This window comes from Vipera berus, assembly GCF_964194415.1.
Source record: "Vipera berus genome assembly, chromosome: 3".
Lineage (NCBI taxonomy): Eukaryota > Metazoa > Chordata > Lepidosauria > Squamata > Viperidae > Vipera > Vipera berus.
The window spans coordinates 191,414,042-191,558,220 of NC_138204.1; the positions used below are offsets into that span (position 1 = coordinate 191,414,042).

The 144,179-nt window shown below is 40.4% G+C and overlaps 5 protein-coding genes across 7 annotated transcripts in view; 3 read left to right on the plus strand and 2 right to left on the minus strand.

Annotated features, from left to right (window-relative positions):
* Positions 1-9,687: 9,687 nt before the first annotated feature.
* Positions 9,688-44,636, plus strand: DPY19L4 (dpy-19 like 4). The gene is made up of 19 exons (XM_081323010.1): positions 9,688-9,877; positions 18,225-18,329; positions 23,530-23,654; positions 24,825-24,915; positions 26,372-26,493; positions 28,658-28,803; positions 30,452-30,575; positions 32,329-32,463; positions 32,668-32,799; positions 32,887-32,985; positions 34,733-34,806; positions 36,746-36,904; positions 37,597-37,713; positions 38,859-38,979; positions 39,183-39,239; positions 40,880-40,962; positions 41,959-42,091; positions 43,151-43,309; positions 44,419-44,636. Exons 1-19 carry the CDS (start codon positions 9,868-9,870, stop codon positions 44,581-44,583), a joined length of 2,157 nt encoding a protein of 718 aa, XP_081179136.1. The 5' UTR covers positions 9,688-9,867; the 3' UTR covers positions 44,584-44,636.
* Positions 44,637-51,301: 6,665 nt separating this feature from the next.
* INTS8 (integrator complex subunit 8) lies at positions 51,302-80,391 on the plus strand. Of its 3 annotated transcripts, XM_081326189.1 has the most exons (28): positions 51,302-51,394; positions 54,227-54,410; positions 54,811-54,985; positions 55,369-55,509; positions 56,002-56,073; positions 56,815-56,866; positions 57,865-58,047; positions 58,793-58,900; positions 59,327-59,476; positions 60,003-60,103; positions 61,534-61,675; positions 62,305-62,375; positions 62,765-62,940; positions 68,246-68,379; positions 68,461-68,571; positions 69,034-69,235; positions 69,883-70,004; positions 71,207-71,391; positions 72,509-72,542; positions 74,592-74,648; positions 74,754-74,815; positions 77,010-77,128; positions 77,785-77,888; positions 79,162-79,212; positions 79,381-79,454; positions 79,531-79,595; positions 79,953-79,996; positions 80,172-80,391. In XM_081326189.1, exons 2-28 carry the CDS (start codon positions 54,281-54,283, stop codon positions 80,286-80,288), a joined length of 2,982 nt encoding a protein of 993 aa, XP_081182315.1. In that variant the 5' UTR covers positions 51,302-51,394; positions 54,227-54,280; the 3' UTR covers positions 80,289-80,391. The 3 variants fall into 3 exon arrangements, with proteins under 3 accessions (XP_081182315.1, XP_081182317.1, XP_081182316.1); XM_081326191.1 differs by lacking the exon at positions 79,531-79,595; XM_081326190.1 differs by lacking the exon at positions 56,002-56,073.
* Positions 80,392-80,943: 552 nt separating this feature from the next.
* Positions 80,944-92,728, minus strand: CCNE2 (cyclin E2; the record flags this gene model as incomplete). Its single annotated transcript, XM_081326192.1, has 11 exons — positions 80,944-81,390; positions 82,361-82,515; positions 83,437-83,548; positions 84,846-84,980; positions 85,941-86,036; positions 87,781-87,927; positions 89,824-89,959; positions 90,948-91,099; positions 91,486-91,533; positions 92,521-92,620; positions 92,715-92,728. The coding sequence occupies 11 exons, from the start codon at positions 92,726-92,728 to the stop codon at positions 81,298-81,300; spliced, it is 1,188 nt and encodes a 395-aa protein (XP_081182318.1). The 3' UTR covers positions 80,944-81,297.
* A 9,529-nt stretch (positions 92,729-102,257) lies between these two features.
* On the minus strand, positions 102,258-117,570 carry TP53INP1 (tumor protein p53 inducible nuclear protein 1). The gene is made up of 4 exons (XM_081322731.1): positions 117,383-117,570; positions 112,733-113,023; positions 111,453-111,864; positions 102,258-107,468 (listed from the first exon to the last, which is right to left on the minus strand). Exons 2-4 carry the CDS (start codon positions 112,842-112,844, stop codon positions 107,216-107,218), a joined length of 777 nt encoding a protein of 258 aa, XP_081178857.1. The 5' UTR covers positions 112,845-113,023; positions 117,383-117,570; the 3' UTR covers positions 102,258-107,215.
* Positions 117,238-144,179, plus strand: part of NDUFAF6 (NADH:ubiquinone oxidoreductase complex assembly factor 6) — a 310,512-nt gene continuing 283,570 nt past the window's right edge. Inside the window, exon 1 of the mRNA XM_081322729.1 lies at positions 117,238-117,429. The gene's annotated coding sequence lies outside the window, so the exon portion shown is untranslated. The remainder of the gene's footprint in view (positions 117,430-144,179) is intronic.

Consider the following 144,179-nt stretch of genomic DNA (forward strand, 5'->3'; position numbering starts at 1 on the left):
CTTTATATTCCTGCATCATGCTAAGTGCTAAATTTCAGATTTCAGATTGCAATGTCTATAATATCACAATAAACCAAATCAAGCAAATCATATTATGGCAATGAGTTGTGTTGAATCATTCAGCATCATTCTCTTGTGTCCGTTTCATTTTCTAAACAATCTATAAATAGTTATTTTCTGCAATAAATACAACAAATCATCTGGATAGCTGGATGGTTTAAGAGGTGACAGACGAACTAAAAGAAATAAGAAATCCATTTAACTAAAAGAGTTATTATATATAAGAAATATAATGTGTGCTACTGAAAACAACCTAATGTGGTACCCTGCAAATACGTTTAGATTGCTTTCTCAGAATTCCCAGTGAGCTTGTTCAGGATTTGGTGTATTCCCAGGTTAGGAAAAGCTGCCTCAAAGTATTCATTAAGAATTATGTAATAAGCCTTGGGCTTTCCACTTCTGATATGATACTGAAGGTGAAGGCAGACCAGTTGCAACAGCGCACTCTAGACATACCAAACATTTTAGCAGCCTTTGGAATTCTTCAGAAATCACATCATTATTTGCATATTAAATGTTTTTATATATACCTGAAGGAAGTGAAAATAATTTTCAGAGCAATAAGCTCTACTCCCATCACTCCTACTGTTACGGTATATATTAATATATATTATATATGTTATATAAATATTATGTCGAGCCCTTCGGGTTCGACATACTTACCGGGAGAGGGATTCAGCCGCAGCCCGCAGCCCTCAGCAACAGCAGCGGCCACGCCCACACTCATCAGCTGTCCGGCGGGCGAGCTGCCGCACGACGCCGAGAGCCCAGCTGCTCCCAAGCTCCCCAGCTGTCCGGCGGGTGAGCAGCCGCACGACGCCGAGAGCCCAGCCGCTCCCAAGCTCCCCAGCTGTTCGGCGGGCGAGTAGCCGTGCGACGCCGAGAGCCCAGCCGCGCCCACGCCCTCCAGCTGTCCGGCGGGCGAGCGCCGGACCCGCGGGCGTGCTGCGATCTGAGAGGTGGCTGAGGGCGGCCGTGAGTGGCTGCAGGAAGGCTACGCCGGGGCAGCCAGCCGGGAGATGGTCCGCGCCGGCACAGTCAGCTGACAGGCGGGCAGAAACTGTTACCAGGGCTCGTATCGTTCAAGCAGCTGAGAGGCGGCCAGGGATGCCCGCTGATGGTCGCGCAGCTCGGTCAGCTGAGCGACGGCCCAGAACAGCTATGGACGCCCGCGGAAGCAGCACAACACTTTCTGGAGCTGACGACGGCCTGGCGGTTGTGGCTATGGGCGATGGTCTTACAGACCCGGTGGCTGTTACTGCGGGCACGCCGGCAGCGACGCGGGGTGCTGAACAGCTGCGCCCGGACCTTGGGGGCTGCCAGGGGGTCATGGGTGTGGCGCGGGGAGATGCAGTGGTGGCGGGGAGCACGCTCAGGATGTTAGGAGGGGGGTGGGCTTGTACTTACCTTCACGCTGGGAAGCACGGTGCCGGTGGAGGGAGCTGGGCGTGGGTTGAAGGAGTAGGGGGGTGGAGTATTTACGCAGGCCAGGCGGATGCTGGTCTGCACGGGGGAGGGGTGGGGCCTAGGGGTGGGGCTGCTACCTAGTTACAGGTTTGGAATAAAAGGTGCGTTGAGAGCGTGTGGCTCTCAACGCTGACTTTATTAATGCTTGGAGATCCTGATATTAAAGGTGCTCTCTGCAGTCATCCGTACTTCGTCGTGGTTTTTCCTGAGTGCCTGTTATTCCCGGCGGAGACGAGGGTTTGACATATTATAGTTCATTGCATAGTCAGCCAGATGTTCAGACTGGGTCTGGCAATTTTGTCTATATATTAAGTTCTTTCTATTATATTAATATGAACACTTATGAAAAAAATTGGTTGTTATACCAATGATTGGAGCCCTCAGGTTGATATCTAGAGGACTTTCTCGATTATCTGGAAATATTGAATTTATCAGACTTGAACACCCGAATTTTACCAAAACCTTCCAGAAATCTCTACCCAGATGAGTAGAAATTAGCACCAAGATAGACATTAGACCAACAATCAATGAGCATACAATATCCCAATCAAGGAACTAACAACTGAGAGAAACAAGCTAACAATAAATAACAGCCCAATCAAGGAGCCACCAAAACTACTCCTACCAACGCTGAAAGGGCAAGCTAGTAACATATAAAATGAGAACAAACCCCACTCCCTACTAGCACTGATAATGTTACCTAGTTTGGTACTGAAATGTCTGCGAGAAAACAACTAAGCTCAAAGAACACCAAGAACACCACAAAGTTTACAAATAAATAAATAAACATTACCTTCTCCATTTCGCTTTCAATTTATCTGAAATAAATATGAATAATGTAGAGGAAAGGGACTGAAGAGTAAATTGGCTCCTGGGCTGTGCAGATTATTTCATGCTTGCATCATGGTTTAATTAAGAAATTTCTCATTAAAATCTTCCCCGTGAACAAGAGTGCTGATACAGTCTTGTGTTTCACAAAAGGTTTGCTAAGGTCTGTATTTCTGGGTTTTTCAACAAGAAGACCCAAAGTAACTACCTTTTCCCCCCCCAAGAGCTGGTGTGAAGGGGAAAGCCCTTGTTAGAAGGGCTAAAGTTTCCCCAGGTAGGCAGAATAGGGGGTATCTAGAGGTCCTGATGTCATTATACCATAAGCATGTTTCTCAGAGAAATGTTAAGCAGATTTTAATCAGTGAGGCTTATAATTACCCCCACTCCTGTAAGAATATGAGTATGATAATGTGATTTAATGAAGGTAATGGTGATGATGATAATAATAAGTAACAATAAGTTAATAGTTAAATTGGGGGTGCCTTGGGGAAAGTCATCCAACTGTCTTTTTATTTAATGTCATTACAAGTCTAGCAATATCATCTGTGAAAATGCATGGTGGAGAAGATGGAGATTGTGGGATCCATTCCCAATGGATACGTGAATTGTCAGAGGAACATGGAAAGCATACATGCCACAACCACTTAATAAGGGACAATTACTGTCTGTATTAACCTTGAACTCTCCATCTCCATATTCCAAGTCTGATAGTGAAAAATCTACATATGAATTCCTACCCTCAGCTTCAAGCTGGGATTTGCTTTTGAAATTCTCTCTCCACCCCCACGCCCCCCCACCCCCGACAACCCTCCCAAGGATAGCAGATTGTAAGTCCTTTTGAATGTCCAGGCAGATTGAAAAGCTCCCTGCTGGTTTTGGAATGTCAATCTAGTGTGAAACTCCTGAACTGAAATTCATATGCAAATTTGACACTATCAAAGTTGGATAGAATAGAAATGGGGACTGACTAGTTCACAGCCAAAGATAATTGTTCCCTTGTTAGGTATTCGTGTACACTAATAATCTTTATTTCCTTATTCATTATTAGCTGGCAGTGGGTCACATCTTTTACCCTTTTGCTGGCCCTTGTTTGCCTTGTAATAGTCTTTTGCACTGCCTGGTCCCATTCCTCATTAGTCCTTGCTCTTTCTTAGTATCTGTCTAAGTTCTCATGCAGTTAGATAAGGTAGATCTCTTATGCCACAGTGCATTGTCTACCTTTGATAATGCTCCAAATCTCTTTTGCTGCCTCCTTTCTGCATTTGGTATCTGACAAATTATTATGTTTATTTTATTTGCTCTTTTATATATCCAGTCATATCTGCAGAAGCAACAAAGTTATCTATAAATGGAAAAATCATCTCACTGATAGCAAGTTGCCTATGGGGAGAAGTATGCAGAGCCTTTGATGATGATTAAAGTACTTTGCCAGGCATATCTAGAAGTTCTTTCAGATATATTGGCTCCAAGCTATTTAATGCTTTAACGAGCTGGAAAGATTTGAGTTGGGTCTAGAAACTGATTGGCATGCAGAGTAGCTATCATAGAACTGATAGAACAGAACAGAACAGAACAGAACAGAATAGAATAGATCTGCTTCAGTTCATATTTATGACCGTTGCAGTGGCTCCAAGATCACATGATCCCCTTCTAGTCCAGGGCTTTTCAACCGGTGGTCAGCGTACCACTGGTGGTACATCGGCACCTGACAGGTGGTACGCTTACAATGGGTTGAAAAGCACCTGTTAAAAAAAAGTGTAGAAAAAGTGTAGAAATGTAGTGTGGGGGTGAGCTGAAGCAGCGGCAATGCAGCACAGTCCTGTGGGAGAGCCAGCTGAAGTGGCGGTGTTGCCGGGGCTCTGCTGAGCGCCCAGGATCCATGCTGGGCTCCAGATGACTGGTACTTCCTGAAGCTGCAGGCAGCCTGGGGAAAGGAGTCAGCTGCAGCAACACCAAAGACAAAAGGAGGAGGAGGGGATAGACATGCCCATGGGGTGTTTACATTTGTCCTGGGGTCACCCTGGAGACAGTGAGGGGCTGGCCCACCCCAGCCCGCAATCAAAGGAAAACCCAGAATACAGCAGGTTAGTAGACACCCCAGCCACCGTGCCCCTCCGTTTCCTTCTCCTCGCCCAGACGCAGTCACTGCTCCTCACCATAGCTGGGGTGGGACTTGCAAGTACCTGCTTTGTCCTGCAAAGTGGTGCTATCCTGGCGCTCCCACAAGCTGCCATGCCAGCAGCCCCGACTAAAGGCTGTGCGCTCCAGCCTCGCCCTGCCAAGGAAGGGGGAGGCATCTGAAGCTACATCAGATCTGCAGCTTGTCAGCAGCGTCAAAGGCTGCCCAACTTTACTCTGGAATTTCAGGGTTGGAAAGCGGAGGGGCAGCGCCACATTTTCAGGTGTGGCGGCACCTGCTGGAAAGCCTCCTGTTTCTGCCCCCTGCAGCTACCTTGTTCGGAGCTTTCCTGATGCCGATGGGCCTGCCAGCATGGCGGAAGGTGGGAGCAACGGGTGAGCCACGCTTTGCAGGATGAAGCTGGTGCACCTATGCCAACAGGCCTCTTGGGATCAGGAAGGCTCTGAAGGAGGCAGCTACCGGGGGGGGGGGGGAAGCAGGAGGCTTTCCAGCAGGTGTCACCAGGCCTGCAAACGCGGCACTGCCCCTCCACTTTCCAACCCTGAAATTCCAGAGTATAGTTGAGCAGCCTTTGAGACCCACTGACAAGCTGCAAATCTGATGTAGCCTCAGCTGCTGTCCCCTTCCTTGACAGGGGCAAGGCTGGAATGCGCGGCCTTTAGTCAGGGCTGCCGGCATGGCAGTGGGTGGGAGCGCTGGGGGAGCACCACTTTGCAGGACGGAGGTACTTGCAAGTCCCACCCCAGCTATGGCAAGGAGCAGCAACTGCATCTGTGCCCAGGGGGCGAGGAGAAGGAACTGGAGGAGCACAGTGGCTGGGCTGCCTTATGGCCTGCTGGCTATGGAGATTTTCTTTGATTGGGGGTGAAGGATCTGACCCTCACTGAAATGCAAATCCCTCTCTAAGCAGGCTGAAGGCCTCTGTCTTTGTGGCCATGCAGTTCTGAAATTGATGGGCTGCTGCTAGGGAGGAAAATCAAAATGGGGCAAAACAAGTGGAGTCCACCATGGTTTATTGATTGCAAAGTTTTCCTTGGGTTTTCCTATCCCTTTCTGTGCTATTAAAATCACATTGGCAAGGTCTGTATTGAACAACTGGCTGCAAAGTACTCAACCGGATTTTAGCCTAGCCCCTTGTGCAATCCTAGGCCACATTCTGGAGGTAAGAGGATGCAGTAATAAGAGAGAGCTGCAAAATTGATTCACTATTTATTCTTGCCTTTAGCAGCAATAACTACGTTCTTTGACGACTTTGCTAGCAACCTGCAGGCTGTGAACTTTCCTTTCCAACTTGGGGAAACAATTCAGGAATGCTAGATTTATTTTTCCTGCTAATCACAATATACTCTGTGGGTTTTTAAAAGAGCTTATGAGAAAAAGATGTGTCTGAAAATTAAATCATGTATGGATTGTGAGACAGAGAAGGGAGATACGTGGACTTATGCACTTCCAATTGCTGACAGGTGTGCCACTAATATTCTGACTGGACACCTGCATGCTCTCAGGGCCCAAAGATTGTCTTCATTCTTCATAGGGCGGTATTGTGGATTAACTAAATTTTTCTGAGTTCTGATTTTAAGGTGAGTATCTTAAGGCCTATGGAGGCCTTTGATCTTTTTCTTAAATACATAATAATGAGAACTAAAGGCACAAAGGGAAGGCAAATTAGAAAGAACAAGACCTTTTGGGGTCTTCAATTCCCTTTCTGTTAAGAGTTCCTTAGTAAGGTTTGCTCTTCCTTCCTAAAACCAATAAAGGTGTTTTTTCCAGAAAATATGTGAAGAGCTTAATTAGTGATTTAACTATGTTTTCTTTTTGGCTGTGTTTTAATTTATATATAATGTATGTTTAATCCCTGTAAACCGCCCTGAGTCCTCAGGGAATAGGGCGGTATATAAATATAACTAAATAAATAAATAAAATAAATAAGGAGGGCTTGGAAAGGTAGAAGTGGCCAATATGGAGGCTGCACCTTGCCCTCCAGATCTCTGTCTCCCCTGCAGATCTCTGGAGAGGAGGGGATGGCAGGGGAGCTGTGTGAGGGAAGGCTGCCCCAACAAGCCCTTTCAAGAAGGGCCAGCCTCCCTTGTGCAGGACCCAGGAGTGCTGCTTCCCTGCCGCTTCCTCTTGCTCTGCAGAGAATTGTCAAGACAGAAATTGGACTTGGAGGAAACTGCTTCCTGCAAAAGTCCTCTACCTCCTGCTTTGCTGGGAGGGGGCACCGGACAGGGGAACACCAATGATGTCTGGGATTGGGAAAAGAACTTCTCTTTAGTGTGCTACATAGACACAAACATTCCAAGCTTGGAAACTTGTATCCAGGGCTTTTTTTCCTCATAGAACGCTCAGAACGGAGTTCCGGCACCTTTTTTGGATGGAACCTTGTAGGGTAGGCAAGGCGGGTTGTATGACATGTGTGAGTTCCGGCACCTTTTTCTTTTACAAAAAAAGCACTGCTTGTATCTACATCTGAGCTAGCAAATTGCCAATCATGCCTGGACTTGAGGAGAAGGCGCTCTCCTTCCTCTGTAGATAAAAGTACCCAAACCTGGAATGTGGTGTGTATGCATGTATGTGTGCAGGGGCACATGGACTTGGCTGCTAGCAGTTTGGGGAGGCAAGGAGTTTGTGGGGCACTGAGTTGTCTCCACATCGAGTTAGCCAGTGCGACTTTTTCCATTCTAACCCAGCTGTCTCAAGTCAGCTGTGTCCAGTGAATGGCCTCGAGCAGGCCATGCCCCACCTGCTGGGCAACTGGTGGTACTCAAATATTGCCATATCCTAAATGAGGTACAATCTCTGAAAAGGTTAAAAAGCCCTGTTCTAGTCCAGCCCCCTGCTCAAGCAGGAGGACCTATACCATCTCAGACAGGTAATTGTCTAGTCTCTTAAAAATCTCTAGTGATGGAGCGCCCACGATTTCTGGAGGCAAGCTGTTCCACTGGTTGATTGTTCTCACTGTTAGGAAGTTTCTCCTTAATTCCAGGTTGCTTCTCTCTTTGATCAGTTTCGGACCATTGTTTCTTGTCCTTCCATCTGGTGCTCTGGTGAATGTGACCCCCTCTTCCTTGTGGCAGCCCCTCAGATACTGGAATATTTCTATCATGTCTCCCCTATTTCTTCTTTTCTTTAGACTAGCCAAACCCAAGTCCCGCAGCCGTTCTTTGTATGTGTTAGTCTCCAGGCCTTTGATCATTGTAGTTGCTCTTCTCTGAATTTTTTCTAAACTCTAAACATCTTTTTTGTGATATGGTGACCAAAATTGGCTGCAGTATTCCAGGTGTGGTCTTACTAGGGTTTTATAAAGCAGTACTAATACCTCGTGTGATCTTGATTCTATGCCTCTGTTTATACAACCCAGGATTGTATTAGCTTTTTTGGTTGCTGCTGCACACTGTTGGTTCATAGTCAAGTGATCTTTCACTAGGACTCCAAGGTCCCTCTCACAGTTACTTGTTTAAAGCCAGGTGTCGCCCAATCTGTACTTACTTGTACCTTTGATTTTTCCTGCCGAAATGTAAAACTTTGCTTTTCTCCACATTGAAACTCATTTTGTTGGATAGGGCCCATTGTTCAAGTTTGTCAAGATCTTTTTGGATCTGAGTTTGTCTTCTGGAGTATTGGCTACTCCTCTGTTTGGTGTCATTTGCAAATCTGATGAGTTTCCCTTCAATTCCTTCATCTAAGTCATTTATGAAGATATTGAAGAATACTGGACCTAAGACGGAACATTGTGGTACCCCACTGCTTACTTCTCTCCATGTGGATGTAATGCCAATGAGGACTAATTGTTGAGTACTGTTTGTCACCCAGCTACAGATCCATCTGGTGTTGTTGTTGCATAATTGGTTAGCCTCAGTTAGGTTTGGGCTAATACACATCTAATGTCTTGCTCTGAAATTTAATTTGTCTTATACAGTTTAACCATTGATCATGATGGACCTTGAAATATTAAACAAGGTAATGTGTCAAAATTAGGTTTGAAATGATCACATTGCCTTGCAGAAATACTTAGAGAATAAGAAAGAAGGGTAATATATGCTTTTACAAATATCTCTTTACTCAGGCTATTAATGTTGCTTGTAAACTATTTTGGGAATGTAAACTATTTTGGGTGTGAACAAATCAATATTATAGAAATGTTACAGTATATTTTACATTGTTATGTACTGCAGTATTTTATTCAAATTACATTTTTTTATTTATATAAGTGTCTTGTACGGCCACCCACCTTGTGTGCCACAACTCTGGGAGGTCCATCAAAATATAATAAAACCAAAAGAAACAATAAAAGACAACAGACAAAATAGCTAGAAGCCAATGTATGTTGGGCAACTATGGTATAATATAAACAAGGGACACCTTACTAGGGACATCTAACACTGCTTGGACCACCATATTCTGGACCAATTGTAATTTCTGGATGGTCTTTTAAGAGCAACTCTATGTAGCATGTCTTGCAGTAATCCAGCTGGGAAGAGAACAAGGCCTCAGCGAAACCATGAGCCAGAGCTTTGAAAAGAACCCCAAGTTCCCTCTGAAAATTCATTGGATCCATCAATCTTTCGGCATGGGTGTAGGATGGGATCCCCCTCTTGCAGTAGGGAATGGCTCCAAAGAACTCCATGGCCAAAAGGACATGATCTGCTCATAGCCAGGGCCCGATATTAATAACTCCCAACCCAGATTACCACCCCACTGCCTCAAGAGAAAGTTTATGCACAAGATTTGAGCTGTTATGGGCACTCCTGACCTCAGCAATAAACCTTACATGATGTGACTTATATCTTGCCCATTTTAACAGAAAACCTATTTTAAGCAGCTCTAAAGATTGGTTAACCTCTAAAGGGCAAAAACAAAAACAAAAAAAGAGTTTTGTTTTTCTCTCTGTTTCCATCAGGACTTTGCAATTCAGATTTGGTAGCCCTGCCTGAGTATAAACTGCAATCAATCAATAAATATTTTTACGAGATACGATTAATTCTCCACGTCCTCAAAAGTGGATTCCCTTTCTTTTGGATTCGTTAATGAATGAACTGACATCACAGGAATTACAGAAAGGAGTAGGCAGCGTCTCAGGGCGGAAGTTGAATACGGAGTACTGGCTTGGCTTCAGTATCTACGCGAATTGGATTCCGCATGTGCCTTTCCATCCCCGTGAAAGACCGTTCCGCATCGCCTTGCAGAAAAGGAAAAGATCGAAAATCGGGGAGCTAACAGGAAGTGAAAAGTATCTCCTTCTGTTGTCGGGGCAAGGCTGGGGTTGCTTTAGTAGGATCAGACGCTGGGAAAGAGAGACGACAGTCCCGATCGCTTTAATGCCAGAGAGAAAGCGCGTTGAGCTCGGGTTTCTTTCGATTTGATAACTGGAGATGGAGGAAGGTGAGGTTTGCGCGCGCTCGTTGTGTCTCCCTTTTAATTCCGCCTCGGGTCAGCTGTAGAAGGTGGGGGGGGGGCTACACTAGTAGGAGAAAGAAAGAGAGAAGTGCTGAAGATTTGCGCTAGAAGGAGGCCGCTTAGATGCAAAGAGCAATTGGGGGAAAAGGCAAATCTATCGGTTAGAGCTAGGAGAAGGGCCGAGGAAGGTGGCATTTCTAAGAATAATTTCGCATACTCTTACAAAGCAATAAGTTTAGCAATAACTTCAGCTTCTCTTTTTTGCAAATAACTTTCAAGCATCAGGAAATCATTTTGATACCAGTAGATATCTGATCTGTTCGTTTTCTGAGCCGCTTTGCCCGTAAAGCTTTGTGAAAAGCAGAGCAGAATGAAAAATAAGTGGCAGAGGTGCACATGCCAAATGTACGTGCAAATGATCCTCTGTCATTCTGTCAGCCACAATGGAATTTGTGCTTCTGTCTATCGGAAAAGACGAAGCATGCAGTGGATGTCAAGGGAATATATATGTGAATTCCCTCTCAAAAATACTGTTTCATTGATTATAACTACATTAATTATCTTAAGGTTGTATAAGCTAATATAATAATGAAAATACTATATAAAAATAAAAACGTTCCTTTCAACACAGTGCTAGATTTATATAAGTGCATATTAATATAATATTTATGTGGAAACACTTTTCTCAGCTGTACTCTATTATGTTCAGCTAAAGTTTTAACTGTACCAATGAAAGGGTTTTTCCCACCTGAAAAGCAAAACAACAACAACCCCAAAAGCCTATTGGTCCTTAAGAATATGTAAATTCAAAGAATGGATGTTTTCAAACTTGTCCTCAAAAATTTTCTTCTCTATATCTTAACTAGTTTTTGCAAATTACAGAAGAAATACTGAGAAGAAAATGCTGTGGCTCACTGAGAATCCTTCACTGGCTTGTCTGTTTTAGTGGTTTGATATTCCCTACATCAGGGGTAGGTAACCTTGGCACTTTTATGACTCATGGAGTTCAACTCTCAGAATTTCTGAGCCAGGCTGGCTCAGGAATTCTGGGAGTTAAAGTCCATGAGTCATAAAAGAGCCAAGGTTGCCTACCCCTGCCCTACATCTATCTTATTTTTTTCCAATTAACCTTTCAAGCCATATGGCAGAGATGTTATTTAATAAGCTGTTTATTCATTCTTTGAACTGAATAGAATTGTTTCATGGAAAAAGTTATTTTTGTAAGAACATGTAGGTTCAGCCTTAGTATAGATTATCATAGATTATCATAGTTTTCTTTGCAACCATCATAGGTTTCTGCTGCAATCTTACAACAGAAGTTGTTTTTTCTCATAATCTCAGATGCAGTAAGTTTCTTTCATTGAAGTTTACAATTTGCCTAGTTTGGCAAATTTACCCAAAGAAGCAATATTTGATGTTTGGGACACTGGAAGGTATATACATTCTCCTCTATATTTGTGTGTGTTTTTTCCTGGCTTTTGTCATTTGTGAGGCCTGTTACATTGGGATTAATAGTCTTGAAATTTAAATGGACTATGTTATTCCCATTTGAAATAGCCCAAGTAATTGGTTTTGAGCAACTTCATTGAAACTCTTGCGATATGTTCCACAGCTAAAAGGAAGGGGGAGAAAGGGGGAGGAGAAAAATTAGGATTCAACTGTCATGAGTTGTCAGCACAAATCATTTGCGCTGAACAACTGCTTCTGCTTCTCATTCATAACACCTATGATACTGTTAAAAGAAAAAAAATACTTTTTCCTTTCTGTAACTGAATACTTCATAACCCGTTCCAGTTTGTACAATGTATTGTAATTTCATTAGGTTTGCTTAGTTTTGTGACTTATTTCCTGCTCAAGGATCATGCATTGTTTATAGATAGCAGCTTGATATACCAGTTCATCTTTCAGAGTGTTGCTTTTACAATTCTGCATCTACTGGCAGACACCTGGATAAATTAAAATAGAAAATCAACAATTTCTGACCCTCAGTTATTTAATAGCAGTACAGTATTGTCATGTATCTGATTATATGTTAAGCTACATCAGGAGTCTTCAAACTTGGCCCTTTTATGACTTATGGACTTCAACTCCCAGAATTCCTCAGCCAGCGTGCCTGGCTGAGGAATTCTGGGAATTGAAGTCCACAAGTCATAAAAGGGCCAAGTTTGAAGACCCCTGAGCTACATCATACTGGCTGGGTTCAGAAGCTGCATAGAGCCATTTTGTGGCCAGGTTGGAAGGTCTGATTGAACTTTTTTTTGTTCCATGAACTACTTTTGTTTCCCTGCACGTTTCTTCCGTTTGCAATGTAGCATTTTTTTAAAGCGGCACAGCCAAGAGCAGCAGTCAGGCAATGGAAGTTATTTCCCGTTCCATTCTTGCTTGGAGGGGAACCAGGATTAAATAGAGTGCAAAGAGAGCTTTGCCCAGACGTTTGAGGTCAGCCTCCTGCCCTCCCCAGCCTGCCTCCAATTCCAGGTTAGAAGTCGCGGCCATGAGTGGAATTCCAGACTGGAGGGGTCATGCTTGCAAAGGCATTGCCACACCCCACAGCTCTGCAAAATCTCAGTTTAGACGATATTGCAGCAAGGACACAGGGAGGGGAGATAGAACTGGGCCGGCAAAGCCTCATTCCTTCCAATCTAGAAACTAGATGGGGGCAGCCAGTTTCTTCCCCCTCTTGTAATTTGGAAAAGGAGTGAGTGCTTTTGGCAAGTGAGGGGAGCAGGGCTGTGGCGTGACAAGCTCTCTAGCTCTGTGGCGGCGCAGTTTGTAAATCTGGGCAGGTTCGGCATTCCAGCAAGTGGTGAGAGAGGCCGGGGCTTGGCACTTCTCTGTCTGGCTGGACAAGGGCTCCAGCATCCAAGGCTGGGCAGTTTGGGACTCTCAGATGTGGCACCAAACTAGCATGTTGCAGCATCTCTGCGGTTGTTCATAAGTGCAAACGACCGCTGTGATGTTGCAAGATATGTAACTTTCGGACCTGGTCGTAAGTACTTTTGACAGGGAATGTCGTAACTTTGAACATTTATTAAGTGAACATTCGTAGCTTGAGGACTGTCTGTATTAATATATTATTAAAGGTTCCCCCGCACATGCGTGCTAGTCATTTCCAACTCTAGGGGCCGGTGCTCATCTCCGTTTCAAAGCCGAAGAGCCAGCATTTGTCCGAGGACATCTCCGTGGTCATGTGGCCGGCATGACTAGACACACGGAATGCTGTTACCTTCCCACTGTAGTGGTCCCTATTTTTCTACTTGCATTTTTACATGCTTTCAAACTGCTAGGTTGGCGGAAGCTGGGACGAGTAACAGGTGCTCACTCTGTTACACGGCACTCGGGATTCGACCTGCCAAACTGCCAACCTTCTGATCGACAAGCTCAGCGTCCTAACCCACTAAGCCACCGCGTTCCTAATATATTATTACAACAGGCAATTATCACTATATTTGATATATAAAGGTATTTTGCCTGTGGACATATCATTGAACCATTATGGGTAATGACTAATTGCTCCTAGTTTCTCCTACTTCTAAAATATATAAAAGTAAAAGGTAAAGGTTCCCCCGCACATGCGTGCTAGTCGTTTCCGACTCTAGGGGCCGGTGCTCATCTCCGTTTCATAGCCGAAGAGCCAGCGCTTGTCCGAGGACGTCTCTGTGGTCATGTGGCCGGCATGACTAGACGCCAAAGGCGCACGGAACGCTGTTACCTTCCCACCGGAGTGGTCCCTATTTTTCTACTTGCATTTTTACGTGCTTTCGAACTGCTAGGTGGGCAGAAGCTGGGACGAGTAACAGGCGCTCACTCTGCTACGCGGCACTCGGGATTCGACCCGCCAAACTGCCGACCTTCCGATCGACAAGTTCAGCGTCCTAACCCACTGAGCCACCGCGTCCCTAAAATATATAAACAAACAACCTAATTAGGTTGCAGAGTGAAAAATCTATTTTTAGCATTTAACCTTGTTCGACTTTCATTTCACTTTGTTAAACAATATCAAGAATGAAAACAACGTTTTCCTTATATTTTTTAAAGCAGCATCAAATTAAACAGAAACAGCATGTGTGTATATTATGATAACAGTTCAGAGGCTGGCAAAACCATTGTGTGCAGTAGTTTTGCCAGCTGCTCTGTGTTTGATATGCAACATGGACTTTGTAATGTTTCCATTTTCTTGTTTCTGCCATCTGTAGAGAATTGAAGGAAAAAGTAACTTGATCTTCCCAATCAGGAAAAAAAATTCACAAGAGGGACATCAAAAATGTTCCTCTGTAGAATGCAATGCTTCCTTGTTTGAGATTCAGGCTACTTTAATCCTTCTATTTTTGTTTTCAAGTTTCTGCCTGGCAGCATTCTTTGTCTATGAAGTACACCTAGTCTTCCTCAGTTGAGTGTCTCTCTTTTACTTCCCATCTGAAATCGTATTTTTATTTCTATAAACCTTGAGTTCCTAATATCTTTTGTGTTTGTGTATGCTCAGAGAATGACTTTTCAGCTCTATGAGTAATGACACTAGCAGCATGAATAGCAGAAGCAAACGTAGACAGAAGATTTAGAATAGATCTTTAAATGATTTTATGTTTTCATAAATCATTTTTTGTGGCTATAGGTTTTTCCAGATAGTGTCAGACATGTAGTAGAGGACCTATGCTCATCCATTAATAAAAAATCTGGATTCTAAAATCTAGGTTAATCTTTGAGTCGGCATAGGTGTATTTATGAATGAAATACAAGTGAGAGGCTGAGTCTGAATTTTTTGTTTGGAAAGAATTATTGTCCCTTATCTCCTGAAAAAGTTACTGTGATTCAGAATATCCTCGTAGGAAGGAGGGAGTAGTAGTGAATAATTTTGCCCATTTCCTGACAGAATAGGACATTCATAATATGATTGACTATACGCTTTCTGGCAGCCATTTTAGAGACTGTCTATGTCATGTTTATAATCTTCCAAATGTGCCCAATAGCTTATGAAGTACATTCTTTTATCTTGAATGTGATTAAAGGAATCATTTGCCTTTGGCAGTTTTTTTGCTATTGGATTTATTTCTGCTAGAATTAGGAAGAAGGAGAAAAATCATCTGAGGGAAAACTGGCAGTAATAAAATGGCATAGTGGAGAAAGAATGAGCACATACCTCTTACTTACACAATAACCTTACTTTACTCTTGTAATATTCATTCATGTGTTGGATTTATATCTAGAAGGTCAAGAAGACAGATGGATAAGACAAGCACTCCTCCATTTTTTTCCTGACATCCTCATGAGTTAGATTGGGCTAAGAAATAATACCGTAATTGCCTTAAACTCACTTAGCCAAAGAGTCAGGTTAGATCAGAATAAGCAGATAGCTTGTACACCATTCCTTTCTCATTTTGTTAATAGCCTTATCTTCCACAAATTCATCTGTTCATTTTCAAAATGGTCCATGTTGGTGGCTATCATAGCATTCTGTGATATGAATGCTATAAATTAATTATATAGTCCCCCTGTCTTTGTTGTGACTTGATCCCTAACAATACAGCCTTTTCTTTATTTCTACCTAATTACAACTAAGACAAGCCCTGATAGTATCTTGTTTGGATGTTTCTCCATGAGGTTGCTTTCACCTTGTTTTCAACCCTTATTTGATTAAAGTTATCCTCAGCTGTTCTGCTATTAATGTTTTCTATCTTAAAGAGTCAACAACTGTAGCAATTTTGCCATGCGTACAATCCATTGTTCCCACTATTTTGTTTGCGACAATAACAGAGGACATCTATGGTGTGGGATCAGCCTAGCATTTATTAGCCACTTCAGGTTTGTGCTGGTATGAACCTGTTTGTCCAGTTCTCAGGCACCGTCCTTCAGGTCTAGTCTACTTTGTGGAGCAGGAAAGTTCATTTTTCAAACTAATCTCTCAATCGGCACACATAGCATCTGCCTAAATATTATGAAGGGGAAGCTATGCAGTAAGGTAGAAAAAAGTGTGTCTGCTAGTGCAATTTTCTCACTAGATCTGTCAGCTGTTTTTCAGGCTGCTATTGACCATAGGTCGAATGATCTCCCAAAAGAGTGGTAAACCTATGTTCAAAACAATCTGTACAATGGTTTGTAAGCTTGTGAAAGTTTTGTGGTGAGAAGGTAGACACACAAATACACACATACAGGGAGTGCAGAATTATTAGGCAAATGAGTATTTTGACCACATCATCCTCTTTATGCATGTTGTCTTACTCCAAGCTGTATAGGCTCGAAAGCCTACTACCAATTAAGCATATTAGGTGATGTGCATCTCTGTAATGAGAAGGGGTGTGGTCTAATGACATCAACACCCTGTATCAGGTGTGCATAATTATTAGGCAACTTCCTTTCCTTTGGCAAAATGGGTCAAAAGAAGGACTTGACAGGCTCAGAAAAGTCAAAAATAGTGAGATATCTTGCAGAGGGATGCAGCACTCTTAAAATTGCAAAGCTTCTGAAGCGTGATCATCGAACAATCAAGCGTTTCATTCAAAATAGTCAACAGGGTCGCAAGAAGCGTGTGGAGAAACCAAGGCGCAAAATAACTGCCCATGAACTGAGAAAAGTCAAGCGTGCAGCTGCCAAGATGCCACTTGCCACCAGTTTGGCCATATTTCAGAGCTGCAACATCACTGGAGTGCCCAAAAGCACAAGGTGTGCAATACTCAGAGACATGGCCAAGGTAAGAAAGGCTGAAAGACGACCACCACTGAACAAGACACACAAGCTGAAACGTCAAGACTGGGCCAAGAAATATCTCAAGACTGATTTTTCTAAGGTTTTATGGACTGATGTAATGAGAGTGAGTCTTGATGGGCCAGATGGATGGGCCCGTGGCTGGATTGGTAAAGGGCAGAGAGCTCCAGTCCGACTCAGACGCCAGCAAGGTGGAGGTGGAGTACTGGTTTGGGCTGGTATCATCAAAGATGAGCTTGTGGGGCCTTTTCGGGTTGAGGATGGAGTCAAGCTCAACTCCCAGTCCTACTGCCAGTTTCTGGACGACACCTTCTTCAAGCAGTGGTACAGGAAGAAGTCTGCATCCTTCAAGAAAAACATGATTTTCATGCAGGACAATGCTCCATCACACGCGTCCAAGTACTCCACAGCGTGGCTGGCAAGAAAGGGTATAAAAGAAGAAAATCTAATGACATGGCCTCCTTGTTCACCTGATCTGAACCCCATTGAGAACCTGTGGTCCATCATCAAATGTGAGATTTACAAGGAGGGAAAACAGTACACCTCTCTGAACAGTGTCTGGGAGGCTGTGGTTGCTGCTGCACGCAATGTTGATGGTGAACAGATCAAAACACTGACAGAATCCATGGATGGCAGGCTTTTGAGTGTCCTTGCAAAGAAAGGTGGCTATATTGGTCACTGATTTGTTTTTGTTATGTTTTTGAATGTCAGAAATGTATATTTGTGAATGTTGAGATGTTATATTGGTTTCACTGGTAAAAATAAATAATTGAAATGGGTATATATTTGTTTTTTGTTAAGTTGCCTAATAATTATGCACAGTAATAGTCACCTGCACACACAGATATTCCCCTAAAATAGCTATAACTAACAACAAACTAAAAACTACTTCCAAGAATATTCAGCTTTGATATTAATGAGTTTTTTGGGTTCATTGAGAACATGGTTGTTGTTCAATAATAAAATTAATCCTCAAAAATACAACTTGCCTAATAATTCTGCACTCCCTGTACTTGATACACAAGAGGTAACTTGTACATCCTCAACTTGGCCTGTCATTGGCTGTTCAGTCTGTCATTTAGTTGGACTTGTCCAGACCTTGGGCTGTCTCAGAGATCTGACAGGGAGAGTCTCTTCTCTCCATCTGCCATATTCAGAGCCCAAACAGCTGAAGGCTCAGCATAGGTGTCAAGTGAAGGGAAATGATTTCCTACAATGGATAAAAACCCAGATTTCGCCATCTGTCAAAACCACTGACAGTCACAGCAGTGCTGTGATTGGTAGATAGTTTTTCTACCAGATGGTGATGTTAGAAGCTGGGAGGAGGGAGCAAGACATTCTTCTCCGCACAGGAAATGAGGACACTATTCTCCAGTTACTTGCCAGAACAAAATCTATTAGAATTGGCAGTGGGAATAATGCTGGTTAAGATCTCTGCTGATTCCTCATAGCAGAAAATTATTTAACTGAGCTACGGGGAAAGACCCTACACTTTTTTCCAACTATACTTTTACTTTGCTGATGCAACTACCATTGCTATATAACAATGCATTCCTATCCATGCCTCTTATCTACAACTAAGGTAGATAGCTTTTGCATTCTAAGACTAACTTCTGGATATTTTTTCTAAAAGCTGTTGAACTGAGGCAAAGAAAGAATCCAAGCTGTACTGAAGTTGAAGAAAAATCTCTCAAAGAAAACAACAAAAAAGGCATACAATCCAAACGATCCCTAAAATGTGAGTTACATTATTTTTTCTGTCAGTGTTTCAATTCTCTCTCTCTCTCTCTCTCTCCCCCCTCTCTCTCTCCCTCCCCCCTCTCTCTCTCTCTCTCTCTCTCTCTCTCTCTCTCTCTATATATATATATATATATATATATATATATATATATATATATATATATATATATATATATATATTTGAGGAATTAAATTTAGAAATATATTTTATGTAGAATGGATAAGAAATCTTTATTCTGGAAAAAGATTTGAGCTAAAGTATACCATATATTGATTCCACTTTGTGCACAAGCCTGTAGAAAGTGATCAGTCTTCAAAAGCAAAAGCAGCTATGAAGTTATGAATCTATATTTTACAGTCAACACAGAATGATTGCTAACCTTTTAGGCAAATACGTTTTCTAAACAAATCCACCAAGAAGCACCACAAAAGAGGAAAGATCACATGCCTTGTCTCTGGCAGCCTTGCAGGAATGGAGTTCCTGCTCTCTTGTGTTAATATCATAATAGATGAACTGCTCTGTGTATAGGAATTCAAAAGTGTTTTTCTCCTTTTTTTAAAAAAATAGCAATCTCCACTGTTGAAATACCAATGGTCTTCACTTAATGATGGTAATTTGAACTGGCATTCTCATTGTTAAGTGATGTAGTCGTAAAGCGTGACATCTCATGACTGAGCTGCTTAGGGATCTGGCAGTCTCCAGTTTCCATTGTTAAGTAAATTATTAAGCAAGTGTCATTAAGCCCACACCTCATGTGACTGCAACTTTCAACTTCCTGCTGGTTTCCCCATTGATTTTGTGGGAAACTGGCAGGGAAAGTTTGAAATCACGATCATGTGACCGTAAGATAGTACAGTGTTCAGAAATCTAGGCCAGTTGCTAAATACAAGAATCATGATCATGTGAACACAAGGGCACTTTGGTGGCTGGAACTTCAAGGACCAAGTTTTAAGCGCCTCTTGTTCAGAGCCATCACAAATTTGAATGGCCATAGAATGTAGTACCTGTAGTCAGTTTATGGTCTGAAACAGATAACAATACTTAGTCTTCTTTTCAAAATCAAGTCCCTTTGTTACTCTCTGATGCTAGAACTTCATTATACTCATTGGGATGTAATCTGTAAATTTGCCCCCAGTGTTTGTTTGATACAGGCTGTTGAGAACATCTGAATCTATTTTATTTACCTGACACAGCTTAAATGTGAATTAAAAAATCTTTTAAAAAAACCCACGAGGTCTAAATTGATTGATATGCTATGCACAAATGCCCAACAATTTAGGTTAAATATAGATCATTTAAACAAAGACAGCTGTGGGTGTATAACAAGTTACTGCTATGTAAAATGCAAGCAAGCTGCATGTTTGATATTTTAGTAAGATATAAATGAAGATTAAACTTTTACAGATGTCTGCTTTTAAGGATTGGTTTCCATGTGCCCTAGGTTTGTTTATTTCACCATTCAGGCAAACAAACTATCCTGTTTGATTTGAGACAACTCAACAGATGCCAAAATAGGCTAACAATACCTGATTTACCCAATTGTATATTTTTTGATGTCTGTAACATCAAATTATAATCTGTGAGTGCATGGAGCAAACTCTAAATATTTTGCTTGTTTACTTATAAGATTTGTATAATTCCCAAAGGATTCTAGATGGTATATAAAATAATAACAAAAAAGCTTCTTTCAACATGTAAAAAACAAGAAAGATGTTAAGGAAATGATTGGTCCATTAGTGGGGGAAAGTGGCAAGAAGGTGACAAGCAACAGGGAGAAAGCAGAACTATTTAACTCATTTTTTGCATCTGTCTTTACACAAAGGCAAAAAACAGCCCAAGCTATCAAAAACTGCCATAAAAACCAGAATAGAAACACAAGTTAAGATAGGCAAGAAAATGGTAAGTGAGCCTAGACGAGTTCAAATCACCAGGAACAGATGGATTACACCCCAAGGTTCTCAAGGAACTGGCAGATGTGATCTCAGAGCCACTGAACTATATTTTTCAAAGATTTTGGAGCACTGGGGAACTACCAGAGGACTGGAAAAGAGCTGATGTAGTTCCCATCTTCAAAAAAGAGAAAAAATAGATCCAGGAAACTACAGACCTGTCACCCTGAGCTCAATACCTGGGAAGATTCTGGAAAAGATAATCAAAGAACGAATCAGCGAGCACCTAGAGGCAAACAAAGTCATTACTAAAAGCCAACATGGGTTTGTCAAAAACAGATCATGCCAAACAAATCTTATTGCATTCTTTGAGCAAGTGACAAAATTAGTGAATCAGAGGAATGCTGTGGATATAATTTACTTGGACTTCAGTAAGGCATTTGATAAAGTAGATCACAACCTAGTACTTGATAAGATAGAAAAATGTGGGTTAGACAGGATCACCACCTGATGGATTCATAGCTGGTTGACTGGCCGTATTGAGCGTGTGGTTCTCAATGGAACCGCATCTACATGGAGGGAAGTGTGTAGTGGGGTGCCCCAGGACTCTGTTCTGGGCCCAGTGTTCTTCAACATCTTCATCTACATTTAGGCAAGAAAAACCAAATGCACAGGTATAGTATAGGTGGTACTTTGCTCAATAGTAGTAACTGTGAGAGGGATCTCGGAGTCCTAGTTCAGGGCTTTTCAACCTTTTCACCCATTATACCACTTTTAGGATATGGCAACATCCAAGTACCACCAGTCGCCTAGCAAGGTGTCAAAAACCTGATAAACAAAAAAAGGGGGGGAAGTAATGAAGTACAGGTAGTCCTCGACTTACAACAGTTCACTTAGTGATTGTTCGAAGTTACAGTGGCACTGAAAAAGTGCCCCCCAAGCCACAGCCGAGCAAGACACCTGCCTGCCTGCCCAGTGGCGCTCTTCCTCCTGTACAAGGTTTTCATTGTTATGAGCATTTCTGTTGAGGATTGGCAGTGGGGGTGCCAGTGGGGGTGTTTGGTTTTTATTTCCCCCATCTGCTGGGTGGTTGCAGCAGGTTTTGGTCACTTCACATGATCCTGGGACACTGTGACCGTTATAAATATGAATCAGTTGCCAAGCATCTGAATGTAAATCACAAGACCCTGGAGATGCTGCAACATTCCAGCTGATCGGCACTTCTTCTGGGCTCAGCAGAAGCGCCAGGATCAGTGCCGAGCTGCAGCTAGAGCCTGGCGCCGATTCTGGCGCTTCCACTGAGCCCTGACAGCCCTGAAGAAGCGATGATCCTGGCGCTTCCGCTGAGCCCTGGCAGCCCTGCAGCTCCAGCCATCTCTCGCTCAGGCTTGTGCGGTGCTGCCACCGGTTCAGCTCATTTCCCTTCCTGCTACCACTTTTCTAGGATGGTCGCGTACCACCTTCCAGGTGCCAATGTACCACAGGTGGTACCCGTACCACTGGTTGAAAAGCCCTGTCCTAGTGGACAATCACTTAAATATGAGCCAGTAGTGTGCTGCAGCTGCCAAAAAAGCTAACAGAGTGCTAGGTTGCATTAACAAAGGGATAAAATCAAGATCACGTAAAGTATTAATACCACTTTACAATGCCTTGGTAAGGCCATACTTGGAATACTGGACCCAGTTTTGGTCACCACGATGTAAAAAAGATGTTGAGACTCTAGAAAGAGTACATAGAAGAGCAACAAAAGATGATTAGGGGACTGGAGGCTAAAACATATAAGGAACGGTTGCTGGAATTGGGTATGTCTAGTTTAATGAAGAGAAGGACTAGGGGTGATATGATAGCAGTGTTCCAATATCTCAGGGGCTGCCACAAAGAAGAGAGAGTCAAGCTATTCTCCAAAGTGCCTGAAGGCAGGACAAGAAGCAACGGATGGAAACTAATCAAGGAGAGAAGCAACCTGGAATTAAGGAGAAACTTCCTGACAGAACAATTAACCAGTGGAACAGCCTACCTACAGAAGTGGTGAATGCTCCAACACTGGAAGTTTTTAAGAAGAGACTGGACAGCCATTTGTCTGAAATGGTATAGGGTTTCCTGCCTGAGCAGTGGGTTGGACTAGATGACTTCCAAGGTCCCTTCCACCACCACCACCATCATCGTTGTTGTTATTATTATTATTGTTATTAAAAATGCAATAAGAGCATTACAATACAAAGCTGTACTAGTGCTGATGTCTTTACAGAATCTATTTCTGAGGACCTTGTGAAAAAGTGATGTTTTTACTATCTTTCAGATGACTATAGAAGTGGGAGCCATACTCACCTCAAGGGTCAAGGTGTTCCATGGGAGGGACCTTATACATAGAATGCCTGCAATTGAGATCCCTATTTTATTGCACCTCATGAAGGGAGGGATCTTTAGTAGACACTCCCTGATCACCCAGCTCTCTGGGTTGGGTGGACAGAATTTATCTTGGAAAGGCAGATTCGAGGACCTGAACCATCTAAGGCTTTATAGGTAACAATCAACACCTTGAATTGCACTTGTAAACATCAGGAGCCATGCAGGTCCTGCAGTAGTGGTATAACCTGGCAATATGTACAGTAGCTATCCAGTAAGAGTATGGCCTGCTGCATTTTGGATCAGTTGAAGTTTCCAGATGGTCTTCAAAGGGAATCCCACATGGAGCAAATTACAATACAATAATTCAATTGCTAGATGACAAGAGCACAAGTAACTGTTCTCAGTGCATCCTGTATTCTAGCAAAGTTACAACTGGAATTCTGACCAATATTAGGCCAAAGGTCTCCTTGCCAGAACTTTCATCTGCTCTACTTGTATCCCAACTGTTCCCAGGCAAGCACAGAGACTCAAAATTATTATTATCCTGGAATAATTAGGCATTCCATCTTGCCTGGATTGTGTCTGAGGTCCTTGGCAGTCTGAGTCAGATGAAATCCAGAAATAACTACTTTTATTTAGATTGGCTATGGTAACATACTCTTGCAAACAATGTTTCCTTTTTGATGCTTTGATAATGGATCTTCCCTTTCTCCATCAAATCATCCTCTTTGTTCTCTACATCAGGTCAGGACTTCTACCACATCCTCCATTCCTGTGTCTGCAGAGTTTGGTGTTGTATATTCTGGTGTATTGTACTTATGAACTGGTTGGACATAAGCCCTCTGCTGCCACCTGCTTATTGCGTTGCAGAGGCTCTTGACAAACATTGGGCATTTGACTTGATACGAAAACATAGATTTTCAGTTACTTTATTTGATGTTTATCATATTTCTTTTCAGATGTCTTAATTCCACATTTTACAAAGCTTTTCTTTGGCTGCATTACAGCAATCATAAGTGGAATGATGTATGCCATATACCTTTCAACATACCATGAACGCAAATTCTGGTTTTCTGGTAGGCCGGTAAGGAATCTCAAACAATAAAGTCTGTTATTTTATACAAGCACAAGGTTGGCTCATGTATAAACAGATGTGGCAGTTCCTATAATGTCTAGGATATCTGACACAGAATATTTAACCTAGCCATTGGTTCGTGGACAATGAGGGACCTAATCGAAAGCATACTGTATGACAGCCATAATTGCCTATCACCAGTCTAGAGTCAAGGTGGAATGATAAGCTGCATAAAGTAGGTTTCTTAGTTTTTCTTATCAAATCCTTAATTGTTTTTCTTTGAAGAGGTTAACATTCCCTTTCACCTCAGATGACAACGTATTTATAGCTTCTATCCTGTGTTCTTGGCATTCTCTTATTGAAGCGTGCATGGGTGCATCACAGGTACAAAAAACAGATTCCCATTTTCAGCCTGTAAAGTATACTTCAGAGCCTGTTGAGTTTCCTGTGAACCACTAAGGAAAAAACAGAGCTGTCTCAATACAGACCCATTAATATCACAGGAAGCTGAAGCCATAGCTCAAGAGAGCTTTGGTCAGCCTATAAAAGGATCCCGTTTGGGGACTGCAATCCCATTTTTTAAGCAGCTGAAGCAAAGTTGGAAAAGATCTCCCTAAAGCTCTTTAGAGCTTCTTCGAGTCTGAGTTACTTGATAGGCCAAATGAAAATGGGCAATGTGTCATTGATATGAGACGAACATTCACATCATTATTGTAAGTTAGCTGTTATGTTCTTATGAAACTGTAGCTGTAGCCCTGAGCTATCTAGCATTCATAAATGGAAATTGCAGATTCATATTTTCCCATGATTTGTTATAAATATAATCCATCTACAGTATCAATGAGGAATAGGTAATTTGTGGGTGGATGGGTAACAACTTTTTAAAAAATAAAATACGATGCTCAAAGACCATCCTCTTTCATTAGCATCATGAGTGGGTGAAATTTGCTTTTGGAGACTATTTTGTCTGCTGAGTTAGTTGATTCTTCAAAAAAAAAAAGATTTGATATTTTAAGCAAGTCTGATGGTCTCTTTTTTATTGTCCATTTGAAAATTTGGGGGAAATTTGTGAATGGGTAGGTTGTAGAATTGTGTTAGCATGTTCTTTGTGTCCTGAGAAAGGGATTTGGGAAGTCATGTTATTCCCAGCTTACTCATTCTTGTACTTTTTTCCTCTAGGAACTTGAACGAGAAATCACATTTCAGGGTGACAGTGCCATTTACTATTCATTTTACAAAGAACTGTTAAAAGCCTCCTCTTTTAAAAAAGGTAAGGCAAATACACTCGCTAAATAGTAACTTAACAGAAATCTACAGCATGCACCATCTTCTTATTGCAAATGTTCAGGCTATATGGAACCTTGGGACAGATTGAAAGATTATGTGACTCCAAATTTACGTATGTACTTCAGTGCAGTCAGGGTTGACAAAGCTTTTATCTACCTATTTTATCTCTTCCGTAGGATCTCATTTGTAATCTTATTATTCCACTTATTTATGAAAACCTAGCCCATGGATTAGGTTTAGACTAAAGAGAGATGTGACTCAAATCTGGATGATGATCTGAAGCTCATATGAATCACTATGAGGTGATACACATGAGCTCCTAAAGGAAGAAAAGAAAAAGAAAAAAGTCCATAGACAATTAGGGAGACTTCAGATTTAATAAAAGCAATGAAATTTAAAAACATAAGTGTTACATGAGATTTCTATATCCCTTTTCTCCAGGAGATCAGCACAACCTACACAGCATTCTCATCTCCAATTATAGCCAAACAACAACTCTACAAGTTAGCTGGGCTGATTCAAAATCATCCAATAAGTTTCCCATGGCTGATATTGATCTGACCCGTAGTCTCCCCGGTCTTAGTCCAGTATACTAATCACTCTATCACATTGGCTCCTAGTAGACTATATCTTTACATTGTACTTCTGTCTGTAGTCTAGTGCCAGATCTGATACTGAACGTTAAGTAAAGAGCTAGATTTCGGGGCAGACATAATTAAATTTGTCCCCTTGGAGTGGTGGGCCTATGGATATAACTTTCTGTCTAATTGCCATGATCATGGGGTGCAGTCATCAAACTTTAATCTGGCTGAATACTTTCAGAAACAAGCAAGAATAGATTATTTCCAGATAATCAAATGTCTTTTATATTCTTCCTATTTTTACGAGATGGCATCTAGGAGCTTTCTATAGTGGATGATGATGATAATGATAATGATCAAGTAGCCTTTACAGGATAGCACAGGCAAATATGGTAGGAGCATAAGACAAACCTGTGGGACAGCTTATCTCCAATAGTTTCTGCCCATCTCAACAGAGTGGGCGTGCTTTGAGCTCCCTGTATGAAGCCATGTTAGCTTATTTGATCTGTTGGAGCATCTCTCCAATCAAACATTGTTTTCTCCCCGATCCTGATGGCCACAACCCCGTTGATTTTCCATTGGCTGTTCTATGCTGAGAGGTTCTTAAGAGTGTCCACAATGCCTCTGTACTATGTTGTTGGTTGCCTTCTTTGTTGGCTGGTTGGTTGGTTGAATATTATCATTGGTGTTAGCCAAACTAGAGTCATTTGTTGAGATGACCAATTGGACAGCCAGATATGTCTTTTAAATATAAATAAATAAATACTGTAATATGGACAGCTGGTTTATTTGTTTTGTTGGATACAACTATTTGTGTAATAATAGAAAAAAAAATCTCCTTGCCTCCTTCACTTGCAGGCATTCATCAGCTTATGCATGACAACAGGACCCTGTCACTAAAAACAATGAATACTGTACGACAGATGACTTTGTATCCAGAATTGATCGCCAGCGTTTTATATCAGGCATCCGGCAGTAAAGTATGTACCTTTTCCTTTTTGTCATCTTGTGTGATGGAACCTGGAAGGTCCTCTGCCTAAAAGAAACAGGCTTGCTTTGTTTCAGACTATTACTTGAATGCCTGGAGGCCAGGTGAAAGCAATATGAGCTATCAAGAGGCCACCTTACTTTGCATTGAGAGTACTCCATTTGCTTAGAAAAAAATGCAGCTTGCTGCTGTATGATTCCTCCTGTGCCAAGTTAGTTAAGAAAGCAAAAAAGTGTAAGAGGCTAATGATGCTGGGATCATACTCAAGATCAAAACTGGCAATCCCAGTCTTACGGTAGCAAGAATTTGGGGTCAGCCCATAGAAAAAGAGGTTCTGGGCTGGCAAATTCTATATTTGTATCATGATTTTATTATGAATTCATTAGCTAATCTTTGTCAAACCACTCTTTTGTTAACTTCAGTTCCTGTTTGGGTGAGTCTACAGGTTTTGCTAGCAAGGCATAGATTGGCAGTTGGTAACTGCGTTTTAGATTATTCCATATTGGCGTTTTTCAGAAGGCTAACACCCATATTGTATTATCATGCATGCACTTCACACTGAATTTTGCGAGTCAGCTCTCCTGCATGAATATAGGGAGGAGGTGGGGCCTGATGTCGCAAGCAGCCTCTGGCTGCAGTGAACTACTGAGGGGAGCTTTCTGGGTCATCAGCAGATCAAAGTTTGAGAGTCACTGTGAAGCAGTTTAAATATTTCAATCTCGTGGATGAGGATTAAATATGATATAGGTGGTGAGTTGAATCTACGCTATCGTTTCAGAGTCTAATGAGACAGGTGTGCAGAGCTCTTTAAGGCCAAGGAATACATTTGGTCTTTGGGTTGGTATAATACTCAGGTACAATACTCTAAAAATTAAACCTTCATTTGAAATAATGTATGTACAACTTAAGTCATGTAGATTGTCCACACGTATGGCTGCCCCATTCAGTGTCCATTCAAAGTTGTGATGGTGCTGAAAAAGTAAACTTACAACTGGCCCACAAATATGTGGCTGTCACAGCATACCACCATCACATGACCACATGATCTGTGACCTTCACAGCCAGCTTCTGGCAAGCAAAGTCAACAGAAAAGCCAGTAGTAAGCTTCAAGTCACAATCACGCTAAGTGATGTTGCGCTTAACAATTTACAGTGATTCACTTAATGACTGCAGTGGAATTGATATCATAATTCCAGTGTGGTCACATGAGCAGTGGAGTAACAGTCGGTAAGTGAGTGCTATCTGTAATTACACTAATTAAATAGTACTAATGTGATTGTTTTCCACAGGAAATAATCTTGTCTGGAAGACCTCATCCAAAGCCCCTGTCCTTCAGGTTAGGCAGACCTAGAGTACAGGTAGTCCTTGACTTATGACCACAATTGAGCCCTAAATTTATGCTGCTAAGTGAAATATTTGTTAAGTGAGTTTTGTCCCATTTTACAGTGGTTAAGTTAGTGAATCTGGCTCCCCCATTGACTTTGCTTGTCAGAAGGTCACAAAAGGTGATCACGTGGGACACTGCAACTATCATAAATGTGAGTCAGTTGCTAAGCATCTGAATTTTGATCACGTGATTGTGGGGATGCTGCAAAGATCAAAAGTATGAAAAAAGGTCATAAGTTAGTTTTTTCAATGCCATTGTAACTTTGAACAGTCACTAAATGAACTGTTGTAAGTCGAGGACTACCTGTATAGACTCCTCTAATTGAGGAAGGGAACCTGATTAGTTCCTTTCTTCCCTTGCAGCGCTTTTATCTTTGCCGATACTTTTCCAGGGAGTCTTTTCATCTTTTTCCAGAAAACACAGAAGGCAGGCCCTATTTTGGCAGTGATAGTCTTCTTCCCTGCAGCCGCTAATATTCACTGATTGAAGAAAGGGTATCCTGAATCTCATCTGCTATTATCATTGAAGATACATCTAAGGGGGAAAAAGAACTTTCAAAAAGTGGCAGAACTGGAATTATTTTTATGAGACTTTTCGGTACCCAGATGACAACATTTAGTCATGATTTGGCCTTTCTTTGTTTAAATAAGATGATGGTCCCTTGGGGCTACAGGAAGCTGTTTCCCTTGATAAATTTCAGTTGAGATGGTCTAACTATCATTTCAGTTAACATATGTTTATAAAACAGCATTTATCCTTTACTTTTCAGGAAGTTATTGAGCCAGTCTATTTTTACATTGGCATAGTATTTGGGCTACAGGGCATCTATGTGACTGCACTGTTCGTAACCAGCTGGCTTATGAGTGGGACTTGGCTAGCAGGGATGCTGACTGTTGCCTGGTTCATTATTAACAGGTAAAACAAATACTTATCTTCTCACTGCAGTGCAGTCTTAAAATGCCAGATTTGCCACCTTCAACTTTTAGGACAAAGTAAAGATGAAAGCAGCTATGGGTATTTTCCAGACTAAATCTCTCAGATAACTTTTCCAGACTAAATCTCTCAGATAACTTTCTGGAATGGTGTACCTAATTTCTTCTTGGTAGACTTCAAGGGAATATATTAACAAATATAGTAAAAAAAAAAATCAGGCAAAGCCAGCCTCCCATTGGCTACTTACTTACTTACTTACTTACTTACTTACTTACTTTATTTATTTATTTATTTATTTATTTATTTATTTATTTATTTATTTATTTATTTATTTATTTTATATACCGCCCTACTCCCGAAGGACTCAGGGCAGTTTACAAGGCAAAATTTAAAAACAATACAATATAAAATTAAAATTAAATTAAGTCTAGCCCCAAAAAATTAAAATCACAATTTAAAAACATTAAAACCCCTCAGTCCAGACCAGGTAGCTCAAAGAGCCAGGTTTTTAGGTCCCGGCGAAATGAACGAAGGTCGGGGACAGTCCGGAGTTCCGTTGGCAGTTGATTCCATAGGGCAGGCGCGCCCACAGAGAATGCCCTCCCCCTGGGGATCGCCTGTCGGCAATCCTTGACCCTGTGGGGGCGCACAGGACAATGGGAAATTGACGCTGGCAGCAGGTGCTCCCTCAGATAATCCGGGCCCATGCCATTTAGGGCTTTATAGGTCATCACCAGCACCTTGAATCTCACCCGGAGGGCAACTGGAAGCCAATGCGGCTCGTGGAGAAGAGGTGTTACATGGGAGTATCGGGAGACCCCCATCACAACTCGCGTGGCTGCTTTTGGAACTGTGGATGACTATTTCATCCTCTTCAAGGATATTTCTTTTATCACTGAACTCTTGTTTTCTTGCCTTAACAAAGCAAGCAGCTGGGATTGGTGAAACCTTAATGGAATGTTCTATTGGCAGATATGTATGCAGTTTCCATTGAGTAATATTTTCTGATTGGAATTATTAGAAGAAAAATACTTCTCACGTTGTTATGACTGATCATCTGTTACTAACATTTGCCTGTTTGGTAGAATGAGGAATACATTGAAATTCATTGCAGTTGACATTGTGCTGCAGTTGTAGTGATTTCTCCTTCAAATCAAGGTTGAATCATCATCATCATCATCATCATAATGTTGGAAGGTACTTTGGAGGTCATCTAGTCCAACCCCCTGCTCAGGCAGGAAACCCTAATACCATTTCAGACAAATGGCTGTCAAAATCTCTTCTTAATCCATTCTTAATGATTAAATAGACATATTCCTGTTTTTTCTCAGTATCATACAGAAGTGGTTGTTGTGGCTTTCTCTGAGAATACATTTTTTACTTCCAAGTTTACCTTACAAAGATAGAATTTTCTACTGGTCTCTTATTCAGATATTAAGTTTTTTTCAAGGTTGGCAAGTGAAAAATGGTATCTACTTTCAGTGGAACGTGTTTCTAGCTATATAAAGCTTGTAAATTAAATAAGAAGACTATATGATCAATCCCCAATCCTCACAATCATACTGCATAATTGAATATTCATGTTATAAAAGAAAGTCAGTACATTGGTTTTTTTCTGCTTGCTTTTTAGAGCGGACACAACAAGAATAGATTATTCAATCCCGGCTAGGGAGAACTGGGCTCTGCCATATTTTGCTTGTCAAATTGCAGCTCTAACAGGCTATTTAAAGAATAATATAAATTCCTCCGCTGAGGTAAGAGAAAAGTGTTTGAAGTGGAAATAAAACAGTAAAAAATTGATTTTAAAAGGATTTAAAGTAGAATTATTGGTGGGTCAAAATCACTTTGGGTCAATATGCTTTTGAGGGAATAGAACCAGTTTTGTGTTTGCTTCTTGTACATTTGGTTTTTTAGAAAGATATCCGTGTTTGGTAAAGCATATTATTCCTTCTGAACCAGGAAACTATTTACCGGTATTAACTTTCCCTTTTGAAAGTGTGGTCATATTCTGCCAATCTCTGCTGTTAAAACATCTGACCTTGAGTTTGTTTGTGGTAATTATGACCTCTTGCTGGAATTTTCTTCCTCCTGATTCTTTTTTTCAAAAGAGATTTCCAACATTTTGCTTTGCAACAGTAAGTTCAAACATTGGGCTCTTCCATACTGCTGCCTTAAGCTACGTGACTCTTGTGTGAAAACTGCCTGTAAATGAAAGTGGCTTGAGAAGTCGTGCTCCATATTTAAAGCCCCTCCTTTGTTCTGGCTGCAGAGATAGACTAGTGTTCCATTTGGGCTTTGCTAGTCCTTGGTTTCTAGATTCCCCTGCTTTTTTGCCCCTCCCACCTGTGCCAGGAAGACAAGTGCAACCACTTTCCTTTCTGTGGGCAAGTATTTGAGGCCCTGTAGTTTCCATTGATAGATCTTTTGTATGACACTTTTCCCTTTATAAAGGGACGTGGTGGCTCAGTGGGTTAGGACGCTGAGCTTGTTGATCAGAAGGTCGGCAGTTTGGCGGGTTGAATCCCGAGTGCCGCGTAACAGAGTGAGCGCCTGTTACTCGTCCCAGCTTCTGCCAACCTAGCAGTTCGAAAGCACGTAAAAATGCAAGTAGAAAAATAGGGGCCACTACAGTGGGAAGGTAACAGCGTTCCGTGCGCCTTTGGCGTCTAGTCATGCCTGCCACATGACCATGGAGACGTCCTCGGACAAGCGCTGGCTCTTCGGCTTTGAAACGGAGATGAGCACCGGCCCCTAGAGTTGGAAACGACTAGCACGCATGTGCGGGGGAACCTTTACCTTTACCTTTTTTCCCTTTATACCTGACACTTTTCCATTTGTTGTGCCTGTTGGTAGACAGAGCAGTAGAGAAGAAGATCCCATTGTCTTACCATTCCCCCTATCACTGGTGCTATAGGAGGAAACTGGCAAAACGCTTGTCAGTTTTACTTGGTTAAGAAAAAAACAAAAGAAAAGAAAGGTCCACTGCTTCTCTCACACTGAAGCAAAAAGTTGAATATTACTGTCTGCATATTACTGGCCCAGCAATCTTATCTAGCCAAACTTGTAATTAATCACTTGGAACTAAGACACGCAGTGGGCAGGGGGCCAAAAAGAGCAGAAATGAGGAGAGGTGGCTGCATAAAAGCAGCTGGACACCTCGGTACTTCGCCAATCCACTGCTAAAATTACAGTGTGGGAGGGGAGAGTTCACCAATTACTGTCTCATAATGATGGAAGCAGGCAAGCAGCCCAGCAGTGCCTGTGGAAAGAAGCAACCAGAGGAAAATGTGAATTCCTGCATACCGTGGCCAGATTGCATTTAATGGAGTTTCTGATTAGATCCATCTGGAAATGCACTCTTAACAAAACTCCCAAACAATTCTACCTTGTCTTTCCCAATATACATTCAAAGTTCCTAAGTTTAATTGGTTATTTGTAATGCACTTTAAAACATCGTTTCCCTTTTCTTCTCCTCCTCTTTCTCTTCCTTCTTATGCTCTTTCTCAGAGATTTTGCTACCTGCTGGTCAGTGCTTCAACATACACTTTTATGATGATGTGGGAATACAGTCATTATCTATTGTTTATCCAAGCGGTCTCTCTTTTTCTGCTTGATGTCATAGGGTTCACACAGACAGAGAAGGTATTTGGACATTCCAACACATTCATTTATATACGTTTAAATTCAGATTCTGCTTTGTTTTCTTTGCCTTCAGTAAACTCCATCTGAAGGATTGGGGTGGACTTGGGGGGAAAAACAGAGGACAGAGGGCAAATTATTGTGCAGCTGCAACTCAGAATTTTTAAAAAATCAAGGCACGTTGATGTTTTATTTCCCTATCCATAGGTGCATGAAATATATAAAATCTACCTGTTTTCCCTCTTCTTGGGATATGTGTTACAATTTGAGAATCCAGCTTTATTAGTATCTCCGTTATTAAGCTTTGCTGCCACAGCCTTGCTGGCAAAATACCTTCAGGTAATGTTGGAGCCATTATTGTAGTTATGCACTTCTCTGTATTAAGGTTTCTATCAAGAAATAAACAGGTCTGTTGCTTTTTTGTAGATGAATATGAAAAAGGGAACTCTTCTTTCAAGGATGCTGAAAGTCATCTATTTTTATTTGGTATTCATGGTCACAGTGACTTTGAATCTTACAATGAAGGTAATCTTTATCTTTAAAAACTTTCATTTAATTGTGCACAACAATACAAGTAAACCATATGTAAATTCCAAGAGGACGAAACTTCTGATAAAACTATTTCCCAGTTGGTTTTTTTAAACTGGTAAAATAGTTAATGGACTAAGTCAGCCAAACTTCTCTGAATAGTAGAGTTATAGGAAAGAAAATGCAACATACAAGGATACTAGATTAGAAAAGACTAGAGTGGAGTAGGAAAATGATATTAAAATTCCTAATATGTCTAAGCTGCTTTTTTACATATATAAGGTGTTGATGGGAAAATTTGGGCATGGGGGCATGTGTGAGTGGAGTTAAAACAAGGATATAGTGGGCTGCTTCCAAACTCCACCCAACTTTTTGATTAGCAAGTATAGTAAAAACAAAGGCTACTCAAGCAAAAACATAAATACCTGCCACAAAGCATCATTAACCAGTTTTTTAGTATAATATACAGGTAGTCCTTGACTTACAACCGTTCATTTAGTGACTGTTCAAAGTTATGCCACTATAAAAGTGACTTATGACTATTTTTCACTTATGACCATTGCAGCAACCCCATGGTCACATGATTGAAATTTGGACACTTGGCAACTAACTCATATGACAGCTGCAGTGTCCCAGGGTCACGTGATCACCTTTTGCAACTGTCAGAATCCATTTATATCCCATTCATAAAACTCTATCTGTATGTTTCTAAAATCTTATACCATCCCCTGGATTCTGCCATTTTTCAAAGGAGGAGAAGAGAAGATGTTAATAGGTGCAAGGATTGATTATTCAGCCTGCCGGGAGGCTGTCTTCAAAGACCAGGGGAAGTACCTTTGAACAACAAAGGAAGTGGGGGGGAAGAGATCTGGTTTGTATCTCCAATTAGAATCTAAAAAGGAAGGAGGTAATTGTCGTAAAGGCATGGGAAGATCCCTCTTTCCCATGGAAGGGTTTGACACCTGAATTTTCATTGATCCGGGACTGACCAGATGGTTTGAGGGGAGGGGTTTGACTCGGGGACTCTTTAAAAGTACCAATCTGTAACACAGTTTCAGATCCTGTCTAGTATTCCATCACCAAATATGTTTTAGTAAAAGCTCCTTTTGGATAATTCCTGTTTCAAGAGTTCTTTCTTTCCTAAGATGTGAATTGGGGTGGGTCCTGACAGCAACCTTCTGACAAGCAAAGTCAATGGAGCAGTCAGAATCATTTAACCATGTTGCTGACCTAACAATTGCAGTAAGTCACTTAACAACTGTGGCAAGAAAGGTTGTAAAGTGGGGCAAAACTCACTTAACAACTGTCTCATTTAGTGACAGAAATTTGGAGGTCAATTGTGGTTGTAAGCCGAGGACTACCTTCTATATTTATTGAAAAACTGCTAATAGCTAATGAAATTTCAAATGAATTCCTTATATTCCCAGTTTTTGCAGATAGACCCATGCTCTCACCTCTCCAGTAAGATTTTTAGTAATCATCTTTACAAGACTCCGTCCTCTTGTGGTCTCTTTTTAAAGGGATCTCCAGATTTTGTTGGACTCCATGGCTGGGTGAAGAACAAAGAAAGAAGATAGAGCAACCGTATCTGACAGATAAAGGCTTCCCTTCAGTCTTTGTTACATAAATTTGTTTTATGTTAGAAAATGTAATGCCAGTAATCAAATGATACTTATCTAATCTCATATAATTCTGTTATCTGAAAAGAATGCTATCTATATGCAGTGTGTCTTCCCTTTTTCAGACATTTATTTCCCATAAAGAAAATGAGCATGTAATTAAAGTCCTAGAAGCAAAATTGGGATTGAATACAAATAAGTAAGTTTGAAGTAACGATCTATCTAATTGCAAAATAATTATTTTTATTTTAATACCTGTATATGGTGATAGTTTATAAATCAAATAAATAAGCATAATTCTAAAAGGTATGGGTAAAATGGGTATGTTTTGAGTTATGCTCTAAATTTTAACAAAGGGGAATCCAACCTCTGCTCAAACAACACATACTTGTTAGACAGCATTTTTAATTTGGTTTCCAAAAGGGATTGGTGGTACTTAACAGTGTAGTTGTAGTATTCTCAAAAGCTGATGTTTCCTGTGACTGCTTCCGCTGCTGCACTTTTAATGGTGCAGACAGGTGTTCCATTGACACTTCAAGGCCTTTGAGAGATCCAGTGAGAAACCCTGCACGGTCCTCATAATTATGTGCTGGAAGCACTGGATGAGGGCATTGCATCAGCTTTGAGTATCTTCTCTGCCCACACCTAGTAGCAGTTAACATAAGCAGATACTTAGTTAGCAGTTGGGACATCTCTGGGCTCTTTTTTAAATGTATGCTTCTGTCCTTGAGGAAATGCTATGAACTGTGCAGGCAAAGTCTTAGAAGCCAGAATAATTGCTGAATAAAGATGAGTCTCTAGTCCTCTGTAAACCAATGTTCTACTACCAGTAAGAACACAATAAATTACCAAGCAGGAAATGGAGAATAATTTTATATATTCCTTTAGTTTGCTATGCTTTATCCTTTTTTTCTTGTGGAACGTTTCTAATTCCAATTCAATCAGCCCTGATCATTAAGCATGCTGCCTAGGGTTGATAGAAATAAGAACTCAGCATCATCTAGTGGGCTTCCACAAAACATGTCTTTTTTTTTAAATCCCATTTATATCCCGCCCTTCTCCGAAGACTCAGGGCGGCTTACAATGTAAAGCACAAATCAATGTGCTTAGCAATAGCCTTCATTCTATGTATATGCCTGCTTATTAGGGCTTTCGGGGGCCCCCAAGCGGCATTATTACAAAGTCAGCTTATTGCCCTCAACAATCTGGGTCCTCATTTTACCTACCTCGGAAGGATGGAAGGCTTGAGTCAACCTTGAGCCTGGTGGGACTCGAACCTGCACTAATTGCAGGCAGCTGGTGTTACTTAAGGAGGCATTATGTCTTATTTAGTGAGAGATCTCAGGAGTAGCTTGTAGTTAAGTGAGGACTGTAATCTCAAGGGAGAAGCTAAAAGACAGATTGTGGAGTTAAACGGAAAGCACTGCGGAAGTAACTGGTAGAGAGAGACGGCAAGGGAGGAAGCAGATGGAACATTTGAGGAAAAAAGAAACATGCTTGTGTACTGGGAAAGAAGTGTCAACTGAGAGCATCAAGTTGTCTTTCTGCAAAGGAGGGAAATGCTCACAAGCTGTGAGGGTGGAAAAATTCTGGATAAAAAATGGGTTGAATAGATTCAAGCCAAACATACATCTGGCCCCTGGAAAACTTAAGAGTGGTCCCCAAGACTTTCCAAAACATGCCTTCAAATCTTAATTTTAAGGCATCCAAAGAAGAAAATTATTCAGCAACTGTGAAAAAACATTACATTTTAATTAAGGTGTACATTAACTTACAGCACATTTATAGCTATACACTCTTCTTTATTCTCATTGTTCTACTTTGGAGAATATCCCTAGTTTGCCATTGAAAGGCCAAACTGAGCAACTCTGCTTTAGGTGATGATTTTTCTAAACAGAGTTTATAGGGAAAATGGGCAGCATAAAAATTTAACAAATAAATAAATAAATAAAACTGGGGAAATAAAGCCTTATAAACGGCTGGTTGCTTGCTCTTTTAAACATTTATTTTGGTGGAAAATGAAAACATATTGAGGGAATAGCCTTTTCCATGCAAATCAAGTCAGTACAACACATTATTCTGATTGGCTGGGATCATGTCTGGTTATTTAATGTATTCACTTTCACTGACATTAACAGGAACTTCACAGTTAATTGGCTGCTTTGTCAAGAGTCACTTCAGACACCATCCCAAGATTTCTTCTTGCGGCTCACTCATTCTTCACTATTGCCGTTCTACATTTTGGTGCTAATTATTTGCCTTGCTTCTGTGGGTCAGGCTTCCTTTAGGAGAATGGGGTAAGTTGGGTTTTTTTTAATCAAGTTTCATTTTTTCTTCCATAGCTTTTGTAGATGCTAGTTGATTGATGTAAGTGATACACCCATTACATATTGCATAAGAGGCTTCCAAGCTGAATAAAGTGGTAGAGTTAAATTTGAATTCTAACTTCCTTTGCATATGGTATAAGCTATGATATTTGCATGGCACATTTGCATATACCGGTATGTTTAATGCTTTTATCCTTCATCTTCAAAATTAGGCAGAAAATTTGTGTTTCTTGTAGACTTTCTTCCATTTTCCCCCTCAAATACTTCCAGGTCTATAATTGGACCCTGTTGCAAATACCTTATGACTATTTTTTAAAAAAATCTTAATGTTAGAAAGCATTTATAGATAAATAGAAAAATCCAAGAATTTGTGATGAGTTCTTGAACTGGGCAGAATTCACTATCCATTCACATTCTGTTTATTGATCAATACATTACAGTACATATTTAGAATGCCTGGAAGTGTTGAACCTTATTCTGTCCTTGGTAACTCCTTTGCTACATCGTTTTCTTGAATTATTGTTAAGACATCAGAGTTTAGATTTAAGAGAAAAACATAATGAAGAGTGCAGTTGTTGGGTCTGACAGGTCATTTAATTGTCAAGCAGACTCCATGAGAGAGAGGTGTGTGATGATTCGTCTTTTCTCTTCTGATGCCACAGCAATAAACAAGTCAACAATCCAACCACACATGAGGGCGGGATTGGTGAGAGACCAGAAGTAGCCTACCATATATTGCACACAGTTTCCTTGGGGCTGCTTTCTATGATGATGGAAGGGTGAGTCTGTGAGAAGGCTGCATGGATTTATTTTCACTGGGAATGTGGAAGATACTACTGTTTATATTATACATATGGATTTTAAAAAAATTCTCTGGACATGGATAGGGGTTATGATTTTTAAATAAATACTTGTGGCTGGTTAATAACAGGCTTGAATTACAAGCACCTTTATATGGAAGAGGATTTAAGCAGGGAGACTTGCAGTGGGAATCTGTTTAAGTGAATTTGTCATTGTTACTTCTGTACTCATCAAAGTGTGTTTAGCATAAAGGTGAGAATTAGTAACACAGTAGATCCTTCCATTCCCCACCATCCAGTCAGAGCTGAAGAAGCTTCTTGGATGAGAAGTGAAATGTCTTCAAAGAAAAACAAGGAAGTCCAGTTGCCTTTTGAAAAAGCACCTTTGGGACTCTTAGAAAACAGAACTTATATGTTGCCCTTATATATGAGCGAACAGATATGGTGGGGAAACATTACCTGCTGTTCCTAATTTAGGGAAAAATACAGAATCAAGACCACATTTCTGAATAACCAATGTTCATATTGATAGGGTAGTAGTATTGTTTTATTGTTTAGTATAATATCTGATATTACCCAACCTTAAAGAAAAGTCACACATAGGTGAATCTTCCAGGGACTTGCAAATCTTATAGGTACAAATAGCTGACATTCCTGTTGAGCTGAAACGATGGAACTTTGGGCACTGATAAATAAAAAGAATTGCTTAGATACGCATAGAATACACCTAGTTTTTTGGCACTATAAGAGGCTTGATCATCCTGATACTTGACATCAGAAGAAGAGGAAGAACGTGATGCCATTTGTTCTTGACTTCTCAGAAACCCCTGGTGCCAGTTGGTGCAAGGAAAGCGTTCATATAGTAACTGACTTTTACCTAGAAATCTATTTGCAAAGTTTGTTACAAATGCTCCACAGATTTCCGTTTTGCTTCTTGTTTGGGCACATGAAATTGGTTCCTATGAGGCTATCTTAGAATTGCAGAAGTATCAATATAGTGCAGATGAAATTTAAGTCTATTCTCATTTCTCAAGTTTGAGTTCAGAGGATTCTGCCAAACCTGTCCTTTTTGCCACATCGGTACCACACCTTATCTTCTTTCTGGATTTGTATTGTTTCTCTAGAATGAAATATGTGTGGACTCCATATGTTTGTATGATTGCGGCATTTGGAGTCTGTTCCCCTCAGCTTTGGATGACTCTTTTCAAGTGGATCCGACTGAAAACTGTGCACCCTGTTCTGCTGGTGAGTTCATCTTGTTTATAGTGACTATAAGGAATGGCTGTATTTACCAGTAAGCATATAAAAAGATCAATGGGATGTATTCCTAAGTAGAATTGTAGCCCCAAGACATGTATAGTAGTGATTTGAAAGAATCTGCATGGGTGGAAACCAAAAATAAACTCCTAAACAATGTAACTATTTTATGTGTCTATTTACTCTTTTAGGCTCTCATTCTGAGTATGGCTGTTCCAGCTATTATAGGGTTTAGTTTGTGGAAAGAGGTAAGAATAGAATATTATATAAAATATAAATATTGCCTTTCCCCTTCTCCTATTAACTATGCACAGTATTGGAAGATTTAATGATACAGCTAATACTTGGTTTTGATACAGTTCACATTATGTATAGCAATCTTGAACACAGAAATTTTCCTATAAAGACATTTAACCAAATGTCTTTACTTAAAACAGGACTTAAAATTGTAGATACTAGATAGTACTTTTTGTCTTAGCAGTGACTGGACTTGGCTGACTTTGGATTCACAAGCTATGCAAGATTGGCATTTGGATGAGAAATATCAATGAATACTAAGACAGTAAGCTAGAGCAGTATTTCCCAACCTTAGCAACTTTGAGATGTGTGGGCTTTAACTCCCAGAATTCCTCAGCCAGCATACTGACTGGGGAATTCTGGAAGTTGAAGTCCACACATCTTAAAGTTGGCAAGATTGAGAAACGCTTTAGCTAGAATGAGAAGTATCCTGGAAGAAAGCAGTGGGCAAAGGTTTTTATATTGCTGCCAAGAAAATTGCATGAACTGGGCTTGAAGGAGGTTTTAGCTTGATCTCACATGCAATTCTAACAATGTTTTAAAAAGTTCTCTGAATGATATTGAATAACATAACAAAATTAGTACTTATATTAATAAGCTCTGAAATTTAACTAGATGTGTTGTTGTTAGTTGCGAAGTCGTGTCCGACCCATCGCGACCCTATGGACAATGTTCCTCCAGGCCTTCCTGTCCTCTACCATCTTCTGGAGTCCATTTAAGCTCACGCCTACTGCTTCAGTGACTCCATCCAGCCACCTCATTCTCTGTCGTCCCCTTCTTCTATTGCCCTCAATCTTTCCCAGCATTAGGCTCTTCTCCAGTGAGTCCTTCCTTCTCATTAGGTGGCCAAAGTATTTGAGTTTTAGCTTCAGGATCTGGCCTTCTAAAGAGCAGTCAGGGTTGATCTCCTCTAGGACTGACCGGTTTGATCGCCTTGCAGTCCAAGGGACTCGCAGGAGTCTTCTCCAGCACCATAGTTCAAAGGCTTCAATTCTTTGGCGCTCAGCCTTTCTTATGGTCCAGCTTTCACTGCCATACATTGCAACTGGGAAAACCATAGCCTTGACTATACGTACTTTTGTTGACAGGGTGATGTCTCTGCTTTTTAGTGTGCTGTCTCGATTTGCCATGGCTTTCCTCCCCAGGAGCAAGCGTCTTTTAATTTCTTGGATACAGTCCCCATCTGCAGTGATCTTGGAGCCCAGGAAAATAAAATCTGTCACTACCTCCATTTCTTCCCCATCTATTTGCCAGGAATTGAGAGGGCCAGATGCCATGATCTTGGTTTTCTTAATGTTTAGTTTCAACCCACATTTTGCACTCTCCTTCTTCACTCGCAACAAGAGGCTCTTTAGTTCCTCTTCACTTTCTGCCATTATAACTAGATGTACTTGAGCCCAAAAGATGCATTTCTATTAAGGTGGGTTATGACAAAGGAAGTGAATTTTGCTATAGGTAGCAAATGGATTTTGAGCATGCAAAGTATGGTTTGATGATAAAGCTAGAAAGGTGTTTTAGTCCACTTTCCTGCATTATTTAAAGTTTTGTAATTTGTCTTCCCACAGTTCATAGCCTTGGTGCTTCCTTTTAGTTTTTTCCTAGGATAATGGCGGAACTCTCAGAGCTCCAAGAATTTTATGACCCTGATACTGTAGGACTCATGACCTGGATTAAGTAAGTAATCTTTTTTTTCCTATCTGCTGTATATTTTGGTAATTCACAGTAATCATTCATCATATAGTGGGTTCAAGAGTTCTTTCCCAAGTTTATCCAGGCTTCTTGCAAGCTATGCTATTCAACTTTTGGGAGTAGCTATAGAACTGTTATCTGATCTAGTTTAATCACGAGCTTTAAATGATATACTATCATTTTCACATTTTTGAAATTTGATTATTACATGGTGGATTGAGAAGGCTTTAGAACAGGGGTGGGCAATTGATTTTCCCATGCGGCCACATGGGAAACTGGGACTGTTCAGAAGCCAAACTAATAGGGCTGTTGCTACTATTGCCGCCACCATGGCCACTGCTGCCACCATTGCTATTATGGGCCACACAGAAGAGCTGGATGTGGCGCATGGGCCGTAACAGACCATATGTGACCTGTGTGCCATAGAATGCCAGGTCTGCTTTAGAAACCATCTTCATACATTTGTACAAAGCATGGTTTCTTTAGCATTAATATTTGAATCAAGAACTCTGACTTGATTCCTTTTAAACAAGCCGGGAAGACAAATCAGCACGAAATAGTTCAGTTTACATGAGATAAGAAGGAAGGAGAAAATATCTATAGTTGACATGGGCCCAAACTGTTCAGCAGTTACAAAATTGTTTTAAGATTTATTGAAGTCATGGGCATTAGGTTACCAGCATTTCAGCAACTGAACTATTTCCTGATAGAAATCTTTTGTCTCCTAAGTCAATTGGGTCAATCCTTTTGTAATTTCATTATAACGATTTTTCTGTGAACTAGCAAGGAGGCAAGTCTTTTTACTTATTACGGGTGAGCTATTTATAAAAACACCATCTGGATTCTTACTAAGAACTGAACTTTATATTCAGAAACAGGATCTGGCTCAAACAGGATTTCTGAATTCCACATGTGTCTTCATGGAATGTGTGAGAGAAAAAGGCCTTGGTGTTTGTTTGTTTTTTGGTTTTTTTTTTACAGAAGACAGGCTCCTATTGCTGCTATCTTTGCTGGAAGTCCACAATTAATGGGTGTAATCAGACTGTGCACTGGATGGATGGTAACAAATCTACCCCTGTATAATAATGATGACCTGCAAAAGAGAAATGAAAATGTGAGTCTCCATTTATCCTAAGATAGCAGCTGCCTTACATGTAAAACTAAAACTGGAACTTTTTTTCAGATAACCTGAACTCAAATTTCATAGGTAAATAGATAATGTACAATACTCTTTCTCAATCTCAGAAACTTGTGGCAGCTGCTCTTTATCCAGAGGTCCAGATAGATCATTCACAGGAAGGCACTGAAATCCATTCTGAAATTACAGACATTTTTTTAAAGGCTTGGTCCTATGTGTCACATTCTCCCATCTCTCTGACCCCTCCATCTAGCTTTACTTTATATTCTGGGGAGCTTCTACATACTGTGGCCTATCCATAGGTAAAGGTAAAGGTTCCCCCGCACACACGTGCTAGTCGTTTCCAACTCGAGGGGCCGGTGCTCATCTCCGTTTCAAAGCCGAAGAGCCAGCGCTTGTCCGAGGACATCTCCGTGGTCATGTGGCCGGCATGACTAGACGCCAAAGGCGCACGGAACGCTGTTACCTTCCCACCGTAGTGGTCCCTATTTTTCTACTTGCATTTTTACGTGCTTTCGAACTGCTACGTTGGCAGAAGCTGGGATGAGTAACAGGTGCTCACTCTGTTACGCGGCACTCGGGATTCGACCCACCAAACTGCTGACCATTTGATCGACAAGCTCAGCGTCCTAACCCACTGAGCCATCACGTCCCTACAGGCCTATCCATAAGCACTCCCTATAGCCAATCCAGCAATTCCTCACCTTTTTGGATTAAGCTGGGGAGAGGATGAGTGGTTTTGCCTCCAGCCCCCTCATCTTCTCTTCAGAAATGATAACCAGCTGCTGCTTCAAACATATATTGTTGGGGGCAATTAAGCTGACTTTGTAATAATGCCGCTTGGGGTGTGTGTGAAAGCCCTAACAAGCAGGCATATACATAGAATGAAGGCTACTGCTAAGCTTGTAAGCCGCCCTGAGTCTTCAGAGAAGGGCGGGATATAAATGGAATTAAAATAAATAAATAAAATAAATATATATTTTCAGCTTCTTTTTAAATTACATTTAAAAAACTAAATATCTTTTAAATCCATAGATTTTTCAGATCTATTCCAAAAGATCAGCTGAGGATATCTACAAAATACTCACATCTTACAAAGCTACGTATCTGGTCATAGAAGATTCAATTTGCAATGAAGTTGGACCAGTGAGAGGATGCAGGGTTAAAGACTTATTAGATATTGCCAATGGTCATGTAAGTAGTAGTGTGACATAATTCATCCACCAGATTTGGTAGTTTACAGCAAAGGTTCCCAACCGCCGGTCCATGGACCAGTACTGGGCTGCAGCATGCCAGCAACCAGGCTGCACAAAGAAGCAAAGCCCCATCCGCGAGATGCAGGTAGCACACAAAACCCTGCACTCTCCGGTCCGTGGAAAAACCTCTCTCCACGGAACTGGTCCCTGGTGCCCAAAAGGCTGGGGAGTTTACAGGATATATTACTAATTTGCATAATAAGTGTTTTACAAACCAGTGAGCCAAATTCAGTACATTTTCTCGGAAGCAAGATCCGCTTACTCAATGGTGATTGCTACAGATAAATATTACATAGGATCTTGTGACCTATTCATCTGTATAACCTGTGTAAAATTCTGAAAAGCAGTCATAGAAGGTAATCACAGCTCAGCAGTGCATTGAAACCAAGTTCTTTTCATTTAGCCCAATGCTACAATGTGAATGCAGTATACATACATATATATATATAGATGTATGTATATATATGTGTGTGTGTGTGTGCGTGTACACACACACACACACACACGCTTGAAGTGAGACAGCAAATCCTTCAGGAACCAGTCATTCAACATTGTCTTAACTGGTCTCTAAGCAAGTAATCATAAATTGAACACTACTAGTATTGGTTAAGATTGTGGCCTAGGAATCAGAAGTCTCTGAATTCTAGTTCCTCCTTGGGCAAAACCAGCTGGATGACTTTGGGCCAGTCATTCTCAGCCCACCTCACCTCACAGAATTGTTGTTATGGAGGAAATTAGAGACAGAAGTATTGGTATGAACGTCACCTTGAGTTGTGTACGGAAAAAAACAGTGAAATAAAAATCTAACAACCCCCCCCCACCCCCCAAAAAATTAACTGGTTACATGCCTATAACATTCTTACTTTTAAAAATTGCTCCATTTTGTATAAAGTGCTTTCATCGGAACTTAATATCATAGTAATATTGCTACTCTCACATTGGCATTATAAACACAAATTTAATTAATTCCAATATGCAATGTGTTTGATTCCACCCTGAAGTTAAGTATGAATTTCGCTTGTTTATTGTTTTCTTGCTTTCCTCTAGGTTTATTATGAAGAAAATGACAGCTCAGGCTACTCAAAACACGGGCGGTTTTGTCAGGAGATCAAAATGAACTATTCGCCATATGTGAATTACTTCACACGCGTATACTGGAATAGGTCTTACTTGGTATATAAAATCAATTCTATAATATCTTTCCAGTCCTGAGAAATTTGCAGCTTATCTTTTGAAGATGGACTTTGCAGAATTTTTAAAAAGGCTGTATCAACAAACCTTTTTTCTATTGCATATAAATTGCAGATGCACACAAAGGCATTATCACTGACTACATGCAAATTGCTTAGTGTATCCTGCATGACTACTGCAGATTAACTGGTACAACGAGAGAGAGAGATATGCTCCAGAACTATAGAAGATACAACTGTCTTCCAAGAATTAAAAGGCATTTTTCCAGCTTTTCAACTTTAATAACCTCATTTTTAACATCAATTTGATTTCAGTTGCATAGCAATTACTTTCTTAGTTATATTTATTTATGTTGGCAAATACAAAAAAAAGGGAAAAGAGAATTTGCTGGACGTTATTCTCCAGTTATACACATATATCTGGGTTTGGAAGTGGGATGGATAGGGAATGTTCTGCCATTTTCATCATTTGGAAATCCCATTATATTTCTGGAATTTGTTACAACGGAAAAAGTAGGGAGACAAGTGGCTAACAATGATAAGAGACAGACTGAGGAATAAGGCTGTGCAGGCTAAGCTGTTGGCGGACAGCAATTCTCTAATTGGGGCTGTCTTTTTTATTATTATTTTTAGTAGAGCATTATTATACTCTATGTTTGGTGAAAGCTTTGGTTTAGGTACCCAGTCAATAATAGTATTCTAAATAAGTTGAATTAAATAAGAAAGATTTCCTTTCAGTTCTGTAAATCATATATTTTAGGCATTCTTATATTCTATCTAAAAAGGTAATGAACCAACATAAAATGTAACCCTTTAATAAAAAAGGTTGAAGGCTCATATTCTAGAAGTTTAGCTTCAATTACTTGCCACTTTGTGGATTATTCTGTTAGTTGCTTATACTTTTTGTGTAATTATTGGCATTCTTCATTTTGTCCTAGTCATTACCAGGACAAATTATTCATTTTGGCTTAATAAGAGTATTCCACCCATTTGCTCTTCTAAGCCAAAATAAAAGATCAGATTTAGTTTATGGATATTGATGTATTCTGGTAGCTACAGTTAAATTTTGTTTCTTCCTTATTTCTTCATCCATTTGAATGTTGGAGCAAGCAAAACATATTTACATATTCATTTTTGTTGTATTTTTAAATTAAATTTGGATTTCCGGCTTGACATCCGAATGTGGCAATTATCTGGTTAAAATATTTCTACAAAATGAAGTCTAAATGAAACTATTGACCAAGCTAATAATGTAAGTTGGCTTACTTTCATAAAATAAAAGTTTTTTATTATGTTTTAGTACAACTTTGCTCTTTACATCTTTTTTATTTTTAAACTTTGTTTTCTATTTTTCTCTGCATTATTCCTGTTTTGGATCTCATGATCTTGAGTTAAAAAGAGTTATTTAAGTATATGCCCTGAAGATGAAAAAGTATTTTATCCTAAAATTATTTTTTCCTGACTTTAATATTATAAAATACTTAACTAAGTAGCCAAAGAGGAAAAAAATACTTTGAAAATATTTTATCATTGTTTTGTATGGGATTTTTAAGGGAAGCTAATCAATGCTGCCTTTTTTGTGCAAGACAAAGCTACTTGAACATAATAATTTGAAAATGTAATTGTTTTATTTTACATTTAATTGAGTTTCGATATCTCCTGCCAGGGATGTCCATACCAGAAGCTGGCTCAAGATAGTGCCAACAACCATGCACTCAAAGCCCTGTCCTTTTTTTATATGTGCATAAGTGCATCTAAAAAAGGGTAGGGCTTTGGTCTGATAGTTGTAATGCCAACTCCCTTAAGCTATCCCTGCCGGCTGCCACAAAAAACCCCACTACAAATCAGCTGGATGTGAGGGCAATCCAGCTGTGACATCTCTGACCCCCTGGGCTGATTTGCCTGATCTGATTGGCTAGGCCACGGGTCGGCAACTCACGGCTCTTCTTCTGCAGCTCCCAGTCGTCCTCTGCCATTTGCAGAGAGAGAGACAGAGACAGAGAGAGGCACTTGCACTTCCCTTCTCTCTCTCTCTCTCTCTCTCTCTCTCTCTCTCTCTCTCTCTCTCTCTCTCTCTCTCTCTCTCTCTCCACAGGAAGCAAGAAGTGGCAAAAAGCAGGTCAGGAGAGCCAGCCCAATAAGAATGTGTGTCAGCTTGTCCAAGAACAGCATGAAACCAGCTTGCAGGCTGAGTAGAAGTTCTGAGAGAGGGAGGGGGGAGGGAGAGAGAGAGAGAGAGAGAGAGAGAACTCATGCACAGCAGCCTCTATTTCTTTTTAATTAAACTCTTCAATCAAGTTCCCCCCCTTGCGCATGAGCGTGCATGAGTTTTGCAACTCCCAATGTTTTTTCTCTCTCTGGGAAACGGGTCCAAGTGGCTCTTTGAGTGTTTAAGGTTGCCGACCCCTGGGCTAGGCAGTGTCCCCTTCCTTCTTCACCATGCCATGTACATCCCTCCCAAAGCTGTGTACTCTAGGGAAGAGGACAGCCTTCTCAGACAGGAGTCTATCAGTCTTCCGTGTAATCCAAATCACTTCACAGAACCTGTTGTAATCTGTGGGGTTTGATTAAAATTATCTTAAAAGGGACTAAAATTTGAAATGCATTGATTTTTGAAATGTATGTAATTTTCTTTAATTTAGTCATTTATTTCTGTACAAGTGTACAGAAGTGTATCTCTGCACTTCTATGTTGTAGCAGAAAGTCGCTTTGAATAATTTCTCAGAAAAAATTAACTTTGCAGTACTACTGCTAACAGTGTTGCTGTGACATTTAAGGGAGAGATGAGAAATAGTGTTCTTAAATGCTCTGATCATTTGGTATTGAGCCATTTTATTTTTATTTGGCTTCTGAAGCCTATTAAAATATCTACAGATAAAAGCTAAGAGCATTTAGTTCAGTGGTCTTGAATTTTAAACTCAAATTCTAATTCTCTGAAATGGTTGGATTGGATTGGCCTTTCATGAATCCTAGTGCTTCCAACCAATGTTATTAAAATTCCACAATCCTAAAATGAATTTCTTTTGAATACTATTTCCAGTGCTGAGTATTGTAACAATTTTAGAGAATAGTAATAAATTTATGTTACAAAAATTTATATTCAGTATATTCTCAGAAAGGTTTTGAGCATGAGCAAGAGACGTGTTTCTCTCTCTTGAGTTTCAGTATGTCTTATAATTTAAATAATGCTAATGCGTGTCTTCCCATACTTCACTGGTTATACTTGAACTGAAGAATAAGAACTTTCAAGTTGTAAAATCCTCTTAAAATGCTGTTGTAATGAGATGCTTCTGAAAAGAGATTTGTAATGTAAAAAAGCAGCATTTAAAGGCTCATGGAGACCAATGCTCAGTCATAACAGTGTTAAATTCCACTTCTCACACTGGTTTCTGAATTAAGTGTTGGAGTTTTTAGGGAGTTGTGTTTCATTTTTTGTTATTCCTTCAAGGATTTGGAAAATAACGAGATTGTGGAATCATGTGAGCATGACATCAAGTATGTATTCCCACACCTAATTACTATAGTACAAAAGGAAAAATAATTATAGCTGTTGAAAACACATATATTCAAAGATCTAAATCTTGGCTGTCAGTATTGCAATGCTGTTGGAGAATGTGCCTTGTAAACTTCTCTTTTTAAAAAATGCAAAACTTAAATCTTTGTGTGCTTTGCAGATTTTTTTTCCTGAGGAAATTCACAAAACAAGACCTTGTCTTGAATTTGGTTTTAAGAAGTGCTTACAGAAGGGAGAAAGAAAAAATATATAGTGGTTGATAACACCAAGTATTAACCCATAAGCAAGATGTGTAAGCCATATCTCTTTAAGCAGAGTTATTTTTCTCTATCACTTAAATGTATAAAGAGGTTGTCTGCTTTAGGGTTTAACTTTATTTGAACACATTGGTCCTTCTCCTCCCAGGTAATTATCAATTATCCTCCCTTTCTGCTGAAAACTTTTTTAAAGTTAAAAATGCAATCCAGTCAGTCTATCAAGAAGTATGATTTTACTGGAAATATGTTAGGGACACACACATATGCTATCATGGGAACATACTGTAGGTTGCTGTTTTGGACAATTGAACGACCCAGCAGTCAAATTTGATATTATTCAGAAACAGAAATCGTTGAAATGATCCGTTTGTAGATGCAAACTTGAAAGCAGGGTTTCTACAAAGCCTATGTTGTATTGCTAAAATAATTAGCTGCTTTCCCTGGTACCTTTTAGCTTTGTTGGATTATAGTTTCTGAAATTACAATCCTGCATTTTAGAAGGCATTTGCGACCATTGATAAATGTAACACCACCATAACTGGCCTGCAATATGCACAATTAGGCAAATGAGAGGTACAAGCATGTATGAATATGAAAGGAAGGGATAACATTTTGATCTCAAGAAGGAGAAAGTTAATTCTGATTCCTTGTTTCTACAGTAAAAGAGCTGCTAAAAAACTCAAGGCGCTCATCATATCACATCAAAACTGCCAATTTCTGCTTATTTCAAAGTAAAATTTCAAGAGAGCTATAGAGCAAAGTTACAATGCATCTCCAAAAATATTTTTGCTAATTATCTTACTATTTCATTGTAAATAACAATCGTTTTAGATTGTTATTTAAATTATACATATCCATATAAATGGACATGTTTTGATGACGTTTCTGGAATAAGTAAGCCTTTTTTTTAAGCAGGTGTCCATCAAGCAGTCATCATTCTCATTCAGTCTAAACTATTTCCCCACCCCACCCCTGTATCTTCTCAGTTTATTCTCCATGTCACAAACAGAACAGCCTTTTTTCATAGTATTCATTCACAACATTGGATAATTTTCCCCAAACTCGTCAGTGGTTTTCGTTAACACCATTTGCTGAAGCATGGCATGCAATTATTACTAATTTACAAATTCCTCCTAAATGTTTTTAACATACTAGATGCCATCAGCTTATACTGTCTGACATAAACTTTAACCATTTTATTCAGTTATTCCACACCTTCTCTTCCAAGTATTTGTATTCCTCAACTTCACGAGATCACGTCTTCTTTCAGCTTTATCACATTTTTTTACTCTCACTTCATGCATCTTGCATTTGTTAATTCATGCACTTTATACTTTACACTGTCTCAGTCTTCTATATTCCTTGTTGTGAATAGAAGGGGCCTTGAATATTCAATAACACGTCCTGTTCCCTCCTAACGGAAAGACACAGTACAGTACTGGTTGATTTTGGCCAAATATGCTACAAGCACAACTGAAGCTCAGTTTTCTCCAAAGCCGTCACATCTCCTTCGGTACAGTTCCCTCCAAAATTGAAGTGTGGATTTAAATATGCATATTTATCACTGTATCCTTTAACACAGGAACACACACATGCCTATGCAATGTTGATTCTATTGCTGCCTGGAAATGTAAAACTGGGTTTGCTAATTTTCCAAGCACCTGAACCACTGTAGCAAACAGTGAGCAAATATAAACCAGCAAATATAAATCTCCATTCACTTACTAGAAGAAAGCAGCATGAGAAGTGAAGCCATCTTAGTCTTCTGCAGTTTATCAAATCCTAGTTCACCCACCTATAAGTCAACAAGCACTATGATTAGCATGGCTGAGGCAGGAATCCCCATTTTAAATATCAAGAGACAGCTTCACGTCACATGAAGACATTTATTTAAGTAAAGTCTCTGGTGAACTCAGAGACATATCTATTTGATTTTGGTCACAGTACTATGGAAGTGGATTGCCATTACCTTTTTTTTAGTTCAAGAGTCTCAGGCTAGTCCTTAGTCCCCCATATGGAGAAATCCAATGTAAGCACTGTAACAACCATGTCCAAACTGCTCACAGACTAAATCTGACTGGGATCACCACCTGTTGAATCTTCAAGCTTTCAAGAACATTTTAACTATTTTTTTTGTAAGCTGTCTATAGTCACTAAAAGAGAATGGGTGTGCTGCCGTATAAATTTTCTAAATTAGTATTCTCAACCTTGGGAACTTTGCTGTCTGGCAAATTCGGGAAATTGGAAGTTTATATGCCTTAAAAGTGCCTAAGGATGAAAAAGACTGCTTTAAATAAAAAACCCATGGGTTATTGACTGTAGATATTGTGTATAATTGCCCAACACAGTAAACCTTAAATCATAATTAACATAGTTGAGTGATGATCAGCCAACCTCACTTATGAAATATGAAACAAGACATTCACTTTTATTTGCCACAATAACACCATAGCAAAGGCCTAGAAAAGCTTATTATCTAATGCTGTATCCTCGCAATAGTTTAACATAGGAGGCAATCATAATTTAGCCTAGCGTGGATGCTAACCCAGCCCATGTCGCACAAGTTTGCAAAAAGCCTTCGCACAAAAAGAAAACAATACTCCGACTGATCAGCCAATTCACACTCCAGCTCTTTCAAATCTACCTCGGGACCATCTTGCGCAAAAAAAGCGTAAGTTACGCTCTTTGCTGAACGAGAAGGCGGCAGGAAGCCCATGTCCAGGGGTAGGCAACCTCGGCTCTTTTATGACTCATGGACTTCAACTCCCAGAATTCCTGAGCCAGCTATGCTGGCTCAGGAATTCTGGGAGTTGAAGTCCATGAGTCATAAAAGAGCCGAGGTTGCCTACCCCTGCCCATGTCGAAACACATTAGAGTCCGGCCCTCCGATTCTGACTGGTCGGAATCGAGGAACGGAGGCGGAGCAAAAGCTGTCTATTCACCTATCCGAAGCCAGGAAGGTAGGAGAGGGGACGGGGAAGGCGTCGTCCATTTTGGTTGATGGGTGGTAGGGCGCTCGCAGTTGGGGGGCCCGTCTGCGAAAGGATCAAGGTGCAGAAAAGGTGAGGGGGGAAAAAAACACGACTTTTCTTATCTGTTTTGTGTGTTTGAGTAGGTGAGCTACGTGCATAACAAGGTATTTGCTTTCACATAAACAAGGAGAACCAGGTCTTCTAATGGGGCGGGCCGTGGCTCTGAAAGGATGGGGCATTTCGTGTATTTCAATCAATGTTTTTCACACTTGGCCAGTTTAAGATGCTTCGACTTCAACTTCCCGAATTCTCATGCTTGGCTTTTTCTGCGAGTGCAACAATGGACAAGATCCAATTGAGCACATAAAAGTAAATCTAAGCATTTCAGCACTCCGGAAGACGCAATTGATGTGCTATGTTCAAATTGCTAGAAAAATACACTAACATAAATTATACAGAGATATTTACACTTATACACTATTTTTTTTGTAAGCTGTCTATAGTCACTAAAAGAGAATGGGTGTGCTGCCGTATAAATTTTCTAAATTAGTATTCTCAACCTTGGGAACTTTGCTGTCTGGTAAATTCGGGAAATTGGAAGTTTATATGCCTTAAAAGTGCCTAAGGATGAAAAAGACTGCTCTAAATAATTAGTGCAGATATGTCCCTTTGCTGTTCCTCTAGAATAGGCTATCCCTAAATCAGATGCCCTTTTTGATTCAATTGTTACTTGGAAATACCTAATTTCCTCAAAATTCCACTTCAGGAGGAGAATGTTGGTAGTTCTTTTTCTTCTGCACCTTACTTATTTTCTTCTGGAGTTCTGCCTCCAGTCTCCCAAAATAGCCTCATTTTTGGTTGGATCAAATCTGGCTTTTGCTTAAGAGAAAATATGTATTGGGTACTGTGTATATGAAGTGTTTAGCAAAGAAGACTGGTAAGGTATTTGAAATAAAATCGATCCCATTTTACACAAAACTGAAAGGAATAGAGCTTAATATTGCAACTATATATGGAGAAATGAGAAATTGGAATATCTGATTTTGGAAAAATGATGGATCCAAATTTTAAGAAATGTAAAATACACTTCTAATTATCTGGGGGATCAGTTTAATATAGTGGTGAAGGCATCAGGTTAGAAACTAGAAGACTGAGTTTTAATCTCACCTTAGCTATGAAGCCATCTGAGTAACTTTGGGCCAATCAATCTCTCAACCCTTGGAAGAAGGGAATGGCAAGCCATTTGTGAAAACCTTGGTACAAAAATTGTAGGGATTAATTCAGGCAGTGCTGGAATGAACACTGAGCACACAAACATAAATCTAGGAATGAAGTTAATTCATCATAATTAGTGATTATTTGACTCCTCAAATAATGTTTTAAAAAATTGGATATCAGATGCCCTGTGTTCATGTTACGGGTCTCTTATGATTTGATCATATCTATCCATGGTCTTTTTTTGGCTTCAAATAATTATATATGTTAACATAACTTGGTGAAAATATAATAGTTTGTGTGTGTGTGTGTGTGTGTGTGTGTGTGTGTGTACACATTATGTAATGCTGGATTATATTCATAAATTATGGAATCAGTATTTTATGAAGAGTTTGGCTTGTCAAGTCTGGGTTTTGATAGTGAAAATTATTCTATATAGATAGCTAACAGAATTCAAGAGATGTGTTTCCTATCAATTTTTAAAATATCTTTAGTAAAATGTGTAGCAATATGGTCTAGATTTATAATAAATGATAGTTTTGTATTATTTTTATATTATATGATTTTTTTCCCTTTTTCCTTCCGTTCACTTTAATCACTTTTTGGAATTTGTTTTTTGACTGAGTAATCTGTATTCTATTTTTTCTTGAGCTCATTCTTTGTTGTTGTTGTTAGTTGCGAAGTCATGTCCGACCCATCGCGACCCTATGGACAATGTTCCTCCAGGCCTTCCTGTCCTCTACCATCTTCTGGAGTCCATCTAGGCTCACGCCTACTGCTTCAGTGACTCCATCCAGCCACCTCATTCTCTGTCGACCCCTTCTTCTATTGCCCTCAATCTTTCCCAGCATTAGGCTCTTCTCCAGTGAGTCCTTCCTTCTCATTAGGTGGCCAAAGTATTTGAGTTTTAGCTTCAGGATCTGGCCTTCTAAAGAGCAGTCAGGGTTGATCTCCTCTAGGACTGACCGGTTTGATTGCCTTGCAGTCCAAGGAACTCGCAGGAGTCTTCTCCAGCACCATAGTTCAAAGGCTTCAATTCTTTGGCGCTCAGCCTTTCTTATGGTCCAGCTTTCACTGCCATACATTGCAACTGGGAAGACCATAGCCTTGACTATACGCACTTTTGTTGACAGGGTGATGCCTCTGCTTTTTAGTGTGCTGTCTAGATTTGCCATGGCTTTCCTCCCCAGGAGCAAGTGTCTTTTAATTTCTTGGCTACAGTCCCCATCTGCAGTGATCTTGGAGCCCAGGAAAATAAAATCTGTCACTAACTCCATTTCTTCCCCATCTATTTGCCAGGAATTGAGAGGGCCAGATGCCATGATCTTGGTTTTCTTAATGTTTAGTTTCAACCCAAGTTTTGCACTCTCCTTCTTCACCCGCAACAAGAGCTCATTCTTAACATTCACCAAAAAGAAAGATGGAAAAAAGATTGCCAAGGAAGCTGTAGTCTTATGAAAGCTGGGGCACTATTTCCAACAGTTCAATTTGTTATGAAAATTCTGACTTGTAATTTTGATGAAAAGTTTCTCTAGATACAATATTTATTTATTTATTTGATTTGTATACCGCCCTTCTCCCTAAGATCCCAATTTGTCATATTTGGACTGTAAAATCCAGTCTGAATGAAAAGGCCTGCAATTAAATTTTTATATCTTGTAAAGCAATTATGCTCTGATATAATAATCCATGTTGTTTCTAAATCAGGGTCCATGCTCAAAGGATTGCTCAAAGAAATCCAAAGGAATTCAAGAAAGGAAGATGAGTGTAGAAGCTGTTGATCGGGAGGCAGCCACATCTAGCCGACCCTGCACCCCCCCTCAGACTTCCTGGTTTGAATTCCTGCTAGAAGAGTCTCTATTGGAGAAACACCTGAAAAAGGCTTCTCCAGGTAAATAATGCTGTTGTTCAAAGCTGAAACTTTATTTTCATTCATTATTGCAGAGGATGAAGGCGTGTGATTGCATTTTCTGTGGGTGTTATTAAATTTTGTAGATTCTTTTATCCGATGATGAAGCAAAAGTAGTAGTAGGTTTTTGCTGATCCTTACTTGCACTGCACTTAAATCTTATTCAAGGTCCACATCACATAATGTATTTGGATTTTTTATGTGTACTAGTATACACAAAAATAAATACATATTTACGCTTGAATATGACTGATACAGGAAATGACAGTAAAACCAATGATATGCTTCTTTAAAAGTAGCTTGTTTATTTTTCATTTATTTGCTTCTCCCTAGGTGATATTTTAATATACAGTGCATATTTTAAACCTTTTTTTTCTTTCAGATCCTTCACCAGTCCAACTAATTGTTCAGTTTTTGGAGCAGGCTTCCAAGCCTTTAGTCAATGAACAGAATCAAGTTCAGCCTCCCCCTGATAATAAGAGAAATCGCATTTTAAAATTACTTGCTCTAAAAGTTGCTGCACATTTAAAGTGGAATTTGGATGTACTGGAGAAGAGGTATTAGCTGATTTCTTGGATAAGATTGTTTACAGATAATTGTCAGTAAAAAGTATTAATTTTTCACATTGCTTAAATAAGCAGTATTTTGAAGTTTCCATTTCAACGTCACATAAACTAAAAATTCAATCTCAAGACAGATTGATCACTGGTAATCATGATGAATAATCAGAACAGTAAGTTATGATGTAGTTTGTACCCGCATAGGAGAACAGCTGGGAAAGATGTTTGCTATTCTGGTTTCCAGCTTGCAGGTTAGATGTGCAGTAAAAATAGCAAAAAAGACTGCATTGGAACCTTAATGGCTTTTGTCTGGTGATATCCTGTAACAAAATTAAGAGCTGATCTATGTACTTTCAGTTATTTTTTTGTGTGTCTTTTAGTTTATCTGTTCCTGTATTGAACATGCTATTAAATGAATTGCTGTGCATCAGTAAGGTTCCTCCTGGAACTAAACACATAGATATGGACCTTGCCTGTTTACCTCCAACCACTGCAATGGCTATATTGCTCTACAATAGATGGTAAGATTTTATTTTCTTGAATACTCTTACTAGAAGGAAATGTTAAGGTCAAATAAATCCTATTCTGCTTGTGAGGTTTATAAGTGATATGTGCACACTAGATAGCATTTTTTTTCTTTTTGATTAGCTGTCGTACATATAAATGAGTAATTACTTTTGCATGTTGTTTTAGCCTGGCAAAGGAATAAGCTGTGAATTGGGTAGCTGGTTACCAATGTCTCTTCCTATGAAATTGTTTAGAGCATCAATTGATTACAGATCCTGATTCATTAAAATGACAACTTAAAAATTTGATAAACTGAAGTTAAGCCCTGTTTTATTTCTATGTGATCTCAACTAGAAGACTGAAGAATCAGTGAAATCAATATTTCCAGTACGTTTTGCTATTATATTTGCCCTAGCTTTAATTTTTAAAATAAGCCCCAATAAATAATGCTGGTATCAGAATAATTCACTATTCAGTGCTAACAGTTTTGTGTGTTTTTTTAATAGGGCTATCCGAACCATAGTCAATAGTAGTTTTCCTGTCAGACTAGCAAAACCTGGTCCACCTCAGTTGAATGTGTAAGTCTGTCCATCTGTTTTAGCCTAAACCTAAATCAAGATCCAATTTTCAATGAGGCACATGAGCAAAATAGTGTAAAACCTGTTTGATACTTAAAGTGTGTATTAAAAGATTTTTAGTGGAAAGAAGACAAAATCCCTGACTATAGCACATTTATATAAAATAATTCTGATTCTTTTAGAACAAATACAATTTTAGGCAAAATTATTCAAATAGCTTAAACCTTAAATGATTCAGTTTTCAATCTTGAAATGCGGTTTATTTTTTTAAAAATGTGAGGAAAAGCATATTTTGTTGCTTATTTATTTATGCATCCATTTGTGCATTTGAGTCAGTGTTGACCCCTGGTGACTGCCTAGAACAGGGGTAGGCAACCTGGGCTCTTTTATGACTCATGGACTTCAACTCATAATTCCTGAGTTGAAGTCCATGAGTCATAAAAGAGCCCAGGTTGCCTACCCCTGGCCTAGAAAGTCCCTGCAGTTCTCTTGGCAAGATTCTGGAAATGGTTTGCTCTGCCTCTTCCTAGGGCTGGAAGAGAATGACTGGCGCAACATCTCCCAACTGCCTTTGTGCCTAAGGTGGAATTAGAAATCACCATCTCCTGATGCTTTAACTACTAGACCAAACTGTACCCGTTGTGTGCTGAACACACGAGGTATACTGGAAATCTAAATAGCATAATAACTTGATATTGCATTGAATAATAACCCACAATTGCTTTTGCCTTTTTTGTTTAGTATGAATCAGTTCCAACAAGAAAAGGAAGTCACAGATAACATTTTGAAAGTGGTAAGAGCTTTTCATTAAATTGTCCACAATTAGAAGTTAGTTGATACAATTAATCAAGAGAAGTGCTAAAGTTAAGACCTTTCCCATATAAAAATGGCATTTGATATCTGTACTGTGAGAACTGGAGCATCATATTTCTAACTTCAGTTCCATTGGATATGTTGAATTTTGAAGTTTATATGAGAAAATTATTTCAGGAAAGAATGTATTATACTCTTAGCCTTTTGACTTAAATCGTACAATAGGGAAGAATCACATAATAAGATAGAATAAGGATGTTTTGCAAGGAAACAGGTCACAAACTAGTTGCAGTTTATTCCAGCATGTCTATCTGATTAGTATTAATAGAGGGGAGGATCTATTTTATACACTCGCCCAAGGGCAAAATAGTGAAAACAATAGGGGTACAGAAATTGTAGTATGCATCATTCAAATTGCTATGCAGAAATCTGAATCCTATTAGTGGTGATAGAAATAATTGCTTGCCTCTTGAATTTCAGAGAAATACAATTATATTTTCTTGTTCATAAGACCAAGTTGATCTGTTTATCTTTAAATCATATTCCTAACCGGGAAAGATTTAAAATAATTCATAAATACATCTATTGCAATCTTAGCAACCAGGTGTTCTTCTCTTTGGCAAGACATTGTGGATGTTGTAGGATATTTGGTTACCTATACTTGATACATAGGAACTGCTTTATAAATATCTGTAAACAAAAATCATTACAAAAAGTAAATTTTCATTATAAAGAGACTTTCCTTTCCATCCAATTACAGGGTGAAGACTTACTGTAGCTTTCTCATTCTGAGCTCTGAGAATATTAAATGGTTATTATGTGATGATAACTAAATATGTGAGATCTTTGAAAGGGGAATGATTGACGTTTGTTAGTGTGAACTTTGATGTAGCTTGAACTAGAGAAATACATATTTATCTTAAGTAATCAAAACAGCTGCTAATAATTCAACATTTACATTCCTCCTGGTTGTTCCAGCTAAAAGAGCAGGCTGCTGATTCCATTCTGGTGTTAGAAGGAGCACTAAAGTTAAACAAGGATCTTTACATTCACACAATACGGACGCTAGATCTTCTAGCTATGGAACCTGGTATGGTTAACGGAGAGACAGAGAGTTCTACAGCCGGATTAAGTATTAGCACTGAAGAAATGCAATGCCAAGTAGGTTGATGTTTTATCTGACAATGATGTTGGTGGAATATACAGGTAGTCCTCGACTTATGACATTTGTGTAACAGTAGTTTTAATTTAATGACAGACTTGGAAAAAGTGATTTATGAGCTGTCCTCGAATTATGCCTGTCACTAAATAGGGCATTTGGCAACCAGTTTGCATTTACAATAGTTGCAGCATCTTGCAGTCACCCTAAGTAAGATTTGTGACCTTCCCAGCCAGCTTCTAATAATCAAAGTCAGTTGTGGAAGCCAGATTTGCTTAATGACCTCATGATTTGCTTAATAGCTGCATGGTTCACTTAATGTCCACATGATTCATTTAACAACCATAGTAAAAATGATTGTAAAATGACTTGTTTAACAACCTCATTACTTAGCAATTAAAATTCCAGTTGTAATTGTTGTAAGTTGAGGACTATCTTTAAATATGGATTCATAAAATGAAATTCATTTTGAAACAATTCATGGTGTCATCAGCCAACCTTGACATTCTATATTCAGTGTAGCTTTCCAGTATTTTGAAAACATGAAGAATATTCAGTTTTACAGTTGTATTGTTTCAAGGATGTTTGATTTGCAAATGTTTGGAAAGAGAAGGAAAGCACCTCTTTAATACAGTGTGTAGTGCAGGGATTTTGTCTCTCTGCATTTAATTGTTGCTTTAGAATTACTTCGAAGTATTCCAAAAGGGATTAAAAAGTCCTGCTATAATTTATTTTGGTCTGTTTCAGGTATGCTATGATTTAGGGGCCATCTATTTCCAGCAGGGTTCCACAAACTTTGATTTATATAGGAATGCCAGAGATAAATTTTTTAGAACCAAGGAATTGATTTCAAAGGTGAGTAACAAGTTAAATAGCAAATGAAATCTGTTTTTACAGAAAATGGAAACCCATCTAGAAGCTTCGTTGCAAATTTTAAGAATATTCATAAAACTGGTTGATACTCAAATTATTAGAAGATAAAGACATTTGTTCAACTTCAGCCAGTAATCTTGCCATTATTGTGGTGATGTTTCTTTTTTTTAAATAGGATGTTTTAAATTTTTATATAATAAAGTTATACTGTGTTGTAAATTGACCTGGCATATTTTTTTTAAAAAAGGATGGTAAATAAATACTGGCAACAACAATTACAAAATTGTAATGATTCTTGGAAAATTATCATAATGTGATAAATAAGTCTCTGTTAAAGGTGTTTGCCTTGAATAAAATGTTGGAAGTGTTTACTACATTTTTATAACTTTGATAACATTGTATTTCTAGATTGGCTCATCACTTCATTGCATGATAGATGAAAAAAGGCTGGCTGGTTACTGTCAAGCCTGTGGAGTTCTTGCACCTTCTGACAGTAGTTCACAACCATCAACTCCCTACAGTCAAATTCATAGCTGCTTAAGATCTGGCAATTACCAGGTAAACAACATGCAATGCTCTTGTTGTTATTAAGATATCATTATATCTCCGCCGTTAAGTCACGTGAAGTCATGTGTTCCTAAACTCAGGGCTATTAAACGCATTTAAATATCTTGACCCTTGAAATAGATACTGTATTTTTATTGTAAAATCTTTAGCCATTTGCTTGTGCTATTCAAAGAAGGCGGGTTACTTATTTCTGGAAGTCGTTCCAAAGTAGTATTGAAGGGCTGAACATAGGTTCTGTTGATTGCTTAACATTAGTCAGCTTCTCGTCAGTGTTACTGATTCAGTTTCTGGACTATCTTTCTTGCAAGAAACTTAGAGCAGTGGTCCATCATCACAATAAATCTGTGATGTTTTTTAGGCTAAACAACAATGACAGCTCCACACCACCCAGTGAATTGGTGGTGTAAAGCTTTTGTTTCCATATGAAACCCAACTTTATGCGGCTTCACAGTGCTGAAGTTGAAGTACATGCATTTTGAATTAAAACATGCAAGTAGTTCCTATGTTTCTGTTTTAGGAACTGGTGAAGATTTTTCTTGAAGACAACCGAATGCCCACCTTACCAATTCAGTTCAGACAGTCGGTGTTAAGGCAGCTCTCCCAGAAGGCTCAACAAGGGTGAGGCATAAATTGAAGGAGAGAACCACTCTGACACCCATCTATTAATTAGTTGTCAAGCTTGGCAGAGTAGATAGATTTCTGAGTAACCTCTGCCTTTGAGTTGTCTGGTTCAATCTTAATAACAAACCTTGGAACTGAACAATTTTGTCTCAGTTCCGTGTATTAATATGTTGCACTGATTGTTAGGTGGAATGGTATATCACAAGGGCTTGATGACCAAGACTCCTTAAGTTTAAAAAATATTTTGTGATTTTAATACAGGTTTTCCAAATCTGAAAGAATACAAAACTCGTCACTGTAAAAATCAGAATTCTTTGAAACAGAACTGCCCAAACCAGAATATAACTGTGGAAGTGAAAAGTGTGAAAAGTGCTGAAAAATATCAGTATCTATTTTGAATTGTATACTGAGTGATACATAATACCATTTTAGTAAACCTGGGCTCCCAATCAAGAAAGCAGTATTTAGATAGGCATAGCACAGAATGGCCAATCACAGGCAAGGAGGGTAGAAAAGGAGGACACAGAGAACAAGGAAATACAAATACCAACAGCTATGACATTGGATGAGGAACAGCAAAAGAAAACAAGGTCAGTTAAGGTAGTCAAACCAAAACAGATAGGGAGTAGAAATTTTTAAAAAGGGGACAGTGAGACCAGATTGCAAGGGAAGCGATGCGAGACAGTGAGAACAATCAAAATTGGCTAGAGCAGACATGTCAAACACAAGGCCCGGGGGCCAGATGCGGCCCGTGAAGTGGTTTCATGTGGCCCGCGAAGCCATCCTGGAAACAGTGAGGGAACGGCCCCCACTGCCTTGGCCCTGGCCCAGAGACCCTCCTTCTGCCAGAGACCCTCAGATCTGTCCCACTCCTGCCCAGGCCCCCATAGGCACCCTTGATGCGAACGATGTAGAGCTGGCCATGCCCACCCAGTAGGCCATACACAGTCTAGCCACGCCCACCCAGTAGGCCACACCCACCCTGGCCATACCCACCCGGCCCCCTGAGGGCAACTGCAATGCTGATGCGGCCCTCAGTGAAATTGAGTTTGACACCCCTGGGCTAGAGCAAGGTCCATCACACGGCCAATGAGCAGAGCGCGGAACCAAACAGGCTTACCAACGGTTTTTCAAACCTTCAATGCTTTCTCTAATGACACTGGCAGAGAACCAGCAAAAGCTTAGATTAGGTAGATATGCTTTAAACAGTTACTTTTTATTGCTTATTATGATCTTTTAGCAATAAACGACTGTTTTTTATCCATCCCGGTGTTCAAAGATTTTATACTTTAAGTAAATATGCCTGGGATTCGTATTTTTAAAATTTGACTGTTATACTAGAATATAAAACAATACCTTGAATTGGTCTTTTAGGTATAAGCTTTTTGTGTGCCAATTTGTCTTAGTTTATTTTTTATTTTACACAGAGATGAAGTTCTTGATGAAATATATTTCAAGGTTTGTGCATGCAACAGTGTTTGTGATGTGATGCAGGGTCGGCCAGTTGGCGTCCAGTTTACCCAGATGCTTCTTAGACCTACCAAAGAAAAAATAGACTTTCTCCTTGAGGTAAAAATATTCTCAATTTTAGATTTAACTATATATATATATATATATACACACATACATGTATCTGTACCTATATTTCATTATTCATGTCTCCAGTTTAATAAATCTGAAGACAAGTCTGCTATTTCTTTTAAGGTGGATTTTTGTTATATATCTCTAACTTGGCATGTTTCCTATTTATGAGCTCCTAACTCATTGTCAAGTGGCTTTTTCTATACTTGTTGCATCTGGTTTTGGTTAATTATTGGTGAGGATTATCAACATAGGTACTAGATGTTTTAAGCAAGTTTTACTCGCAAACAAACAAAATTCCACAGGATGAAAGAAACATACTGCTGCGTTATGTGAAATGAGACCTTTCTCCTTCCTCTGATTCTTCATATAGAATAAGCATTTTTAAAATCCTTTGCTGTTCTAGGGCCTATATACTGTATGTCGCTGTTCTAATTTGTAATTGTTAAAACTGTTAAAACTAAAACTAGGTAGAGAAAATGATAGCTTCATTCGAAAGATAACTATGTAATGATATTGCTATAAACTATGTGCAAAAGAAAAATGCATACACTGTTTTTCTAATGAGTTTACTGGATTTTTCTTGAGATTTAATTATTCAAATTTAAACTTCTTAGGTGTGTTCAAAATCAATACATGTAGAAAATGCATCAGAATCTTCAAAAAGAAAAATGGCTTATTTTCTAAAGTAAGTGTGTAATAAGAATTTATACTATGTTAAAAATTGAACAGTAATATCGTTTTTTACCCATTTTTGGATGGTAAATTGTGAAACATAATCTCGTGCTTCTGAAGGAAGAATCATATAAGAAAACTACAGAGGACTTTTGTTTTTGAAGGGGAAAAATGTACTCGCATCTTATTACATGCAGCTTATTAAAACAGCTACTTCTTTTCCTACAACCAGGCAGCTACCAGTAGCATAATCTGAGGAAATGATATGATTGAATTGGAAGTGTGATTCATTGTAAGATATCTGCATTAAGAATTCATTGATAGATGAATTTCTTAAGTGTTATTAACTCAACAATCTTGTCACTTCTCTTTCCACAAATATTTGTTCTTAATTCTGTGTAGGAATCTATGTCTGGGTTTGGAAGATCTCCAATTTGTCTTCATGATTTCCTCCCATGAGCTGTTCATAGCTTTATTGAAAGATGATGAACGAAAACTGCTCATTGATCAGATGAGGAAAAGGTCACTTCGAGTCAACTTAGGCACTAAGCTGATAACTTCATTTTATGATATTCCAGGTTATTTCCCCTACTTCCCTTAAATTATTCACAACTTTTTTTTAATGGTGGAATAAATAAGTATACTAAGAATATTTTGACTGTAGTCAGCTAATGCAGCTTGTTGCATTGACATGTTTTTTTAACAGTTACCTAATTATACAAATTTCTATTGGCCATGATTAATCATGTCTGTAGTTGAGAACAATGGGTGCAATTCCCTTGTGAGCAAGCACTTGAGAGGAGCACCTAAATTTATAGCTATTGCAACAATGGGTGCCTTTCTGCTTGTTTTCCCTGCTGTTATCAGGAGGACCAGTATATAAATCAGGGCAGTGCTTTTGGACTTGAAAAGGCTGTTATATAACTTGTTTTTTTCCCTTATTTTTCATCATGATAACTAGATGATATGCTTTTATTTGGGTCAAATGGAAAAGGCATAGGGAGAGACTGGGAATCCTCTAAGATAAGAAAGAGGATAGTGTTGCTCCGTGCTCTGATATATTTCTCTAAGACCATTAGCAAACCATTATCCTGTTTTGAGAAGCAGGATACATGTGATAAATATGCTAGTCCAATCCCCTGCTCAGGCAGGAAACCCTATACCATTTCAGACAAATGGCTGTCCAATCTCTTCTTAAAAACTTCCAGTGTTGGAGCATTCACTGCTTCTGGAGGCAGGTTGTTCCACTGGTTAATTGTTCTAACTGTCACGAAGTTTCTCCTTAGATCTAGGTTGCTTCTCTCCTTGATTAGTTTCCATCCATTGCTTCTTGTCCTGCTTTCAGGTGCTTTGGAGAATAGCTTGACTCCCTCTTCTTTGTGGCAGCTCCTGAGATATTGGAACACTGCTGTCATGTCACCCCTCACCCTTCTCTTCGTTAAAGTACACATGCCCAATTCCAGCAACCGTTCCCTATATGTTTTAGCCTCCAGTCCCCCAGTCATCTTTGTTGCTCTTCTCTGTACTCTTTCTAGAGTCTCAACTTCTTTTTTACATTGTGAAAACCAAAACTGGGTCCAGTATTCCAAGTATGGCCTTACCATACTAATACCTTGTAAAGTGGTATTAGTACTTCATGTGATCTTGATTCTATCCCTCTGTTAATGCAGCCTAGCATTGTGTTGGCTTTTTTGGCAGCTGCAGCACACTGCTGGCTCATTTTAATTTAATTTTAATTTATTAATATTTCTATACCGCCCTTCTCCCGAAGGACTCAGGGCGGTGTACAGGGCAAGAATAAAACACAGAGATTTACAAAAGATAAAAGATAATTAAATACATGCCCAATTAAAAATACAGTAATACATAATAAAAAAACCCCAATAAAAATAGTAAAAAAAAACCACCAATCCCCCCTCAGGCCAGGCCGGCTTGCTCGAACAAGTATGTTTTCAGATCGCGGCGAAAGGAGCGAAGATCGGGCGCCGTCCGGAGCTCAACCGGTAACTGGTTCCATAGCTCCGGGGCGCCCACAGAGAAGGATCTCCCCCTGGGGGCCACCAGTCGACATTCTCTGACCGGTGGCACCCTGAGGAGGCCCTCTCTGTGGGAACGCACAGGGCGGAGGGAAGTAGACGCCGGCAGCAGGTGTTCCCTAAGGTACTCCGGACCCCTGCCATGAAGGGCTTTAAACACCATTACTAGCACCTTGAATCTCACCCGGAAGACAACTGGTAACCAATGCAGCTCACGGAGCAGAGGTGTGACATGGGAGTATCGGGAGACTCCCAACACAACTCTCGCGGCTGCATTCTGTACCAGTTGGAGCCTCCGGGTGGTCCTCCAGGGAAGCCCCATGTAGAGAGCGTTGCAGTAGTCTAGACGAGAGGTCACGAGCGCGTGAGTGACCGTGCATAAATCATCCCGGCTTAGATAGGGCCGCAACTGGCGCACCAGGCGAACCTGGGCGAAAGCCCCCCTAGTCACAGCCACCATGTGATCTTCCAAGGTGAGCCGTGAATCTAGGAGGACTCCCAAGTTGCGAGCCCTATCCACGGGGGGTAATAATTCACCCCCCATAGAAAGAGATGGAATATCCAAATAGACCCGGGATGAAGGTATGCAAAGCCACTCGGCCTTGTCGGGGTTGAGTTGAAGTCTGTTCCTCCCCATCCAGACCCGAACCGCCTCCAGGCAACGGGACATCACGTTGAGGGCATCACTGGGGTGGTTTGGGGTCGAAAGAAAAAGCTGGGTATCATCAGCATACTGATGATACCCAACTCCAAAGCCACGAATGATCTCACCCAGCGGTTTCATGTAGATGTTGAACAGGAGAGGCGAGAGGACCGACCCCTGAGGAACTCCACAAACGAGAGACCTCGCGGTCGACCTCTGCCCTCCTGTCAACACCGACTGCGAACGTCCCTGGAGATAGGAGGAGAACCACTGTAAGACCGTGCCTCCCACTCCCAATCCCCTGAGACGCCGCAGCAGGATACCATGGTCGATGGTATCGAAAGCCGCTGAGAGGTCTAATAGGACTAGAACAGAGGAATGACCCCTGTCCCGAGCCCTCCAGAGATCATTCACCAGCGCGACCAATGCCGTCTCCATGCTGTGCCCGGGCCTGAAACCCGATTGGTACGGGTCTAGATAATCCGCTTCATCCAGGACCAAAGGGAGCTGATGCGCCACCACACTCTCAACAACCTTCGCAAGAAAGCGAAGGTTGGAGACCGGACGAAAGTTGTTCAATACAGCTGGGTCCAAGGCAGGCTTCTTGAGGAGAGGCCTCACCACCGCCTCTTTCAAGGCGGCAGGGAAGCTACCCTCACTCAAAGAAGCTGATATAACTGCTTGGAACCAGCTGCGTGTCCTCTCCCGGGCTGCATAAACCAGCCAGGAAGGGCACGGGTCCAATAAACATGTGGTGGAGCTCAGTCTCCCCATAATCCTGTCCACTTCCTCCGGAGTCACAGAATCAAACTCCTCCCAGGTGATATCGACAAGACCGCCCGTGTCCTGATCGCCAGACTCTGCCCAGTCAGAGTCCAGACCGGTCCGAATCCGAGCGATTTTGTCCGACAGATAATTGTTAAACTCCTCGGCACGACCCTGCAAGGGTTCCTCCCTCACCTCTTGATTAAGGAGGGAGCGAGTCACCCTAAACAGGGCGGCCGGGCGATTATCTGCGGACGCGATAAGGGTAGCGAAGTGATTAGATCTCGCCACCCTTATCGCAGCGAGATAAGACCTAATGTAGGTTCTTAGTCGCAATCGGTCGGATTCGGATCGGCTGGACCTCCAACCGCTCTCTAGGCCCCGTCTCCGACGCTTCATCTCCCGGAGCTCCGCGGAGAACCATGGAGCTCGACGGGATCTGCATCGGGTCAGGGGCCGCAAGGGTACAACTCGGTCAAGAGCCTCAGTGGCTGCCCTTTCCCAGGCTTCCACTAAGGCATCTGCCGAGCTGTGAGTGGGGGAGGCAGGTGGGGACCCCAGCGCTGCCTGGAATCTCTCGGGATCCATTAAGCGTCTGGGGCGGTACCATCTAACTGGTTCCACACACCCACGGCGGGGGGTAGCAAAGCGGAAGACCAGCCGCAGGAGATGATGATCGGTCCATGACAGGGGCATAATAATTGGAGAGCCCCCACCAAGATCATCTAACCACCGACCAGATAAGAAAACTAGGTCAAGGGTGTGGCCTCCCTCATGAGTCGGTCCTGAAATTACTTGCGTCAGGTCCATGGCCGTCATGGAAGCCATGAACTCCCGAGTCAACTCAGATGATCCTCCCAGAGATGGTAGATTGAAGTCCCCCAAAACTATAAGTTTCGGGAACTCAACCACCAGCCCAGAGAGGACATCGAGAAGCTCAGGCAGGGCTGCCGCTGCGTGACTAGGCGAAAGGTACACCAGCAGCAAGCCCAACTGCGCACCAGGGCCGCATCTCAAAAAGAGAGACTCACAACCGACTATCTGCGGAACGGTGGCCTCCCGCGGACCTAAGGTCTCCCTCATAACAACAGCCACTCCCCCACCCCTACCCTGAGCCCGAGGCCGGTGTAGCACCCGGAAACCTGGTGGGCAAAGATCAGCCAGAGGAATACCGCCCTCTGGGCCCAACCAAGTCTCCGTGATGCAAGCCAGGTCCGCCTGCTCACACTCGACCAAGTCACGGACGAGAGGAGCTTTATTGACGACAGACCTGGCATTCAAGCACACCAGCCGGAGCCCAGGAGGCTGCACATCCTCACTCCCGGGACCTCGGGGCAGAACAAGAGGGTTGGAACGCCTCACCGCTTGCAAGTAGCGGAGAGGCCTTCCCTGAGATCGGTACGGCCCTCTGTTCCTGCACCTGCTGCCATTCCCTAACGTCGTGGGAATGGGTAATCCCACGACTTGCCCTGGAGCCCCGGGGGCAATATTTATATTGAAGTGATTGTCCACTAGGACTCCGAGATCCCTCTCACAGTTACTGCTATTGAGCAAGGTACCACCTATACTATACCTGTGCATTTGGTTTTTCTTGCCTAAATGTAGAACCTTACTTTTTTCACCATTGAATTTCATTTAGTTAGATAGCACCCAGTGTTCAAGTCTATCCAGATCCTCCTGTATCTTAAGCCTATCTTCTGGAGTATTGGCTATTCCTGCCAGCTTGGTGTCATCTGCAAATTTGATAAGTTCCCCATCTATCCCCTCGTCCAAATCGTTGATGAAGATGTTGAAGAGCACTGGGCCCAGAACAGAGCCCTGGGGCACCCCACTACACACTTCCTTCCATGTAGATGCAGTTCCATTGAGGACCACGTGCTGAGTACGGCCTGTCAGCCAACTACAAATCCATCTTGTGGTGATGCTGTCTAACCCACATTTTTCTATCTTATCAAGTAGTAGGTTGTGATCTACTCTATCAAATGCCTTACTGAAGTCCAAGTAAATTATATCTACAGCATTCCTCTGGTCTGGCAGTTTAAAAGCAAAGCTACTTTGCTCCTCCACCCACCTTCTTCTTAACTCACAGTATTGTAGCTTTTCCCAGCAGCCTCTGGCAGTTTAAAAGCAAAGAGCATCCAATCAACAAGGGCTTACATATAATTATGTGTATACTCTGACAAGTTCACTATCAATTTAATTAGTTTTTCAAAAGCAATATGTTGTAAGAACATGTACATACAAAATACGTTCTCTGCCTTCCTCCTGCCTTCAGACATTAAATATAATGTTTTATTTAATTGTATAATTACACTACTTTCAGCTGGATATAATGAAAAGATTAAGCTATCTCATTTTTGAATGGATCTTGTCCATTATTAAAGTTAATGATCACTTAGGTATAAATTGCTCGGCAATAAATACATTATTTTTTTCCAGCTTCAGCAAGTGTGAATATTGGTCAATTGGAGCATCAGCTTATTTTATCACTGGATCCTTGGAGAATCCGCCAGATTTTAATTGAGTTGCATGGTATGACAGCTGAACGTCAGTTCTGGACAGTTTCTAATAAGGTAGTTTATTTAAAGGTGAAGAATGTAATGATACATGGTTAAAATTATATAAAAATATAAATATATGTATATTTTTTCTAGTGGGAAGTTCCAAATGTTTACGGCATTGTTATCCTAGGAATTAAAGATAATTTGACTAGAGATTTGGTCTACATTTTGATGGCAAAAGGACTACATTGCAGTACAATTAAGGTGAGAAAGACTTCTTATTGCTATTCTGAAAGGCCTCAAAGAATAATTGCATTCTAATTAAAATGCCATTATAGTATTTTGAATTATAATTAAAATATGGTTTATGCAAAATGTACAACCTTATATGTATGTACAAACCATAGGTCTCTATAGTGTGATGTTATATTTTAAAAATTACTGCTTATTTCACATATTTTTCTCATGTCTCATTTCATAGTTCAGTAGTTGTTGGTTTGCATTTTTAAAATATATCAGCCCATGCTAAGAAAGAAATATGACTTATCAAACCCCTTTTGAATTCAAGAAAAATTCAGAATTAAATTTCTGTGAACTGTAATAAGTAGATGTATTGCAGAAAAGCTAAATGTAAAATGCCAAAAGCACCTGTCTTCTGCTATAATAGCATTGCTAACATTTGTAAATGTGACAAGACAACAAACAAACTCTTGCTGTTTGTTGCAGGATTTTGTCCATGCTGAGCAACTTTTTGCTGCTTGTCTTGAACTTGTGACTGAGTTTTCTCCGAAGTTGCGCCAAGTTATGTTGAACGAAATACTACTTCTCGACATTTACACCCATGAAGCAGGAGCAGGACTTTCTGGAGAACGACCTCCCTCTGACTTGATCAGCAGAGTTCGAGGATACTTAGAAATGAGGGTGCCCGGTAAGAATATTCAGGTTAAGTACATAGCAAGATTTCCATCTTGGGCAAGAGTTTATTTGTTTTTATCCCCCCCTTTATTAATTTTTTTTGTAAATAACAAGGGGGCAAACTTCTATTTTCCTCACAACAACAACCCTTTGAGATAGGTTGGGTGAGAATGAGTGACTGGCCAAGTTATCTAGCTGGCCTAAGGTGGAACTAGAACTCACGGTCTCCTGATTTCTAGGTATCTTAACCACTAGACTAAACTGGCCCTATTAAGAGTTATCAGTATTTAAGTATGATAATGGTTGGAAATTGTATTACTATCAGTGGTTATAGTTCTTTCTACAATTGCATTTTTGTCTGGTGGCCTGTTGCAATGCTGAATTAATGTTGATTAACGGTCACCCATACATAGAATTTTAAATTTTAGACAACCCTGTTTATGGCTCATGAGCCACAAAGATAACTGATGTTACTTCCCTGACCCACGTATTGTGTCTTGGCACTTTCTTCATTGTCATCCCTATTTCCCATTTCATAGACCATAAGGTTCTCTTGAAAGCAAGGAAGTTTTCATAAGCTTGCTAATTTCCCTCAATTTTCTAGGATGTAATTTTTGTAGGAAACCATCTGATCAGTTTCTGTTTCGAAATCCACTGTAGATATTCCTCTTCGACAAGTTGTAGCAGAGGAATGTGTTGCCTTTTTGTTAAACTGGCAGGAGAATGAGTACTTAACTATGCAAGTTCCACATTCGTTGGTACAAGCTAATCCTTATGTGAAGGTAAGGCATAGTTTTGTATTGATTACTAAAATGAGGAATCCTGAACAGTTGCAACGTGTTTGCTCTGTATATTAAGGTGTAATCTAGTAGCAGTATTCAGTAGTCCGATCCAAAGTGGGCAGTGGTACTTCAGATCTAGGCTATCACCAGTATCTTAAAAGAAACTGCACTTTTTCTGTGTAGATTCACACAGTAGCTGACTAGAAGTAGTCATCTCACAGATGGAGAGGAGCCTGTGCCAGATTGAAAGCACTCTTGCCCACTTCGGATCCAAATATTATGCATCCCTATAACTTGTTTTCCCAGAGTGCTTGCTTTTTATGTACTGTCTGTAATGATTTCTACACTGCTTGGTAAAATATTTGCATTTACAAATAACATTCCTCTGTGTTCATTCACAATTGGTTCTGTGGTAGAAATAATACATTGCTTGTATCATATAACATCAGATATATAACATCATGTACATACATCTAGGGGGTGTGATGGCTCAGCAGTTAAAGATGCTGAGATTGTTAGCTGGCAGTCACGCTTCAAGACCCAAGTGCCACGCGACAGGATGAGTTCCTGTTACTTGTCCCAGCTCTTGCCCACCTAGAAATTCAAAAGCATGTAAATGCAAGTAGATAAATAGGTACCGCTTCGGTGGGAAAGTAACAGCATTTCATGCGCTTCGGCGTATAGTCATGCTGGCCACTTGATCATGGAACCTTCCTTGGACAATCCTGACTCCACTAAGAAATGGAAATAAGCACCCCCCTCTAGAGTCAGACGCAACTGGGCAGGAGAAACCTTTACTTTTACCTTTATATATATATGTTAATATAATCTTGCATAGCTGAAACTCATAATTATTTTAGTTTTATAAAAATAATACAATAGTCCAAAATTAGTGAGGCGAGAAAACTCTATATGTAGTTAGTTCTACGTAGTTGAGATGTATTGGGGGCTTTAGACTATTTATTTAACTATTCAGGCCCTTAACTGCATTTGAATTTCTGAATTTCAGAAATATCTGTACTATGATGACAACCATCGTGTTTCTGGAAAATAATCTAGATCCATATATTTGTTTACAGTATCCTGCATATTTTTGGCTAACGATTTTAGTATTAACTTGGATAATACTAATTTCCAATAGGGATAGATTGCTGGAACAGATAACATTTATGCATTCAAAGACTTTCTTCTTTTTTACTTAGTTAGGGCAGCTTTTGGCTGCCACAAGTAAAGATCTTCCTGGACCAAAAGAGGGCAGGTGGGCAGCCACAGACCTTTGGGAGATTGTTGTACAAATCTGCAGTGTATCCAACCAACATAAACGAGGGAATGATGGCAGAGTGAGTTTAATAAAGCAGAGAGAATCAACATTAGGCATCATATACAGGTAAACTGCTGTAATTTTCTTATATGCCTAGATGTTGTAGTCATGATTTTATTCTACATGTAATGGAATGATCTTGCTTGTAATTAAATTTCCCAAGAGTATCTAATTTACTTCTGCTTATCCTTCTTTAGAAGGGATGCGGTGGCTCAGTGGGTTAGGACACTGAGCTTGTCGATCAGAAGGTCGGCAGTTTGGCAGGTCGAATCCTGAGTGCCGCGTAACAGAGTGAGCGCCTGTTACTCGTCCCAGCTTCTGCCAACCTAGCAGTTCGAAAGCACGTAAAAATGCAAGTAGAAAAATAGGGACCACTGCGGTGGGAAGGTAACAGCGTTCTGTGCGCCTTTGGCGTCTAGTCATGGCGGCCACATGACCACGGAGACGTCCTCGGATAAGCGCTGGCTCTTCGGCTTTGAAACGAAGATGAGCACCGGCCCCTAGAGTCGGAAACGACTAGCACACATGTGCGGGGGAACCTTTACCTTTACTTTATTCTTCTTTAGAATAAAATAAAAGCCTGTTAAGTAGAAAAATGGTTGTGGGTAAGTTCTACGCAGTATAAAAAATAAATACATAGCTTGTACCATATTTACGTAATATTTAATGATCCTGATTGTACATTGTAAGCAGAATGATTCCAGCAGCAATGGCATTTTTCCACAAATAACAAACACAGGTGATGAGCACTAAAAAGATTGGAGCCAAAACAAGGCAGCTGATAAGAGACATAGATAGGCATGTTCTGGAGAATTTTTCTGAAGAGCGTACATAAAAATGACAAAGGCAGGGTGAAATAAGCAGTCTGCAGAATGGTGGCTGCTTTTGGAAGAGAAGATAAAAATTGAAATCTAGGTTGAAGATGGGGGCATGAACTACCGTTAAGGACATTCTCGATAGAAACTGAAGATATTTCAATATTTTTGGTATGTTTTATGCTTATTGTCTGGTCCTGCCATTTTTCCTTACTGTCTGGGAATGTTTTGTTGTTGCTGCTCTTTTTGGAATTCCAAATATTGATCAGATTTGTATTAAAATTTTACATTTTCTCATTTTTATAGGAAAAAAGTCATAAAACTAATTATTATTAAATCAGTACATTAAACAAACATTTTCTCTTTAGGAATGAATTATTATCGTTCCTCAAAAAGTTGCGGGTGAGTTTGGAGTTAAAGATTGTAAATGTGTTAAAACATAAAAGCCTGTTTCTACTGAACAGGGATGCCTGCTGGGTGTGAACAGAAAAGTCAGTGGCGACTACAATGATGTGAGCAAAGCTTTGCCTGTTTTTTGTTTTATTTTAACATATTAACAAAAGGAATATATTGTGATATTGCTGAGTGACAGGACTGGGATTTAAGTCTGTTTTCATAAATTATGGCCTACCAAAGAACATAGTTTTTAGTGTTGAGGAGTTAATATCTCCTATCTCCTGGGACGTTCGCAGTCGGTGTTGGCAGGGGGGCAGAGATCGGCCCCTAGGTCTCTCGTTTGTGGAGTTCCTCAGGGGTCGGTTCTCTCGCCTCTCCTGTTCAACATCTACATGAAACCGCTGGGTGAGATCATTCGTGGTTTTGGAGTTGGGTATCATCAATATGCTGATGATACCCAACTTTTTATTTCGACCCCAAACCACCCCAGTGATGCCCTCGCTGTGATGTCCCGTTGCCTGGAGGCGGTTCGGGTCTGGATGGGGAGGAACAGACTTCAACTCAACCCTGACAAGACTGAGTGGCTGTACATTCCGGCATCCCGGGACATTCAAAATGTTCCATCTCTCTTTATGGGGGGTGAGTCTTTACCCCCCGTGGATAGGGCGCGCAACTTGGGAGTCCTCCTAGATTCGCGGCTTACCTTAGAAGATCATATAGTAGCCGTGACTAGGGGGGCTTTCGCTCAGGTTCGCCTGGTGCGTCAGTTGCGGCCCTATCTAGACCGGGATGCCTTGTGTACGGTCACTCATGCGCTCGTGACCTCTCGTCTTGACTATTGCAATGCTCTCTACATGGGGCTTCCCTTGAAGACCACTCGGAGGCTCCAACTGGTACAGAATGCGGCCGCGAGAGTTGTCTTAGGAGTTTCCCGGTACTCCCATGTTACACCTTTGCTCCGCGAGCTGCATTGGTTACCAGTTGTCTTCCGGGTGAGGTTCAAGGTCTTAGTGATGGTTTTTAAGTCCTTACATGGCATGGGTCCGGAATACCTCGGGGATCACCTGCTGCCGGCGTCAACTCCCCTCCGCCCTGTGCGTTCCCACAGAGAGGGCCTCCTCAGGGTGCCTCCGGTCAGAGAATGCCGGCTGGTGGCCCCCAGGGGGAGGGCCTTCTCTGTGGGCGCCCCGGCTTTGTGGAATCAACTGCCGGTTGAGCTCCGGATGGCACTGGATCTCCGCTCCTTCCGGCGCGGGTTAAAGACCCACTTATTCGAACAAGCTGGCCTGGCCTGATGGGGAGTTAATTTAGGGTTTTAAATATTTGTATATTTTATTGTTTTATTTTGGGCATTAATTTAATTCTATTTTAACTTTTGTATTTTTGTATTTTTATTATATGCCCTGTTCACCGCCCTGAGTCCTTCGGGAGAAGGGCGGTATAAAAATTTAATAAAACGTAAACGTAAACGTAATACAAAATATTTTAAAATATGGTTATTTTAACTTGTCTGCAGATTTGAGAAATGTGAAAAGTGATTTAAAAAACCTCTGTGAAAAGGATCCCAGCAGATTGTACATGGTATTATTTCTAAGATCACTTTTAGACAATTATTTGGGAACAAATTAAGGTCATTGTTATCCACCAGTACTCTAGTAGGACATGAAGATAAAACCACTGTAAACTTAAGTAAATATAGGTAGTCCTTATTTAACAATGGTAATTGGGCCTGGCAACTCTGTTGCTAAGTGACATCCAAAATGCAACATCATGTAGTTTGGGTTACTGTTAAGTGCATTGCACTATTGTTAGGCACAACATTTGCAATCCTCCGTTTGCTTCACTGATTTCATTGGTTAGAAGCTTTGCAACGAAGGTCACAAATGGTAATCACAGGGACTGGTTGTCTTACTCGGCACCATCATAACTTCAAATGATCACAGAACATGTTGTTAAATAACTACCTGTATGGCAAAAATCTGCCTAGAAAATTTGAATTTCATGGGAAAAGGCTGTGATTTTATATCAGCTCATGTTTTCTCAATGTTCTCATAGGAGCCTCTGGTTTTAACAACAATATTATCCTTGTTTGTCAAGCTTCATAACACTCACGTAAGTGCTGTATTCTCTTTTATCATAAATCATCCGCTTTGCTGTCTGAATTCTCTTACTTATTTTATCCTGACTGTATGTATATCTATATATTTTCTTTTTTAGGAACTCATTGTAAATAATATCACAGCAGAGTATATTTCCATTTGGTCATCATCTATTCCTAGGTAAGGAATTTGTTTATCCAACTCCATTTATAAATACAATGAAATGTATTTCTGTTTCTTCGAATCTGTACAGGTTATTTCTTAGCTCAGAGCCCCATGTAAACCTCTATTGGTCACGTTCCATCCAGTATTAAATCTGATGCTGAAAATGTGATTATGCAGAATTTTGGGTTCAAAACAGCCTTTTTTGAGTGCTCCAAGCTCAAGACAAAGTACCTGGATTCTAAGAACTTTGTTTTGAAATTAGACTAAACCTCTTTTGTTTACACTTCAGAACAAAACTTGCCTGCAACTGCAAGGCAGGGTTGTTCCTCTCTTGAGAAAAAACTTGATACAGGCTGGAAAATTTTGAATATTCCAGTGAAGCATACTGTTTTAAGATCAAAATAAAATACATGGCTATTTTAACGTATAAACCTCAAGCTGAGAATAGGGAAAGTATTCAGAACTCTGCAGGCTGTTCCCACACAATGAAATTTGGGAACAGGTGGGATTAATGGGGTATACCTTGGTATGCAGATGTGTGAGAGGGTGGAACAAAGTGAAAAGAAAATTCCAACCTGCTCTGTCTTAAATGCAGCATTTGAGACAACATGTTCTCATCTCTAGCAGAGGATCAAAAGAAAACTTACGTTATACTACATTTTTTGTGAACATAAGATACTAATAAGTTCTTAGGGGTGGTAAGTTGTTGTTGGTTGCGAAGTCGTGTCCGACCCATCGCGACCCCATGGACAACGTTCCTCCAGGCCTTCCTGTCCTCTACCATCTTCTGGAGTCCATTTAGGCTCACCCCTACTGCTTCAGTGACTCCATCCAGCCACCTCATTCTCTGTCGACCCCTTCTTCTCTTGCCCTCAACCTTTCCCAGCATTAGGCTCTTCTCCAGTGAGTCCTTCCTTCTAATAAGGTGGCCAAAGTATTTGAATTTCAACTTCAGGATCTGGCCTTCTAAAGAGCAGTCAGGGTTGATCTCCTCTAGGACTGACCGGTTTGATCGCCTTGCAGTCCAGGGGACTCGCAGGAGTCTTCTCCAGCACCAAAGTTCAAAGGCCTCAATTCTTTGGCGCTCAGCCTTTTTTATGGTCCCAACTTTCACAGCCATACATTGCAACTGGGAAGACCATAGCCTTGACTATATGCACTTTTGTTGGCAGGGTGATGTCTCTGCTTTTTAGTGTGCTGTCTAGATTTGCCATGGCTTTCCTCCCCAGGAGCGTCTTTTAATTTCTTGGCTGCAGTCCCCTTCTGTGGTGATCTTGGAGCCCAGGAAAATAAAATCTGTCACTATCTCCATTTCTTCCCCATCTATTTGCCAGGAATTGAGAGGGCCGGATGCCATAATCTTGGTTTTCTTAATGTTTAGTTTCAACCCAACTTTTGCACTCTCCTTCTTCACTCACAACAAGAGGCTCTTTAGTTCCTCTTCACTTTCTGAGGGGTGGTAAAGCATAGTTTAAATCTTTGATTAGGTTAAGGATGTTTGGAATTAAATAATTAACATTAGCAAGCAGAGAAGTTAAAAAGCATGGACAATAGGAAATATCTTCTGGACTGATTTAAGCCATAATGCTCTCTTATTCCTGCTCATTTCCCTTGACTTTTAGTAGATCAGATTTTTGTAGAGATCTTAAGCTTGCAATCTTTATACTTCTTTGAACTGCTAAAATCTCCTGGTTTCCGTGGCACTGCATATAATGCAGAAGAAAAGTCAACGACTTCATAGAGAAGCTCTCTTAAATTTGGATGCCATGTAACAGCAAAATGGCTGTTGACATGTATATTCCCAATGAGAGAATGAGAATGAAAAGTTTGCAATGGGTGTATAGCCGAATCTGAACAGGTAGAGAGGGCTGCATAATATTGGTTGTGATTTTGATAAGGAGAGTAAGCAATTTCTTTGATAAAATAGATCATTTAAGATTAACAGAAACTTTTTCTATCTCGGTGGGGCTGTCATTGATACATTTAGATTGTAATGATACTTATTCCTATAACCAACAGAAAGCAGAAAAGGATGTTATGTATGTAGTAGTGGAGGTGCAGACTTTTGTCTACAACTCTGTCCTTTGTGTGTAACATCACTTAATGGGTGTGGAGGAGTACATATTTAAATAATACTTTCATTGAAGCAGATTTTAACTACATCATACTTTTAAATACAGTTACTAATAATTATGTTTTCTCATTTCAGTTTTCAGTCAGTAGATTATGAAGCAGTAGCTCTCACTGTCAAAGAACTAGTCAACTATGCCCTCACTATAAATTCAAACAATCATTTCTGGTTAATCACTCAGGCAGATATTTATTTTGGTAAGTAGAGTTAAACCTGCTTCTGTCTATTTATATATATGCCTGGTCCTCTCATTGTAGTGGCTCTGGGTGGCTAACAATATCTTAAAAGCAACAACAAAATAAAGTGTACAATCAGCAGCCAAAGTAAAAAAAACAAACCCCAGCCAGGCAAGTTAAAATAAGCATTTCTCAGACTCTCAACTGTCAGTCCAGTCTCCATGCCTGGAAACCCAATTACATTTTCAGCCCCTTCTGAAAGGCTGGCATGATTGGGCCAATCTAATCCCTGGGAGAGATGGTGTTCCAAAGGGTAGGTGCCACAACATTTTGGTGCAAGGACAGTGTCACTTTGAGGTCAGGGCTGAAAACTTTATTTCTTTGTCTTTTTTCAGGATATTTTACCTTAATTTGTCCATCCTATTCAGACCGTATGTGCAGAGAGGACAGTATAGTATTCAGATTAACTTGAAAAAACCTGGCCTAATTCACAACAAATGTTAAGCTGTTATGTGATACATCTTGGGGTTAGCATGATGAGCCATATCATGCATGAATCGGGTCATTGTGGATTATTTAACGAATCTTGATTTTAGAAATGCTAACTTTGGGTTACACGTGAATATGGCCACTAGATGACATCATTAACTGTCTTTGCTTCTCTGTCTCCAATATAGCAACTAATCAATACTCTGCTGCACTTCACTACTATCTTCAGGCAGGAGCCGTGTGCTCAGATTTCTTTACTAAGATGGTACCACCTGATGTATACACTGATCAGGTGAGTGATAAGATTATGTAGCAGTATATAAGGAATATATAGATGTAAAGAGGTCTCTGATGACCTGGGCTGCTCTATAATACAAGCTTAGTATTAAAGTGGATCCACTGATTAAAGTTCAGCATTCTAAACATGGACATTTTGAACTCATTTTACCTGACATTTTTTATCCTCTATCCTACTGCTATGAACTTAGAATAAAGTGCATGGATTATTTGGAATTGCTCATTCCGTGACCTTTCCCCATATATACCAAAATTACAGTATGAACACTTCTCTTCCTCCCACCATAGTTTTTCCCATCTTTATTTCACTTCCAGCCCATGTGTAAGACATCCTTAAATCACCTTAGTTGTATTGGTCCTATAATAGCAGCTTCAGCTTGAGAGCAACCGGCCAGGTTCAGGGTGCATCAGATCTGACCTACTTTGTTGCCTGTTGGTAGCACAATCGGGATTGATGGGAGAACAAGACCTGCCCAGTGTCTGTTGGCTATTCCATGCTGGGGCAGGTAGGTCCTTTCCCCTCTAGGGTTAATCTGAGCTGCAGAGAAATACCTGTTCTAGGAATGTTCTATAGGGCAGGCATTTCTCTTTCAACATTTCTCTTGAATGTATTCCAGGCTTTGATTTCTAATATTCCATAATAAACTCAGCAAATATTGGAAATTAATTAGAAGGCTTAATATTTAGCGACCTGGCACTGTACAGTGTATCTTTCTGTCATCTTGAGCCTTTTAGTCCCAGCAACATTAAGCTGTCATTTCAGATGTGATGCAGAGGATCCTTCAAGGCTTTTGGCAGTTCCAGAAGCCAACTACAGTGAGGTAAAAAAAATATTTGATCTCCTGCTGATTTTGTACGTTTGCCCACTGACAAAGAAATAATCAGTCTATAATTTTAATGGTAGTTGTTATTCTGTCTCTCACTGTTAAAATAAACCTACCATTAAAATTATAGACTGATCATTTCTTTGTCAGTGGGCAAATGTACAAAATCAGCAGGGGATCAAATATTTTTCCCCCCTCACTCTATCTAATTCTAACCAAAATAGAAGCCTAGATAATGATGGAACAATTTATAACAAGCTAAGTGAGTGGAACATTAGGAGAAGTATTTGGTCTCTAAAAGTTTTGTTTTGCTTATGCTAGTAATAGTGAAGTAGAAAACAAATGTTAAGCGGTATGACTTGTATTAATTGTATTCCATATAGGTAGCTATATCAGGTAAAGGATAAATTGTAGATTTTCTTTAATTTGCATATTTCTCTATAGGTGATTAAACGAATGATAAAATGCTGTTCTCTGCTCAATTGCCATACACAGGTAAAGAATATGTATCCATCTATTAACTGGGAAAACTGTGCAGAGGGAAATTCTACCAAAAAAACAAGCCTATACTGCACTCATCTAGAATGTTGTGTTAATTATTGTATAATCGTGACATAATAACTTCATGACAAGATATATATTAGGAAATCTTTGTTCTTCCAGGTGGCAATTTTGTGCCAGTTCCTTCGAGAGGTAGATTATAAAACTGCATTTAAAGCACTTCAGGAACAAAACAGGTAAACAAGGTGTTTTTTTCAATTGCTATGTAACTATACACTAGTGGCATAAAATAACTGAAGTCCTGTTTTTCAGCCATGATGCTATGGATTCTTATTATGACTATATATGGGATATTACCATCTTGGAATACTTGACATGTATCCTTTTATTCTAAAAAGCTACATGGGATTGATTTGCAACCAGAATGGCTTTAGTAATTGGCTATTATTTAAATTGGTAATAGTAACTGCATTTATAATAAGAGGTGCAGCAGGGAGATAGCGCAAAATAAGGAAATCCTTTCTCATTTAAAAATAGCAATGTTTTAAAAGATTAGGACCTTGACCTGGCTCATTATGCCAATGAGGAAGAGTTAGGCTCACAGAAGGTGCAAGGAAACTGTTTCTTATAACAGAGTGCAAAGCTAAGATAAAGAATGTTAAACTGCTATACAGATAATCTTACGTCTTAAGAATTTAGATGACTGTACTATAGTTTCCTAAATGGTGTTTCAGATCTTCATCACAAGCGAGGTGAAACAGACAAGAAACAGATAGCAGTAAGTTCTTACAGTTTCATATATTGAAAGGAATTTCTAAGAAGATACTGCAGTGGTCTGTGTGTGAAACCATTACATTAAAAAAAATCACCCTTTTCCCCAATTGACAAAATAGTTTTAAATGTAAATAAAAACTTATTACTAACATGGCCTTTTTTTTTGTTTGGACACATAGATTAAAGCTATTGGGCAGACGGAACTGAATTCTAGCAACCCAGAAGAAGTACTACAGCTTGCTGCTCAAAGACGAAAAAAGAAGTTTCTTCAAGCAATGGCAAAGCTTTACTTTTAGAAACTTATTTTCCTTTCCAATATGAAAAGAAAAGTGTTCGTTGCAAGATATTTCAACACTTTATTTAACATGAGAATTTTTATAATACATATTTATAAACATACTGTGTGGTATTGTCCTATTTATAAAACATAAAATCCCTCATTTTTGCACAAGTATAGAGAATTAGATTAGCTGCTTATTGCATGTGAAAAAATAGATGTAAGTTGTAATGAAGAATGATCTATTCAGAGTGTAGCTCTTCTTTGCATTCAAGCTGTCCTTACTGCAATCCAGTCTTTGTTTTTCTTGCATTGTAGACAGCTAATTTGTAGAAGTGCTTTGTGAGGAAAGAGGTAGGATATGACAGCTGTTCACTGAAGATGTTCCAGTTTAAGTGGAAAATTCTTAAACTGCTTTACCTCCAAAAGTAAAGTTTTTCAGTCTTTTCATTCCCTACTCATGCTTTATTATATTAAGGAAATTTGGTATCATTCCTTAGCTACACTAATAAGTGTATGGAAGTAGGAATGTTGGCTTAGTAACCTTAGGTTAAAAGGGTTAATATAAAGGCTTTTATTTTGTGGCTGCACCGATGTGCAAGCTGAAAACTGACTCACTTTGACTCTTTAGTTTCAGACTGCCTCACTCAGTGCTTTATCACCACAGGTCAGAAGAATGTTTCATCCTATCCAAAACCACCACACGCCAATGGATAATTGGTGAAACAGTCTATTAAATTCACAAATAACTAAATTTGACCAATTCATTTGCATCTGTTAAAAAAATTGAAAGTTGCTTAAGACAGTTTTAAGTTAAAAATCCATAGTTAATTATGAATTTAGTTAATCAGAAGAAATCCAATTTTTCTAGGCCTCATTGGGCTTCAAATGTAAAAGATCCAGGCCAGCTGCATGTGAATGTCCTTCAGTTGCATCCCGATAGTCTTCTTAGCCATATCAAGTGTAAAAGCTCAGTGTGTATATTCAGTCTTACCAAAGATCCCAGTCTTCACACACATATATCATTTTTACTTCTCAGAGCTCTTTGGAGGGGTTATTATTCCTCCCGTAGATACCGGTGATAGCTGACTGGGTACAGCTACTTCATAGTTAATTTCATCCTATCCAATAAAAAGAACAAATTATTGTGATGAAAAAGCTACTTTATTGTTAATTTCATTCTATCCAGTAAAAAGAACAATTATTGTGATGAAAGGGGCAAAAATCTTCCTAGCCACAATGTGTCACCTCTTTGGAAAGGAAAAATAATCACTCTGCAAGGTATGTTGTGCCAAAAGGGAGCAGGGTGGTTCAAAGTCACTGAGAGAGAGAGATCTCCTGGGTCTGAGGGTGGACTTTAACCTGGGTCTCATTGGATGTTGGCCAACACTTTCACACAATACTACACTGGCTTTCACATATCTAAAGGGTTTTTTATGTTGCCTATTGATCATTCCTGGCAAGAATAATTTCAGATCACGGTTGTCAAATTTAATCTCAGTCATCATTTGTTGTTGTTAGTTGCGAAGTCGTGTCCGACCCATCGCGACCCTATGGACAACGTTCCTCCAGGCTTTCCTGTCCTCTACCATCTTCTGGAGTCCATCATTTAGGCATTATTAAATCAGCAGATAGTTTAGAATTCATAACACTAGCCACATTATTGCATGGTTTTTCAGGAACTGAAACTGGAAATCTCCAGATGACCGTATGGTTTAACATTTTCTGCTGACAACCCTTTTTGTTCATGGCTAGCTCAATTACTGTACTTTAGATTCCAGGTACCCCTCATCCCAATGTTCTAGGCCTTGCCTAGATCATGCTAGATCAGGGGGTCTTCAAACTTGGCCCTTTCCTGCTGGCTGAGGAATTCTGAGAGTTGAAGTCCACAAGTCATAAAACAGCCAAGTTTGAAAACCCCTATGCTAGATGGAAGTATGATTTTTGTCATTTCAGGATCATAGGAAAATGCATACTTTTAGCAAATAACTATGTTAGGTAGGAAAGATATAAAGAAGCATTCTTTTAATTCCAAGAAAGTATAATCCCAATGGAAGACCAAACATTTAAAGAGAGAAAATTCATTCTTACCAACATATCCAAATAGTTTGTATGGGTTTGTATGTTATGTCTATCTTCCACTGCAATCTTCTTGAAATTTTTCAATTTCACTGGTATTTTTTTTGCTACTTTGAAAAATGGTTCCATCCATTCTACACATTCTGCAATACTAGCCCAATCCAATCCTAAAAATGAAGTGAAGCAATTTACTGTAGCTACCTGAAATAATTGAATACTTGACATCTGTAATATACAAATGTTGTCTCAAAGCCTCCTGGTTATCTTTACTTCTGTAACTTGCAAGGCTGGAAGAAACCTTTGCATTTCTAAAAACATTCTAAATCAGACATGTCAAACTCGCAATGTCATGTGACATCGCGCTACGTATCAGGACGGTTTTGCCATTGCCGGCAATGGGGTGGGTGCGGCTTCCGGATGACGCCTCTGACCTGTGGGCCGGCAGTTTGACACCCTGCTCTAAATTATTGCATATCAGCAGAGCAAAGGCTATCCAAGGGTACAAAGTGAAAAATAGGCAGCTATACAGCCATATTTTTCCCCTCATTCTTTATACTGTTTTCTCCATCTAACATTCAAGACAAAAGAGAGAGAAAAACAAAACAACAGAAGAACATTTTAAAAAGAGACAGAGAATCTCATTACTGTTTGGATAAGATTCCCCAGTTCATATTGAGACAATATTTTTAATCATGCCTAAGATAGAAGTGAAAACTGGCCATGGAAATCATAGAAGAAATCTATTTAATGTGTGGCTGAAAAAGTAATAAATAAAGGAAAATTAAGAGAATGAATGAGGCAAGGCCCAGGAAGGAAGAAGTCTCAGGATGAAAAAAGAAAGTATTGCATTGAAAATTTAGATACCATTCTCCAGATGGTCTACCTGCTCACACTTTAATTGAGCTGAGAAAACACAAACACATTGAGGGGGGGGAGGAGAAATGCTACAATTTATCACTTTTATAATCATGTCATGAATGTGCTAAATGTATTAAATGTTGTGCCCTTCAACATCTTATGACAGTTGCAGACTCACATACATTCCAAAAGCGAAGAGAAAAATACACAATATTCATAGTTTACCATACCTGAAACCTTCTTTACTACAAGTTCTGAGGTATGATAGCAGAGGGCAGCAGCTGCCAATATCCTATACTGGAAATCCAAAGAATTGACATCTAGGATACAGAGATCTAAAAGCTGTGGAATGACATACGTATCATTAGAAAGAACTTTACAAGTATAACAATGCATCAATTGTTGCTCAATATAAGCTCAGTATAAAATCTACAATATCTTTCCCACAATTCTTACATTAGAAGCACTCCGATTTACTGGCTCATTAGATCTGCATCTGACTCCTAGCCTATATTTGTTATGTGCATCTGCCTCCCAATCAGTGCTCATTTTTCATGCAAAGCTGATAGGAATTGCCTTTTTATACACTGAAGCTGCTCACAGACAGCAACTCATTATGGCTCTGGACTTTCATACTTCAAAGCCCAGTCAACTGAGTGTTTTGCTTTCCTGCCTACAGTAGTCTGCAATTTGGTTTGCAGGCTTAGATTTTCTATCCACTTATCTATTTTCTTGGCCTTTAGTAGATCTATCTAGATTCAGTTTATTGAATTAAATAAATTATGCATCTGCATTAAGTGAAAACCTAGCTAAGTGCTACTTCAAGGTCAAACAGATTTCAGACTTGCAAGGTCATTTCTGCTCTTTGACTGAAATCCAGAGATCAAGGCATAAATGCAGAATTAAGGAATTTTGAGCCAAAAGTTTTGTTTTTAGAACCTTAACTAACTTGGTATAAATATGTCTCCCAGCTTTCTTCTTTTGGATAAGGATTCATTTGTTTTTATTAAGTCAGAAACATTTGCATATCTTATGCAAATGAAACAAAAATCTACCAGTCAATATTTATATATTTATGAGTTACAATTATAGCTGGTTTAATACATGGAGATTAACACTCAGGTGATGCTATCTATAGGCTTCTTTGTCATATTTCAAAGAAAGTTAAAACTAGTCCTTTTTTGGATCTACACTACAAGAATTCAATACACTATACATTTTTAAAAAAACATTTACAACTGTTGCCTGCTGTAAAATCTCTTTAGAATACAGTTTCAAGAAAAATTAGGCCTCTAAAACAATTCCAAAGAAAGCAATGTTTCTTATCCCCAAAGAACAACACATTAGAGGTCATACAATGAAGTACAGATGCAACTGGACAGCCACTTGTCTGAAATGGTATAGGGTCTCCTGCTTGAACAGGGGGCTGGACTAGAAGACCTCCAAGGTCCCTTCCAGCTCTATTTTGATTGATTGAGAAGCGGGGAAAACTTCATAGGTTAGAACATAAAGCAACTCCGGATTATGGCTCCCCGCCCTACATTCCTAATGCTATCTAAAATGACAAGTGTTTTATTGTCAGTAGTATCCGTTGTTCTTCCAGCTTTACATAGCATTCATGCTAAAAACAGAAACTTACCTGTGCTATTTCAATAAATTTGTCCTGAGAATATTGAGGTAGCAGCACCTTGGGAGCATCCTTCACTGCATCCACTTGAAGATAAAGATTCAGCCAGGAGATTACTGTCACTGGGCACAACTCCCACTTAAGAGCCTGCAATATTTAAACATAATGTTTACAGGGCTGTCTACTGAAGTGGTTTAGCTTTCAGATTGTGTGATATCCACAACAGATATTGTCTAAGTAAATCAGCTTTCATTATTTTATTCTCACAAACAGAAAAAGAGATAGCATTCTTTATTATTTCATTGATATGTTCTTATTTTCATATTTAACAACATGCTAATTTTTCAATTTGTAAAGTTACTGGAAGGGATGAACATTCAAATCAAAGCACAATCTGAATCTAGATCTTCATGAGAGCTCCAAACTCTCTAAATCCCCCCTGAAACCGACCACAGATTCGTATTTGAATATAAGACTATGGGAATATTATTAAATATATGGGGATTTAATTATTCAGTTAAATCACACAATCAAATTTTGTGTTTGATTTATTTATTTGTTTGTCTAACCTCAGCTACATTTAGGAGTATGACTCCAGAATTCTACTCAAAAGCTAAGGACATTTCTCAGCCTGGAAAAAAAAATGGTCAAGTCCTACAGCATTCCGGGAATAATCCGTTGAAGAGATCCCATTCTGAGCAAGCCAAACAAAACATTCTGTGATAAGGCTAATGTGAGTAATCTCAAACCCAAAAGTTGTTCCAGCTTCATATACTGATTTATATATAGTTATTTGTTAAATCAAACCACTAGCATGAGCAATTCCTAGCCCTAATTCTTCTTTATCTCAGTAAGGCAGTTGGAACTTTCTTCCATCCACTATTATGCTGGAAAGAAATAACTGAGCTTAAAATAACTCACTTTTCCTTTAAAGAGGATGTTTCACAGCTGAATAGTAATATACATACAACTTTAAGGCAAGAATTAAAAAAGAACATTTATAAAGCAGTATTTAAAAACAGTTCAGATAAGAGGTTGATAAATTATTTCCCAGTATATCAGTTCCAAAAGGAAAAGTTCAAATTGTTACTATCCCAGTTTTGTTACCTTTAATATAATTAGTTCCATCCTTATAATGTCATCTTCACTGCAAGCACCATCAGTAACATAGGCAAACTCCTGCAGTTTAGGAGCATATATCTCCTTAAAAAAAGAAGAAACAGACTTTGCAGAACTGATGATCAGTTTTCTACATCCCTATGCAATACAAATATATATTTTAATTTTACATCTTGGAAGCTCAATTCAAGTACTGATTTTTTTTATTTCCTACAGGAAACACAACTGGCTACATAGATACAATCTATTGAGTATCTATGCAATCCCAGATATATCAGAAATCCACTGATAATTCTCCTGTCTCTGGTTCAAAACTGCCTTAATCTTGCAAAATAAAAAAAAATCAATCTACAAATAACTGTCGGCTATGCTAGGATATCTATTCCTAAATTGCATCAGCTTTCCGAATTTTTAGAAATCTCAATTATTTAACTTAAAATGAGTTTCCCCATACTGAGTAAAATGACATGGTAGTTATGTTTCACATGCATTTTTATCTTCCCAAATGCAAAAAAAAAGCAGGGAATTAACAGGACATCTTAAAAGCTGACCATAAGTGCTTTGTTTTTACTGAGTCTAGGTCAGAAATGTCCCTACAGCCTACGAAAGGGGACTCATTTGGATATTTTTAGTAAGTTTCCCGAAATACTTTTTTTTTCAGAAGAGACTATTTCATCTGATCTCAAACCCAGTCATACTTATAAGAGCCCATCAAACTTCTAAAAGATTAGAAGATTAGCTGCAGAAGCTCTGTTTCCTATTTGGTAACCAAATTCCCCTAAATCTATCCAATACTTCCTCAACTGTCATAACAGGATTAGATTTTGCAAGTTATGTGAGCTATGTATGGGGGATTAGGCCTTACAGTTTTTATTTGACTCAGTATTAAATATTTAAGGCCTTTTTGATTATTTTCCTTACTTGCCTTTATTTTACTCCTGGTAATTCCAAGAACAAACTGGAGTCACTGTGATGTAGTGATTAAAGTGCTGACTTGGAAACCAGGAGATGGAATTTTAGTCCCACTTTAGGCACGAGTCAGCTGAGTGATTTTGGACCAGTCATTCACTCTCAGTCCAAACCACCTCACAAGGTTGTTGTTGTGAGGAAAATAGAAGGAAGGAGTTACTTATAATGAGTAAAGGTGGTGTAATGTATTGGGCTTGCTTTGTTAAGGGAACACCATGTGGTAAATGCTGGAAGGCTGTTTGAGCAGGGAAGCTGGCTAACGGCTCCCAGCTCCTCAGACAATCCGTCTCTAGCACCGCTATTGGTTATCTCTAGGGCGGCAATGGGTTGCTTTAAACCTATTGGCTGCCACCTAGAGGCCAGGGTATAAATTGCTGCATCTGCAGCCCTGTTCCTTAGTTCAGATCCTGCAAGCAATAAACCATGATCTTTGCTGAACTCACTCGCCTCGTCTTCATTCCTGCGCAAAGAACCCAGTACACAACAGGTGGGATAAAATGTAATACGTAAATAAAACAAGCACATGCAGTTTTCTAGAGCACATTTTCAAAAGTGGTATACCATTGCCTGAAATAGTTTTTCTGGTTGAAAACTTCAGGGACTGAGTTTTAAAAGTCTATACTATTTCCTGGGAGCTCAAGGCAAATTAAACTGGGATTTCCTTTCATTTTCATCTCCATAAGAATTTCCATCTTCATCTCCTAGTGAAGAGGACTGGCAAAGGGAGGAAGACTGACCCAAAATTATCTTGTGACTTTTCATGGATGAAGGTAGAGGGGAAACAGGGTCTCCTCAATTCTAGCCCAACACTTAAGTATAACCAAGTAGCTATAGAAATGCATCACATGTCTCTACTTACCTCAAGCTTGGAAGCAATGAACAGGGTTGTAATTCCTATAAGCTGAAGCATGGTTTTATTTATGTCCTTTTGAGTCAACATGAATCTATCAAAAAAGTCTTGGGCCAAATAGAATGTTTCTCTATGAAGTGTGTATACTTCACATACCTGTAATAAAATATGTAGCATATTCTGAATAGCCAGTGAAAGCTTCATTTTGATATCACATGACCTAAATTTTAAATCAAAATTAATAAGGTGGAAAAAAATTCTTGCTTGGCACTGAAGAATTTCCAAAATAAATATTTACAATAAAATCTAATATACAATATTTTCTAAAAATGTCTAGTTTCTTTCAAATTTAAAATTCTGTACCTCTTTTTGTTAGGTCTACATTGCCCCTGACATTTACTAAGTGCAGATAAATTCTACACATATTCTTAAATTTGGAACAGTTACAGTATTTAAAACACTCAGTCATAGCATCCATAATTAGGGGGTACTTAGAAACCTCCTATAAGAAATTTTAGTTTTCACTATTGATAAAGTACTAGGACATTTTCCATGTTTCTAGTAAACATTCATATTATTTCTAATAATTTTTCTGGGTATTTGGCATCACTAGACTATCATCTAAAAGCAATCTTCACACAATATAGGATAGTATATAAGATTATTCTACCATGACTAGCAATAGCAAATAAATGATCAATTTGTCCCAGAACACTCAATTATCTTTTAAGCATAACAAAACTTGGTATATCTGAGATAATGTCTTATCGGAGGTAAGATCAGAATATATTAAAATACTGAATATTTTCTATATAAAGCAAGTTGTTTATCTAACCCCACAAAAAAGAAAAGCTCTGTAAAAATACGTGAACTGTAGATTACAGAGAGAAATACTGGCAATAAGTAATAGATGAAATGAAATGAAATCAGAGAAAATGCTTAAAATTGAAATAATTGACCTTTGTTCATAAAAAGATAAAGGTTTCCCCTGTCCAGTCATGTCTGACTCTAGTGGGCAGTACTCATCTCAGTTTCCTAGCTGAGGGAACCAGTGTTGTCTGAAGACATTTCCATGGTTACATGGGCAGCATGGCTATATACTGAGGCACACAAAAGAGTTACCTTCCCACCGAAGTGGTATCTATTTATCTACTCGCATTTGCATGCATTTGAACTGCTAGGTGGGCAGGAGCTGGGGCAAGAGAAGAAACTCATCCTGTGGTGTGGTGCTCACGCTGCCAACTTTCCAGCTGACATGCTCAGCAAGTTTAACTGCTGAGCCAAGGAAGACTTTAATCTATTTGTCCCCTACATATGATCCTTGGATTAGTCTTATATGGATGAGGAAGAATATTGCAATTCTAATCAATTAAATTTAAATAAAAGATTCAATGAAGTTAATCGATTTTGTTCTAATAATTCTTCACATACAAAGTAAGCATACCTGGGGCTGGAACCATACCATAAGCCTTCCATGTTGTCATTACAGTGCCTTTTCTGTTGTCTTGGTCTCTTTTTCTCTCTCTCTGTGCGTGCGTGCGTGCGTGCGTGCATGTATCTGTGTATCTGTGTGTGTCTGTAGGTATGTGTGTATCTGTGTGTAACATCCTATACATGTAGGTTTGATTCCTCAATCACATAATGGCTTCTGATACATGAAACATTTAAAGTTGCAAGCTTGCAAGTATTCCTTTATAGATGATTTGCGGATGCATATAGTTTAAGGAGAAAAATCAAGGAAACAGGTGGGTGGAGTTAGTAAAACATCTTTCTTACTACTTTATTGAAGAAGGCTGATGTGTTTCAAATTTGATCGTAAAATACACCTTTCTCTTTTAATATTATTTACTGAAGAACTAGAAGCAATATTAAATCCTTAATTTAAAACTAGTGCTTTAACTTAACAAGGAAAATATACATTGTTAAAAGTAAGCAGATTAAATGCTTATGATTTTTGGGCACTATGCTGTTCCCTCAGTGATGTTTTACAATCTTATTTCAATACTTATATAAATGTAATAAAATAAATAAATAAAATAAATAAATACTTACCTCTAGAAGCCAATCCAATAGGACTGATCTCATATGTGGCTGTAGATTTGAGTGTAGTGATGTAAAATGCTTGCAGTGAGAATATTTGTTTTCTTTTTTGAGAATGTTGAACCAAACATCTCTAGAACTTCCCCAACTAAAATCAAGATAAATAATAAAATTTCAAATACAAGAAAAAAAAATTGCTTTGGCGCAATTTTGCTTTGATTCTGAAACTAAATATTTCTGTTTGGTGAACCCAGTCTATGTTTAATTTCTTAAAGAAAACATATTTGAATAGTGGTTCTGTTAAATGCTGTGGAATTAAGTCCCATGATTTTATTTATTGTATTTCCTAGTTGTATTTCAATACTGTATGTTTCATAAATACAAAAAAATCCAGTAGATAAATAAACATAAACATTTTACTTCAGACAAAACTGTAACATAGAAGATTGTTATGTACAAAGAAGTGGAAAACAAAAAATAGCATGAATAAGATCAAAACACATATTCTATGCAAAGTTACAGCTTATCTTGGACTTTTGAGAATTTGTAATCTTAAATTCTACTGTCTGCTTAAAAAAAAATAGGATGTTTATTACACAGCAACCATACCAAAATGAGTTCCATATTTTAAAAATCAGTTAGTTGTTTTATTTACACCTGAAGCCCCGGCACAAAAATACTCGTGTTGGTTAGTTTTACCAACAAAACAGATTATTTTATGACAATTTCATACTTTAGAAGAGAAGACATGGTTCATCTGTTATATGAGCTCAGAGCTCCCATTTTCCCTCTCAAAATGGGGTGGGGGGTGGGGAGTGGTGGTGCACAGAACCCACTGGTGCTAGGCAAAGTACTGCTGCACCCAAGCATGGTTTATCAATCTCTCTGAATTGTTAGGCGCATTATCCAAATGCAGGATGACATTACTTTAAGCCTATTTAAGCAAACTACTGTATCTAAGTAACATATATTTGAAAGTAGCATGCTATATATCTTTTTTTAGATAGCACATTTAATGGTTAGGTATAGTTTAACCATAGCTGTACATGAGGCTTTCTGAAGGAATATCCTATTTTCTCCATTGATATAGCAATACACAGCAATATTTTAAATTATTTTAAATACATCTAGCGTACCTAAGATCCGGTAAAGGTGATGGATTTATGAAGAGATTTCTAAACCTGTATTTTTTGAATCTGGAGAAGTCTGTGGTTGTACTTTCTTTGTGTGGAGTTTCTATTATTATGCAAGGAGATACACCGCCTGATATTGTGGATGGCCAACAGCTCTAAAAATAAGATAATAAAAATAGTTTTCAGATAGCTTTTTTGACAAACAGTGATGTCTTTATCCCACCCTTGGAAAAACACATTTTTAATATAGATTTATGTCATTCATGTTATGTTATCAGCTCATACTCATTTTAACTAAGCAATTATATTCTGGCAACTAAAATGCAATGTTTCCATAGTGAAAAAGGTCTTCATAAACAAATTACAACATTAAAAGTGTGCCATGCATCCCCTTCTTATGAGTTTATTAAAACTAGATTCTGCCAATACAGGAATGAATAAAATCTTCCCCTTATATTGAGTCCATATATACTTTCTAAATTACCACATTTTGAAGGAGTTCAATTATATTTCAAAGCAGTATTATACAGATCAACCATACCTTAATTTCATATTGATATCCCACATTTTCTTCATCTATCTTGGAGTCCTTTGGAAAACAAACAAAAATCTTTAATACCTAAGCAGCAATGAACTAATATCAGATTCATCAAGAGCTTCTCAAACAATTGGGACACAAGGACAAAAACAGTAACACTTTAAATGCGTGGCTTGTTTTTCAAAGTATTTATCAGATCCTGATATTTATCCAACTTTGTTTCATGATTATTAATTTAATTTTAATTTAATTTAATTAAACAGCTAAACAATCAATGTCAATTTTATATACCGGTATTTAATAAGGAGATTCTGTTGTATGCTATCAAATACTTCCACCAAAGTGATGCAATTGTCAAACTTGAGGTTTCCCTGGGTCATAGTCAAGGTGTCAGATTTTATTCAGGAAGATATACACTCAAGGTCCCACTCAATCAGATTTCATGTGTGTTTGGAACAGTTAATCTAAACTACCCTGCAGGATTTTTGTGGTGGAGCTGAGAACAGATATCCATCTAAGCCACGGGTGTCAAATTGCTGGCCCACGGGCCAGATGCGTCATCGGGAAACCACGCCCACCCCATTGCCAGCAATGGCAAAAAAGCTCCGACACGTTGCACGACGTCGTGGGTTTGACATGTCTGATCTAAGCCAACATGATTTCTCGGGGAAAAATAGGCATAAATGCACTAATGAATTGGACCCTTAGTATTTGTAGATCTTTGGCATATGCTTGAGATGCTAATACCATTCACACACACACACACACAGGGAGTTAAATGAGTTGCATCCAAAGGAGCATGTTTCTTTTGTAAGAATGATGAAAGCAGCATCACAACATTGTGCTGCAAATGCTGCATTTTTATGTATGCACAACATCACAATGAGCTTACAAAAGCAGCAATACTATTTTTGTCATTCTTCCCCTACCGTTGGTCTGCCCTACAGATACCACTGCATTGAATTATTCACTGGTCTTTGCATAAGGCCACCCCACATAATCTTTTTTCTATGTGTGACTCTTAAAATTCCAACCCACCTGCATTGACTTTCTTTTTCTGTTCTGAAGTGACAATGGGACCTGTTCTTCTGGAGATGTGATCTGGCATGGCTGATGCAGTTTAGCTTGCAAACGGCTACTGCAGAAAGGAAAGATATTTTATTCCATCAGTGGCATAGAAGAATATACTGCTTTACCTGCATTGTACTGTATATTATACAAGTGATCATTACCTTCGCCTGGACATCTTATTTGAAATTCCAGATTATTTCCCTGCAAATAACAGATCAGATGTTAATTCAAGCCATAGTCTCACTACCAAACACTAGCTTGTGAAAATTCTGGCCTTCAGTTACTTATTCTGAAAAAGTGATTCATTTGTTGCACCCCACTAGTTGGGGAACATGTCTCTATGTATGCATGGGAGCTGCATACTGCACCAAGATTTGCTACAATAACATAAAATAAAGGACAACAAACAAAAGACCAATGCATAAATTTATGGCACATCCAAATACATGTTTCTCAAATCCAGGTTCTGAAACGTACATCCAGAACAAGCAAATGCTCCACAGAAAGGCAAGCTCCTGTTTCCTCCTGAAAAGCCTGGGCTTGGAAAAGAAAATTCATTGGGCAATCTGCTCACAGCAGTCATGTTTCATCCTGGAAAAGTTCTGCATGCCTGAATCGGGTAAATTGAATTGGTAGACTGGCACACTGTCTAAACCTAAGATAACAGATTTCTCTAAACCAGAATTTCTCAACAATACCAGCTTGAAGATGTGTGGACTTCAGCTCCCAGAATTATTGGCTGGGGAATTCTGGGAGTTTAAGTCCACATATTTTCAAACTGCTAAGTTTGAGAAACACTATTCTAATCCCTTAGAAGTAAAAGTACCTTTCCATCTAGTCAATTTTGCCTACTTCCATATATTGCCTCATAGTAGCCATTTTGTACTATATTTAAAGATCCTGTTTGAGGCACCTTCTGTTTCTTTTCTCAAAAGCAACTACAAATATTTTAGCCCTGTACAGTATTAGTTACAATGAAGTGAGAATTTTATAACCCAGTAGTAAGTAATACTGATACATAGGATATACTGAAAAAGTTAGCAATTTAAGAACTAGCACAACTGTATCTTCATTAGGAGCTGGTTTTGTATCTGAAACTTTTCTAGGCACAAAAATACATACTGACTACTGTACAACTCCTGGTCTTTATTTTATCCATTATTATGATAGCTCATTATGACTATAAACAGATACATTGTGGTTTCTCTCGTTCAGGAAACCAAAAACAAAACAAAACAAAACTTCAGTTCCCCCCCCCCTTCTTTCTGCTGGGCGGGAGGGGGCTGATTCTGTTCTATAGCCTTTGCTTGTCAAGCTGGAGGCAGGAACTCTTAAAATGCCCCCATTTCTCCACTCTTAACAACCCCGCGCCAATTTGCAGAGAGCGGGTAAGTGAAGAAGGCGGCAACAGGAGGCTTCATTCTCTGAGCGTCCTCCCAATTTCCTCCCGAGTCCCGATTGTCGCCACTCCTAATCGCCCGGCGTGGGGTGCTGGGTCCGGGGGATGCAAGTAAGGGGTGGAGAGTGGGGCGAAATAATGCCTTGCTAAATTTAGAAGGGGAGGGGGGAGATCACAAGCGGGAACCCTGGGTGGGGTGGAAACACCCCTTTAAATAGAGTCACACCGAGAACAGGAAACCTTTCCCGCCTTCAGTTACTTATTCGGGGGGGAAAAGCGCTTCATTTGTCGCACCCCGATGGTCGAAGAGGGACTTTTGACAGAAGTATGCCAGGGGGACCATAGGAGCCCCGATTCCTCCCCCACTCTTTGCATTAAGGTTTCCCTCCAAATAGAGCAAATCCGGACACCCATACCTCCCCTTCTCCCCCACCCCTGGACGGCACCGATCAAGAGCCGGTCTTTCGATCCCCGGGCAAATAATTGGGGGGGAGGGATATTTTGGAGGATAAACCAGCCCCCCCAAAAAAACCGGCTCTCTCCCGCCTTCTGGTGAGAAAGCGCCTTCCACCTTCGCGCATGCCCGGCACCCCATCTGGGTTGGGGGGGGTGAAAGAAGGGTAAGTGCTGGGGCAGCCCGGGAAATGAACAGGCGGGCGGGCTCCCCCCCCCACTCCACCCTCTTGCAACGCGGGAGGGGCTCTGGCTCTCTCCCTCCAAAAATATCTGCCACTTCCAGCAAAGGCAGGCCGATCGAGCCGCGTCTCATCTTAGGGTTTGCCCTACACCGATGGCTCATAGCTCCCCACTTCGGATAAGGCTACACCCCCATACACACACCCCCAGCGGTAAAAAAAAAACACACAAAAAAGCGCCTCTTCCCGTGCCCGGGATTCCCTCGGGGGGGGGGAGGGGAGAGGTGAAACCACCCAGAAGCAGCCCTTTTTTCCACCCGAGGGGCAGACAACCCTCTCTCCCGCCACGACACCCTTCGAGCTGACCTCCCCGAGGTCGGATGGGCTGGGGATCCCCGCTATTTCTCCCTCCCCGCCTCATTCTCCCTCCAAAATGCAAGTCGGCAAGCGGGCGGGCAGGCGTGCATCCCGCCTTCTGGCTTCCTCCCCTGGAGAGAAGCCTCGCGCCTCGGCCCCGCTGCCAATCGCTCAGGGATCCCCCCCCGGTTGCCCCCTAATAAAGACCCCCTCAGAATCTTGGGGCACAGCCCCCCCCCCCAAAGCATCTCCACAGCCGCTCCCCCCACCAGAGCTTCCTCGCGTGGCGGAGGAAAACCGGGCGGGGGGGACGGGCCGGGCAACCCCCGCGCCTTCTCGGGCATCCTCCCCCTCCCCGCCCGAGCACCCCGCACCGCACCTCAGCTGCTTCAGCCGCGCAGAACTGAACTGTTCTCAGCTGGCGCCGGCGCCAAGGCTCTATATGGGCGACGCCTGCGCATGCGCCAGCGTGCTTCCCGGCTCGTCCCTCCAGTCCGCGCCTGCGGTTCCCGGGCTGCGGATTCTCCCGCCCGCCTTGTCTTCCGTGCGCTATCAGCCCCGCATCCAGGGCAGGGGGTAGCTCCGCGAGAGAAGGTCGTTCCCCTCCACCCCAGCAACAAGAGCCCCGCTTAGTCTGGAGCTGCTGCCTCCTTTGGAGGTAGAGGAGTGGAAGACTTGAAAGCCGCTTCTCAAAACCGGAGCCACGGGGCGTGGGGAGGGGGGATCATCTCTTTGCTGCACCCGCTCGGCGCGAAAGAAGCGCGAGCCGGAGGGGTTTTGCTCCAGGCTGCTTATTTCCCCCAGATACACACGCCGGCGATTGCGCAATAGCGCGCCGCCCAGTCACTGCCGGCGACCAGCGCGTCCTCCTTCCCCTTCCAGTCCCTCCAAATGTGCTTCGCTGGCATCACTGTTTCAAGCGGGCTCCCCGCAGGGCTGTCCACCCTCGGCTCGCCAGTGGCGCCTGGTTCTGCCAGCCCGGTAGCTCCAAGAGGGTCTGTCCCTGGAAAGATGTGGTGAGATGCCAGATTTGTACCGGAGAAGCAGCCCACGGGGATAAAACGAAGCCCCTTGCCAGATGCGTTTGCCCGAGGCAAGGCCCGCGCGTCCTTTCCCAAGGTCTTTCCTCGTTCCCACGTGCGAGATAGGGTGTTCTCCCTGGCCCCAATCCGCGTGAAGGCCATTAGACTCAGCACCGCCTCGGGGAGCCCGCGGAACCCGACGCTCCCCGGGTTTCAGCGAGACCCGCCGATTTGTTTGCCGCTTTGTCGCCGCCCCTGGGTGGAGTCAAGCGGCGCGCCCCAACCAATGAGAAGGGAAAGAATCTCGGCAACGTGGAGTTGTCAGCAAAATGTAAACACAGCCGGTTTGAAGGGTGACTGAAAGAAAAGGAAAAAAAAAGCGCTGCTCTGCCTTCAACGCGGGGACCGCAACCGTGGCTTCTCTAAACGGGAAGGGTGATTGTAGTATTTTCTTCGGAGAAAACATTGCAAAACTTCGTACCTTTTGTTGGAAACAAACCCCATTAAACCCGATGGGTTGACTGTACAGAAGCGCAGAGCGCCATTCGGCTTTAAGGAGGAAGTGGAATGGCGTCGATTTCCCTTTTGCACCTCCTGACAGTTTTCTTCGGATAGGGAAGAATTTTAGACTTGAACTTTGGAATTTATCTCTTCTTAATGAGTTGATTTGAAAATCCAGAAGTCTTAATTTTTCTTCCCACACACCCTGTTAGAGTGCTACTAGTCCACTCTGTTCTCCTGGCAGATGCTCATTGCTTCTTGAGCCCAAGTGATGGGTGAGCGTTGGCTCTTTTCTAAGGTCCACCCTAACAACCATACTGGTCCAGAACAGTGTGAGAAATTGAAGGGAGACAGACTCTCCACTGCCTCAGAGCTTTTTTCATATATTCCATCTGAAAAGGAACATACTGACTTTAACAAACTGTGGCAAGTTCTTAAAGAGATGGGCGTACCAGACCATCTTATTTGTCTCTTGATAAACCTATATGTGGGCCAAGAAGCAACAGTGAAAACTGTACACGGAACCACTGATTGATTCAAAATTGGGAAAGGAGTCCGGCAAGGCTGTATACTGTCGCCTTGCCTATTTAACTTACATGTAGAGCACATCATGAGAAAGGCAGGGCTAGATGAATCAAAAGTTGGAATTAAGATTGCTGGAAGAAATATCAACAACCTAAGATATGCAGATGATACCACTCTAATGGCAGAAAGTGAAGAAGAACTAAAGAGCCTCTTGTTGCGGGTGAAGAAGGAGAGTGCAAAAGTGGGCTTGAAACTCAACATTAAGAAAACCAAGATCATGGCATCCAGCCCTCTCAATTCCTGGCAAATAGATGGGGAAGAAATGGAGGTAGTGACAGATTTTATTTTCCTGGGCTCCAAGGTCACTGCAGATGGGGACTGTAGCCAAGAAATTAAAAGATGCTTGCTCCTGGGGAGGAAAGCCATGGCAAATCTAGACAGCACACTAAAAAGCAGAGACATCACCCTGTCAACAAAAGTGCGTATAGTCAAGGCTATGGTCTTCCCAGTTGCAATGTATGGCAGTGAAAGCTGGACCATAAAAAAGGCTGAGCGCCAAAGAATTGAGGCCTTTGAACTGTGGTGTTGGAGAAGACTCCTGCGAGTCCCTTGGACTGCAAGGCGATCAAACCAGTCAGTCCTAGAGATCAACCCTGACTGCTCTTTAGAAGGCCAGATCCTGAAACTAAAACTCAAATACTTTGGCCACCTAATGAGAAGGAAGGACTCACTGGAGAAGAGCCTAATGCTGGGAAAGATTGAGGGCAATAGAAGAAGGGGACGACAGAGAATGAAGTGGCTGGATGGAGTCACTGAAGCAGTAGGCGTGAGCCTAAATGGACTCCAGAAGATGGTAGAGGACAGGAAGGCCTGGAGGAACGTTGTCCATAGGGTTGCGATGGGTCGGACACAACTTCGCAGCTAACAACAACAAAGAAGGTGCATAAACAGCATCTACGTAGATACTAACACAGCTGGCTGAATTACTCTTTGATGAGAAGTTGGCTTGTGTGAATAGTGTATAACATGAGTAGGGATATTTTAGAGGTTAATAACCATTATAAAACCTGAAATGGACACCTAGAATGGATGAGCCATCATGTTAATCATCTCCAGATAAAATTACGCCTAAAGATAAATGAATCAAACAGAGCCTACTACTTAGTATAGTTCTTTTTTGGCATAAAGATGAAATGTTCATTACCTATGTTTGCTGACATAAAAGGTGTGAAATGTTTTTAACAGTGGTCCAATAAATCCTTCCATCAGATAAATATTCAGTTTCAATCCAAAGATATTTGAGAGATGCCAGATTAGCTCTTGGTAAATGGTAAATTCTCTTTTCCCTGCAGTTCTGTTTTGCAGATGGATTTCAGCTTTGTCTTTTATTTTCCTTTCCTTTTTGTATTTTCTAGTTGCTGGCAGTTTCCTCCCACACTTGTTCATTATTCTTTTTCGATAGTCAGCTGTCTAACATGATGTTAGTTCCAGTACAATATAAGCATATGACTGATCAGTCACACTAGTAGTTATACTTACATGTTTTTTAAAAAAATATCAGTTGTAGTTTCATGCATGTTTTTTCCTGCAATCTACTCCAAGGCATAAATATGCCTTCCTAAGTCATACATGGAAGCAAAATCCCCAAAATTTTAAAGTGATCAAAGCCTAGACAGCTAGACAAAAACCACTGGTATATTTAAAGGTTAACCCTAGGATGGCAGAAGTACTTCAAGGTGGAAATTACATTGCTGAAACAGTTGGAGGCTGTTGTGTCCTTGGTAAAGGACAGTGCAGCATTGGTTGACTTATGTTGCTAGCACTCATCCTTCCAGTGCACAGGCCATTTAGCAATAAGGGCCTTCCAATGGCTGCCTGGGTCATGCAACTTGTTACCTGCAATTCAGCATTGGCAGAATCAGCTGGCACTTGTTCAGAATAGGGCAGCAGAGAAATGAGGTCTGTTGGTATACTACAGAAGGCCGGTTTCTTGGCCTGACCCAGATGCTGAAGAATTCATCTGATTTTATGATGTACATCTGCCTGGTGGCAATGGTAGAAGGTCAACAGAGTTTCTGTGAGCTAAGTAAAATGTAAGGAAAGGAAAATAAAAGTGCCAAGGAGAAAGGTGGTAAAATGGATATGGTGAATAACTGAGATTGAGTATGTTTTTGATGATTAACATACATTCTCAAGGAAAGGCAGGGCTGAAACTGGAAGATATCTCCTTTCACTAGAAGCAATATAAAAAAGGTTATTCAACCTTGAAACTATAAGAATATGTCTTTGAAATAATCAGGAATCAAAGGAAAACATGTCTTATACTCAATTTCAAGTATTTTTTGGGGGAAAAACAGACAATATTTTTCTGTTTTTCATAGATAAAATTTCAATTTATCTATGTAGATCTATCTGCAGTAATGTTATTAGTCACAGAGAGCTTACACCAGATTTCTACACAGGTACCTTTGTGTTGTTTTGCAGCAGACACAGTCCCTAATTTTTTAAAAAAATGGGCGAATTTTAAGATAGTTCATTACTCAGTTAAGTTAGTGCCATTCTGGTACTTGTCTCTGAATTCCATCAACTTTTTTAACAGTTGTGTTACATTTTATATTTAAAAGGAGCCTTATCTGAAAGGTCTTCCAGAAAAAGCTGCAGTTCTGTGCAACATGAAACTTGGTGATCAAATGATGCTGTAACCAGGGGTTTGTACTTGTAAATTATTTCAAAATATCCCTTTGCAATAGCCCTGTATAGGTTGATGAAGAATTACCATTCTCTAGGCAGCTGTTTCAGAAACATCAATATATCTGCCTTATTTTAAAAAAGGTGCATCTCATATCCCAAGGTCCCATTGCAGCAATATGATGGCTTGCTTAGAAACAAGCAGCCCAAATGCAGAATTGCCAATACACTGCCTCCTTAAGTAACACCAGCTGCCTGCAATCAGTGCAGGTTCGAGTCCCACCAGGCTCAAGGTTGACTCAGCCTTCCATCCTTCCAAGGTAGGTAAAATGAGGACCCAGATTGTTGGGGGCAGTTAAGCTGACTTTGTAATAATGCCGCTTGGGGTGTGTGTGTGTGAAAGCCCTAATAAGCAGGCATATACATAGAATGAAGGCTACTGCTAAGCTTGTAAGCCGCCCTGAGTCTTCGGAGAAGGGCAGGATATAAATGGAATTAAAAATTAAAAAAAATTTTTTTTTGAAGACACTGGACATTTATCTTGATGGTGAGCATAGAAGCAAGGGAAAAGATTAATCTATTTAGGGCAAATCTTGATTAGTTGGCAGTTCTCTGCTAGCTTATTTGACTCACAAATAGGTAAAAATGCCTGTATCCAAAGTTTCTGTGTTCAAGTAGGTACAAAATAATTTTTACAAAACTTACATATTTTACAAATTTGATGCATTTGAAACCAGATTAAGAGATGGGAAACAAAAAGACTAAAAATCTCAAGCAGCTGAAGTCACACCACTTCTTTACCTATTGTAAATAGTTCGGTGTTATTTGTCATCATTGATGTCTGTCTTGGAGTTCAGACTTTTCTAGCCCTGCAAAGAATTGCAGAGATGAAACTTTCTCTATGAAAAGAATTGTTCCACATTGCATTTACCTTACCTATTGCAATTAGTATCAGGATTCTCCTTAGACACAAAGGGTATTTAATCACATACCACAGTTGAGAGGTATCTTAGGAGATCATTTGGTACCTCACACTTCTCAATGCAGAATCACTAAAGGAGGATTTTTCAATTTATTTATTTAATTTTTTTTATTTTATTAGACTTATATACCGCCCTTCTCCCGTAGGACTCAGGGCAGTTCACGAGGTTTTTTAAAAACAATACAGCAAATTACAAAAATTAAAAACAATTTAAATGATTACATTAACCTTGAAATAAAAACCCCAATTAAAATACAATTGAAACCCCAGTTAATACTCTCAGTCCAGGCCAGAAAGCTCGAAGAGCCAGGTCTTCAGGTCCCGGCGGAATGAGCGAAGGTCAGGGGCAGTCCTAAGCTCTACAGGCAGCTGGTTCCAAAGGGCCGGCGCACCCACAGAGAAGGCCCTACCCCTGGGTATTGTCCGCCAGCAATCTTTTACTGGCGGTACCCTGAGAAGACCCTCCCTGTGGGAGCGCACAGGACGAAGGGAGCTTGAAGCCGGCAGCAGGTGTTCCCTCAGATATCCCAGACCCAAGCCATTTAGGGCTTTATAGGTCATCACCAGCACCTTGAATCTCACCCGGAGGGCAACTGAAAGCCAATGCAGCTCGCGGAGCAGAGGTGTTACGTGGGAGTATCGGGAAACCCCCATCACAACCCGCGCGGCTGCATTCTGCACCAGCTGAAGCCTCCGGGTGGTCCTCAAGGGCAGCCCCATGTAGAGAGCGTTGCAGTAGTCCAATCGGGAGGTCACAAGCGCATGAGTGACTGTGCGCAGGGCATCTCGGTCCAGGTAGGGCCGCAACTGGAGTACCAGGCGAACCTGGGCAAAGGCCCCCCTGGTCACAGCTCCTATATGGTCTTCAAAACTGAGCCGCGAATCCAGGAGGATGCCCAAGTTGTGAGCCCTATCGATGGGGGGTAACACCTCACCCCCCATCATTAAAGGTGGAATGGACTGGTTAGTCCGAGATGCCGGTATGCACAGCCACTCAGTCTTGGCGGGATTGAGATGAAGCCTGTTTCTCCCCATCCAGACCTGGACCGCCTCCAAGCAACGGGACATCACGGCGAGGGCATCACTGGGTTGGTTCGGGGTGGAGAAAAAAAAGTTGGGTATCATCTTGTACTGTGTACTGATACCCCACCCCGAAACCACGAATGATCTCGCCGAGCGGCTTTATATACATGTTGAACAGGAGGGGAGAGAGAACCGACCCCTGAGGAACTCCACAAACGAGAGGCCTCAGGGCAGACCTCTGCCCTCTCGTCAACACCGATTGCGAGCGGCCCAGGAGATAGGAGGAGAACCACTGCAAGACAGTGCCTCCCACTCCCACCCCCCTGAGACGCTGCAATAGGATACCATGGTCGATGGTATCAAAATCTGCTGAGAGATCTAATAGAACTAGGACAGAGGAGCAACCCCTGTCCCGAGTTACATTCTTGATGTAACTTTATTGAAGTCAACAAAAAGCTAGCAAGCTTTTAAATCTTTTGCAAATTGGGTTAAATCCGAAGTGTGATGAGTAATCTATGCTTGCTCCACTCCCACAGAGGTTATCCCCACAGCATTTCAGTAAATACTTTTTGTCACTGGTTATTTTGCAGTGACACGTACGTACGTACACACACACACACACACACACACACACACACACACACACACACAGAGAGAGAGAGAGAGAGAGAGAGAGAGAGAGAGAGAGAGAGAACTGATTAATATAGAGCAAACATTGGATTCAGAAAATTATTTTTATCAATTGGCCTTTTTATTGACTGTTTCTCCAGAGCACATTATGAAACAAAATATTTAAGTTATATAGATGGGTTACTATGATTAATTTCCCTTTTTTTTCTGGAGACCCTTAAATCCTTTTATTTGACCTGTTAGATTGCTACCTTTTAAGCAGGGCAGAAAATTAGATGTGAAAATATTTGTGCCTCTATCACAACTGGCAAAGTCTTAATGTGATGAATTCACAGAAGAAATTGCAGCGCAGTATAGACCTGCACTGTGGCCTAAAGGAATCCAAACCATGACCAAATGACAAATGATGCTGTTGCCCAAAATATAACATACACAAGGAAGAGATGGGAGAGAAACTGATCTGAAACAAGGCCTTCATTACAAAATTCCTGGCTATTCTTTGAGTGTAATAGAAAGCAACAATTTACATTGATAATGTGTCCAAATACAGTCAGAACAATATTTTACGGTTAATATATCAATTTTAAAAAACAGCCTACAAAGAAAGAAAACTCAAAAGACACCAATTTCCCCAGGTGAGATTGGGTGATTCATACATGTTAAACTACCCAATGGATTTGTTTCATAGGGGCCAAACTAAGCTGCAGTATTGACAAACACACTGGTATCCAACTTTTCTTTAGGCAGCAATCTTAAGACATCATCCTGAAAGAACAGGAGAGGTTCTGTTAATGTAACATCACATGATAGGACATGGCCAAAAGTTGTTGAACCATTTGTTGGTGGATTTTGTGGTTTGGATGCATTTAAGGAAGTGTGCGGCCACTGAGAGGTAAATGCTTCAATTCCATTGTATTGTTCAGAAAAAACCTAGCCACCAAATTTCAGCAGGTAGTTTTAAAAGAGACGGCAAATGAGGCATGATAGACATGTGGCCAGAAACTGCTTACTCCTAGCCTAGCACAGCACTGTATGTAGATATAACCATAAAGTACCTGCTTTGGGTACAGTTTATACTATGTGTTCTGAGCCTAATAAATTGGGACAATGTGGAAAACTTCTACTAACCACACTGGTTTTCTAAATATAGGAATGTTATCTTTTTGTGCATACACATTGAAATATACAGTCACTTTGCAAAACTTGTCTTCTTCATGGGAATAGATCATTGTAAAAATGAATCAAAAATGAGTCCCATGCATTTTCAAAACAAAAAGAGTAGAAGAGTAGATTTCATTTCAGATGAAATCGATTTTCTTTTTTGTCATTCATTTTCAATTATCCTATATTAGATTCCTATTCTGGACCAGAGTTAATTGCTTACATGGAGATACAAGAATGGGAAGAAATAGACTATACAATGAAACTGAAAATTAACTGGCTAGAAATCCATCAAACTTGAGTAACTGGTTGAGTTTGAACAGCTTTTAAAATCTTGTTAAAAGTCCCCCCCCGCCTTTTAATCCATCTGAAGAGTGACAGGTCTGATGTCCTGTTTTAACAAGGGCCTGTTTTACAGCATTTTGCGCTTATCACCAATATAAAGGCAATAAAGTGTGGTTGGTAAATGAATAAATAAGCAGAAGCAAAATGGTTAAGTTTTAAATGAATGGAAAATCGAAAAGTTTAAGCATTAGAATGGCATGAGAAAAATGACCTTCCTTGCTCACCCACAGCACTAAAATAGTTTTTATCAAATGACACGTCATTGGTGGAGATCAGAACTGCAGATTATAATGGAGCAGAAAGACAGGCAACATTATGCCCTCCTTATTGGGTCAGCTCGGACACAGTCCTCAGCTCCAGCCAACATGATCAAGGGCCAAAGTCAACTATGAATCTGAAGTCTTAATTCATTGCTTCTGAAGATGTTCCATTGCTCCCTGCTGTAGGGGAATCAATTAAGGAAATACTACTATATCAAAACCAACTGTCATAAGACAATGGGATTTCATAACGCAACAAGGCATATTTCCTTTTCATTCCAGGATAAGAACTGGGTGTAGCAACTATTCAGGCTCTGATCATTTTGAAATGTTAAGTACTGTAACTTGTATATGGTATCAACAGGATGGCCAAATCTTGCTTACCAACAGTTCTGCCACAGGTACAAGGAAAATGGCTCCACAAACAAGCTGCCACAGAGAATGCATAGGCTGATATACAGTATTTATCCAAACAGAAAGCTTCTTTTTCGTATCTTCATATTCAAGTCTGGTGTGTACAAGTCATTGAAAAAGGCACAGTTTTGTTTATAATATGTATAAAACAGTTCCAGCAAAGTTATTGAAATACCATTCAACATAGCACAAGGCCTTCATTTTTACGAGTTATTACACTTGTTTTTTGTGGCAAAAAGATACAGATATATAAAAAGTCATATTCTAACCACAAAACACACATTGTTTGAAAAGCAACAAATTCTAATACTCTAATAGTTTCAGGCACATAATAAAACAAGCTATATAAATATACAAGAAAAGAGTCAGGCTTAAAGTTGTATGTGTAAAAATTCCTTTCACCACAGCATTATTTCCAATATTAAAAACTGTAAAGCAGGTATTTCTATTTCCCCATCACTAGCAAGTTATCCAGTAAAGACAGCAACTGCACCTCTCAATTAGAAGTCTTCAAATTCTTGCTAAATCAGGAAATCAGAAATAAATGTGTCCTTTATTTTAAAATTCCTAAAAGTAGACAATGAAAATACAATATTTTCTCGGGGGGAAAAAAAGATGAAGATGGCTAAGAGTTACTTGCTGGTACAGTACGTTATTTCACCTAATTAATTTAAAATGCAAGCCAAACATGAAAGGGGTTCCTGAGTTTTAGAAAAAAATACAGTGATGGTGCTGTGAATTTGACAAATAAGAGGTCCTGAGTGACTATTAAAACAAGGAATGCCTTTGCAGTTTTTAGAAACTGAGGGACAGGATTCAAGATTCAAATCACAGAAATTTAATAGAGAAACATCTCTCCTGAATCCTGGAAGCCAAATGGTAAATTCAAATATGTATCCAAAAAACAAAACAAAAAACGTGGGGACAACCAGAAAACAAACAAAAAGCTACTGGACTTTGCCATCTGTGGTTTTAAATTGCTTGTAATTCTTTGGACTTTTCTTTATTTGACAATTAGTGTCTGTATAAAACCATGAATCTTTTTTTTAGAATAATAAGGAAAAGCTAGTTAAGCTTAAGTGAGGAATATAGAGTTACACAGTGACAAATTTAGGTTGCCTAAGAAGCAACAGGCAGAGAAATTTCAGATTTCTACTTCAGCAATTATTCATTCCTTTTATAAACTATATTCCCGTAGTGTATTTTGAGAAGGCAGCTGTGAATTGCAATTCTTTTTTAAAAAATACAATTTTCATCAATCTGATGTAGATTGAATCTAATGGACTGAAATGTGGCAGATCATGCTTACAAATCAGTTCAAAATTGGAGGTGCAGCTTTTGGCCTAACCACAATTAATAAAACCTGAAGAAAAAAACATCCCACACCTCATATTTAAATAAAACAGGAGTTTGAAAAATACAACACCCACACGGGCAATCATTCAAACAAACCAGGGCAGAAGACTTATGCATTTCAGCACTATTAACCTCAACAGGTTTCGAGAACCTTTGATTAAATGTTGAGTTGTAAAATAGTCACTAAGTAACATTACACTGTTTTGCGTAATTGACTTTAGACCAATGCACCAAGAAAAATTACTCACTAGCTTTGTTGACAATAAGAAGGAATGTTTCATTTTATCTGCTCTTTGCCACACTAATAATCTTTGTGTTTTCATACCATCTCCTTTGTGGAGATCAGGTGTAACCTGAAACCACTAAAATACAACACTGAATCTATACTCAATCTATAGCCATCTTGGGGCTGACTTCAAACTTGAAGTCTCAAACTTGAGACATCTGGCCTAATTTTGGAACTTTCTTACATCCTCCCTATTTCATTTTTGTAGCTTCTTACCTGATTGAGAGTTCTAGAAAATGTTGGGTTACATTTCAATGGTCTTTAACTATCAGCAAGTAATAAGATTTTGGATTTCCCCCCAAAGGATCAACATGGCTTATCACTGCTTTTATGAAAAGTTTACTTTTGTTCTTCAAAGTAGTCTTTCCCAAACTGGATGCTAGATATATTGGACTACCATCCCCATCATTTAAGAATAGGATGACTAGAACACATACTCAAAACCTGGTTCGCACGGATCTTCACTTGTAAGTCTGTTACATTCTACAAAATACCTTCTTTGCACAAGAAACTAGTAAACCATACTAAACCAGAGATTTTGAAAGCTATGTAGAAAGATATCAGGTTACACATTTTTCCTCTTCACCTTCCCTCTATTGCTACATAGAAAATAAATTCCATATTAGGAATATAATGCCATTCAGGCAACTGTATTTTGATGGTTATGTTAATATTTTAAAAGACAATCTACAGTATACACAGATCATTGCAAGTGTATGGGTGACCCTGAGAAATTCTGTAACTACAAGATGGCTAAAAGATGCCTTATATCTTGGCTGTAAAATACTAATATAAAAAAACAAACCCATCCATACCTAATAAAATTTAGTCTCACAAAGGGAGGCAAAGAGGCACAATCACACAAACATTACTACACATACTGTATATGTTTACCAGCTACAAACCAAATGCTGAAAAGGCATTCTGTGACGCTGAAATCAAAGTGGTTTTCAACTGAATTGTAACACTCAAGTGATTGTGTAAAAACAACTCATGAGCATCCTAAGACAGTTCTCACCTTCGTTGTCTCACAATAGTTAGCCAATATTATTTCTGGGGAAAAAAATGCAAAACACTCTCAGTAATTATACTGACGCTGGCAAGGCTGGTGAACAAAAAATCCACTGTTCTTGAGTTGCCGTGTGTAGGGATTTCTGGTGAGATTTTGGCGACGGAGACAGTTTCTGTTCAGGGACTGTCTTTCACTGAACTCTTTTATCCACTGGGAAGGACGAAAACTCTTGGTACTTTGTTCAACAAAAGTTGAATGAGCAGCAAGTGCAGCAATGTAGCATTGGACGTGTTGGCCCATTTTGCTTTGGGCTTCGGATCTAAAATTCCAAGCAGAAGGATGGAACTGATAGCGCTGGTTATAGAGCAAGAACACGGGCACATGGCAGAGAGTTTTCATGGGTAGCCACAATAACGCATGACACAATGATTCATAAACTGGTCAGTCACATTCCAATTTGCGGATATGTGGGCCCAACCTAGGTATAGGTGGTTCTTGAGTTCCAACCCTAATGGAGCCATCATGGTCATAAACTTGTGACTGTTGTAAATTGGATCGCCCACATGACCAACCTGATTTTATGACCTTTTATGCAGTAGTCCTTAAGCAAAGAAGGGTTTGCTATGGGCTGGTTTTGCTGAAAATCAAAAGTAAATACTGACTTTTGAGAAAAACGCCATAAAAACATAATACAGAGTGCAGAACACTGCAAACAGCCATAAATGTAAGCTGATGACTGAGCGCCCTAAGTGTGCTAATGTGAACGGACCTGGGGGAGGGGGGGGAGGGAGTCCGCCATCAAAACTTTGATCCCTGTTGTAAGTACCACCAGGAAGGTACGTCATAACCTAGAATGGTTGCTAAGTGAGGGGCTGTAGGCCAAGGAGTACCTGTAGGCTCACAACGTAGGTTAATACCATAAATCCTCTTTAATTTAACCAAGGGCCAAAGTCTGTGCAAATCCAGACATCTAGTATCACTGAAATGCAGTGAACAGCACTTTCCCCAAAGTGATACAAAGATACTATACGTCTTTCCCCAAAGGAAGTTGAGGGAAACCTTTGGCTGCATAGTCAACTGCTCATTTTCTGTAGGAAGAGGCTGGAGAAAGGGAGTGGAAGACTGAGGTTCAAGTAACAGGCAATTATACAGAGGCCATTAAGGAGCTCTTGATTCACATGTCCTGCATGAGATGTGTGTGTGTGTGTGTGTGTGTGTCAATCTTTTATCCAATCCCTGCCCCTTCACTTTCCCTCTTCTTCCTCCTCCAAATGTAACTTGTGTCTGCAGTTCACCCTACTGAGAAATATGAATTTCACTTAATGCATGTTTTGCAACAGAAAAAAATTTGATGATGAAAAGATATTGCCAAAAAGGTATCTTCCTGACATGGCTCAGGAAGGAAATCAGTTCCTCTATACTACAGTACACTTACTCTACATGGGGCTGCCCTTGAGGTCCACTCGGAGACTTCAACTGGTGCAGAATGCAGTCGCGCGAGTTGTCTTGGGGGTTTCCAGATACTCCCATGTTACACCTTTGCTCCGCGAGCTGCATTGGCTACCGGTTGCTCTCCGGGTGAGGTTCAAGGTGTTAGTGATGACTTACAAAGCCCTACATGGCATGGGTCCGGATTACCTACGGCAACACCTGCAGCCGGTGTCAACTTCCCTCCGTCCAGTGCGCTCCCACAGAGAGGGCCTCCTCAGGGTGCCTCCGATCAAAGAATGCCGATTGGTGGCCCCCAGGGGGAGAGCGTTCTCTGTGGGCGCGCCAGACCTATGGAACCGCTTGCCGGTCAAGCTCCGGATGGCCCCCGACCTAAGCTCCTTCCGGCGTGATCTCAAAACCTTCTTTTTTGAACAAGCTGGCCTGGTCTGATGGGATGGGGTTGGGTTTTTTATAAATTAGTTTTAACTTTTAATATGTATTAATTATTACGGGCATAGTTGTTTAATCACTTTTTAATTTTTGTATCTTGTTTTTTATTATGTATTGCCCTGTTCACCGCCCTGAGTCCTTCGGGAGAAGGGCGGTATACAAATTAAATTATTAAATTATTAAATTATTAAATTATTAAATTATTAAATTAAATTATTAAATTATTAAATTATTAAATTATTAAATTACTGAATGATGCACAGAGCAAAACTTTCAAATTTGGGGTAGATGCTAATAAGATCTGAGATGGCACTGAGAAAGGGGATCCTGGAATCCTGATCATTAAGCTAAATGAAAACATCACCTCAATTTATGGGCGCTGTCAAAAAAGTCAGCATCATATTTCAAAATATTAAGAATACTTCTGATCCTCTAAAGGAGAACTGTAGAGCTGCGAGAAGAGTAGGACCACCTAAGAGGTTAACAGAGGTGAAGGAGCTCTTGAACAAGAAACACCATGGCATCTGGAATGTTTCCTTTTCAAAAGATAGAAAAGGTTAAAATGGTAAAAAAATATATGAAATCAAGCATATTACGGAAAATGTGGCTACAGGATAGATTTTTTTTTATGGGTATCATTTAATGGCATGAATGCAGAAAGAACACAAGTATTAGAAGGAATTCGTTCCTTAGAGTTTAACTATGGAAATAAATTGCCATCAGATCTGGTAACAATGACCAATTTAGAACTGTTGAAAAGAGGATTTTGAAAATCATGAATAATCCAGCATATTGTCTCTTGAATCATTAGCAGCACAACTTAAAAACTTAATTGCTAGAAAGGAAAAGAGTGCAGAGGACAATTATGTTCATGCTCTATTAATAATTTTCTTGAGCATAGATCGTTGGCTACTATATTATATATTAATTTTGAACTAACAAAGCCCTTAACCTGATTCAGGAAGGCTCCTTGTCCATTGACTCCTTTTCCAGGCCTGAAAATCTTTATACTTGCCACTTTTACTACTACTGCACCTCTGGATTATCTTGATAATTGCAAAGGAAACAGGACTTTAGTTTTTTTCTTGAAAACATTTTGCTTCTCATCCAAGAAGCTTCTTCAGTTCTTGGATGAGAAGCAAAATGTTTTCAAGAAAAAGCTAAGAAAGTCCAGTTGCCTTTTGAAAAGCACCCTTGAACCACCATGATCTGGATGATTTAGATTCTCCATAGACATGCAAAGGAAACAGTAATGTGGAGCAAAAATGAGCATTTCTCACTGATTTCAGTGCACCATACTTAGGTTTCGCTTCCAAAGCTTGTATCTCAAAAGGTGCTTTTTTTTTCCTTCCAAAAGTGGACTTTGTTTTTTCCTTGAAGACATTTCACTTCTCATCCAAGAAGCTTCATCAGTTCTGGCAGATGATGAAGTTTCTTGGATGATAAACGAAACATCTTCAAGGAAAAAACCAAAGAAAGTCCAGTTGCCTTTGGAAAGAAAGAAAGAAAAAGGCAGCTTTGAGAAAATCATGGCTTGGGTGAATGAAAATCTCCATTGACACTTCCAATATTTATATATGCGCCCTTTTCTGAATGAATGGTATAAGACTAAATCTGAACTGTCACTGCACACTTGCCAAGTGTTGTGACTCAGGGCCAGCCTGTGGGTCCGACAGCCGGCTCCGATGTATCGGATGACTCAGATGAGGGGGAGGAGGGAGACGAACCGGCTGATGATGGTTTGGAGGCTTTGCAGAGCCCTCAGCCGGGGACCTCTTCTCAGCTGCGTGAGCCCGATAGTGCGGAGGATGATGACCCACAGCTGGCCCTGTTCAAGGACGCCCGACGCAGGAGGCAGTCGAGCAGGAACAAACAAAGAAAGGCTGTGGGACTCCTCGGGAGGAGGCACAGGGAGACCACGCCCTGAGCTCTCAATAAAAGGAGTGTTTGGGGAGGGGCTGGTTGCTGAAAGCAACTCTTCCGCTTGAGGAGACAAGCTCTAGTGTTTTTGTTAATTGAGTAATAAAACTTGGCAGACGCCTTTTGGCCTTGGACGCTCTCCAGTCTCTTCTATCTGAATAGGGGTTTGCCTTACTACAAGGCCAGAAGAGGGCTGGTTCAGAACACCAAGGGCCACATCTTAATAGGGGACTCACCTTCAGCTCCTGGTATTTTCTCATCTATCTGCCTCAGTGCTTTTCTCACTCACTCCTATTATCTGTTTACAAGCACACTCTGAGCTCAAAGAAGAGAACAAATGATAAGCATTGTTGGAGGGCCAGAGTGGGGGAAGCAAGAAGAAAAGCATTCTGCCCATAGCATCATTCACACCACTCATAATAATTTTCAATGCTGTCTTAATGTAATTTTCCCATTTTTTTCACTTCTACATTTTGCCTGAATCAAAGAATAGAGAACATACCTATGATTGCTTTCATCCCGGGATTCCACTTCCTCCTCCCCCTCCTCCTCTTCCTCCTCCTGTTCTTCTTTTTCATCACAATTGTTCTTGTTGAGGTTGTGACAGATATTATGGATTGCATATACAGACATGCTGGGATGTTCAATGAGCAGATTTTCCAGTGGGCTGGTTTCTACTTTGAGAGTGGTTAAACCACCTGCTGTAAAACACGGAGGGGGAGTGATGAACCAGCTCTCTTCCAGGGGGCATGGGTCTAATTGGATGAAGCAGGATTCGCTGGCATCTGCCAAGCAGTCCAAGGAATCAGGCAGACAAGAGAAGATAGGCGAGTGGTCATCAGGAGGTGGTTTGCAGATGTTATCCACTTCCTCCGCCTCTTCTTCATCAACAGTAGAGAAGCTTGAACAAGAATCTGTCAGGAATTACAACAGTCTTTGAGATATACAAGAGCTGATCAAAGTAGTGGAGTAGTGGAGACTGGATATTCTAGAGTTAGCCTTCTAATAGCCAGGGACCTCTATATAGATTAATAGCATATATCCCAACTCATAGAGGGCCTAGTTATGGAAGATTAGTTTATAGGAACAATGTAGAAATTGTTTATAGAATTTATATATAGCTTTACAACAAAAATAAACAAGCACTTCACATTAAGTACTATATATAATACATTCCATCAAATTAAAAATAATACCCAGAGTATACTGGGAATTAATACCTATATCTTACATTTTGTGTGTGTGTACGTAGAGAAAAACAGGAATCATACCAACTTAGTTTCAATATTTATGGTATATTGAAAATTTCACTTCCTTTACCTGAGGAAGGTACATGAATATTATCCCCGACTATGGATAAGGATTTTCATACCAAACCAAAAGCATGTAGTAGCCATCTCCAAGCTGGGTGTTCCTCTATCCTTATCAACTATAGCCAACATGACTTCTAGGATTGTTTTGGCCTTGCTGCCTATCAATCTGCCACCAAGTTGGCGAAAGCAGCCTTTGAGAATTTATCCTTTTGTTCCAACAATAACTGAGCAAACTGGAGCAGGGACAAGAAAGAATAAGGAATGGCCAGTCTTCTGCTATAATCAATTGTTGGAAGCACAGTAATTTCCCAGAAATTAAGCTAGTTTTGAAAAGGTGGGCTAAACAGCTTGAAGTTATATTGTTTTCTTCCTCACATCATCCATGTTTAGCCTTATATACTGTCTGCAAATAAAGAACTTTTTGGTATAAATTCTCCCATTTGGACATTCTGTTTAAAAGGTATCTTACCAATAAAATCTACCAGAATCCACTCTTCTTCTTCTTTCTCACTGAACTCTGGTTCTTGGCTGGGCAAATTACTGAGTTCTCCCACAAACATATTATTCAGCCTCTGGAACATTACTAAGATGAAACAAGACTCTGGCTAGCACTTGCTTGCACCCACAGGATGAGGTACCACTCTACAGCGTACCAATCAAAGTTTAGGGTGCAGGTAGAAGATTAAAGTGCATAAAAACTTTTATCAGCTGAGGCACTGGATGCGGAGAGGCATGGTTTGTAAACAGTTGCTACAAAAACCTGCGGAGAAGACAATAAGAAAAGAATAATTTTAATGCTCTATGCAAGCACAAAACACATCCTGCATCTGCATTCAATGAAACCTATAATTCTCAGCCATGATAATGTTGTATATGTTGTGTTTACCATGGAGTGGTAACCAGGCAGGCCTGCAGGAGAATTCTGAGAGTTAAACCCAGGGTACCAGTTTGGAAGCTGCCACAGAATCAGCAAAGACCCCTGGATCTATTTGGTGGATTTTGGAGTGCTCGTAAGATTAAAAACCACACAAGTCTGCCACCTGTGGTGCTGCGCCACACAGGACTTCCACAGGGCGCTGTAGAAAAGGAGATCTCCCCTTTTGCCATCAGCAATGTATTTATGTTGTCAGATATCTCCTTTCCCATGCTGGCTGCCTTGCGCATTGTATTTCCCAATCTGGCTGCCTTCTAAATATGCAATTTATTTCCCAGAATTCTCAGCAGTAGCCACACTGGCTGAGGAACCTGGAACGGAAGTCCATTCATCTAAAATACTCAGGTTGGTCACAACCAGGGCTTTTTTTCTCATTGAATGCTCAGAACGGAGTTCCGGCACCTTTTTTGGATGGAACCTTGTAGGGTAGGCAAGGCGGGTTGTGTGACATGTGTGAGTTCCGGCACCTTTTTCTTTTACAAAAAAAGCACTGGTCACAACTATGCTAAGCATAAGAACTGTTTGGGATTTGCCTAGTCCAGAGGGTATTCTATGGATTGCATTCTATTTTATAGTGTTTAATGAATGGTGACTCTATCATCAAACTTCAGCAGCAAAAGTCATTAACTTTTAGCAATGTGGTTTGTTACTTTATTTTCCCAAGCATCAAAGAGAGAGAGAAAATAACCAACCATCTTCCACTGATAGCTTAAAAGGCTGTATGGACCCAGCCAACTGTGATTTACTAAACAAGCCAACATTAAGATAATTATGGGTTAATACAATGTGTGAAGATACTTCTGGTCTCCATTTCTTCTGAGCTTACAAAACAAATTTTTGTGTTTTGGAATATATTCTAAATCCCTAAACTTCATGCTTTTTTGTCTGTGGTCATTTCTCTAAATATACTGCAGGAATATTAAAAGTTCCCTTTGGTTTTTAGAAAACACTTTTGCTCTTTGACCATATCACTGTTTCCAGCAGGGGGCTCAACACTGAAAAGATTTAAGTTCCAGTGTTCTCATCCAGAGACCATTAACCCTGATCCTTTAGTTTTCTTGTTTTGCATATTTGCAGCATGGTAAGGCAATACAAGGGACGTGGTGGCTCAGTGGGTTAGGACTTGTCGATCAGAAGGTCAGCAGTTTGGCGAATCCCGAGTGCCGCGTAACAGAGTGAGCGCCTGTTACTCGTTCCACCTTCTGCCAACCTAGCAGTTCGAAAGCACGTAAAAATGCAAGTAGAAAAATAGGGACCACTACGGTGGGAAGGTAACAGCGTTCCGTGCGCCTTTGGCGTCTAGTCATGCCGGCCACATGACCACAGAGACGTCCTCAGACAAGCGCTGGCTCTTCGGCTTTGAAATGGAGATGAATACCAGCCCCTAGAGTCGGAAACGACTAGCACGCATGTGCGGGGGAACCTTTACCTTTACCTAAGGCAATACAGAGCTGCACTGGGTTTAGATTATTGGCTTTAGAACTTGTACCAACAGCAAATCAAGCATACCACATAGACATGGTTTACTGTAGAAAGATTATTTAAAATAGTTACTTACAGAGGAAAAAATATACATCTGAATATCCTTATATACTGTAGCTATACTGTACCAATATACCAACCCAATCCAACCTTTTTTTGTCCTGAATACAAATGTAACTGTTCTAAAGGAGTTATTTTCCTCCAGCCAAGCATCACAGCTAATTGAAATCATCAGAGGACTTCATGTTCGTGGAAGTCTGAGATTGCATCAGATTACATAAATTGGGTTCACCCATGCTCACAGTGAACATAATAACAAACAGAACAGTTGCCCAATATTGGAGGCGTCTGGAAAAAAAATACTTTTGAAATATAAAGGGGTGGAGGTGGGTGGGAAAATGATTCTCTTCTCTCCAAAGAATCAAAATGATCTATTATACCAAGAATACATTTGCTTAGGACAGGGGTAGGCAACCTCGGCTCTTTTATGACTCATGGACTTCAACTCCCAGAATTCCTGAGCCAGCCAAGCTGGCTCAGGAATTCTGGGAATTGAAGTCCATGAGTCATAAAAGAGCCGAGGTTGCCTACCCCTGGCTTAGAACAATCCAGGAGACACCGAGGACTAAGCTTACTGCTGCTGGGGTTTGTAATACTGAACACATGGGAGCCACAGCTTGTCTGTGCATGCGTTTTAGGAGTATATTATATGACTCCCACCCCCACCAAAGCTGCATCCATCCATCCATCCATCCAATCTACACACACACACACACACACACAAACTGGGCCGCATTTCCCTGAAAACGTTCGCCAGCAAACTCCCCCTTGGCAGCGGCGCCTGGCTGATTCGAGGAGTGTTTAGTCACATCTGAGCGCCAGGAAAGTGCCCTAAAGTACTGTTGTTAAGGAAGAAAGCTGAAGAAAAGGCGACTTCTCGCTTCTGTTTAAACAAAACAGGATATGCAAAGGAAGACGGCAACCCGACACCTCTCCAGCCCTTTGGGAGGGACCAAGCACTTCCAGCTCCTCCTCTTCCATCTCACCAGAAGGCGGCGAAATGCGAAAGCGACTCCCGCGGCAGGTTGCAAACTAGGTAGGGAAAGTATAGAATGTAAGCTAAAATGCGAGGATCGAGGCCCGCCGAGGATTGCAGCAGGCGGGTAGCTTAAATGGGCATCTCTAAAGCTGGGGTATTTCTGGGTATTCGCCCGGAGTCCTCGCTGAATGGATGGTGACCTCCGCTTGGATTTCTCGAGCGAAAAGGAAGTGTTTTCCGGCCGTCAGCCTTCGCGCAGGCGCCCCTAAACTCGGTTTGGCGTTGAAAGCGCAAACCACGCTTTTTCTACCCCTTATTATTAATATGATTATTTTTTTTTATCGCCGCAGCCGCTGTTCCGCGATCACAGCAAAATTACAACTCCGAAACTGAATCTGGATAGCAGACGCCGATCCATTTTTGGGGGGGAAACCTAGGATTTAACGCTAGGCATATTAAATGCAGAATAAAACACGTCGGAATTGATCTGCGAGTGAATCTTGCATACATTGCTTAACGGCAAATCCCGCCCATCAATCTCACTCGTCTTAATTCCAAGTTTCAGCTCCGGGTAGGCCACCATTTAAAATGCCCCTCGAGACCAAATAATGATAAAAAGTAAAGCTTAAACTTTAATAAAATCCAAGTAGAAACTCTTCTCTCCCCCCCTCCCCCCGTCTCTAAACCAGCGTTTTCCAACCTTAGGAACTTGAAGATGCGTGGACTTCAACTCCCAGAATTCCCCAGCCAGCATAGCTGGCTGGGGAATTCTGGGAGTTGAAGTCCACGCATCTTCAAGTTCCTAAGGTTGGGAAACGCTGCTCTAAACGGTCATCCTTAAAGAGTTTCTCGATATCCCTTCGCTTTCTTCCGTGCAGCCGCACGGAAATGGCTTGGGCGATCTGAGGGCGGTCGAGTAGCGCAGCGTTTCCCAACCTTAGGAACTTGAAGATGCGTGGACTTCAACTCCCAGAATTCCCCAGCCAGCATAGCTGGCTGGGGAATTCTGGGAGTTGAAGTCCACGCATCTTCAAGTTCCTAAGGTTGGGAAATGCTGGAGTAGCGGACTGCATTTTGAGCAGCTTTCTCGGATCGCCGTCTGAATCGTCTCTCTCTCTCTCCGGATGTGCGCTGACTGACCTGCCTGGCGCTCCCTCCGAGGAAACGCCAGCAGGACGCGGGGCTGGAGCCAGAGGGAAGAGACCTGCGCCACAAGTGGTTGCGATCAGCCGCCTCTTAACACTCCTCGAGCGAGGTCGAAGCCGCCAGCGGGCTTCTCAGGACTCGGCTCTTGAGGGTAAAGCGGGGGCGGGGGGGGGAACTACTTTTATTGCGGCGTTACTCCTCGCCTCGCCACCGGTCCGGTTGTTTACAGCTTTGCAGAAGGGGGGAGACGGCTCCTTGCCCACGGAAGGATGGAAGAACGGAACTCGCATCAGCCGCCCAATCTAAAAGGCAGCGGCGAGGAGAATCCCCTGGCACCCCCGTTCGGATCTTTTAAATAGCCTCCGGTTGGAAAAAAAAAACCGGAGCGACCGATCATTCCAGGCGGAACATGCCCGGGCGGATCGCGCGCCCTTCGCGCCAAGCGCAGCGCGCATCGGGGAAGTCGCTCTGGCCACCCACCCCGGTCCCAAAGAGCAGCCGAGGGCGGCATCGCTCACCGTCTGCGAACGTCGGAGCAGAACGAAGCTGGACGGCGGCTACTGAGGTAGGTGGCAGGGCGGCGGTCCTCTTAGTTCCTTCGAGGCTCCCTGTTGCGTCGGCCCGTCTCAGCTCCCGGCTGAGTCTTTTGTTGTTATAGAATCCAGCGAACAGCTGATCGGCAGGAGCCGTCCCTGGCCCCGCCCCGGCTCCCCCCACTTTCCCATCCCATCCTGTGCTGAGTGTATGTATCTCTGCGTGAGAAGGCGGCGGGTGGAAGCGCGGGGGGGGGAGGGAAATGGACAGCGGCTTCGGCTGCACCAATGTGAGCCTCGCGGTGTTCGGGGCCGCGCCGAGACAGGCTGTCACTAACGCACGTGATCTGGCCCTTCGCTGCGGAATCAAAGCAAGTTCGGAGCGGTTGCAAGCCCGAACAACAAAAGGGAGTTGAGGACGAAGTCGAGAGAAGTTGAGGGAGGTAGAAGGAAGAGGAAAATTTGGGAGGAGGGGAATGGGAAGAGAGAGAGAGAGAGAGACAAAGGGATGAAAGGTGGCGGAAAGGAAGAAGAGACGGCCAGGTGGAAAAATACAGCATAAGAGAAGAAAGGGAGAAAAAAAGAACTGAGTGATAGACTGGAAATGTTCCAGCTGTTCTGAGGTTGAATAAACATCTGGGCACGGAGAAACTTTTCTCAATGTAATTCTAAGTTTTATCTCCTCAATTCTCAGGCTCTCCCAACCTTTATCTCCCCAGTTCTCACAGGATATCTCTGGTCTCAGCCCCCAGCTGGCAATAAGGAAATGCTGGTCGGGGGTTTAAGAAGGTGCCAGTCTTCTGGGGTGGGGGTGGGGAGTTCCCCCCTGTACATCCCATTCATGACAATTCCATACATTTTTATAGTTAGCAGCAAAACTGTTCCTGTAAGAAACTGTTCCTGTAATATGTATGTAAGAAATTTGCTTACATACATATTACTGGTTTCTCAACCTCAAAAACTTTAAAAATGTGTGGACTTCCAATTCCCAGAATTCAACAGTCAGCTGTAAGATTTATGGACTTTAACTCCCAGAATTCTCTAGCCAGCATGCTGGTTGGGAAATTCTGAGAGTTGAGGTCTACACATATTAAAAGTTGCTGAGGTTGAGAAACACTGATTTTAAACACTAATCCTCTATGTCTATATAAAATGGTTTTAAGGAGTTTGAAGCAAACTCTAGAAAATAAAATATTTAGAGACCAGATATTATAAGGTAAAGGTAAAGGTTCCCCCACACATGCGTGCTAGTCGTTTCCAACTCTAGGGCCGGTGCTCATCTCCGTTTCAAAGCCGAAGAGCCAGCGCTTGTCCGAGGACGTCTCTGTGGTCATGACTAGACGGCATGACTAGACGCCAAAGGCGCACGGAGCGCTGTTACCTTCCCACCGTAGTGGTCCCTATTTTTCTACTTGCATTTTTACGTGCTTTCGAACTGCTAGGTTGGCAGAAGCTGGGACGAGTAACGCGCTCTGCTACGCGGCACTCTGGATTTGACCTGCCAAACTGCCGACCTTCTGATCGACAAGCTCAGCATCCTAACCCACTGAGCCACCGCATCCCTTACTAGATATTATACTGGCTTTGAATAACTTCACCAATGTACAGTTTAAGTACAATTTAGAGGGGTACAATACTCTGATTCATACACAAAAATAATTTCTAAATACTAAATATGCATACCAACAATGTATCTTCATTATATAGTAAGCTATAATAGAGATTAATTGACTGTGACCTGCTGTGACACAAGGGAGACCACATACTGTAGAATTATATTGTTCCTTACTTGTTAAGCCATATTAACAAGCCATTTTAGACCTACTAAGCAAAGTATGAACATGCTTATCCAATAATTTCAGTCCAAAATAGCCAACTTTTGCTGACCTTTGCAGCAGGGTTATTTGTGGAAGGTTTAAATAAGAGAAGATATATATGCTGGTTGTAGGGTAGCGATTCTGGGGTTTGCTAAACTAGAGCCCTTAATCAGAATAGAGCTGGAAGGGATCTTGGAGGTCTTCTAGTTCAGGGCACTGTTCAAGCAGCAGATCCTATATCATTTCAGACAAGTGGCTGTCCAGTCTCTCCTTAAAAACCTCAAGTGATGAAGCACCCACAACATCTGAAAACAAGCTGTTTCACTGGTTAATTGTCCTCACTGTTAGGATGTTTCTCCTTAAATCCAGGTTGCTTCTCTCCTTGATTAGTTTCCACCCCTTGTTTCTTGCCTTTTCTTCTGGTGCTTTGGAAAATAAATTGACCCCTTCCTCCTTGTGGCAGTCTCTCAAATACTGAAATACTGCTATCATGTCCCCCCTAGCCCTTCTTTTCTCTAGACTGGCCATTCCCAAATCCTGCAACCTTTCTTCATATGTTTTAGTCTCCAGGCCTTTAATCATCTTAGTTGCTCTTCTTTGCACTTTTTACAAAGTCTCAACATCTTTTTTGTAATGTGGTAACCAAAACTGGATGCAGTATTCCAGATGTGGCCTTAATAAGGCTTTATAAAGCAGTACTAATACTTTACATGATTTTGAAGGGACTCAAAAAAGTCAACGGTACCATCAAAATATTGGCTCTTTTTATGTTCATTGCACATATGGCCTACATAAAAGAGGAACACAACTTCTACTGTGGACCTTTCGTTGTCTTTCTATTGTGGACTTCTTTTAACCTGCTCCCCCCAAATAGAAGTGCTTGCATTATCGTTAACTTTATGAACCTGAGTTACTCAGGTTGGTTATGACAAGCTAGCATGTGTTCCCCCACAAATATAAAACAATCAAAAGTAGAATTGGACTAAGCAGTCCACAGACAGCAAATCATGATAGATAACATCTGTTTAACCAAGATGGAAAATAATTGTATTAGTAATGTAGGCATAATTTAGTAGTTAGATTTATATCATAGGGTGAGAGATAAATTAGATGGGTAGATCCGACGCGATCTGAAGACCTATTTATTCGAACAAGCCGGCCTGGCCTGATGGGGGATGTGTTGGGGTTTTTTATTGTGGTTTTTTACATTATTATTTATTGTTTTAGCTTGGGCCTTGTATTTAATTCTCTTTTTAACTTTTGTACCCTGTATTTTATATGTGCCCTGTTCACCGCCCTGAGTCCTTCGGGAGAAGGGCGGTATACAAATATAATAAAACTAAAACTAAACTAAACTAGATCTACAGATAAGATTACAACTCAATACATGAGCAGAGTAATAAGTAATACAAAAACACCTTTGCTTAGTTGGCATCCCAGATGTAGACAGAATTTTGTTCCCCTTGTCTAGATTGTTGGTGATCGTGTTTTCATACCAGAAATCAGTATTGGTGTAGTGGTTAAATTACTAGATTAAAATAATGAAGACCCAGATATAAGCCTATCCCTAGACCTGGAAACAGTGAGTAACTTTAGGCCAGCCATAACCTCTCAGCCCAACTGACCTCACAGGTTTGTTGCTAAAAAGAAACATTGAGGATGATGTACATTACCTTGAGTTCCTGGAGGAAAGATAAGATATAAATCTAATAAATATTATCAAATCCATTATCTAGATATTATGTTCAACTAGTTTACCTTGAAAAATAAACTAACAATATTTATTTTTGCAGTCTGTAAGGTTATGGTTGTAAGGACTTTGTCCTGAATAGAAGAAATGTTAGGGTTTTCCTTTTCCAGAATTATTCTTCAATAAATATTTGCACCAATGACTCCTGAGGAGGTAGACAGGATTTTCTCTGCTATCAGTTGAGCCATGTTTCCTGAACCCAGACCTCCAAGATTATGAAAGTCACCTGGGAGATGGCCTGCACTTCGGTTCATCCTGTAGTGACAGCCTCTTTGAAGAAGGGGTTGGTGCAACTTCTCCAATGATTTTTGATAACCATCATCCTGTCTCCAAACTTCCATTTTTAGGGAAGGTTGTTGAGAAGGTGGGCAGCCCTACATGGCATAGGCCCTGGCTACTGAGGAGCCACCTGTCTCCTGTGATATCAGCCCTGCCAGTTTGATCTGATAGGTTGGCATGTTCCAGATTTGTTTGAACAAACAGTGCCACCCATCCAGACCTTAGTGCCCTCTTGGAATAAGGATCCCCCAGAGAACCAGGTGGTTGCCACCCTGATAGCATTCCAGTGGGCTTTAAAGACCTGGGTCTTCTTCCAGACTTTAGGCTAGGGTGACTGAAGCCACTTATTCCTTTTAGGTAGATTCACTATCTTATTCATTGTTTGTTTTATCTGAATTTCAAATTGCAATTAGTTTTTTATGCTGTTAGCAGCCCGGAGTCAACTGGTATCCAAGCTGAATACAGTACAATAGATAATCCTTTTAACTAAAGAAACACAACTGTTAAAGGAACATCTCTTTAAGTGTACATAATTTATGCCACCATTGGAGGCCCAGTCATATCTCAATGTTTTCTCAAAGACTTAGGTACTCAAGAAAACTCTCTTTAGTGTGATAATCTTAATCATAGACCTTCTTTCTGAGATAGATAAGACTGTCTCACTTATTCTCTTTAAATAGCTAGTTCGGGCTATGAACATTTTAACAACATGTGATTAGATCATTTAACATCATTCTCACATTTGACTGCATGTTTTTTTAATCCTCTGTTTCTTGGTTTTATATTGAGTTTGAATTGATCTCTTTAGGTAGAGGCTATAATATATATGTTTAATGATTTAACATTTATACGTTTAGTAAGTGCATACTTGGGAGGGCTTGTAATCTGTGTGTGAATATTAATAATGCTTTGGTTTTATGCTGTCCTTTCCTTCTGCTTATGCACAAATACCAGTAGGGACTGTTAGTCCTTGAAAGAATAATTGCAGCTCAATATTCCCTGGCTTTCAGTGGCCTTTGTCCTATCTTTAAAAGGGCTATATCATTTGGGACACAGCTTTGTAGTGCTAAGACGGTTTTTAAAAAACACAACTGAATACTACAGAGCTCTTGAGATATTATACAGAAGCTCAGCGTAGGAGGTGTGAGGCAAGCTTAGCATTAAAAGTTTGAATTGCAACTGGAATGTAGTATCTATCTTTGAACAGAAGAAATGCAGAAGTGCAGGACAATGGTGGGTTCACCAGTACAGAGAATTGGTGAAACAACAAGCCAAGAGACCTAAGGCCCGCTTGATTGTAGTATATTTTCATTTGTAATAATTGATTTTATAATGAGTGTTTTTATATATTTGTTATTTTTCTTGATTGTGGGATGGTACCCAGAGTCCCTTCTGTGAAAAGGCTAGCCATATAAATGTACAAGCAGTCCTCAACTTACATCAATGGCACTGAAAAACTGACTTATGACCGTTTTGCACACTTATGACCACTGCAGCATTCCCATGATCATGTGATCAAAATTCAGATGCTTGGCAACTGACTCATATTTATGACGGTTGCAGTATCCCGGGGTCATGTGATCCCCTTTTGCGCCCTTCTGACAAGCAAAGTCAATGGGGAAGCCAGATTCATTTAACAACTGTGTTACTAAGTTAACAACTTAACAACTGTGGCAAGAAAAGTTATAAAATGGGGCAAAACTCACTTAAAAAGTGTTTCACTTAGTAACAGAAATGTTGGGCTCAATTGTGGTCGTATACAGACAGACAAACACTCATTTATGGCACTTAAGTTTCCTCTGGAAGATCAGGATTTTAGATTTGTCCTAGTTAGTATATTTCAATATATACTTTCCATAATCAGCCAAGTTTAGAAGATGCTTGGGTCTCAATCTTGAACTATATTATTCAGCATGAGCATCAAACATAGTCTTCTGCAACCAAGGGAAGTGGTCTTTCATGCAGTTTAGAAATAATGCCAGATCATTAACATAGAAGTTAAATAGTGTTGTGGTGAAAATGCAACCCTGAGATGCACCCTCATTCGTAGGGATAATGTTTCGAAGATCACCATCATTACATCTTATTTGCAGTTGACTATTTTTTTACAGAGCTCTATCTTTGTACAGAGATTAGAAGGACTAATCTCTTGTCAATAGCATTTTGTTGAATTTTTGCCAGACTTTGGATTTAGGGGAAGTCAAATATAGCCCTCTGGCCCATAAATGTAGCAGTTCCTCTACTGGGAGAATGGAATATTTTTCTGCAGTGTGAGAGGGCCAGACAGAGATCCAGAGTGAACTGGCATTTCCTGAAGGCAGTTTGGGCTTCTGTGACTAATGATCCTTTTTCCAGAAATGATGTTAATTTATTATTTAGAAATCTGGACACAGCTTCCTATATTAAACAATAAATTTATAGTCTATAGTTTGCAGCATTCATTGGAGACTCTTTTCTGTAGATTGGACATATTATAGCTCAGTTCCAGCCTGGAGGCACTCCTGTATTCCTAAATTGTTAACAGTTGCAAATAGCATGGCAAGTTAAAATACCCACAGACCATATTTTGCCTGGTAAAATAAAGGGAAACATAGAGGGAATGCCCAAGAGCTTTCCTAATCTAAAATATTGAACAAAGAAACAGATATCAGCTTCAGTTACAAGAATTCAAAGAGAGAATTTATAGTATTAAAATCTTTGTGGTTGGAATCAATAGTCTGCTTGAAAGAATAAGAGTTTGAAATGGTCTTGCAAACAACTATGTATAGGAATATTGCAGTCCACAGCAAGAATGGCTATTCAAAGAGGCATCAGGTGTCCTTACTTTTTTGATATTTTTGAATATTGTCAATTCTTATAACCTTTTTTAAAATGGAAAATAACTAGGTGGAAGATTGTATAAGTGATATGAAATATAGGTTTCACTAACTGCCTTTAAAAAAAAGAGACACGTTTGTATGGTTTATTACCTACACCTTTCATTTTTCTGCTTCTTGTTGGATTATAAATATTAAATCCTTCAAGCCATAAACTTTTAATTAGAAAAAAGAGTTTATCATAACCATTTATAACATCATGAGAATTTCCATTCTCAGTTATGATAGTTTTTAATTTAAGGAAATTTAAATGGGTCAGCAGAAATTCATCTGGACCTGGCAACCATTTAGTTTGACTACATTTTGTTTGTGCTAGCAACATTACCAAGGTAAATCCATTTAGTTATCCTTAAAGCATATCTAGGATTTAAAAGATATGTTCCTGGAGGCTAATGATCTATCTATGTCAATTAAAAAAAATGAACTAAAGACCTGTCCCTTTTGGATATCAGGCAGTTATCTAGACTACAGCCTCTTGATCTTGTAGGTGATTGCAGAATTACCCTGTGGTAAGATGGACAGCTAATAAATTAGATAGATAGATAGATAGATAGATAGATAGATAGATAGATAGATAGATAGATGATAGATAGATAGATAGATAGATAGATAGATAGATAGATAGATAGATAGATAGATAGATAGATCTCACTTAGAATCAAGTTTTTTAATTTATGCAGATGTAACTTATTGGCTAGATGGATTGGGCCAGCAACCCAAAAAAATTATGCAATGGTCTTGAGTGACCAAGAATAGCCTTAAATAGTAAGAAAAAGATGTTATCTCTTCCCTTTGTCTAAAAACAATGTACTATTGGTGAAAAGCTTTTTCTGTTGGTGCTCTCCCCACTCCATTCTTTCAATTTAAATGGAAGAGGCATGACCAATATACTTAGCCTCATCCCCGCTTCTTGTGTGCTTATGCATAAATTTCACACCTACACTGGCATTTAAGGAAGCCCAAATCTCTTAAACAGTATGTCCCGTTTAAGCACACATTATTACAGAGAAGGACCAATCCAGTACCTTGCAATTTAAAAATTTTCTTGCTAGAGCAGAACATTGTTTTTTATTAGCTGTAGCGCAAAGCTGATCAATATGGAAAAAAGATTTTGTTAAAAGCATCTTTTGCGGGTGATTTACAGTTTGACCTCAATTCTTTGGAGGGACTTCCTTTTTTTTCTTCATACCATGTCTGCAGTGCCTCTCCTGGTTGAATTCTGATTTTAATGAGCAAGGGAGATTGTAATAGGATTTCTGGCAAATCCAATCTTGTTAACATTTCTCCTATTTGTTGAGATCAAACCATTCAGTGTAGTTTGGAAGTTAAAGGCTCAATCAAGTTGAATCAACTCCTAACTAATGTTTACATAGAGCCATCAATGCAGCCCTTTTAGCAGCGGTCTCAAAATATTTTGCAACAACTTTCTTCCAGGATTTTTAAAATTTATATTTCTTGCCTCCATTCTAAGTTCTAACCTGACTTGACTCTGCCTGTGTTTAGGTTGCAGCAAGTTAGTATTATAGCCAGAGACAAAAATTCATAGTGTCTCTTTGCTGATAGAATATAAAAAAGAACAGCTTCAGCCAATGACAATTTAGTATCCATTTAGTACATCTTTCTTGAATAATTGCGTGAGGCCATTGTAATACCATTAAAAGGTTCAATTCAGATATTATTCAAAAACAGCAGGTCATTGTTATAGATTTATACATTTGAGTTACTCCCCACTATTTTGCATTATCCATAATCAGTGTTTCACAAAGCAGGTATAATATAGTAAAGTTGTGATGAAAGAATGAAATAGTTAACATCTGTTTGCTTTGTCTTCACCTTGATTTGATTCTGATCTGCATCCACAGAGACTCTTGAAAATACCAAATTTGCAGCTTGAGGATGATAAGCTCTGCTTCACAGGATCCATAGAGGCCTTGATTGCAGCCTTTTGTAAAAGTAAATCTTCCTCTCATCCCTGATTATCATGATCCTTTGCTGAATAAGCCTTGTTAAGAATGTCAGTCTGAGACAACTCTGGAGGAGGAGGTTTCTTCAGGAAGAGAAGGAAAATTAAAGCAACTTTCCCCCTTCGGTTCAGCCCAAAAAAATCTGAACTCTCAGATCAAGAGCTGATGCCTAGACCAGACCTAGCAATGGCATTTTGAACCATTAAAACAGTTTGATTAGAATAGAGCTAGGAAACCTTATATTTACCAGATATTTTAAATTTAAATTCTGCCCAGCATGGCCATTGCAAGGAATTGTAGAAATTGTCATATTTCATTATTGCTGATTTATATCAGTAATCAGGGGCCCTCCAGCTGCATTGTACAATAGTAGCCCTGCTGACTGACTGCTACAGTTGAGTGCTGTAGATTGGGGGAGACTTAGTTAAATAAAGTACAGTATTTATGGAATGTATAAATGTTGAAAATCAAACAAATTGTTACTGACAGCTACTTAATTGATTCAGGCTCTTACATTAGTGGGGAGAATGTGAATACTACCAATACCACTTTACAATGCTTTGGTAAGGCCACACCTGGAATACTGCATCCAGTTTTGGTCACCACGATGTAAAAAGATGTCGAGACTCTAGAAAGGGTACAGAGAAGAGCAACAAAGATGATTAGGGGGCTGGAGGCTAAAACATATAGGGAACGGTTGCTGGAATTGGGTATGTGTAGTTTAACGAAGAGAAAAGTGAGGGATGACATGATAGCAGTGTTCCAATATCTCAGGGGCTACCACAAAGAAGAGGGAGTCAAGCTATTCTCCAAAGCACCTGAAAGCAGGACAAGAAGCAACGGATAGAAACTAGTCAAGGAGAGAAGCAACCTAGAACTAAGGAGAAATTTCCTGACAGTTAGAACAATTAACCAGTGGAACAACCTGCCTCCAGAGGTGGTGAATGCTCCAACACTAGACATTTTTAAGAAGAGACTGGACACTCATTTGTCTGATATGGTATAAGGTTTCCTGCCTAAGCAGGGGGTTGGACTAGATGACCTCCAAGGTCCCTTCCAATTATTATTATTATTATTATTATTATTATTATTATTATTATTATTATTATTATTATTATTATTATTATTATTATTATTATTAAGCCTAATAACAGTGAAGGCAAATTCTTCCCATTTTTATTAGATATTGAAACATTTCAGAGCAAAGCAGAATTTCAAGGTGAAGGTCAGGGAGGGTGGATCGGGTGCACAATAGGTGCTCTGTGGGTGGGGGAAATGCATACAGGGGAATGTAGGGTGGGAGGCTGACTGTGACTGGGCTGGGCTGGCTGTAGCTTCCCAGGGGGTGACAAGCAGCCTCTCGGCACCGGACAGTTCTGGGGCTGCCTGCTGCCCTTCAAAGGCAGGATACAGGGCAACCAAAAAGGCAGAAATGGGAAGCGATAAATGGATGGAGGGAGTTGGAGGCTCTTCCTTACCTTACTGAGGCTCAGGGCTGGGGGAACCAAATCCTGATTGGCTTGGATAAGGGTGGATCCTCAGCTAACGACTAGTAAGATTCGCTTAACAATGGCCACAGGGATTTTTGAGTATGCAATCACTAAGTGATACGATGTCTTGCTTTATGACCACATTTCTAGGTGGCTAAAGTTCTGATCCCAGGTGTGGTTGTAAGTCAAAGATTACTTTGCTGTTTTAAAGCAAAGTTTCTAATAAAGATTACTAAGCTGAAATGCTTAGTAAGGTATGTGCTGTGCCTTTTGCAGGAGAGGTGTCCTGTAAGTTCTGATAAAAGATCTCCAGAAGGGAAAGCAAAGAAGCCAGCAAGAACAGGTCATACATAGAGGTGCCTATTCAGGAATGTATTTGGTCTTTCATTTATTAGTAGAAAGTGAAGGATTATCTTTTCAGAGGAAGTTTCTGCCAGAGGAGAGCAGGGTGAGGTTTTAGGTCATGTTAGGCCTTTTTTGATGCATTAGTTTCATTGTGAAATAAAGATGAGTTTGATTCTCATTGTTACACCTCAACTACAACTATACCTATGCCACAAGCGTGTATTACTTTCATGTCAGCTTAACATTTACTGTTGCTCTTAAAGAATCCTGACAGCTGCAGTTTGGAATGGGTTCTGGGAAAGTTCGCTTTTAGAGAATACACGTAGTTGCAAGATTGAATCTGGGTCTATCACATATTCTTACTAGTTGATAGGATTTAGGAAAAGTATATGAACTGGCAAGTTAGTCTCTAGGTTAGAGTTCCATGCTTGCATAGATAGCAAAAAAATGCAACAACAGGTCAATTTTATGACCTTACTTAAGGTCATAAAATTGACCTGTTGTTGGATTTTTTTGCACATAGTGGCCAGTATGCCAGAAACACATTTGAAACTTGGTTTATGTGTTTATTTACTATGTGCAAAAAAAAAACAACCCAGGTCAATTTTATGAGCTTACTGTTATCTGAAAATCCTCCATGTGGCATAAGTATAACTAAGATTGGTTACATAATCTAGTCCTTTCTTTTCTTACTAAACAGTGTTGTGTGACAGCCTCAGTGGACCATAGCTATACTGAGTAGTTAGTATTTATGGCCATCACACATGGAAAATTGCAGCTTGGAATATCAAGAGAAGTAAAACATAAATTAACCAATCAAGAAAGGAAAGTAGATGTAATGATTATTTGTGAAATGAGGAGAAAGGGAAAGAATGTAATATTAGGGCTACCAAATCCAGGGTGCAAAAATCCAGATAACCAATAGACAGTAACAAAGAGTTAATGGTAAGAGTTAACTCATTGCTCTTAGCCTTGTGGATTTTTGCAGCCCAGATCTGGTAATATAATGTAAACAATGTGAATGAATGTGGCCAGACCTTGTAGAATGGAGTTGATAAGTATATAACTGGAAATGAAAATGTAGAGTTCATGATGAATGTAATTCTTCCCTTTAGTTATGGCTGAGTGTTATTTTGCAAACTGTGTCTTCCCCTGCCTATTCCATGCATACAAATTATTTGTTGGATTTAATAATGGCTTGAGGTTTTTGTGGGAAATATTTTTCATCTCCTTTATTGAACAATCTTTTTTTTTACTTTTCAAATATAGCTACAATTCTGGCAAGGCTATCTCCATTTAGCTGTTCTCTACCTACACATCTATGTGTTGAGAAAATTGTACTGTTGCTGGCACCGTGAACAATCCTGTGATCATTTTCATTCTAACCTCTCTCTTAGGTCTAATCTAAGATAGATAGAAAAAAGCTTTGATCTTTGATCAGAATCTGGCCAGAAATAAAAACCTTTGATCTGCCCAATAGCCATTTTTTTTTAAAAAAACACCTCCATTATACCCCGAGCATCAGTGATGGTTAAAAATCATCACATAAAGATTAAAAGGCAATTTGAGATCAATTCATCTATGGAGCAAAAAAAAATTCCTTCATCTGATCTGAAGAATAGAGTAGAAGAAGGCCTGTACATCCATCCTCCTGGAGTGGGCTGCTCTATTGGATGCCAGATTTTGGATGGTATTAGCAATCATTCAGATGAAGAAGTTCCACACAGTGGCAGATATGAAAAAGTAGGGTTTTTTTCTCCAGATGCAGCACTTCTGTGTTGAGAAACTTTCCTTCTATTTTATTTATTTATTTTAATTCCATTTATATCCCGCCCTTCTCCGAAGACTCAGGGCGGCTTACAAGCTTAGCAGTTTGAGCATGCATGCATAGTTTGAGCATGCATGGAATGCTATGTGTGTAGTTCCCAGTTGTTATTTAAAAGAGAATATAGAAGATGCGGCAAGAAGCAAGCTGAATGAGGCAAGCGCTACTCCCTCTAGCATGTATGTACATGTAGTCCTCGACTTACGACCACAATTGAGCTCAAAATTTCTGTTCTTAAGTGATACATTGGTTAAGTGAGTTTTGCCCCATTTTATGATTTTTCTCACCACAGTTGTTAAGTGAGTCACTGCAGCTGATAAGTTAGTAACCTGATTGTTAAGTAAATCTGGCTTCCTCATTGACTTTGCTAGTCAGAAGGTCACAAAAGGTGATCACATGACCCCGGGACACTGCAACTGTCCTCAATATGAACCAAATTTTGATCAGGCGGGGATGCTACAAAGGTCATAAATATGAAAAATGATCATAAGTCACATTTTCCTGAGCCATTGTAACTTTGAACAGTCACTAAACAAACTGTTGTAAGTTAAGGACTACCTGCATACGATTTGGAAAAGTGTACAGTATTTTGAGCAAAAAGACAATAGGGATTGACCGTAATAGAGGTTTATAACATTATGCAAGAAGTAGAAAAGAGGAACACTTACAAAATAACGATGAAGAATGAGGCTGAATGGTGCAAGAATCACCCATGAAAGCAACACAACACAATATTATGGAATTAGATTCCACAAACTAGTGATAAACCAGCAACTTGAAAGAAAGTTAGAAAAATCCATGGACCATATATGCTGTGTTCATTTCTGGGATGATAGGTTGTTAAACAAGACTTATTTGATCTGATCCACCTAAAAGGAATTGGTACCATGTGAATGTGGGCTGCAGAAAGCCAACTGGATTGTCTGAAATACACACCTTCTGTTATTTCAGCTGTCATCTAGCACCCAACAGCCACTTCATCAGGTCGCTGATGAAGGAGATGAGAACCTCCTGAAGGGCCAAGTTCTTTCAGACATATTGAACTGAGAATGAATAGATGGAAAACAACTAAAGATGGAATTGGTATCAGTTTCTTTTGCAAAACAAAACAAAACATTAGGATCATTGACTAGCTATACTATAGGAAGAAAAGTGTGTCACTTTGGGGCTATGCCAAGTGAAATCTCTAAATTAAAACTGATGAGACTACTTCTTAATTAAATCCCCTTTTTACTCATTTAATTAAATCCCCTTTTTACTCATTTCTACCAGAAAGATTATAGAACCACCTCAAACTCTGGAGCTGGAGGGAGGGAAGGAGTCAGACAGCCTTTCCAACTGACAATATGGATGCCAAAATGGTTTTCATTAAATGACATGTAGAAAAAGTGTAAGACTTATGACATGAAACTGCTTGAATCCGCCTTTCCCCCCCGCCCCGCCCCCAACCTCACTGCAGATGTGAGACCATGCTGCTGATGGTGTCATAAAATGGCTTCTGTGGTAGGCACAGTTAGTCATATAAAGCATATTAGATAACAAGCTTTAGTTTAGCCCTTTGAGGTACGCTAGATCACTTGCTACTGCAACTATTTTTATAGGGTAGAATAACAAAATTTTGATAGCCTGACAAAGTTTCTCTTTCCTTCCTTCTTACAACAAAGAGAATCAAGGCAGGACTGTCTTGAGGTTTTTTCCATGATCTCTCCTGTCTTTCTGGGCAACTTTCTGATCTCTCCCTACCTTCTTCCATGTTATCACTATTCTTCTCTAGAGCAAATTATCTCTGCCCTCCTGCCAGCCTTCCAGAATGCTCTTTATTACCCCATATTTCCTTTCTCTGTTTTTGGGTAGGGGCACATTTTCAAACAAAGCAGAGGTACATAGCTATCATTTATTTATTTTTCAAAGAACCCTATGGTCACATGATCAAAAGTTGGGCATTTGGCAACTGGCATGTATTTATAATGGTTTCAATGTCCCAGAGTCACATGACTGCCGTTTACGACCCTCCCAGGGGGACTTCCAGTATGCAAAGTCAATGGAGAAAGTTGAATTCGCTTAACAACCCTGATGGTTTGTTTAATGACCATGTCAAAAAAGGCCAAAAAAAACTTTTGCAACTCACTTAACAACTATTTAGTGATGGAAGTTCCAATTGCGATTGTAAGTTGAGGACTATTTATATAAGTTTCTTGATTATTAACTCCAATATTATGTGGCTGATAAAGAAGCACAGATGTTTTATCTTTGTAAAAAAACTAATGGATAAAAAGGCTCAGAAAGCTAATTCCAATTCTTACCGGCCAGACATACCAGCTGTCTATTTTTCCTTTAGGACATTTTCCAAATACTCTTTCACTAGTCTTAAGAAACAGGTTCTGTTGGGCATGTAACCAAAGTGAAACAGTGTCTTAATACAGATTGCTTCCAACCAATCTGGAGCAATTTCCTGTTCCCTGAGGGATATTGGGACACAGTGTGGGTGGATATGAGCCTTGTCAGCTTTCCCTATTTCATAAAATGGTTGCATGGATAAATAAGCTTTTTAACCTAAATTTATATTTTCTATCAAATCTCATAGAAATCACTAAGTTATTTCTAATTATTGGCTTACACTGACACTCCTGACGATAACTGCTCAAGGCTTTTGGTGCCTGATTTATCTGATTCAGCACAGAATTGTAAAATAATTAAAATATTTGGCAAGCTCCCAAAATCTCAATGACAGAACTTGACCCAGGTGTGCACTATGTAATACCAGATGGTCAATTTAATGCTATGCTTGTTTACTTAGGCAACTGAATAAAATGTACATATAAATGCAGTCTTAACTGCAATGTCTGTAGAGATACTCTAACAACATCACTTGATTTATGCTACCTTTCCATCTGCTTCCCTTGAAGCCTTATCTTAATTCTCCTGCCAGTGTCATGTTGACCTACTTGAACTTCTCAGAGTTTATCTGAGAAAACAAATGATAAGGACAAAATCTGAGGAGGTTCTGTAATCTTGCTGGTAGAAATGAGTAAAAAGGGGATTTAATTAAGAAGTAGTCTTTTCTCAGCCTTTTTAATGTAGAGAGTTTTCCCTTGGCATAGCTACAAAGTAAACTTTGCTTCATATAGTATTGTTTGTCAGTGATCTTAATAGTTTTCTTTGCAAGAAAAATTGAGCTGTTTGTCTGTTTGTGGGTAGAGGAGACAATCAAGCAGTATGTATGTATGTATGTATGTATGTATGTATGTATGTATGTATGTATTTATTTATTTATTTATTTATTTATTTATTTATTTATTTATTTATTTATTTATTTGCCCACCCAATTCACCTACTCACAGAAAGCAATTCTGGGCAGGGTACAACAATCCAATAAAACAGGACAAACATAAATATACCCTTATTCTGGCATAAATGTTCAAGCAAAACAGGTGCATTATCTCTGATTGAAGTTTTCCCTCCTTCCCTTTTTCATTAACATAATGAGTGCAGGTACTATAATAACAGCAGGCTAATTATTAAGGTGAGGAGCAGAAATGGTTTGTGTTTAAGATTGCATATTTGATGTAATAGTAATGTTTAATTCCAATCAGCACTTCCATTGTACTATCCAAGCTCCCCCGTCCCATATTTCAGTAATAATGCACATGAAGTGTCTCAAATATATTTATTATTTCACCAAACAGCTCATAACCTAACTGGCATAAATATAATAAATTGGCTTAAGAAGTCACTATGTTAAATAATAGTAATATGTAATGAAATGCACCAGGCCTTGGGCAATATGATAGCTAAGAACTTGTCATCTTCTTAACCCCATCTTCTTTTTTTCTCTAAACCTTCTCATGATCTGTTATTCTGCTGCTATTGTACATCATGTAGGACTAGGGTTACGTAAGGTAACATATTTATGAACTCTGGCTGAAATAGGGTTTTCCCTTTCAACACATGCTAATTAACAGGGCAGACAGCTCTAGGTTGTAAAAATAATATTTATTTATATGTATTTGATCACCAGTCTTGTTACAAAACTCTGGGTGGCTAATAGCAATAATAAAAACAGAACAAGAAAATAAATACAGAACAAGAAAACAACAAGAAAAATGCAGCACTGAATCCTACAACATTCGTCCAACTATACTAGGCATGTCAAACTGCCAGCCCGCTGGCCGGATGCATCATACTGAAACTGCGCCCACCCCATTGCCGTCAATGGGGGAAAAGTCACGATACGTCACGCGACATCATGTGACGCGCGTTTGACATGCCTGAACTATATAGTCCCCCAGGCTCCAAATTTGCTATTTTAGTGCCTGGAGAAAAAACAGCTCTTAGCAGCTTTCTGGAAAAGTAGGAAGGGGGAGGCTGCTAGATCTCAAGGGGGTGGGTGGAAGTTCCCCAGGATAGAGGCTTCTACAGAAAATGCATACTCCCTATGTCCCACTAGATGGCAGCATTAGAGAGAAGGGACCTGGAGCAGGCCCACTCTATCTGACATACTGGGACAAGAGATGGTCTGGCAGACAACCTGGCCCTGTGCCATATTGGGGGGCGGGGCTTTAAATGTAATAAACAACACCTTGAATTGCAGATAGAAAGAAACTGGGAACCAGTTAAGCTTGCATAGCATTGGTGTAATATGATGAACCAAGAAATGCCAACTATTGCACAAGGTATTGTATTCTGGGCCAGTTGTTATTTTAAGGTGGTCTTCAAGAGCAAGTTGCAATAGTCTAGGTGGGAAGTGACTAAGGTGTGAGCAAGGCCTTGTGGTTCAGGAATGGACGCAATTGACACACAATATATATATGGGCAAAGCCTCCCCCCATCAAAACTCCTCAAGCAGGAGTTGTGAGTCCAGACAACTCCCAAATTGTGCACTATCTTCTCACTATTTGTCTGGAGAAGTGCTACCCCATCAAGAGTCAAAGTTAACAGCAGATCCAAGGAGGCCAAAACCCTCAAAACCCTCCATCTTGTTAAGGTTGAATCAGAGTTTATTCCTCCTCATCCAGACAGCATCCAGGTACTGAATGATCACTGAAATAGCATTACATGTTTGTCCAGAAGTGGAAATATATTACTGTATATCATTAGCTTACTGATACTGTTGGGTGACCATTAGACAATAACAATAAGTTAAAAATTTTGATATCACTGTGTAACCATTTGCTCCCATCTCATAGCTGACCTGATATTTGCAGCCCAGATCTGGTAGCTTTACATAAACTCATTGGTACCATCAAGATATCAAGGTTATCATCAACAATGGCCAATAACATGATTGTTCCTGTATATTCTCTCCAAACCGCATCCTTCCAATCCTACTGTCCCTCCATCTTCTATGTCTGTGCACATTTAAGATATACATCAAACACAGTATTTCTCAACCTTGGCAGCTTGAAGATATGTGGACCTCAGCCCCCAGAATCCCTCAGCCAGCATGGATTTTTTTGGAGTTGAAATCCACACATCAGCAATTTGCAGCCTTCTCTTCTGGCTTCCTCACTGACTTTTTGGAGAAACCAGCAGGGAAGATTGGAAACTGTGGTCACATCATCATGAATACCGCAATCATTGTTAAGAATAGACCAGTTTCCAAGCTGAGGAACTAACCATCATTTGGAGATGCCCTGGTAACGGACTTACAGAATTATCTGGAAATGGTTTGATTCTGTTGTACCTAAGGAAATGGACAGGGTCCCATGGAATGTAAATGCCACCACCTGTGCATTAGATCCATGCCCTTCCTGGCTGGTTAAGGCTGCCCAAGAGGGGCATCAGGTAGGTGGGTCCAAGTGATGGCAAATGGGAGGATGTGTTTATGGCTCCTTTTAAAGAGACCCCTTTACTCATCACTGGGCCATACCATTCTGCACAATTTTCATCCAGTCTCCCACTTCCCCTTTTAAGGGTAGGTGGTTGAAAACATGGTGGCATTGCAACTCAAGAGGATCTTGAAGGAAACAGATTATTTGGAACTTTTCAGTGAGGTTTTATACTCAGATATGGGACCAAAATGGCATTGGTCGCTCTCATGGACAGTCTCTGGTGGGAGCAAGATGGAAGTAGTACATGCATCCTTGCTCTTCTTGACTTCTTGGTGGCTTTCAATACCATCGACCATTGTATCCTTTGGGGCAGACTTGGTGAGTTGTCTTGAGGGACGACAGGAGACAGTAGGCACGGTCAAAAGAACTTGTTTATTGGGCAGAGGTCCCGGGCCAAACACCGCCGGGAATCCCCGCTATTTATAGTCAACAACAACACTTGACAACTAAACACAGAACCAATAAACTGGTGGGGTTCTCCCGCCAAGTGACAGCGCCCAATCAGAAGAGACCGGCTGAGGTAGACGCGGCTGACAGCCAGGGTTGTTGCTGGGGCCAGCTGGCAGCTTTGACAGCTCCGGCTGGACGCCGCGTGCGCGGCCCGGCTGGTTTGACAGCTGTCAGTGTACTGCGCCTGCGCGTCAGTTGACAGCTGTCAGAATCGGCCGGTTTGACAGCTGTCAGTGTACTGCGCATGCGCGGCAGTTTGACAGCTGTCAGAATCGGCCGCTTCCCGCGTCAGTGGGGGGGGAAAGCCGCGGCAGCCTTTTGACGGCTGTCAACGGCTGCCGGGATTCCCTTATGATTGTGAGGGGAATATATATGTATGCTGAGTACATAACACCTGGGAATTTAGAGGTGGGTGACACAGTTTTGTGTTGGTTCACCCCCTTCCCTGAGAGACCAGTCCCAATCAGTGTTGATGGAGAGTGAGAGTCCAGTTCTTGGCCCCTGCTTTATGAGGTGCCGGCAAGGATCAGTGCTCCCTGCTTCTTTTAACATCTACATGAAACTTCTGGACAAGATCATCCATCACTGTGGGGATAAGTATCACCAGTACACTGATGACACTCAGTTATAAATCTTCATCCTGGGTGAAGTGAGTGATGCTGTGGATGTTCTACTGAGGTGCCTGGAAGCTGTGGGAGCCTGGATGGGGAACAATAGGCCAGCCAAACCCTAGTAAGACAGAGAGCCTTCTCTGACATTGCTCCCGCCCTGTGGTATACCCTCCCCCGGAGGTGAGGTGGATCCCCACTTTTCTGACCTTTAGAAAAGGAGTTAAAATGTGGCTCTGTAGCCTGAGGTGGGGGCACAGAGAAACACACAACTGTGGAGCCGGTATGCACCTTGAGAGCTCCCCCCTTTGCCTTTTAACAAATTTTTTCACAGATTTTATTCATCCTTGCCTCCGTTTAAATTCTAAATTTCCAAAAATTTTAATATTTTTATATGCTGTTTTTCTATTTCAACATTTTATTGTTCACTGCCCAGAGTCCCTTCTCTGTGAAAAATAAATAAATAAATCGTAAGCTCAGCACAATTGTAACTTCTGATAATAATAATAATAATCTGGGAAATGATAAGCAGCATCGTGAGCTGGCAGGCAGCATGACCCACCTCACAGAGTTGTTGTGGGGAAAACAGGAGGAAGGGGTATTATGTACTGTATGTTCTTCGCCTTGAATTACTTAGGAAGTCATTGTTCTGTACCAGCCTGCTACCGGCCTTGCAGAAAGGCAACCCCTGTACAAACGGCAGAGGCTGGAAAGCGTCTGAGGCTGGAAAACGTCTGCCAAGTTTATTACACAAACAAACAACAAAACATGAAACAAGATACCGGAGCTTTGATCCTCAAACGGAGCGGTTGCTTTCAGCAAACCAGCCCTTCCCCAAACACTCCCTTTATTAGAGTTCAGGGCGTGGCCTCCCTGTGCCTCCTTCCGAGGAGTCCCACAGCCTTTCTCTGCTTGCTCCTGCTTGACTGCCTCCTGCGTCGGGCGTCCTTGAACAGGGCCAGCTGTGGGTCATCATCATCCGCACTGTCGGGCTCGCGCAGCTGAGTCTCCACCAAGTAAGAGGGCCCTGGCTGGGGGCTCTGCGAAGCCTCCAAGCCATCATCAGCAAGTTCGTCTTCAACACCCTCCTCCTCCCCCTCGTCTGAGTCATCCGAGTCATCCGACCCGGCTGCCGGACCCACAGGCTGACCCTGAATCACAACAGTCATACAAGTCTAATAAATAAATAAAATCAATTAACATTGAGATAGACTTGCCCTCAAATGTGATGAATGCTTGTGAATGGCTACAACCACCATAGAAACAGTTTGTGAAATATCCCACAAATATATCAGCCAGCCCAATCCATTTTCATGTGCCCTACTTTAAAATTCTTGTATTTAGCAAAAATCATAAGAGATGAAATAGATACTTCATAGACCAGAGATGGCGAAACCTTTAGAGACCGAGTGCCCAAACTGCAACCCAAAACCCACTTATTTATCGCTGGGTGCGAGGTGGGCGTGGCCTACTTGGTGGGTGTGGCTGTGGTGGTAATGGAAGATTGGATGGGTGTGGCCAAGGTGGATGTGATCACCTCAATGTCGCTCATGGGGAGGGACACCTGTGGGGGGCAGCTGGTTGAAGACGGACAGTTGCCACCTCCAAGGCATAGTGCGGGTGCCCACAGGGAGGGCTCTGAGTGCCGCCTCTGGCACCCGTGCCATAGGTTCGCCACCACTGTCATAGACAATTTAGGGCAAGCAAGGTTTGGGCTAGTCAGTTATTTTCCTTTTTAACACACAAACTAAAAAAAAGGAAGAATTTGAACTTGCCATTCTGGATGTGCAAGTTTTGGCCTTTCAAAGAGCGTGCTCAGAAATAGCCATCATAAAGTTTGCATAGATATCTGGTACCATATAGCTGATGCAAACTGAGTATGACATGTCATACAATATTGACATAATATTATCTGCTAGCAGATATTTCCTTATCTCAGTAACACTGTAATTCCCTATTCCCTCACCCATATTAATCTTTTCTTAAGTGAAAAAACTGTAGCATTTACAAGAGCTATACTGTGCTTCAATATTTATCGCCTTACATGCAAAATTAGCTTAAATGAAAATACTAGGTTCAAATGAAACTTGATAGAAGTGGTTCAATAATCAATACCCTTAATTATTCCAGGAATGGAGACTAGTAGTCCTGCTGATATTGTTGAAATACAACCAAATATTTCTCATAATTGCCATCCCCGTTTGACTTTTTCAAGATATAGTTTGGTGATATCTGGAGGGCCTAGATTCCCTGTCCCAATTTTATTTTTTTACAAAACTGTGAAAAGAAGAGGTGAGTTGGGCCCAGGTAAGTCATATAATGTACACCATGGAACATGTGATGTCATTATGGCTTCCCCCAGATGTCTATACAGTCTTCTCCAAGCTGTTGCCTTCTGGATGTGTTGGGCCATAATCCTGGAAGATCAGCCAACTGTACATGGAAGACAGAGTTAGTAAGAATTGCTCTATGATCTTAATCAGCCTATAGTATGTGCACATGTCCAGGTAGTCCTTGACTTACGACAGTTCATTTAGTGACTCTTCAAAGTTACAACGGCCCTGGAAAAAGTGAGTTATGACCAATTTTCACACCTACAACTGTTGTAGCATCCCCGTGTTCATGTGATCAAAATTTAGATGCTTTGCAATTGACTCATACTTAGGACAGTTGCAGTGTCCCAAGGTCATGTGATCGCCTTTTGCAACCTTCTGACAAGTAGTCAATGGGCAACCAGATTCACTTAACAACAGTTTGAGTAATTTAACAACTGCAGTGATTCATTTAATAACTGTGGCAAGAAAAGTTGTAAAATGGGGCAAACTCACTTAACAAATGTTTCACTTAGCAAAAGAAAGTTTGAACTCAATTGTGGTCGTACGCCGAGGACTATCTATGCATACATTTTGCAACAGCAAATACCATTTAGCTATTTTTACATTTTTGGCAAAACAAAAAAAAATATTTGTACCTTTTGGTTTATTTACCATTATTTACTTGGCACCTTTTTATTTCATGGGGCACATACACATGCACAAACACCCCCACCCCCACAACACAGTTCTTCATTCATGGAGAGCTAGGGGGTAATTTTAAAGAGTGCCTTTAGTGAAACCTAAGCACATGTGACTGGATACTCTCAGAGAGAGTAACTTTTAAATGTTGATAAACTTGAGAATAATTTGTTTGCAGTGGCTGCCAATGTATTTTCTGATGCAATCAAAAGCCTCCTTTATGTATGACCACTTAGTTCCATTGGGGCTTTTTTTTTAGTGAAGGCCAATTGAGATAATTTCGGATGACTCAGAAGCTGACTCCAAGGTCTGCTGATGTAATCATTGTGAAAAGAGCATGCATATCATTAAGATGTTGATTTACACTCTAAGGAGCTCTGCATGTTCATGCCATCAGACCCTTTTCTTTAGTTACTTTTAACAGAAATAAAACCCAGGGCACATGACCTGGCTCTCCTTCTATCACCAAACAAAGCAAATGAGTAAGGACTATCCTCTTTCATCTGAGCAGGTTGCACTCCATTCTGTGGCAGGAATGCAGGAAAGCTGTGGAATCCTTGGTTCTCTTCTATTGGATGCAGGAAAATTTTAAATATTGACATCCTGGTTTTAAAATTAGCTCTTTGACCACTGGGTGACCTACTTTATCTGATGGGCAATATTCCTGTAAGAAAACTCTCAGGCTGAAGAACTTGCATAGGAATTTCAAAAGATATACACGCTCAACCAACAGAGGCCTCTAGCACATTAAGAATTCATTCACCATGACATAACTTAAGAGCTTGTGGGCATTTTGTCAGATAGGGAGCAATTATATACATAAAAGATTGGAAGATCAAAGGTCAATCTTGTCCAGCTTTCTTTTCCCATAACGATCAATAAGATACCAGGAGGAAGGTCCTAAGTAGCATATCAGAACGATCACACCTTTCTACCAAAGGTCTTCAGCAATTCCCAGCATGTTAGTTTCTTCTGTTGTGATTCTCTTAGTAATGAGTTTCATTGGAAAATCCCAAATGCAAGACTTCGTAAGACAATGCTTATGAAGGGAAGCACACCTACAGAAGAGAATGCTTGTTGTTGCTTGGGTTAAAACTGAAACAAACACTATTGGTATCTGTTCAGCTTTACTGCAGGACCCTGGGTCGTCCATTTAATTCATATCATGCATTGACAGAAAAACTCATACTTCTAACATGGAAGAGAACTCTAGCTAATTAGCAGGATTCAAAATGTAAGTAAAGGAGTACATTTCTAGAAAGGACTTGTATGATTCTCTCTGGGAATAGGGAAAAAAGGTTGGGTGGGCAAAGAAATGCAAGAAATTTCATTTATTTATTTAGTTCCATTTAGTTAATTTTTGTGTAAATCAGTATCCCAGAAATGGTCTTATATGACTCATTGCACAGCTAAGGAATTGGAATTTCACTCAAAGGTCCACCTTTAATATAGTTCGGCATGGATGTGCAATAGTCTCAACTGTAGTGGTAAATTTTGAATTATAGGCATTTGTCATGAACCAGCCCCCATAGCTTTCTAAGAGAATCCCAAAATACAAATTGATACTGTTAATACAGTGTTTATATATCAGTCATCCTGACTACCTGTCTAAGACCAACTCAAACCAAAACATTTTGAATAATAGCTGGCATAGCTCAAACCAGTATATTGTTGCTAGGAAAATACATCTACCTAGTACATCAACACTTTGAAGTGTAAATAGAAACTTGAAAGAATGCCAGATAATATCATTGTTATTGCTTTTAAAAAGGTAAGTCCTGGTGTGTTATTCCTATGAGCAATACTGGTTATTTTCTTAATAAAAATGAAAAGTATAAAAATGGGAATCAAAACTAAATTAATTAAAAACTAATTCTGATCAATCCGCATATGGGGTTTTATTATTGACTGCTGGGTAATTTGCTGATAAGATGTTCATCTGAACGTAATATTCTACTATATAAATCACGCTTATAACTAACTACAAACCATTTCCAAAATGTTTCAGGTTAATAAAGCAGATAATCAAGGCTAAGTTCAATATCTTGTGATATACGTATATATATATATTTGTTGTTCGCTTCTTTCATTATGTTACTGTTTTAGTATATAGATTAAAAATACAAAGCATCATTAGTCATGCAAAGACAAGTTAAACTAATATTTATGGACAAAGAATAATAGGTTAAGGTTACCATATTTGCCCTGCAGTGCTTTGATCAATAGATATAAAAGGAGATTTTGCAGACCAAGTGTGTTGCATATAACAATGGCAATCTTCCCTCAATAAATTTCAAACCCTTCCATAGATTACAGGGTGCTGTGTATTGGAGTGTGTATTGTATTAAGCAATAGCTTAACAGATGACAGCTAGAAGGGGCTGTACATAACTGCCGCAAGGCGTGGCTCAGCTTTCGGCGGGAAAGCCTGGTTAAATTGATTGGCTGTCAGCTCAGCAGTCAGAGTGTATAAAGGGCACAGGCAGCCCATTCTGTTGCTGGTTCTTCGCTACAAATAAAGAGCTGAATTCACTGCCTGGCGTCGTCTTGTGTGTGTTAACCCACTACACTTTACTGGCGACGAGGATGGGATCCTGCTTCAGAAAGAGCTGATTTAACAAAGGACCCGCATTACTCACTGGGGGAAGAGGTATCTTCCCCAGCTACTGAGTAAGGGCTATCCAAAGCAGGATCTGCAGGACCAGATGCAACATGGCACAGTTTGGCCAGATCCAGCCATTTGACCCAAGGTGTCCTGAGCGATGGGAATCACACCTGAGTCAGGTCGAGTTCTACCTACGGGTGAACAGAATCACGGAGGACAGTATGAAGGTAGCGGCTCTAATGTGCACAAGCGGCCCAGCCGTTTACGATCTGGCCATTGGACTGTGCGCATCAACAGCCATTGGAGCCGTTACGTACAATGACCTCGTGGAAAAACTGAACAGGCATTTCAACAGAAGAATGTCTGAGCTGACCTGGCAATTCCATTTTGAAAAAAGGGATCAGCGGCCGGGCGAATCAGCGGCAGATTTTATCATGGGGGTGCGACAAGCCGCCCGCCTCTGTAAATTCACGAATTTAGACGAGAGGCTTCGCGACCGGGTCATTTTTGGCCTCCGGGACAAGCAGTTGTGGCAGAAACTTTGCGCCAAGCCAAACCTGACCTTCCAGGAGGTCCAGGATGAGGTTTTGGCCAGAGACTTGGACAATGGCACAGATCAAAGTGACCCTAGACCCAGCACTACTGGAGGGGCCATGCACTGAGCAAACGCTATGTACGACGGGTGCGGACATTGGGACAAGACAACCAACATCGACGTGGTTCACTAAGACCAGATGCCACAACATCGGCAAGGGTACAACAACAGCAAAAGAACCCAGAAGAAACCAACAACACCGACACAACACAAATGCACCTGCTGTGGATGTGGCACGACCCACCCCAAGTGTGCAGGCTGCGGGAAAAATCACATGAGTGGCCTGCAAATTCCGTACGGCCAAATGTTGGGCCTGCGGAAAAACAGGCTACATCGCAGCAGTCTGCTAAAATCGCCCCAGAGACGGCCTGCACGAGATCCAGTCCGAGGACGAAGATCTAACAGGTACATGGGGCCCCCAGCAGTCGTCTATTGGCAATTTCAAAATATATAACACCGGGGTTCACCGGCCACTCACCCCAAAAATCAAATTGGATATCTGTTTGCAGGGGATTCCCTGCAAGATGGAACTGGACTCTGGTTCAGCGGTCTCAGTAATTTCAAATGAGACTTTTGAACACGTGTGCAACCGGAGTCAGCAGTGGGTCAAGTTGAGGCCTTCCGATATCAAATTAGCAGATTTCCAAAACACTCCAATTAAAATTAAGGGGGAAGCCACATTGTCCGTGAGGTTCAAGGGGTTCTAGGGGCATTTGGATGTCCTCATAGTTGAAGGCCAAAGGACTAATTTAGTGGGGTTAGATTGGTTCAAGGCCTTGGGTATCGTGATTGGAGGGATTCACAACACCCAGGTCAAGAGCATCGAAACCGTCTGCAAAAAGTTTGCAGATGTGTTCAATGATCAACTGGGCAAATACACTGGGGCCCCCATTTTGTTCAAGTTAAACCCTAAGGTATCGCCCATTAGAATTAAGCCCCGAAGAGTTCCCTTCGCTCTCAAGCATAAAATTGAGAGCGAACTGGACAAACTAGTGGAACAAGGGGTGTTAGAGGCCGTAGAAGGGGGTGAGTGGGAAACCCCAATAGTCACCCCACTCAAATCAAATGGGGAGGTTAGGATTTGCGCGGATTACAAGTGCACGATCAATTGAGCACTCAATCCGCATGCTTACCTGGTCCCAACGGTCAGCCATGTCCTCGCTTTCCTACAAGGCGGCGCCATTTTCACTAAATTAGATCTTGCACAGGCGTACCAGCAGCTCCCGGTTACCAGGGAGACGGCCGACGCACAAACTTGTAACTCACCGTGGAGCGTATAAAGTTAACCGTTTACACTTCGGAGTGACTGTGGCTCCAGGAATTTTTCAGGAGGT

Bases quoted from the DNA above. Each gene is read 5' to 3' on its own strand.
- INTS8 (XM_081326189.1), top strand. From the start codon at position 54,281: ATGAGTGTAGAAGCTGTTGATCGGGAGGCAGCCACATCTAGCCGACCC. The intron at 55,510-56,001 runs GTAAGATTTTAT...TTTTTTTAATAG, and splicing joins ATATTGCTCTACAATAGATG to GGCTATCCGAACCATAGTCA. The intron at 79,213-79,380 runs GTAAAGAATATG...TTGTTCTTCCAG, and splicing joins TGCTCAATTGCCATACACAG to GTGGCAATTTTGTGCCAGTT.
- TP53INP1 (XM_081322731.1), bottom strand. From the start codon at position 112,844: ATGTTCCAGAGGCTGAATAATATGTTTGTGGGAGAACTCAGTAATTTG. The intron at 111,865-112,732 runs GTAAGATACCTT...AATTCCTGACAG, and splicing joins GATTCTGGTAGATTTTATTG to ATTCTTGTTCAAGCTTCTCT. The intron at 107,469-111,452 runs GTATGTTCTCTA...TTGGAATTTTAG, and splicing joins CGGGATGAAAGCAATCATAG to ATCCGAAGCCCAAAGCAAAA.
- DPY19L4 (XM_081323010.1), top strand. The intron at 34,807-36,745 runs GTAAGTTTGAAG...TGACATTAACAG, and splicing joins TTGGGATTGAATACAAATAA to GAACTTCACAGTTAATTGGC. The intron at 43,310-44,418 runs GTAAGTAGTAGT...GCTTTCCTCTAG, and splicing joins TAGATATTGCCAATGGTCAT to GTTTATTATGAAGAAAATGA.